The sequence below is a fragment of the Glandiceps talaboti genome, chromosome 8 (genome assembly GCF_964340395.1).
Source record: "Glandiceps talaboti chromosome 8, keGlaTala1.1, whole genome shotgun sequence".
In the NCBI taxonomy this organism is placed as follows: Eukaryota; Metazoa; Hemichordata; class Enteropneusta; family Spengelidae; genus Glandiceps; species Glandiceps talaboti.
This window is the reverse complement of record NC_135556.1, coordinates 13,177,438-13,321,616: the sequence shown is the minus strand read 5'-3', so window position 1 is coordinate 13,321,616 and position 144,179 is coordinate 13,177,438. Positions and strand designations below refer to the sequence as shown.

At 36.3% G+C, this 144,179-nt stretch overlaps 14 protein-coding genes and 1 long non-coding RNA gene across 23 annotated transcripts in view; 7 read left to right on the top strand and 8 right to left on the bottom strand.

The window, feature by feature from the left end:
• Positions 1–641: 641 nt before the first annotated feature.
• Positions 642–1,634, top strand: LOC144439213 (galactosylceramide sulfotransferase-like). The gene has a single exon (XM_078128485.1). It carries the CDS (start codon positions 642–644, stop codon positions 1,632–1,634), a length of 993 nt encoding a protein of 330 aa, XP_077984611.1.
• A 1,513-nt stretch (positions 1,635–3,147) lies between these two features.
• Positions 3,148–17,079, bottom strand: LOC144438674 (uncharacterized). The gene is made up of 12 exons (XM_078127816.1): positions 16,951–17,079; positions 15,821–15,943; positions 15,234–15,290; positions 14,800–14,859; positions 14,117–14,206; positions 12,570–13,523; positions 11,989–12,036; positions 10,902–11,141; positions 9,617–9,766; positions 8,714–8,761; positions 8,024–8,260; positions 3,148–7,146 (listed from the first exon to the last, which is right to left on the bottom strand). Exons 1-12 carry the CDS (start codon positions 17,054–17,056, stop codon positions 6,821–6,823), a joined length of 2,439 nt encoding a protein of 812 aa, XP_077983942.1. The 5' UTR covers positions 17,057–17,079; the 3' UTR covers positions 3,148–6,820.
• Positions 17,080–27,111: 10,032 nt separating this feature from the next.
• LOC144439212 (uncharacterized) lies at positions 27,112–32,684 on the bottom strand. Its single transcript, XM_078128484.1, has 8 exons — positions 32,606–32,684; positions 31,672–32,367; positions 31,116–31,163; positions 30,470–30,715; positions 29,983–30,117; positions 29,624–29,671; positions 28,133–28,372; positions 27,112–27,467 (listed from the first exon to the last, which is right to left on the bottom strand). The coding sequence occupies exons 1-8, from the start codon at positions 32,682–32,684 to the stop codon at positions 27,112–27,114; spliced, it is 1,848 nt and encodes a 615-aa protein (XP_077984610.1).
• A 1,073-nt stretch (positions 32,685–33,757) lies between these two features.
• Positions 33,758–35,846, bottom strand: LOC144438409 (uncharacterized). Its single transcript, XR_013481058.1, has 3 exons — positions 35,739–35,846; positions 34,383–34,619; positions 33,758–34,150 (listed from the first exon to the last, which is right to left on the bottom strand). It is a non-coding gene; the product is annotated as an uncharacterized LOC144438409 (long non-coding RNA).
• A 20,264-nt stretch (positions 35,847–56,110) lies between these two features.
• On the top strand, positions 56,111–70,569 carry LOC144438895 (uncharacterized). Its single transcript, XM_078128118.1, has 9 exons — positions 56,111–56,204; positions 59,344–59,497; positions 60,247–60,317; positions 61,225–61,466; positions 62,752–62,844; positions 63,766–63,921; positions 64,764–65,042; positions 65,908–66,012; positions 67,217–70,569. The coding sequence occupies exons 2-9, from the start codon at positions 59,429–59,431 to the stop codon at positions 67,573–67,575; spliced, it is 1,374 nt and encodes a 457-aa protein (XP_077984244.1). The 5' UTR covers positions 56,111–56,204; positions 59,344–59,428; the 3' UTR covers positions 67,576–70,569.
• Positions 70,570–73,396: 2,827 nt separating this feature from the next.
• LOC144438972 (uncharacterized) lies at positions 73,397–85,982 on the bottom strand. The gene is made up of 5 exons (XM_078128203.1): positions 85,863–85,982; positions 84,758–84,908; positions 82,376–82,525; positions 76,019–76,252; positions 73,397–74,267 (listed from the first exon to the last, which is right to left on the bottom strand). Exons 1-5 carry the CDS (start codon positions 85,884–85,886, stop codon positions 73,462–73,464), a joined length of 1,365 nt encoding a protein of 454 aa, XP_077984329.1. The 5' UTR covers positions 85,887–85,982; the 3' UTR covers positions 73,397–73,461.
• Positions 85,983–92,651: 6,669 nt separating this feature from the next.
• On the top strand, positions 92,652–101,337 carry LOC144439005 (uncharacterized). Its single transcript, XM_078128243.1, has 4 exons — positions 92,652–92,823; positions 98,117–98,402; positions 99,549–99,755; positions 100,285–101,337. Exons 1-4 carry the CDS (start codon positions 92,755–92,757, stop codon positions 101,100–101,102), a joined length of 1,380 nt encoding a protein of 459 aa, XP_077984369.1. The 5' UTR covers positions 92,652–92,754; the 3' UTR covers positions 101,103–101,337.
• Positions 101,338–106,521: 5,184 nt separating this feature from the next.
• Positions 106,522–110,500, top strand: LOC144439033 (uncharacterized). Its single transcript, XM_078128274.1, has 4 exons — positions 106,522–106,818; positions 108,323–108,611; positions 109,163–109,378; positions 109,646–110,500. Exons 1-4 carry the CDS (start codon positions 106,747–106,749, stop codon positions 110,242–110,244), a joined length of 1,176 nt encoding a protein of 391 aa, XP_077984400.1. The 5' UTR covers positions 106,522–106,746; the 3' UTR covers positions 110,245–110,500.
• Positions 110,501–112,933: 2,433 nt separating this feature from the next.
• LOC144438500 (uncharacterized) lies at positions 112,934–123,389 on the top strand. 5 transcript variants are annotated; one of them, XM_078127549.1, is made up of 8 exons: positions 112,934–113,127; positions 114,437–114,627; positions 116,505–116,735; positions 117,786–117,929; positions 118,504–118,791; positions 119,120–119,179; positions 119,536–119,751; positions 120,744–123,389. In XM_078127549.1, exons 2-8 carry the CDS (start codon positions 114,483–114,485, stop codon positions 121,076–121,078), a joined length of 1,419 nt encoding a protein of 472 aa, XP_077983675.1. In that variant the 5' UTR covers positions 112,934–113,127; positions 114,437–114,482; the 3' UTR covers positions 121,079–123,389. The 5 variants fall into 5 exon arrangements, with proteins under 5 accessions (XP_077983675.1, XP_077983678.1, XP_077983677.1 ...); XM_078127552.1 differs by lacking the exon at positions 112,934–113,127 and adding an exon at positions 113,313–113,510; XM_078127551.1 differs by lacking the exon at positions 112,934–113,127 and adding an exon at positions 113,313–113,687.
• Positions 120,170–123,740, bottom strand: LOC144438502 (tumor necrosis factor receptor superfamily member 6B-like). The gene is made up of 3 exons (XM_078127554.1): positions 123,452–123,740; positions 122,783–123,071; positions 120,170–122,068 (listed from the first exon to the last, which is right to left on the bottom strand). The coding sequence occupies exons 1-3, from the start codon at positions 123,530–123,532 to the stop codon at positions 121,899–121,901; spliced, it is 540 nt and encodes a 179-aa protein (XP_077983680.1). The 5' UTR covers positions 123,533–123,740; the 3' UTR covers positions 120,170–121,898.
• A 910-nt stretch (positions 123,741–124,650) lies between these two features.
• On the bottom strand, positions 124,651–128,719 carry LOC144438653 (uncharacterized). 3 transcript variants are annotated; one of them, XM_078127796.1, is made up of 5 exons: positions 128,264–128,719; positions 127,498–127,798; positions 126,323–126,449; positions 126,004–126,157; positions 124,651–125,181 (listed from the first exon to the last, which is right to left on the bottom strand). In XM_078127796.1, exons 3-5 carry the CDS (start codon positions 126,438–126,440, stop codon positions 124,938–124,940), a joined length of 516 nt encoding a protein of 171 aa, XP_077983922.1. In that variant the 5' UTR covers positions 126,441–126,449; positions 127,498–127,798; positions 128,264–128,719; the 3' UTR covers positions 124,651–124,937. The 3 variants fall into 3 exon arrangements, with proteins under 3 accessions (XP_077983922.1, XP_077983924.1, XP_077983923.1); XM_078127798.1 differs by lacking the exon at positions 127,498–127,798; XM_078127797.1 differs by lacking the exons at positions 127,498–127,798; positions 128,264–128,719 and adding an exon at positions 126,990–127,460.
• Positions 128,284–131,592, top strand: LOC144438654 (uncharacterized). The gene is made up of 3 exons (XM_078127799.1): positions 128,284–128,694; positions 129,151–129,304; positions 130,538–131,592. Exons 1-3 carry the CDS (start codon positions 128,598–128,600, stop codon positions 130,728–130,730), a joined length of 444 nt encoding a protein of 147 aa, XP_077983925.1. The 5' UTR covers positions 128,284–128,597; the 3' UTR covers positions 130,731–131,592.
• A 3,891-nt stretch (positions 131,593–135,483) lies between these two features.
• Positions 135,484–138,988, bottom strand: LOC144438844 (uncharacterized). 2 transcript variants are annotated; one of them, XM_078128032.1, is made up of 4 exons: positions 138,541–138,988; positions 137,796–137,956; positions 137,343–137,493; positions 135,484–135,732 (listed from the first exon to the last, which is right to left on the bottom strand). In XM_078128032.1, the coding sequence occupies exons 2-4, from the start codon at positions 137,803–137,805 to the stop codon at positions 135,579–135,581; spliced, it is 315 nt and encodes a 104-aa protein (XP_077984158.1). In that variant the 5' UTR covers positions 137,806–137,956; positions 138,541–138,988; the 3' UTR covers positions 135,484–135,578. The 2 variants fall into 2 exon arrangements, with proteins under 2 accessions (XP_077984158.1, XP_077984159.1); XM_078128033.1 differs by lacking the exon at positions 137,796–137,956.
• An 18-nt stretch (positions 138,989–139,006) lies between these two features.
• The window catches only part of LOC144438843 (uncharacterized), a 12,306-nt gene continuing 7,133 nt past the window's right edge, over positions 139,007–144,179 (top strand). The window contains exon 1 of one of the 2 annotated variants that reach the window (XM_078128028.1): positions 139,007–139,392. The gene's annotated coding sequence lies outside the window, so the exon portion shown is untranslated. Of the gene's footprint in view, positions 139,393–144,152 lie in introns of those variants that run through there. The other variant, XM_078128030.1, reaches the window with a different exon arrangement.
• Positions 141,096–143,491, bottom strand: LOC144438841 (uncharacterized). Its single transcript, XM_078128026.1, has 4 exons — positions 143,361–143,491; positions 142,632–142,776; positions 142,317–142,461; positions 141,096–141,999 (listed from the first exon to the last, which is right to left on the bottom strand). Exons 2-4 carry the CDS (start codon positions 142,720–142,722, stop codon positions 141,753–141,755), a joined length of 483 nt encoding a protein of 160 aa, XP_077984152.1. The 5' UTR covers positions 142,723–142,776; positions 143,361–143,491; the 3' UTR covers positions 141,096–141,752.

Here is a 144,179-nt window from a genome sequence, read left to right as displayed (position 1 = left end):
CACACACACACACACACATACATACATACACACGCACGCACGCACGCACACGCACGCACGCACGCACGCACGCACGCACGCACGCACGCACGCACGCACACACACACACACACACACACACACACACACACACATACATACATACATACATACATACATACATACATACATACATACATACATACATACATACATACATACATACATACACACACCGTTTGAAATTGATAAAGGGTAGGGGAAGTGTTAATTACTTAAAGAAGGGTCAGGGAAGGACCAGGAGGATGCAAAGCAAGCAACGTACTACTCCAGTTCTTCACGAACTGACAATTGTAACTTTTAATGGTACAGAATGTTAGCCTCCATACATGCCTGGATTGCAAACATTCTCTTAATATATAGGGAATGTCTGCTAGATTAACCATCCGGCCAACGTACGGCGGGGGCTAAAGGACCATGTTATTGGAATAAGTTCTACAATTTTATATATACACACATCGATAAATTATGAGCGTGTTTCTCAAATTTGAATGACTGGGTGGTCATATGGTTTTCAAACATGTATGTGACGAGGAGTGCGATAGATGGCTTTATATACTTGCTATTCACACCGTAAATCGTAATTACTTTACAGGTCAAAAATGAAAGAAAATTATGTTCAGAAGAATGCGGTCGCAGAAAGTCAACCGACCGCATTTGGTAACCTTAACAATGATAGTGTTGATAACGCCATGATATGTCAACCGAAAAAGAACATAATATTCATAAAAACAGCTAAGACTGGTGGGAGTACGATGTCAACTATTATCTACAGATATGGTTTGAAGCATAATCTTATTGCAGCTGTCGACCCATATCGCACTTCTTTTATACGGGAGGATGAAACTTCAAAGCATTATATTATCAAGGAATACAATTGCGGTGATTTCCCTGGGTACAACATAATGGCGAGTCACATACTCTACAACCGACCTGCCATGGAAGAGATAGTCCTTGATGCCAAGTATGTAACGATTATAAGATCACCCTACCCTCGGCTGAAATCTGCTTTTTATTTTTCTGGTAGAGACAGGGGTTTCCCAAACTCTCCAAACCCGTTTAAAGAATACATAAAACTCAGATGTGATGAATTTATTCAGAAAGGCCGAAGACGTCTTAAATTATATCTAAGCAGATTTCGCCTGCAGGGAAGTACAGATAACACGTTACTGTCATCGGAACTGCGACGATTAGACAAAGAACTTGACTTGGTTATGTTAACAGAATACTACGATGAATCACTGGTACTACTCAGAAAATTAATGTGTTGGGAGTTTGAAGATTTGGTGTACATTCCAATGAAGGTACATGCCGTATATCAACCTCCAATTACTACGGATGTGGTAGATATGATAAACAAGTTCGGTACACTCGATATCAAGTTTTACGAATACTTTAACAACACTTTCTGGGAAAAGGTACGGAATTATGATGGTGATTTTTCAGCTGATCTGGAAAAATTCCGAACTCTTCAGAATGATGTAAGTAGGCAGTGTGTCAATTGGAACGAATCTTCATTCTGTGAACTTTTACATTCAGACGCGTTTAGAACGAGTGTGAAAATTGCCAAGAAAAATCAAATTTGGAACTGTTAATTGTCCTTTATCGGCCTTACCACAGACAAAGTGAAGATTTCCGTCATCGAAACCAGGGGAGACATTGAAATTCACGGATGGTACAGAAGCATCTACAATATATGGAATTACCTTTGCCACTTCTGATTAAAGTCCCGATCACTGTGAATTTATGGTTATTAGATTCGCTATGGGTTAGAATATTTGGGTACATTAAAACATTCAGGTCAATAAAGAGTGTGGTAATAGCAAATTATAAAATGGCCACGTTGGCCCATCCCAAGATACCTGTCGTTGTCTTTCCATAACTTGATAAGTGGCAAAGTTATGTTGCGTTTAATACGGTGATTCTGGGAAAAAAAACTCTGAAACATAGATCCACCATAAAGTTATCAAAATACAAAATTTTTGACAAGTAGCTTTCGCATAAACCCCGCCCCCAGCAATCTTGTATTCTCCAAACTCTTTGGCAGACATCTAAGCTAATTCACCATGTACATGTGATTGTGCACACCATATGTTACATTTAATAATACTAGTACAATGTATTCATTCATTTATTTGTAATGGCTGTCTTTCCATATACAATTTGTCTGATCTCTCTTTTGAATAATTTTCACTAGTGAACAAAAACATAGATTTGGTATTAAAATGCTACGTACATAGAGTATATTGTAGCAAAATTGTAAACTTAGAATCGAATAAAGTGTAAGCCTTTAAACAGATGTGGAGGTATTTGCTGTAGTGTCTGAGATCTCGGTTGGTATGTGTTCATTCAAAATTTCAGATTTCGACAATACACTAACGAGACTTTTGTTGTTGTAAACCGTGCATGTCAACATTTATAAATATCTAGTCTATGACGTAGTTTTTATGCATTCACCTGTACGTCATGATTTCCATCAACAACTCACACGTTAAATCGTGACACAGATTACGTCCTCAAGCCAAGTGATATAATTTGATAACACTCCCCAGATATTTCTCCAAATATTTACATCAATATATCGATGTACATAGATACTTAGATACATACATGCATACATACATGCATACATACATACATACATACATACATACATTACATACATATACACATACATACATACATACATACATACATACATAAATACATACATACATACATACATACATACATTACATACATACATACATAAATAAATAAATACATACATACATACATACATAAAATACATACATACATACATACATACATAAAATACATACATACATGCATACATACATACATACATACATACATAAAATACATACATACATACATACATACATACATAAATATATACATACATACATACATACATACACACACACATACACACAGACCACTGATGGAATAGAATTACATGTATAATTCATACAACTATCTTTCAATACAGATTTGTTCTACGAGACAATTTTTTTGTTATTTGAAAGCAGTAAACATGAAGACAGCACACAGACAGCAAATAGACAAGATGGGAGATTTATTTCAAAATTTACAAATCTAGCTGACAATGACACAACAAAATGAACCTATATATATACAGACGAAAATTATTTGTTCTTGCTTTGTTCTCCACACTACAATGTATTACCTGCTGAATTTAACACAGGCAGTTCAAAGTTATACTTCACGGCCATTATAAACTCCTGCAAGGGTTTGCCTTTTTTCTTCCGTATTTTCAAATTCCAATGTTTTCATACTTGAAACCGAGATGACAGAACATTTTCTTTTCAACTTTCATTCTCTAATAAATAATCTTTTATTTATACTGGATAGTTTCTTTTTAAGTATGTAAACATTTATCTCCCAAGAAGTCCAGTGAGGGTCATTACTCTTATAGAATATCATATTCATAACCGCTTGTGTAACTATCACATGTACAAGAGCTGACCAAAATATATGTTTTGACAAACTGAATATTTATTCAAAAATTGGCACTAGAATTCTTGAATAAAAATAAGTAGCATTATTTCAAAGAACATTTTCTGGAAATGCAATAACAAAACCAAATCCCCCCCCCCCCCAAAAAAAAAATAAAAAAAATAAAAAAAAATAAAAATTGTGGACACTAATTAATATATATCTCTGGGCTGTGTCCACAATATCAAATGACAGTAAATAATTAATGAAATTACGGCCAGCAGATTTGCTGGGTAAACTGGGTGAAGTACTAGACTTGTACTACCAAACCAGAGTGACTATAGAGTTTCATTTACCAATACGCAACAATTTTTTTTTTAATGTCTCACATGTTTTCCTCCAAATTACATAAACAAAATACAGAGGCTGATAGTGCACTTAACATACAAAATAACACAAATCAACATCACTGTCAGATGAAACAAGGAAGATTCAAACACAAAACTGTTAATTTGTGTTCACAGTGAGATAAAATGTAACATTTCATGTGCATGCATGCTATCAGTGCCTGAAACTCTAGTCACTCTGGTTTGGTAGTATGTATCATCACGATTATCATATTTAGAAACATCTTTACAAAACAGATACTGTATTACTTCTTTCCAATAGTTTGGTACAACTTTGTAAAAAGCACTTAAACGAAAAATAAACTCTTACTTAAATCGTTTATAAAATTATCTGAATATATATCGCCACTAACGTCATACGCTGACCTTTGTTTAAAATATCAAGCTGAAATTTTCTATTTTTTTTTAAAGACTGCTAAAGCACTGCTTAGTATTTGTCTGAGTAAATATAACACATACCGTGTAAATCTATTTGTATTACAGAATGTTCCTTGAAATGTGAATTATTTACACTACGCAATTTTTTTTTATTTTTTATTTTTTCTTTAAATTAAAGTGACTTTCTATACATTAGCCTAATTTAAAAGTTTTACTTCAGCTGTACACTAATGTATGCATGCATAGTTAAATACTAACCCTAAGTTTCACCTCAGCTGTACACTAATGTATGCATGCATAGTTTAATACTAACCCTAAGTTCCACCTCAGCTGTACACTAATGTATGCATGCATAGTTTAATACTAACCCTAAGTTAACTACACCGAATAGGGATACAAAATGCCATATTCTTGTTATCATAAAAACAATAGATTACACAGTTTGGCCACTAGGGGTGCTGTTTAAAGGCAGCGTTTTGACTAGAAGTGAGGGCCATGATAGATTGAGTTTTGCCAGGTTTGAGTAAATCGCCATTTGTCATTCTTTTGTGACAAAACTTGGATGCATCGTCAACTAGTCAAAACATCCTTCCAAGTTTGTTTCAGATCAAGTAATTTTGACGAACTGAAGGGGTTTTTTTTAGCCATATTTTGTTGACTGCTTCATGAATTGCCATATGATTTTAGACTTTTGAGAATTTTCTTAGTGAGGCTCCCTTTTTTGACACTTCTTTTGAAAATGACTGCAAAGTGGGTAACTGGGCTATGGCATATTGTTGCTAGACAACCACGCGATATTATGCACTTATTGCCTGGCTATGAGGGCACTACTAGAACTAGACATCTATCACCCTGAGGGCTGTTATCAATGCAGCACCTATAAAGGCCAGGCAATGTTTGTTTTTTTATAACACATCACATTCTAATACACATATTCTGTCAATAGTCAAAGCAAATCTCTGGTAGGACTCACATGCAATATGAATATTGCCCTAGGAAAATAGCATGTGACTAGTGTCCGCTGTATGCAAATTGAGGTCACTATGGGTCACTAGTCAATATCACATGACACAATCTAAACCAATCATGGAAGGCTGTATAAAAATGATGTGTTACAATACTCAATATGCATTATCATATCTTTAAATTCATCATGTTTTGACACTAACATAGTACTACATTTACAGAACTTAATAAGTACACTCTGTCACATGAGGGCTCCTGTCCCACTATTTCAAGCACACACCTAGTATTATTCTCCAATATTTTTCTTATTTTCTTATAAACATTACACCATAATAGGAACCTGATCTTTGGAGTTAATATTTACCAGGTTTAACTTACACTGTTCTTATTATTGCTAGGACACATTGACTGAATTCATTTATTACCCGACTCTTAAAAATAACAACTTTTTACGATGATTTTATGTCTGACAATTAGGAATTTGTTGGTTCAAAATGACACTCACATATCTTTGACTATGTATAGAGGGAGGGTCATCGTGTACCATCTAACACTCTAACAACGCAAGAAAACAACTGTAATAGCACAGAAGGCATGCACCAACATTAATTTTAGACTTGATTAGTCTAATCAAGGTTTGATGTAAGGCCTGAGAAAAAAAATTGCTTGGTTCCGGTTACCCAACCCCACTAGTTTTTTCACACCGACTCTAAACTTTTTGTTTAACGTATTTGATAAAAAAATAATAAAATCACAAAAATTGTGAAGTCTTGCAAGAAATAGCAGATGTGGAAACTGACATCAACTTAAAAAGACAATATAAAACTGTTCTTCCAATCTGTAATGGCTGTACATCTGATGAGAAGAAACCATTTGGAAAACAATGGAAAGCATAACTACCTGAACTAGACACTCACATAATTCTGAAAAATATATATATATATAAAATCTACCTACCCCACCTATTCTAAAATTGAGCATAATCGGAACCACACAATTTTTTTGTGAGGTGGAAGTATTTTCACATGAGTGGAAAGGTTTGATATAAACTCAGTTTGTGCAACAGTAAAGCTGCACTAGCTGTAACTGCAACATTTTTTTAAAAACTGTTTTGTTAGATTTAATAACTTAAATCATAATATTGTACATCTTGTAAAGTACTGAATCATCTGTGGGTAAACATATTTGTGTAGCAGAACACATAGTATGATACAATATATCCAATCAAACTGAATTTTGGGTCCACACCAAAATATCTGCATCCCAATGAATCTCGATTTCAACTTTAATACTACTACACTACTTATAGATAAAATTTACCTCTAATTAACTAATTTTTGGTATTTTAATAATTTTCTGTGAATATATTTTTGATGTGGAATTGAAAAAATAATACTCCGGTTACAGCTAGTATAACTTTTTAAACATCAACAACTGATATTTCTTTCAAAGTGTTAAAAGTATTTCAAATGTACAAAGGCACATATATGGTGTCTATAAATGATATTACAATTATCTGATGAATTTGTCTCTCCCACACAGCATCTTGGGAACCATCTAGTGGGCTATTTTCAGACTTCATCATAGAAAATCTGACAAGCAGAGCAGGTCTGATGCCATTGCTTTATAACCTCTATCGCATCCACATGTTTAGCTTTCATCAGGGCAGCAAGGATTTCAACCAATTTCAAATTTGGCTTTTGCGACTTTACTTGATCAAACACTTTTCTGGCAGCAACTTCTCGAGATGTTGCAATGTAGTAGTTCAGATCACAATTTAGAAGACCTAATGTGCCACCGACCAGACGTACGGAATCTTGATATGTTGAAATCAGCTTATTAATTTCACACATAACCCCTTGGTTGTTCAGTAAATCTTCAATGGTCTTGTTGCATTCTGTAAATTTAATGAGACACTTAAATTGAGTGCTGCCATGTTAACCTAAGAACTTCCGAATATAGACATGTGAATAATCAATATATAGATCACAACTATCCTTGAAACTACAACTTTTCACATTCATACACAACTCTCAAGTTAGACAGAATTAATGCCATACGTTATTTATCAGAAAAACAAAAGAATTTATACTCTGATCACTAGAGTGCTGTTTGGAAGCAGCTATTGGACCAGTTGAGTAATGTAGCCTTCTTTGAAACAAACCATAATTTCGAATGTTAGCATTTGTCATCCAGTCAAAACACTCAACTATTATTGTTTCCAATAACACAATTGTTAGGAACTTGAGGAGTTTGCTTTTAACCACATTTTGTCTACTTCTTCGAATCATATACTTGCATCATGTCATTTTAGCTCCCACTTGCCCTTGATTTCTTTCTATGAAATCCAACACATGATCAGAATGGTACTATTACTGTATTAGACACTTGAATGAACTGACTGTCAACTATAATACATCGTAAAAAATTTCATAACTCTTAAGTTTACTATTTATTTTATGTGTCTCTCACTGTGTGTAAAAATGCAGTATATATTGAAATAATGTTTAAATGCAGGCGTGTGCGTACAAATACACACACACACACACACACACACACACACACACATGCACAAAAACTCACACACACATATAACCACACACTAACATACATCTACACGCACACACACATCCACACCACACACACATCCACACCACACACACATCACCACACTACACTCACACACACCTTCGTACACTGTGACACATACACACACATACACCCCCCCCCACACACACACACACATTCTAGATCTGTTGAAAGGCAAGACATACCATGCACTTCAATACTGAAAGTGTTGTATAATGCATAGCCATCAGACTGTGTGATCACAATACTGTAGAGACCTGCATCACTTCTTGTAAAGGATGGAAGTGTAAACTTTGTTCCACGGAGATGTTTACGTAGAACTTCCATTGTGTCTGGGTTTCTTGTTTCTGCACTAATCTCAACATCAATTGGTTGTATGTCATCCTTGATTTCACAGCTGAAACTCACTCTGTCATGTAGACCTTTAGTAGTGAGAAAACAGTCAGTTTAATTAGTAAGTAAGTTTAGTAAATAAGTATCGTCAGGAGGTAGGTAGGTGGGATGGGTTGGTGGATGGATGGATGGATGGATGGTTGGGTGGGTGGGTGGGTGGGTGGGTGGGTGCATGGATGGTTGGATTGGTGGGTAGGTGGATGGATGGATGGATGGATGGATGGATGGATGGTTGGGCGGGTGGATGGGTAGGTAGGTAGGTAGGTGGGATATGGGTAGGATGGGTGGGTTGATGGGAGATGGATGGATGGATGGGTAGGTGGGTGGGTGAGATGGGTTGTTGGGTGGGATGAGTGGGTTGGTGGGCGGGTGGATCGATGGTTGGGTGGGTGGATGGGTAGGTTACAAGGTAGGTAAAGCAAGTATAGTAAGTTTAGTAGATGGGTGTAGTAAAGAGTGGATTGAAGTATTTAAATACATACCTTGAATCAAGGGATATGGACGTACGACAAGTTTACATTTCTCAGAATCTGTTAAGAAAAAAACAACACAATATACAGTAAGTTATTCATTAAATGATTTCAATAACAGCATGGATACATTTTAATCATATTGACAGGACAACCTTGCATTTCTTCGATATTTTTGTCTGTCAGTATTAGCATTGATCACCAGACTGGCTTGTGGCTACATTAGTGTGTAAATCACTGAAATGTACATGATTTTCCTTCAAGCTTGCTTTTAGTCCTGTATTGTCTTTCCACTTTACTTTCAAATTTAAACTTATGAAAGTGTTTTCTCTCTGTTTATCTCTTCTCCTCAAAAGAACAATTAGGCTATATCATACAAAAACGAACATGATTTCCAAAACCATTTCTTTTCAGTGGTTTTTGTCATAAGTGGTGTGTATACATGTGAAGTCGTATCGGTCAAATGATCAGTGGCCAGCTTGGAATCTGTCAAAAGCTATTGGTTCAAGCCTTGCCACTGCCGTTTGTTCCTGAATAGCTAAAGTCCTTGGGCAACAATTGTGCCTCAGTCAAACCATCTGAATAATCAGGGACCTGGTAGGATAGCGGTTGCAATGTGAGTGTTTTAATCCTATGCGCTTATAGAGGCTGCAATGGATTGTATGCTCACCCTGCAGGGAGCTGAGGGTGGTCATATAGGATAGGGCTGTTGTGCTGTCTGTGCCAGGGGTAATAACTATACAGTGCTATGATCACAACATACACTGTGGAAGGTGCTTTTAATTATAAATGTGTACTTATACTCTGATTATTGGTACAATTTATACAGTTAGTTTTAAGATATCATAGTTGATATTTATGTTATAGTTGAAAGGTAGTATCTCGGTTATTTGCTGTAAGACAAAAAATACTAACCATACACGCCAATAGATCCTGTCTCAGTTTTCACCACACTGAACTGACTCGGAGCTTTGCCTTGAGTTGCATCTTGAGTTGCATCTAATAGTCTGGTCTTGTTAGCTTTTTGGGTCTTTTTAATTTTCTTTTCAGAACTTATTCTCTCACCTACAAATGCCACCAAGGCAAGCAAAAATAAATAAAGGTGAGAATTCTGTGTTACAGTGTTACTGAGATTATCAGAGATAATTTAAAGTCATACAATATAGATCCTCAGATGAACATATACAATTACATTAAAACGTCTCTCCACATTCATGTTGACATAGTATAGCAACAAAATGAATATCACATTACACCATGACCAAATTATGATTGCATACATACATAGTACATACATACATACATACATACATACATACATACATACATACGTATGTACATACATGTGTGTACGTACGTGCGCATTCACACGCACCCACCCACACATGCACCCATGTACACAGACACATGCGCATGTACGCGCTTGCACGCCTGCATGCACACACACGCATGCATGCACGCACATGCGCACACACACACACACACACACACACACACACACACACACACACACATACACACACACACACACTCACACTCACACATGCACACACACACACACACACACACACACACACACACACACACACAGAGGCACATGCAGTCATAGACATACACATGCACAAAAAATTCCTGCTTGGACTGTGATAAATGGGAGTGCGGAAGTAATGAGTAGAACAGTCTTGATAGATAAATTATAGTAATAATAATGTTGGTTTATACATATACTGCTTTCCCACTTTGTGCTCAATGCGCTTTACAATTAGAATAAATTCAGCATTGAATTTATTTATTAGGACTGTCCTACTCATTACTTTTGCACTCTGACACACACACACACACACACACACACACACACACACACACACACACACACACACACACACACACACACACACACACACAGGCACATGCACTCATAGACATACATACATACATACATACACACACACATACATACATACATACATACATACATACATACATACATACATACATACATATATATATACATACATACATACATTCATACATACACATACATTATGCATGCATGTATGCATTTGCATAAATGCACACACACAGACACACACACACATGTATACGCACGCATGCACATGGCACACACACACATACACACACAACCTCCACACACACACATAGTATACGCATGGTGAATGTGTAAATATGATGCACTCACCAGGAAGAACTTCAAGGTAGATTTGTCCAGACAAGTCAAAGCCATCTGCATTGTGAGGTTTGACAGTCACCACACAGTGATAGATACCTCTATGATGTAGGCCTATGTATGGAATCTCACATTCATAGCCTTGGAATGTTAGTAAAGGTTCTTTCGACTCGCTACTACTCTGTGTCCACAATATACTCTTTATCATCCCAATGTCCTGTCTGGGTATGACGGTGAACTTCACCTTCTCTCCTGATTTCAAACAAAAGGCATTTCAATAAAAATAGTAAACATTATAGAGGGAAACATTTAGTGACATAAATGTCAATACAAATACATAGTTTTACATCATAAAATATTAGATTCTCATCATTGCTTAAAGTTACCATATGGATGAGGATTATGATTTTTCATTTACAAAACAATTTTACCATAGCTTCCAACTTAAAAAATCAATGTGAGACAACATAAGCCAAGTCTGTGTTGGTTACTTAATACATTGCAAAAAGATAAAAATAGTAAAATATCTTTAAAATGTTTGTTTTTGAACATTTTACATATCTATTTATCTTCTACAATTTATTGACAAGGACTTGGCATACGCTGTTTCACATTTATTTTTCAGGTAGGAAGCCATGATGATAAAATTGTTTTGTACCCTATCCTCATCCATATGGCCACTTTAAACAATTTCTAAGAGAAATTTGTAAATTTGACCCAAGACTGGCAATGTATAAGAGATGTAGGGGGAGGGTAGAAGAAGAGAGGGTGGAGGGGAAAGACTATCTGATAACTATCATATTGTGATCAATTGTATTGATACCATCAAAGACAACAGTGATCCACAATTAACTTCTCGACTAATACAAAAGTGACTGATTTTTTTACTTCGTTGTAATCATAAGATTTCAAAATGGTTATAGCTGGTTATCATAGGTTATTAACACAAACTTTTGATTTGGTTCTTTCTTCAGCTTTCCCATACATGGAATTATCTTAACCTACCAAATTTGCATGATTACTTCAAGCCTACAACTGATTAGAACAACTGATTAGAATTTGACAATGTGATGTTCATGAAAACCCAAATTACTGTTACCTTCATGTGGTGGGTATGGAGTGATCTTCAACGTCATCTGATTACTTTCTGTAAGAAAAAAAAGAAGTAGATAAGCTAAACTTTGATATTACTTTAAGCCAAATTCAATATGTTGATTGGAATCTAGGATGGGTGTATAACACAACTAGTTACACTGAAATAAAGCACTTTCTCTATGTGCTACACTCGTTTATAGCATTCATATCAAGTGTAAAAGTATACTGTGCAAATATATATTTTTTTTACAAGCCTAGCATGTGAGCTTTCTAATTTGGTCAATTAGCAAATGAAACAGTACACTTTTACACTTGATATGGATGCTATAAATGATGGTGGCACATACAGAAAATGCTTTACTTTGGTGTTATGGGTTGTAGTCCTGCCCGAATACAATGAGTACTAAAATTGGCTAGAATCTTCGACTAGATTTGCACCTCGGTGGTCTTCTTTTTTTTTCTTTCTTTTTTTTTTTAATTTGTTCTCTCAAGATTAATTATTACAGGCACATACCAATTAAGGTAAAAGTGTTAAAATGACAAACTCTTTTTCTTTGATACAAGTGGGTATAAATGAATTCTCACCTAATATGGCCTCGGGTCCTAAGGGCGTTCTGATGATACGATCAGGCTGCCATTGCATCATCTGTTGCTTTTCAGTCAGGGGCTTCATCTCTATATGATTGCCGTCATCAGGTAGAGATGCAGTGGTCATGCGAGGACTTTTCTTGGCTGGAACATCATCGACATTGGTATACCGTGATACACTGTTCTTCTTTGGTATGGCTCCTTTGCTACTACTGTGAACAGTGGAGTGAATATTAGTTGGTGGTTCATCCCCACGGCTGACAGTGATTGGTGGTGTGTCTCCATGGCTACAGACAGTGTCTCTAGCATTGGTTACTGGTTCATTGTCATGGCTAAGTACATTGTCTCTAGTACTGATTGGTGGCTTGTCTCCATGGCTATGGACAGTGTCTCTACCATTGGTTGCTGGTTTATTGCCATGGTTATAGACAATGTCTCTAGCAGTAGTTTCTGGTTCATCACCATCCCGCTTCATCCAGGGATTAGCATCATTGTAATTTCCACCACTGTCTTTCAGAATCTTAGCACTACCTCTGTCACCTTCTAACTTTGTATCAACCATGTCAGTTCTTCTGCTGAAAACGTCAACAGATGTTGCATCCATACTGCTGCTGCTGGAAGAGGCTGAAGACGAGTTTGTTGCTACTGGTGATTCTTGAGGTTGCCATGGCGATGGCAGTGTTTCTGGACAGTCAGCTGGTTGATGTACATCTGCAGTAATAGTGATACTGTTACTGGACGACATGCTTGGTGGTGGTGGTTGTGGTGGTGGAGTTGTAGGCTGTAATGGTTCTTGCCCGGAGTTAGCTGAAATAGACAACTCCTGTTCACCTAATGAACCATGCATAGTTCCACTTTCTGGCAAAGGTACAGGTTTTATTGGTGCCTCATCATTGATGTCATCAAGGTACGGAGTTGCTCTCAATGGTGTCAGTTCAAGTGTCTTCCGAACTAGGAGAAACAAAGGATACAAGAGAAATCCTTACTTTATGATAGTTTTCAATTCATACTCCAAAGCGTCATTCATGTATATCAGCTATGAAGAATGTTGGATCGTAGTGATCAATTCACATTATTCAAGAAATGCTAAATTTGCCAAGTCATGATCATTGGGTCAATAGTTTGGGTGGCTGGAATTTCATCCACACAGGTGGTTTGATCTGAGTTGATCTGAGCTTAAAGAGGAATATCATTGAAGGAAATAAAGATATTTACATATTAAACTTTTAGTAGTACACCATGTACCATTGCATCATGGGTCTTAGCAGACACTGATACTTGTTAGATGCACTCTGAATATTCATGACTCCTAAGAGCTTATTTCTTTCAGATTAATGTGAGCATGGATTTGTAAACAGACAAAAAACTCACAAACCTTGGTAAGTACAAATTTGCAGGTAGACACCAAACTCGTGTACATTGGTAACGTTTAAATATGACAGACAAGAAACTTGCATACTTCGATGTGTATAAGTATGTAAACTGACAAGAAACTCACAAATTTGTAAAAAAAAAAAAAAAAAAAAAAAAAAAAAGTCACCCACCTTGGTGGTTATGGTTAGGCTGTATTACTTTGATTTCATCTGCTTCTCCATAGCTAGTTGTTTCAAATCCGCTATCTGGTAAAGATGGTACTGATGATGGAGTAAGGAATTACACAAAACATAAATCACATTATTGTACACTATAACTCAATGTATCTACATCTTTGACATACAACAGAGTCCCTGGCTTTCATCTCTGTGCACTTTCACAAAGTGATGACATGTTTAGTAAAGTATAGTAACCTGGACATTGTTGGTCAAACTTGTTTACTTTGTATGTAAATCAGTGAGTGTTTACTTTGTATGTACAATGTTTAGTAGTGAATTATCATGTTAGACTACCAGATTGCTCTTTATGGTGTATGCAAATCATTTACAATTTAGCAGTGAATTTAGCATATTACTTAGATGTGGCAGATGGCTGGTTTGATGTAAACGAGTCTGATGAATTTACATATACTATAAAAGGGACAATGTGGCCAGTTCTGGACACCACAGCATCAATTTGTCTGTGATGGGACAACAATTAGACTGTTATAGTATTATAATGTTGGAATCTTGTACATGTATGTGTGAAGAAATTCTGAAATTTTTCATTGCTTACAAGCTAAACACTGTACCCTGACTGTGAATTATATTTTGTTGAAAGTACATTTTGTCAAAGTTCAACCATGCCTACTTACCAGAAAAACTTGTTGACGAGTTTTCTCCCCCCAATAATGGTTTTCTATCTGTTCCATTCTCTAAAACAAAGAGTATACATCCACACTTAGTGATGTTTTTATGGACAGGATAAAAAGTAGAAAACACAAGTATGTTTTACAATGTGATATTGGTTCAGAAAGGAACATTTGTTGAGCCCACTGACATTCAGCACAGCCTTTCATTTTTAAAACTTTTTTAATCAATACAAAATGACAGTCATGGTAGGGGAAAAGCAAGAACAAAATCCCCACATGATTGTTCTAAGCTGTAGCTGGTACAAACTGGCAACAAAGTGTAAATTTCATATAGTTAGTACTAACACAGCCATACAAATACTGATAAAGAATCTCAAAACATATACATTCCTTCTTTTGAAATTATCTTTTTCTGAATTATTTGGCCTGCCACTTACCATCAAAAATCATGTCTGCCTTTTTCTCAGATTCTGCGATTTCTTCCTTCTTTGAGTCTGTATCATGAAAGTACAATTATTATTCTAGTAACGTTGTTATTTATAAAAGTTTGATATGAGGAAATTGGGATCAAAAACAACACATGACCTGGAAGAAAGAGCAAAATATACATAACAAATATTATTACATTATAATTTATGTACTTGGTCCAGTGACATGCTCCAGCATGCGCACATACCGAGTAGTATTTTATCTGCACTGCAGTGCAATACTGAAAATATTTATACTGCATACCTGTATGCAAATGATATGCAAATGTGTGTACAATCGTTGTACAGAAAATAGTGGGATCACACAGTATGATTTTCATGAAATTTGGTTCGGATAAACATATTTTAGTAATAATAACAGAAGACCATCATGATGTACAAGTGCCAGTGTGGGTACTAGGGTATTTGCACTCTTACTTGCTGTGTTTTCTGGTGCACTTTCACTCACCGCAGAGAACACTGCTAGCACTCGAGCAAATACCCCAAGTATGCCACACTTACATTCATGTGTCATAGAATTCTGCCATATCATTTACCTTGCTTAGAGTTTCTCCTTCTCTTCCATATACATCTACATACAAGAAATATTACTATCAGCACTAAAACACCAACGGCCACACCTGCAATGATTTTGTACGATAACCACTCATCCTGGCCTCCTAAGAATACAAATATCAGAGGAAATTACTTTTATGATCCATCTTATCAAAAAAATGATTATCAATAAAATATGCAACTTACAAGATTCAAGTCACAAGTTCAATGTGCCTAATAACCAGATAGTTAGTTTTCCCATTTTGCAATAATTTTCATGTACACTGTGTACATCACTACAGCATGATAGCGCATTTTATCATAAATTGTTGTTTCAGCTAAATAGGCTTCTGTTTCAAGTATTATTCCCATCAGCCACTGTTCTTTAAGTTAGTACATAAACTGAGTTTAGACATTTTGGGCATATTTTGTCCTGTATATTTTATAACTAAAGTCACTTGCAGTATTCTGCTTACTGCAAAGCATACCTAACCATCACTTGCAATTGACTGAACTGAAGCCTGGTATACAGATACATCTCATAAATGATCTGATGTAATTTATACATAAAATATAATTTATATATAAAAAAATAATAATCATGTTTATTCACCAATATGTTAAAATTAACCTTAAAATAGATACATAATTATGCAGAATACAAATGCAAAAGGGATCAAAGAAATAGCAAAGCTAGTCAAGCTTGTATCCCTTAGTGACTAACAAACATACTGATACTTGTAGGTGTATCAACTATCATATAATATTCCAGATTGCCATAGGAACTATCACAAATAAGAGACATTGAAAACAATTGAAAAAATGACAAAGCACAACAAACAACGATGGAACAGGAAATTTCTAGTATGCAATCAACTATTCTAACAATATCAGAAGATAACTGTAATGTCACAGAATGCATGCATTGACAATAACTCTATACTAAATACATGTAGTTACACTAGAGTTAAAAGTTTATAACTCACAGCTTGTTTGTGTATACATGATGTTGTCAACAATGACTAATACTATTATAATCTATTTAAATATGCATTACATGAATATAATTCAAACTTAACTTTGACAGCATTTAACTATGAGTCATTTATTTTGCAAAGAGTTGTTGTCTTACCTGGTGAGGTAGATGGTGTAGAAGTACTGGTATCTATTGCCACTGATGTTGAGTTCTGCACTGTACTGTTGCCATCAATACCAGTGACGTCACGAGATGTAGACATAGGCTGGGGTGTTGTTGTTGTTGTTGTTGTTGTTGTTGTTGTTGTTGTTGTTGCTGTTGTTGTTGTTGGTATCCTTGAAGCTTGTTCACATTTATTATACATAGTACGACAAAAGTAGCGCTTTGTTTGATTGCTATGCCTATACCACCATTGATTGACTGGTTGCTTCTCACAATAACTCATATAATCCTTGTCAGTAGTCGAGTCCAAGTCACAAAGACAGCATACTGCCTCACATACTCCTACCCCAAAGTCACAGTAACTGTAAAAACACAATGTCAACAGTGTACCGATTACAATGGAAAACACAAAAACTAAAAGTTACACTGTTGTTGCAAGTACATTACAACAGCAGTGAGAAATAGTGCTGCCTTAATTATGCAGATATAATCACACTGTAGTGTAAATGCATGGGTGACTAGTTTTTGTCAAAGGTTGTATAAAGCAGGAAAAAAAACATTTGCTGCCAAGCCTCTGAAATCGTGTCAAGAATATTTGTGAAGCTCAGTCAAACAATTTTGTGTAAGTTTTTAGCTGAGAGGAGAATTATGACAAATCTCACTTGTTATATCTATATTAAACAGCAAAAGTTTGACTTAGTGGACAGTTTGGCTTGACCCTTGAACTTAGTCAACACTACCACTAATGACTAACACATAGATATCAAATCTGGTTTCTGTATTTATTACTAAACAAACAAATAACAATTAAAGGAGCTCCAAATGAGTGATATGGGATAAAATGAAATTCGGTAATAGTAAAATTCAATATAAATTCAATTGCTGTTACACTGCGCAATATGAAAAGACAGTTTACGAGACAATTCCCATTCACAAGTTTGTCATGATGATGGATGAGGTGATGACTGTACTTCCTCTATCCTCCACTGGCTGTTATGGGGACGACAAGACACCCGTAACGCAACTCCGACAGTCTCAAGTTTGTCCTACACTCAAACAGGGATATGGATTTCCATACACAAACTTTCACTCACTACAACAATACTCCAATTTCAAACCAAAATACATGGAACACATCCAGCAGTGCTATTGTAAAAAAGTCAACCTCTACAACTTCCGGTTAACTTTAGAAGGTAGTGCTGCATCCAGTGGGGGCCATATTGGATTTTGTTGTTAAACCTAAGTCAACTCATTACTGGGACAAGCCATTAGCCAAGCAAGTGGACTTGTTATCAAAGAGTACCAATATTTACACATGTGATGATGGGCTCTTACATAACACAAGTAAACAGCTGTAAAAGTGTAGTTCACATCGTAAGATCATTTCTAAGGAGTGAGTCAATTGAGGCAAACCTTATCTCCGTCTTATATCAGTTGTTATCAATTTATTAGGCTATTATAAGTAACGCTACAAACAGCTTTAGAGATGCAAACAACTTTTATGACACCCGTTTTCGCCAGGCAAGCCCGCAGGTTTGTTGCACTTGGACCGCTAATGGTTTGTGACTGTCATGTGTCGCAGTCACCAGGTTTACCTGATTTCTCTCACTATATATCTGTTACCAGGAATCCCTAACCAAATTGTAGACTAAATTAAGATAACTAAATAACTTACTTTTCTTTCTGACATTTTTCATATCCACATTCATCATCATCAGACGATGACATGACAAGTGGGTTTAATGGGACATCAGCATCCTGGAGAAAAATTAATAAAACACGTTGACATTCCAGTAAAGTTAAAGGGGAACACCACTCCAAGAAATGCAGGCATTTTCGTAAACTTTAGGTTCTGGAGAGTAATTTCATGATTTCACATCGCATAAATTTCATTACGATTACCAAGGACTCTTGCACCAAACTGAAAGTTGGTGAAGATTCATTTTGTTATCAGATGACTAGCATTGCATTATAGGAGTTAGCAGATAAGCATATGTATTAGGTGAACACCAAATATTCACAACTATGTAATAAGCACTTAAAATCATGAATATTCATTGTTCATCAAATATATATGAAAGTCTGCTGACTCTCACAAGACCTAGTACTATGACAAAGAATGTGAAATAACTTTCAGTTTGGTGTTCCTTGGCAATCACATGAAATCAATAATTGATGTAAAATCATGAAATGACTCCAGAACCAAAAATTTATGAAAATGACTATTTCCTTGTCCATTTATATGTTTTGGAGCAAAATTTATGCTGTGGTGGTATTCTACTTACTGAAGCATTACTTGCAATTGACAGAATTAAAACCTGGTATTGTTAAAGATATAACAAATAAATGATCCGATGATGGGAGTTTGTTTCCTAAATTTAAAATCCTGTGCGTTATTTCAAAGTACGGGTACCTACATCGCAACACACCGATACAGAAACTGATCCTAAGTTAACTTGCAAGGCTGCAGTGTAAATTCGGTGAAATTCAAATGTTAGATGCTATATATCATATCAGCTATAAAGTTCTTATAATAGCCACATAGTGTGTATGTACAAGTGTAAGGAGAGAAATGACGACAACTATGAGATGCATTTTAAGTCTACAATCCCGTCTAAGCTGGAGTCAAAATAGATTTTTTTTAAAAACATGGACAGTTTGCACCTTGACCTTGAAATTTACCTGCACACACAGTGCACACTATTAAATGTGTGTTACGATTGCATATTATGATTGCAACCTTGAATGCAGTGATAAATGATGCCAGAATTCAAATCCTGGAATTCATGATTACCATGATTACAGCTTTTTAAAGTTTGGCAGAATCATTTATAGTGCCCCCCCCCCCCATTGTTTCATTGCCACTGTCACACTTAATCAAGCTTCTTTGTTATTGACAACACTATCTTTGTTTACATTAAATCACTTAATTCAGTGACACTTAATCTTCTTCACATTACATCACTTACGGTTGGGTGACACACTGCACTGTTTCATGTCATATAAAATACCACACTAAAATACTACTTTATACTATGCTAGCCCTGCTTGCTGACGGAGTAAGTCGGGATTTGATTCTCATATTGTCGCCCTCCTTCAAGTCACTTGAGGCCAATGTCAGAATGGAGTCCCGTACACCATTTGCTAGTCTCGCTGCCAGACTCGTGACTATCGAGAATCGTCCCTTATTTTTTATGTATGCCAAGCCAAGCGGCTTAGCCGCAAGTCCCTATCTCTTCTCGCGGCTATATGCCGCTCGGCATACAAAGCTTAGGGACGATAGTCACGAGTCTGGCAGCGACACTAACCATTTGCAAGCAGGACTAACAAGTGCGCAAGTCCAATATTATCCCATATAGGTTTCCAAAGTTGCTGTCATGTTCTAACGTACGATCGATTACTTGGTGCAATTTCCATTGCTTGCTTCAAAGCCATAGCTTACAGATAGTGGTTTTAGTCAATTCACGACTTGTTATTTAGGAATGTCGTTAGTATAGGTAACATTATGATGTATACCTTTGAGGTCTCGCCATCTTTTGGTGAAGAGACGCTAGACGTTGAGTTCCAAGTCGGTTTGTTGCCACCAATGGTGTGATGGATTTCTGGTTTCGAAGTGTCTACATCGTTGCTCGCACACTGGAAACACAGAAAGCCAATGATGGCAACTCTAATCCAAATTACGGTTTCATTTCTGTAAATAAACATTGACTGTCCTCCCATGGCATGTCAACGACATGTACAATCTATTACAAATGGCACGTGTGTGAATCATGAATGAGTCATATCATATGTTTGGTGATGTAGTGCGCCCTCTGTTAATCACGTGATAAGAAGAGGCCATGACCAATCGCGGCCAACATATTTTACTGTTTTGTATATTACAATTGCAAAGAGGAAATAAACCAAATTCTTATTTTTGAAATGGCATTTCAAAACTGTCTATGAGTCATTCCATACAGACTATATACAATGGTCATATTGCAATTCTTTAATTTATGAAATAAAAATCATAAAAATGAATTTTGAAGAAAAGAATTACCGCAAACAGTAAAAAAACAAACAGATGTTATCCTTACATTAGTGGTCTTGATTGTCGTAGATCTAGTTTGTAGCAATTTTTGACAACCCCACAGACAGCTAATTGTCAACAAAATACCGATAACAACTATGATCATATTTGTATGTAAACTGTGATGAGTTTAGAATCACGCATGGTGGCCAATATGATATAAAGTATGGCATCCATATCTATCCATATTTGCAAAGCTGTTATGTTTTTAACTATTTTTATGTTCAATAAAGATATTATCAATGTGGAGTGTAATTTTTTCCCAATATTTATCTTAAGCTGTTATGAGAGAGAGAGAGAGAGAGAGAGAGAGATAGACACAGAGACAGACAGACAGACAGACAGACAGACAGACAGACAGAGGAAGGCATACACAAATACAGACAGACAGACAGACAGACAGACAGACAGACAGACAGACAGACAGACAGACAGACAGACAGACAGTGCTATACAATACAAATCATTATGGTTGGCGATGAACACCTACACACATGTTAAGAGGTGTAATGGACTTTTTCACAACACAACAAAACACAACACAAAACAGCATGTACAACACAACACAACACAACAGTACAGCACAGCACAACACAACACAACACAACACAACACACCACAGCTCTTAGAGAGAGAGAGATTAATTCACGAAAAGTGTACATGTCAGGTGCTAAATGCTCATTAAACGTTAGCTGTCTAAGCTTACATAAGGGATAGAAGTATGGCTGAGCAACCTGACTTGTACACTTTGTATTGTATCATTGAGAATCATCCAGGCTGTACAATCCTGACAATCAATCCAAAATCAGGAAATATATGGTAACCATGCAATGGTAACTCTTACACACCAAGCAGTGAAGTATATAAAGTTAGTACTGTACAGTGCAGCTTGATTCATTACACTGACCAGTATGAAAATATTGTCCCAGTACTAGTACTCAATGAATGACATCTCTGCAGTAAAGCTGGGTGGGAAGGGTTCCCTTAGCACCAGTTGGCCAGTACATGGTCAGTACTGCTTGGCTGGTATACTTCAAAATATATTAGTCTGTATAAGGTACGCCTTGACAGGGCACCCTCACACATCAGTCAAACAATACCCTCTCAAAAAAGGAGGCCAGTGAGGGCATAGCAATACACATATCTTACAGTCTACCATAGTATTTGTGTAGTACAAAATTAAGTGGACGTACAGTGATATAGCATATAACAGAACAACTTCCATTGGAGGTCACCAGAAAACTAGTACATCATGTAGTACAACTACCCTGACATCTGACTGTGGATGAATGGAACCTGTTACAAACGAGAAAAGTAAACAAATTAATTGGATTAATAATAACATGTTGAAATAGCAGAGATTTGTATTACACAATATGGTTTGATAAGAACAGTTTTATGGCCTGACGTTGATCTTTATGTGTACAGGAAATGTCAGGAGAACTTGCAAATTTGTTTGTGAATAAAATTGTTCTTTATCAAATGATGGAATGTCTCTGTAAACTTCCAACATGCTGTACCAAGTGTTATTAATCCAATTCAGTTGTTTACTTTCCCCGTTTCTATTCATCCACGGTCTCATATGTCTGCAGTTGTGATGTCTGTGTACTAATGGTGTATGTGTACTCTGGGCAAGAGACTGCAGTACTTAATCCATGGTAAGCTGCAAAAACCACACAATGAACAGTTAAGAGAGTATATATACCCTCGGTATAAATGGTATTATATCATTCACGAGCCAGGTTCAACAAAAAATATGGAATTAACGCGCATCTATGTCACGACAATGCATGTCTATGTCACTGTTCTGCTGTGTTCAAAATATGAATCAGAACATTCAAAATTTACCATTACTTTCCCCATTTTTTATTTGATAATACTGGTGCTGGTATAATTATGTTATTCTCCAATATTTGTATTCATTCAGGCAGAAAAAAACTCATGACCTAAGGGGTTATCACTACTCAGTCTAGCGACTCGTAGTGACAAAGGCCCCTTAGGTCACTCATATTTTCTTTGGCTGAATGAAGAAAAATATTGCAGGAAAATATTAAACATCTAAAGTAAGAAATCATACAAATCATGGAGAACATCTTGTAGTTCATATATTTTTTTATTTTCTTTCTTTTAATTCAAATATAATGTAACAATAAAGGCTAACAACTTTCAAATGTTCTTTTGTGTTAAGAATGAGTTGGATGAATGGTACAGTGACACATCGTCAAACTTTGTGTCATCCACACACACATATAAACCATGGTAAACCATGGAGGTAGGAAGTACTTCCTCCCTCCATGTATATACCTTGACCGGAAGTATAGCCAAGCAGTTCATATAACATTCAAAATTTACAAGAACTTCAATGTTTTTCAATCTAAGATCCTTAAATTCAACACCACCGGTATTAAAACAAATCATACAGTCCTGTTAATTTGTACAGCTGTGAAAACAAATAATACCAGAATAAATACATTTGACAATCAACAACAAAACTTTTACACGTTGAACTAATGTAATAACTGCAAACTGAAATATTGAATGAATTTTTAAAATCTTGATGAACAACCCAAAATGACTACAATATTGAATAATTTCGATTTGAAATCAATATATCAATATTTATTATAATAATGAAGAGTCAAGCAAACCATTTCTAAACTTCTTTTCACAATATTTTTTTTGGCAGTTAGTTGTAAAAGTTTGGTTTAATCTGGCAGTGTTTCTTTCTTATGACAATGAAAAACATGACTGTGCAAAACATTCACAAAAGCACCAAGGAAATAACAATATAAAGTGAGCTCACAATTAAAATGAATTTGACAGAAAATAAAAAATGTTTTGTATACTGGCAGTGAAAGTATTTTAATGCAGTGTGCGAGTTGGAAATACAACTGCCGACATCAGACCGTTGACAAATGGAATTGTTACAAACAGGGAAAGTAAACAAATGAATTGGATAATAACTCTTGGCTCAGCATGTTGGAAGTACAGAGACTTGTATTACACACCATGGCTTGATAAGAACAGTTTTATGGCCTCTTTATGTGTGCATAAAACTGGAAGGGGAACTGGAAATTTGTTTGTGAATGTGAACTATTATATGTAATGAGGCCATAAAACTGTTCTACGTGATGAAATGTAATACAAGTCTCTGTACTTCCAACATGCTGTGCCAAATGTTAACTATTAATCCAATTCATTTGTTTATAACTTTTCCTCAGTGTTTTGCAACAGGTTCTGTTTGTCAATGGTCTGATGTCAGCAGTTGTAAGTCTTAAACCCTGTTTACTTTTACTAGTTAAGGAAATCACACAGTCTTAATTGAAATTACAAAAATATTCAGGATTACCATACAAATTTTTTAAAAAGCATGTCAAAATGATCATATTGAATGCATTTTAGAATCCAACATGGCCACTGCATACTGTAGTGAACTATCTAGAAAAATAGAAGTGTTGATTTCCTTGAAAAAAACAATATGGTGAAACCCCAAATTATTTTTTTTTATCATTTTAAAAGGATCAGGTACAAACTTTTGTTTGGAGAGAACTTTGTTCTAAGACACATTTCTACCTTTATAACACTAAGAACAAAGTACTGAATTTGTAATCTCTGTAATCTGAAGTAATCTAAAACAGTTCTCTGCATAGATAATTAGTTACTTTGCATATATTACTGTTTTAATACCTTCAGGACTACATAAAAAACACTATAAATTTAAAACACAATAAAAGAACATTTGTAACGAAGACTTATTATATTCAGAACTTTTTAAATATATTTTTGATATTAATATTTCAGTAATCAATAAACATCTTTGTTGCTAAAAGGAAACACAATTAACAAAACAAAGCAGATTATTTTATCAACCACCCATAGACCATAAAACTGGTTTTTGATAGTTTTTTCTTTACCTTTTAAATCTAAATATTTCATGATTTTTATTAAGATTATCTCTTTTTAAAGCAATCTCATGTCAAAATATGTAGTTAAAAGCTATTAAGTATTAAATGCACCAGTGATGTCTTGCAGTGCTTGTGCCTATACTTAAGTATTTCCACTGCAATGCAATTATTGCATACCTCACCTGTATGCAAATTAGTATGCAATCATTGCGTGAACACTAATACACACAGATATATTTTTCTCTAGGTTTGCTATTTTGGATCAACAGCATGCAATGACGCGTGCGCCTATGCGGGTACTCTGTGACATTTTTACTATGTGTACCATGTTTTTTTGCTGCACTTCTGCAGTCATTTACACTTCTGACACCGCAAAAACTCGACATGCAAATGTACCAAGTATGCCAATATTGACAGTTATACCTATCATAAGGTTCTCTTCATACTGTATTCATGATTTCGGCGACAGAATTCTCTGCAAATACATAATACTATATTATATATTTTTGCTGTATTAAGTTACATTTACAAGATCTACACTGTCTATAAACAGACTACACTGCTATTACACCAAATGTTACTAAATATTTGTTATAAATGCTGATTGTTATAAATGCTGCATTTTTTCCACAGAATCTACTAGGAATTATGAATGAGATGTTTTTTTCATGAAAAGTTTCACAAACAGCAAAGAAATGCAAACAAATTATTCTATTCTGTTTATATTCTACACAAATCAGCTGCAAACAAACCCTTAAGCTAATTCTGTGATCCAGCAAGTGTCTGTAGGATGTCTTCTGACAACACTTGATGTAAGTGCATCGGTACTAATGGTGCTTGCATGCACAGCATTACAATACCAATATGGCTAGTACACTGAAAATCACGTCATGGTATATTTAAGCAATAAACCACCCCCTGGGAATGGTATACCACTTGGTTTTGACCAGTGAACGAAATATATGCATGAGCGATAGCAAGTGCATATACTGGGTATACCATTCCCAGGGGTGGTTTATCACTATACATTATACCAGTATATTGAAAATATCGGAAACAAGATAAGATGAAATGTTTTCTGGTTTCATTTGCAACCCCATCCCTGCACGGACTGCAACATTCGTAGACAAACAGTGAACATCAAAATTTGGATGCGTGCCAACTGTGCATTATCGCTCATTTTAGACGCGATAGTTCGATGTCTAGACCAATCAGATCTCTCGATTTGCACCATCAATGTAGTGGTATAATATAATACCAAATATTAAATGTATCAAAAACTTGAAGTAGATTCTTTGTCCTAACTTTAACTCACATGGTTCAGTCTATGCAAGAGAATAGCTCAAAATAGTAAGATATACGACATGCCATTATGCCATATACGCTATCAGCTCATGATTTGGTAATGCAAATATTAGGTCATTCACTTCACAAACTTTTGTTCAAACAAACATATTAAAGTCATGTAACATATTTGGAGATTCTTGCTGTTGGCCACACTGCATCATGGGAAATGCATATGCATTAGGTGAACAACAATGAGTGCTTAGGAGTAATGAATATTCAATTCCCCTTTAAAGAATAAATAAATAAATTTGTGTAAGATGCACCATTTTAGGCAGTTGACAGTTTCTGTATGTGTTAATAAGCAAATCATATATTTATACCATTGCAAAGTAACTGTTTTTACTTCCAAAGCATTTTGCATTCTAGCTTACTGATTGGTTAAGCACATTTGTCAATCACTCTTCAAACTATGGCTCCACCTATTAATAGTACAACAAGCACTGGTCCACCACATTGCTTGATGTAAAGTTCGGATGTAGAGTTTTGCCCGGGTTGGGGGAACTTTGGTAACAGAAACTAGCAATTTGTCTGGTAAAACTTGCATGCATTACCATACTTTTATAAGCCATAACTTTGCTTGGGAACGCAGGCCAGCTAGGATAGTGACTGGGGAATTCAGTTAGGTTCTTCTTACTTGCCACCCTTAGTAAAACCACTATTAAATCCTTGAGGCAGAAGCTTAGAATATAGTAAAGTATGAGTCGTTTTTAGCCTATCATACTTCATATAGAGGTAGTAACGTCTTCTCAATATTTAAAGCATATACTGTAGTTTAAACTGCCTTAAAATCGGCCTGTTGATGCATCTACCAAGAGCTCAACCCATCAGTCAAAATCACACATTGTAATAGAAATAATGACAGGCTAGGCACTGTTCATGATGTTTGGCGATATCAATGATGACATCGTTTCGAGACATCTCCTCCTGAAGGCACTGAAGCAACTCTGCACAGGTCATGTTGGGTGATGAGGCTTTAATCTTCCTAAATACAGCCTTTGTTGGTGACCCAGACTTGGTTTTAATTGTACAAAGCTGTTGATCTGAGAGACTGAGGAGGTAGCTTGCCAAGTGTTGCCAGTTTTTGTTAAGTGGTTGCTCAACATCTAAACTCTGACAAATATCATCCATTAGATCTATTTCATCCAGCATGTGTTTCACCTTTAGGTTACACTCCTTCAGTAAGCCAGTTTCTGAAAGGTCAAACACGAGATAATTTCTTTAAAAAAATTTCGCAAATGGAAATGTGTAAACGTAAAACAATGTTACTAAATAACCACAATGGCACCTCTCCCCACCCCCCCACCCCCCAACATCCACATCAATGGTTTAGGCATAAAACAATGTTGTTTTTCCATGTTGATGCCACCCCCTACCCCACCCCCATCCCATAAAAAGTTAATACATAAAACACACTAGGTATACTTCAATTTTACTATACTCCATAAAAACCCAAACCATTCGTTAGTTGCAATAGTCCAGCTATACTGCTGCTGTGGTGAATTTGATGGAAAGTAAGTGAGGGCGATATGTTAAGTGGCCTTGAACAACATAAAATAGACTGTTCAAATTGATCTTAGACAAGTATAATAATGAATCAAAAACATCATTTTGGACCAAAATAAAAAAAGTGACCACAAATTGAATATATTATAAGTCATCTTGCAAGTCATTCTACTGAATTTACCTTTTAGATACATACATACATGCATTTACCCATATCACCTTATCTTACTTCTTTTCAGTGGGTACAGAGACTTCTCTTCAATGATAACTACCTTGATTGACAACAAATATATTTTTATTCCTTTTTTTTTATTTTAAAAATGCAATGAAAACTATGCTTAATTATCTTTACCTTTAAGGCTTTCATACACTGGTATGTATATGGTCTCATAGATTTGGTAGTTGTCATGACTACGAGTTACTGCTATCTTGTAGTGGCCACCATCTTGTTTCTTGAATGGTGGCAGAGTACAGATGGAGCCACGCAGCTGTTTAGAGTCTATTTCATTGGCTAAGTTTCCAAAGTAATAAACAATGTCTTTAGCTTGAAAATCTTTAGCTTTGCACGTTATGGTTACTCTCTTGTGTTGTCCTGCAAGAAGAGCATAATACGACAATATTATATTTTAGTATAGAACAATGGAAGGTGGACTATTGGCAAGCTAATACACACAACCACGAACTAAAAATATTATTGCAACACTCTGATATCAGTGGACGTTGATGTAATTACACTCACAGTAGGGTGGTGTCTCTACTAGCGAGTTTTTCTCATTTATGACACATTCTGCCCTGTTTTTAAATTTACTATGAACTAGTTTACATGTTTTGTTTGTAGATATATTTTAGTAGCTCATACAAAAGTTGCAAGTTTGCTACACGCTTGCACAAGTTTGCAACAAGCTTGTAGACAGCTTGTAGGGTCTAGTTGAAGATTGCCACAAGCTTGCAAACTAGTCAGTGAAGTTTTAGTCTCAGTAAGCTTGTGACAATACTTGCAATTATACTGCAATACATATTGAAAGCTTGCAGACTTTGAGGCAAATAAAAATTTCAGAAGATTCCTCTCAGCTCTGCAAGCTTGTCACATGCTTGCCATATGGCATTAATGATTCACAGTCACGTTGTATTATCCTTGACCATAAATTATGTTGTATAAAACGTAATTTTGAGTCAAATAAAATATACTATACTACTTTACTGTACTATGAACTGTCTGTAGGAATACACACACAATATTCCATTTTGCTGTACATGATCGATGTACATGTAGACTTTCATGATCTTCCAGTGTACTTTTCCAGGAATTTCCTGTTTTTTGAATATATTCAATCACTACGTACAATCACTCTGTTGGTCTAGTTCCTATACAGTATTGTTACCATTAAACATCCACTCACAGTGTAATCAAAGTCGTCACTCTAGAAATCCTGAGATGCATGAGATGTAATTCAAAATTCATCCACAGCCACCCACACAATCGATATCATTAACATCATGTCTTTGTTAATCAATCACACAATTCTAACCAATAACACAGTCCCTCATAAAGTTAGTGTTTATTGGGGTAGTTATGTAATGTCCAAATATGGTATATTTGTCAGCTCAGGATGCTACTTTTACACTGTTTACATAACTATAGCAGTTGGGGTTCACTGATTGGATGAACAACTTTCTGTGCTGATTGAAGGACTTTGACCAGGCTGTGGTTAGAAACCACAATTGGCATCCATTGATCGACTCACAACAGTGACAAATTATCACTCACTAGTGGACAACACTGATTCAGACCATGTAAGGGGTTTGACATTCAACAGTTAATAAAAATACATAAATTATTTACCTTCTATGAGAGGATATGGTTCAACAGCAACCTTGATTTCTTCTTTATCTGTAAGAATATACACATGAGTAAATGTTATGTCTAATAGATTTAATTATGGACACATTTCCAAATACATGTAGGTCTCTCATAACTGCAGTCATCTCATTGCACACATGTGCATATGAGGGTCTCCCACTACAAAAGCTTAGCAGGAAACTATAGGGATTCTCAAATTTAACCTTTCTTTGAAACTTATATCATTTATGAAAGAGCTTTCTCCAAACGAATTCTGGCGTCATGAAAATACCAAATTCAATGTGGGTGAGAGTTGCATAGTGGTCACATTGTGTTCATCAACAAACACAAAGCAATCTTACCATAAACTGCCTTCAAACCCAATGAACCAAGTTGTATATCCAGACGAGGCCTTCGTATACACTTTGTAGGGTTACTGATGGGTTTACTATCTCTTGGTGGTGTTCGAGGTATACTCTCTTCAACCACTTCTGAGTCTGCAAGCAAACCAATGGTATGACTTTAGGCGTAATAATTAGTAAAAACTAACATTTTATAGTCCAGTTTCATCTTTCTAAGAATTAACTTCCATAAAAGTATATTTTACTTCTTGTTTTCTCTCTAAACGCTTAGACACTTGCATAAAAGTGCATTTCTTATCTTCCCTTACCAACACTTGCTTTGAAAAATTTCTTTCTCTTTCAGACAACATGACAGTCACAATACAATTAAAGCACTACATGTAGCTCACACCCCCCCCCCCCCCCCCCCCGAGTGCACCATGCTGGTAATCATGCATCATGGGGCCTTGTTATATTATCAAAGTCTCAACTTTAATGGTATACTTACCATCAGATATAACATCTATGTAGATAGACCCTGAAAATGTCAGATCATTACCATTACTTTGAACGGCATGAACAAAACACTCATATTCTCCAGTGTGTCTTCTAGTAATAAATGGCAGTTCACACTGGTAGCCTTGAAACTTGAACTCTTCAGGTTTATCTCCAGATACCCTCTTGCTCCATGTGATGTTCCTTACAGTAATCGCATACTCATGATGAACTTTACATGTGAAAAGTAACTTCTGCCCTATTGTTAAATAACAAAATCACAGTCATAAATCTATTTCACCATAAAATAAACTATCACGATCTTGAGATGAGCCTTTCTGCTGCAATTTGCTTCTGAATGAAAAACAAGATTTGATTTGCAAGATTTGAATAATCATTGTGCTACACGTAACCCAGCTGTATAATATGCATCTGGCACCTGGTAGGATACAGCTTGCTATATGAAGGACACTACAGACCATATGCTCCCCTAGTTGAGAAAGTGTCACAGGTCATTATGAGGTCAATGCCGGGAGTAATAATTGTAGCATGCTTTACAGAGCACAGTATGGCAGTGTTATATATTCCTCAACATGTCGTACATCATACAATAAAACTTCAGTCTGAAATCTCAAATGGAAACTGGTTTGCTGACATACCTGCACGTGGTAGATATGGCTTTGCTGTCAACTTCATGTGTTCATTATCTGTTAAACACAAGATGAAGAATATTATGACTTTATCGATAATCTACTTTCATGTGTAGTAATTGTACACCTGATGGTTATATACTACCTACATCATTCATGAAATTATAAAGGGCAATTATGTGCCATTGAATCATCATTCACGATCTCAGATGTCTGTGCCCTGGGTAATATCTAATTGCAGGACGCTTTGAGCACAGTGAGGAAAAAGGCTTTATAAAAATGTGTTGTTGAAAAAATGAATGGTGTTGATAAGTACCTACAGGAAAAATTCTTTGTGTTTTTTTCACAGCTGTTTAATTGTGAATTTGCAAATTGAAAGGTTGCAAGTGTAATTATCACATCAGTCTTATTTTTTTTCATTTAAATAATAACACCTGCCAGCGAGGGCAATATCACAATTTAGTGCCTGCACAAGGGTTGACTCTTTACCAAACTTTTGATAATGACAACCAAAAGGCGAGGGTACACAGTCTACTGCAATCTCAGGATAGAGTAAGAAACTCACCTGAAACCACAATTTTGTCATTAGACCGATTCACCACATGTTGTTTGTATCTTCTGGCAAGTTTTTGAAATGGCATGTCATCAGGGAGGTAGTCATTAGAGTCAATGGATCCACCATATCCATAGTGAGGCTTGCGTGATCTTTCAGGAACCTTTGGCGGTGATTGTGGTAATGAATCATACGTGTGGCGTCTCTCAGGTGGTGGGCCATCAAGTCCACATGGCAGACCAAAAGCAGTAGAACTAGAAGTTATGGAACTCTGAGGATCTCCCAGTCTGTCGAATTCAGTGCTGTCCTCACTAAGCCAGTTTCGGTGTGGTTTCTGTTTAACACCACCTACCTCCTCCACTGGCATTAAGTAGTAATCCTCCTCAGTACCTCTCGTCTCATTTATCAACGAGAAAGACGTTGGATTGTCATCTTTTCTTGTCACTTTTGAACGGACAGCTGCATTTTTAGGTGGAAGTTTAGGCTTACACTGTTCTAAGTTTTCGTCCAACGGATGCCTACCCATTGATGGCGTTGTTGGTTGTGTAGGAAAACCATAAAGGACAGGAAGTGCTTCCGTTTTATCTGTTTGCTGTTGACTCACTCCCATAGTGATTTCAGGCATGCATTCATCATCATCATCATCATCATCGCTACCTTCCCCGTAAGAAGGTATGGCTCGCTGTACATCATCATATAATTTTCTTACTACAAAAAAGATTCAAAAGATTGAAATACATATTATTTGTAATTGAGCATGTAATTGATTGATCGATTGATTGATCGATCGATCAATTGATTAATTTTTGTGGTGAAATACAACTTATTTTGTGTGTGATATTGATCAATTAGCTGTTTTTCGTCTCACGGCGACCTCATGAGATCCTGCATGAGCCATTGCATCCATAGCAACCACATGAGGGTGGTCAAGGTGAAAGTGTCAAACGCTTAGCAACACTATTGTTCTCAACATCATCGCATATGGCCATGGTGAAAGCTTGACCTTGATCACATTTGACAACCATTGTTACTAGGCATATTTGCATATCTTGTGAGATCTGTAATGAGACATAAAAATCCTTATTGACCGATTGATTTTTGGGTTGATATAACACTTTTTTCTTTTTTTCCCTACCATGACTAGTTTTCTCTCTTCCAGCTGTATATAATTCATTCTTTATTGAGTAAGTAATGACATCTTGTCCATTCTTTTTATATCTAAATTAAAACACCCAAAATCTTATAATTACCAAGGGATCAGTTACACAAACCGTTTGCTTTAATTCTCTTATCTTCTGGGAGATTATTACATCAAGTAAACACTCAACCATGCAGAGACTACCCTTACCGAAATGAGACAGCTGTTTTTGAGCTGCAGCAGCTCTCAAAAAGACTTCTGACAGTTAGCTGCCGGAAGGCTGATTTTTGTGCATACTTAATTAGATTTGAGCTGCAGAGAACAACTCTCAACAGCTCAGGTAAATACCTGACAGACATTCAACTGCTTTATAACAGACTTATGTAAGACTATCCTCAGACATCTGAAAGACCACTAACAGACCTGACAGACTAACAACAGCCTTCTGACAGCATTGTGACAGACTGCTGAAAGACTATAAGCAGACTTCTGACAGGTGTCATTGGCACACTGCAAAAGGGGAATTCCTTACCAAAAATCCACTAGTTTAAAAAGTGTTCTATAATAGTTCAAAACAAGTCTGATCAGTTTTGAGTGTTTCATTCGTGTTTTAAACATGTCAGAAGTCCTTAGTCAACTCATTTGAAACTACTTTTAAACATGTTTTAAACCATATTAATTTTGACACTTAAAACATGCTTATACACGTTGGGGAAATATATTTGATATACAAATGTATATCAGGACTGACCATATTTGATTTGAATGCTTGTTCCCACTGAAACATATTTCAAAAATGTCAGTTTCACAAACTCACAAAGTTTGTTCACTTACATGTTTTAGGGGATACACATATATGTATGTATGTACATACTACACACACAGGCACATACTTTTGCAACCAGTAAATCATGCAGAAGAAGAATTAAATGAAAACAAGAAGCAACTTTATTGCTTTTTTCCAAAATAACTAAAAGGCTTGAGACATGTCTGTAGTGAAATGACAGTACCAACATACCTGAGTTTAACAATAGTACCTGTATTCATCCCGTGATTAGAAGACAAAAAATATATGTCCCTTAATGATGGGGTTCTTCAAATCAAATCTAAAGAATTACCTACATCATACATGTGAAAGAGCTCTGGCAATTTGAGTTTGGCTTTCAACAGTTGCTGGAGTCTGACATTATTTCACTTTCAGTCATTATATAAGCTAAAGCCATTGTGTTCATCATTGGCATCATCACTTTGGCAGTTTACATCATCACTTCGGTAGTTTACATCATCAGTTTGGCAGAATCAGGATCAGGATCAGAATCAGATCAATCAATATCCATTGGTTCCTGAAAGTCACTGCAAAGAAAGAAACAAGAGCAATCAATTAACAAAAGAAATATTTGTTATGAATGTGAAGGGAGAGGTACACAGTTCATTTTATCTTTTGTTTCTAATAAACAGTTACATGCTACAAACAAAGAATCTATAGAAATGCCAACTGTCCTGTGTCTTTTTACTATTTGCTCCTCTCGGGGAATTATATTGCTCTGTTTTGTTTTTATACACAGATTAAAAAAGTTACTAGTACCTTTGAAAGTAGGCCTGTTCCTTCATCCTTTTTAAAGTTGCCATACAACTTTGCTAGGCGTTTGGCTTGCTTCTCTTCAGCAATTTCTCTATTTTTGTCAGTCTTTGCTTTATTGCTTTGCTGTGCTGCATGTGTTCCATTTTTTGTCCTGCTGGAGTTTGCTTTCTTTGTCCACTTTCTGTTTTTTGTACTTTTATGTTGACACTGCTTTTTCAAAAGTCATCTTGAGTTTCTACTCTAAGATGTAACAAATAAAAACATGCATGTAAGTAACACTAATTTTGGCAAAACAAAAATTATCAACTGGTAAATAGAATCTACAAAATGTATATTCTTGTAGTGTGTTAACAGTGGTACACCCTAGGTAATACATTTTATCAGACTTCCCAAAAGTACATCAGAGCAGCCATAATTAAGGAACAACATTTTTATAAAAACTTTATACAAAAATAATGAACTCGCAGTCTTCCCACATTGTCACACTTAACATTTCTACTTAGAATAAGACAAGGATAATTAATATTGCTTGTCTGATGGCCACAATGCCTCAACAAGAGTTCCATATTCTTACTCTCTCCTTACAACTAAATATGTGTTGTGTTCTATAATTTGCACTATAACGTAATGAATACACAAATACATCAATATGAAGCATTTTAAACATGACAACCTTTGATTAAAATGAAAGTTCATACCCTTATTAAATAAATACATACGTATGTATACACACACACACATACGGACAGACCTCAATGACATACATCAAGTTGGTGAAAAGTGTTCTGCATGTACATGACAGAGCACTGTGTAAATGTGGCTGTGATCATGGGGTGTACTAGTACTACTACTAAATGATTTGTGACACTGGTTTCTACAAAACACTCCAACATTGTTCCATTCCATATCTTAATTGAATAAATTAATTTGTCACTTTTTCTAACAAGACTCAGTGCGGTACATAGGAACTCTTTCGACGAGAAACTAATAATTTTTACACGATAAATCGTGGGGGGGGGGGGATTGTAATCTGATTCCAATTTACACACGGCACCAGGCAAGCAGTGCATTCTTCCCTACTTTCAATCGACAAAGTGGACACTCCAACTTGAATATTACATGTATATCAGATGTACTTTAAAAACAACTTTCGGAAGTTTCAAACAGTTGTAGAAGTCTATGTATGCAACCGAGGTCTAGGTCTATGTCTGAAAAGCCTCCGATCGTACGGCCACGAGTACTATACTATTACTAAGTAAATAAGATATAACGTCTACACATAGACGACCAGGATTCTATCGTTTAAAAAAACACCAGAGCCTATAAGATGCTATGAAAGCGTCAGTTAAATTAACATACCTTCATCACCAAAATGAGTAGGTCTTGATGTATACCTCTTCTCATGATCAGTTGTCGAAGACGATTTTCTTTGCCTTTGTGAATCACGGCCGCCATCTTCCGTTTCATTCCAACATTTTCTGATTTGAAGTGCTGGTGAGATTGCGCCCGTTGATTTGATTGGCTGATACGTCATAGCCTCGTTCACAATAATTTCAAAACTGCAATGCGTTGTAAACTTTACAACAGTCGTTGATTCAATTTTGAAAATATATATTTTTGTTTATTATTTTGTTTCTTTCATATTATCCATGTTTGCGCTGTTATTAGCCATAAACAAAATGTTTGTTCCTCGCAGTTTTTCCACAAGCTTTGAAAGAGCCTGTGACGCTATTGTGGATGTAACCTAAGCCAGCGATCTCAGGGCTAGGGGTTTGTTTACACTGTACGTTCACGTTACGTATCGACTCAAAACAGAGCAGTATACTTGTAATCTCCAAAAGTTGAAGCAAAATTGCAATCTATGAGAGATGGAAGCGAAAAGTGGCCATTCCAGTTCTGAGGACAACTTTGCGATCATTGGCCTACACACGATGAACTCCCATCACTTCCGGGTGATGTCCCTCGACATCAACAACACACGAACACGTACACAGACAATACCGATACCGTTTCAAGCGAGTTTGGTAGACTAATGAGATGATCGACAGGAAGGAGATGGCGAGCGTCATATTTATTTATTCATGTTATAACATAACGGAGGAAAATGAAGACAACTGTGAGTTATTTGACAATGAAGAGGGGAATCAAAATCCCTTGTTGACATCCGAATGTCGAGATTTATCAGACGGCGTTGATGCATGATGATGGGTATGACAACCCTGAATATGACCGACTATAGTGAAAATGAAAACTCAGATATTGGCGAGGCCGATCATATGCGGCCCAAAATGAACCACTCTTTTCAATGCCTATACGCTACACGACCGGCCCAAGTCAAGAAATGCAGGGGACATTTCCTGTAGTAGCCTTGAAAATGGGCCGTGCTTCTGCATATGTAACCACTAATTGCTAGTCCCAAGTTGAAGTATAGTAAACAAATTTCACACTAATATACGTGCATGGCTATCACAAACCCAGAATACTAAATCTGGCAAATGATTTTTAAATGGATGTTTGTTATGTAGGTGACATATTACAAATAATTTGAGAAAACAGTTACATTAAATCTCGGTAAGTTGTGAGTGTGAACGATGCAAATAATAAATGTATACAACAATACATGTACATTTTATATTAGAGGTATTCTGTAAGAATTAATTTTGTTGTTCATGCAGCTGGTTTACATTTTAACAAGAACAGATTCCAGTGTTTATACTTAACAATGAAACTTAATAAATATATTTTAACATGTAAATGTACTGTAGTTATTGGACATTTGATGGTGTTGCAGGCATTCTTATAAATATTACCTACATTCACCTGCATACATTTGATGTATGTTTTAGTGAATAAGTATTTAGGCAAGTATAATTCCAAGCAATATTTATTATGACACAGAAGCATATTTAACAGAAAACCCTTGGATTGGTATGTCCTTCCACATTGCCACTGTCCAGGTAACTTTAAAATATTCTGGAAACTACAACAAGAGCTGCTAAAAGTCTGCTGCTAGTCGTTTTGCCCATGACAGAGCAAAGTGTAAACACTCCTGACAGACATTATTTAGAAATTAACTCCTGTGGCTGAAGACAGCTGCCAGTAAACTGCAAGTAGCTGTTGGTGAGCTGAAGACAGCTGTCAGTGAGATGCAGACAGCTGTCAGTAAGCTTAAGAATTTTTTTCCTAACAGACATAAACCCTAGAAGTCTGTTGCAGACATTCAGCAGCTCAACACATTTTTGAATGTCTGCAATAGAACTGTTGGTAGTGTGCCACAGAGCTGAAAAGCCCTGAAAAAGCTCTTTGACAGCTTGGTACTGAGCTTTCAGTTTGGTAAGGGTAGCTAGTACAGACTTCTACACTAATCTGTGCATGGTTGAGTGTTTATTTGGGTGTGATCATCTCCCAGAGGATAAGAGATAAGCAAACTGTTAGTGTAACCAATCCCTTGGTAATTATAAGATTAGGGGTGTTTTAATGTAGATAAGTTGACAACATTCTGTAGAAAGTTCTTCGAGACATAAACACTATATATATATTATTGCCGTATTCTACTTACCACTAAATCTTGGTGTTTCCACTTTGTGGTACTCCTGACATGGTGCGGTGCTGACTACATTATTCTCGCTCTCCGGCCTCACATTGGCATCATTTTTATCTCGTATTGAAAATGGTGGTGTTGATTCTGATTGAAAAGGAATGAAACAATCAGAATTTTAGTCACTTCAACTTTCCAAACTTTTGGAAAAGGACACATAGTGTAATTTACTACCAGAAATAGCAGTTTACTTTGAGAGAGTCAAAATGTATCACAACAAGCGACCTATCGGTCAGAATAGCTCCGCTGTTTTTTTTTTAATTTAATTTTTTATTTTGGTGACATGTAGAAGTGGTTCAGGTCTTCAGCTCTTCACTATGCAGTTTTGTTTTAGCGATGCAATAAAGTGGTTAGTGGTTTCATATGATGTCTCACTATAAAACACATTTTACACAGAAGTTGGTAATGTATTGTACTTTTATACCATAGTCACCATTTTATAACAAAAATCTACTGTTATGAAAAATTGCACAAAATCTCAGAAAAAAATGACTGGGAAATGCACACAAGAAAAAGAAAAAAAGAGGATTTTGAGGTTGGCTATAAATAATTCCAGTGTCTTACAGCTGTAACCCTGGAAAATGTTAATGATGAATGAAATAAACTAGGGATCTAAAATAATTTTGAGGCAATTTGAATTTGAATTTTCTAACAAATTTACAAAGTCAACAACATTAAACTTGTACTAGTTGTGGTAGATATATATAGGGAAGAAATGTATTAATCGCCATCTTAGTTTCCGTGCGGCGACAATCTCAAGTACCCGGAAGAGAGTCATTCTCAGCCATACGTTACAGTGGTAACACTCGTTCATGTTCGGTTACCTTTCACAAAGAAAACACAACGAAATGGTTGAAATGATCTTTTTTTTTTATTTCTTTTCATCACAACAACAAAATCTGCGTGATCAAAAGTGTTGTAAACTAAACCAGAAAGAATTATCGGACTGGCTAAACTTCCCGATGAACTGGAGTAAGGTCCTACTACTTCCAAGCATGGATGTATTAGTAAGCCTCGATAGTACTATAGTACGTGAGAAAATCGTCTCAAACTAGCGATACAAGTTACAACTTTCAAAATATAACTTGACATGTCTTCATTTGTTAGAGTTATACAATTCACGACGGGTTTTCACTCGAAAACAACAATTCTGTGAATAATGACACTCTGAACGCAGCGATTTCTCGGACGATGTTACCACTGTAACGTTTGGCTGACAACGACTTGCTTCCGGGTTAGTCCCTCGTGCATACGGGTGGATTGTCGGCGATTAATACATACATCGTCTGATATTTTAATTCACAGTGTTTCTTGTGACCGGCGCCTGTCAGCAGACTCTGCCATTTTTTTCATCATTCCATTGTATTTAAACCTTGTACTTGACATTTCGCAATATTTATAATTCTGAACAAAATACCTCAACATGCCTCACTTCGCTCGTACTCAAAGCAGCCCCGCGCGGTATGATCACTGACACTGATGACATGATGAGAGAGAACCTTTTTGGATTTACATGTAAAACGGGGAAAGATACGCAAAACATAATGCAAAGTCTGAAGCCAAATTAAAGTTGTAATTATTTTAATTATTTTTACTTGCCAAATATTTGCATTTTGGAAAGGCAAGACACGTTCATGTCGTTTAACTTTACATGTGAACTGTCAGCCATAACTTCAACCGCATGCCTGGCATGCCCTTCCTTACGCAAGTTGTCTGAATTCTGGTTCACTGTCATTCCAAATTGCACGACAATATAGAATTAACCACAAGTTCCATGTTATCTGAAAACATCACACTTTTATAGTGGGTCTGAAGTGTGATTTTAGTGAGTACCAAGAACGTCCTGTGTTGATACTCAAGATACTTGCTGTGGAAAATCGCTCGGTCAAATGAGGTCACCTTCAGCTTCTGGTCGAATCAGGATAGAGTATGCAAATGAGGATGTTGCGGACTGGCTGATTATGTAGAAGGGTGCAGAATTGGATTTGAAGTTTACAACCCTGTTTCGAACAAACGCTTGTCCTTTGGGCGCCCAATGCGTAGAATTATGACTATAGCACATATTACATTGCTTGTTTGACGTCAATAGTGTCTTTTGAAAAGTGGCAGTTTACTTAAAGTCTCGTCGACTGATTTCCAATATGGCGTCGGTCATTATGCTCATTAACATATTCATTTTTTTTTCAAATTACAAAAAAAAAATCATAAAAAATAAAAATGAGGATGTGCTGACTTGAAATTAACAAATCTGAGTAAGCTACCCCCTGCGCATCAACACGCCAGATATCAAAGCAATCTAATAAGAGGTTTTCAAGGAGTTGATGAAAATGACATTTTATGAAAAAAAATCATAAAAAATTGAAAATGGCACAGATCAACTTGGCATGAACAAATCTGAATAGCCTCCCCCCAGGGAACATGCACACCAAATATCGAAGAATTCCGACTGTCACTTTCGGAATAGATAGTAAAAATATAAAAGTTTGACGGACACCTATGATTCACTCTACTCTCTATACCTCAATACCCACCTATACCTAAAGCTACGCTTTCAGCTTTCGCTGACAGCGGAGCTAATAAAAAATTCTATTGCATTTTGGGGAAGTAATGTTTACTAAGTCACTGATCTGCCTGCTGTATTGGTCACAAGATTTATTCTCAGTGAACATGGCTGTTTGTGTATTACATAATAATTCTTTCCTGTTTTTCTAGAAACTGAACAAAATTCACTCCTGATATATAAAATATATTTAGTTTACTTGACCCTCCATTTGTTAAATGTGCTTCGATCTACTATCTTATTCACAGAGTGAAAGTATCAAGATAGTAATAATTGGTACAGTTGTATTTCATCATGTTGGGAAAGAAGATAATGCAGATGAAACAGGTAGAGTATTTTCTATGACAATGACTAAGGCAGTGTTTTCACCTCAATTAAAAGTACCCACACCTGGGCTATTACAAGCATGGCCATCACCCAGGTTGCCATACTTGGCAGGTTTCTGCCATGCTTCAAAGGTGTTCTTAGCATTCTTGAACTTCAGTAAATTTCCCTAACATCAATACATTTGCATGAAGAGAAATTATCAACTAATTGGTTTGTTATGGATTATCAGTACACAAATTGGCCACCATTCTTGAGATCTATCCTGGGAATAGTTTCGATTACCCAGACGATGCCACTGGGGACTCTAACTTCTTCTCCCAGATGAGGTCATCTGGGCTAATACTATAGCAAAAATCTCATTTACGGTGAAACAATGCATTTCAAGAAAAATCATTACCAAGATAGAGGGACCAGCTGGTACATCTTATGAAGTACATGTACTAAAACCCAAGGTGGCCATAGCTGATCATACCTTACAAGTTGAAGATACACAACATTTTTAATAATTGACTCGATTTTTTAACCCTCAATTTATTAGAATTGAACTTACCAGATGTTAATATATATATATAAATATATATATATATATATAAATATATATATATATATATATATATATATATATATATATATATATATATATATATATATATATATATATATATATATATATATATATATATATATATATATATATATATATATATATATATATATATATATATATATATATAACTCGGTGAGTATCAATCTGCTAAGACAGTGCTCTATACCGCAGTGGCAGAGCGTAATAGTTTTATATATATATATATATATATATATATATATATATATATATATATATATATATATATATATATATATATATATATATATATATATATATATATATATATATATATATATATATATATATATATATATATATATATATATATATATATATATATATATATATATATATATATATATATATTAACATCTGGTAAGTTCAATTCTAATAAATTGAGGGTTAAACAATCGAGTGGCAGAGTCTGGACAATCAAGTAACATACACTGGGGAGAAATTGTTACATTCAGTGTTACACACAGGCATACTTCCAGACTATCTAACCTACAATAATGACTATTAACTGAATGAATATTAACTGCTCACTGTAAACTCTCAGATTATTTAACCTCGTCATTGTAAACAGCTATGCAACTACCTGTCAGTCTCAATGACCCTGAACACTTAGGTCACTGATATTTGCATATAACTCACAGTAAACAACACAATAAATTATTACATGTACACACCTGATGGAGAATTAGTATTTTCCCCTTCAAGCAATGGCTTTCCACTCTCTCCTTCAAATATAGAGATGAATAATAAATTACATTCAACATCAGTTATAGCACAAAGAAGTTGAGACACTTAGTAATCTTGTACACAGTTCTTCAATGACCCCTGACCCGTTTCAATTGCATGCTAAACAGTAAGTCTTCATAGAGAAAATGAAACACATGAATAAAAAACACAAACTTTTGGGGTTAGGGTTAGCTATGTTGTGTGGTTGTGGTTAGTAAATAGTATTTTTCTCAATTAAACCTGAGTAACAGGTAAAAAGAGCCATACAAATTCAGTCTATTTATTTCCCTTGTATAGTATACATGTAAAATATTCACTTTCAGTTCTGAGTATATTCAGCTTTATACTTTTAAACTCTTGACTATTAAATTCAAATACCAGTAATATAATCAAACCGTTCTGATTCTTACTTGTACACAACTCATATTGAAAAGCAGGTAACATAATTCCTTGGTGGTAACATTTTAAATTTAGGCATGTAAAAAAATACAGAAAAGCAATTGAAACTGTTGTTGGCATGGTCAATGTATAGCTATGTTTAGCCTTTGGAAAGGCTTTTGTAAGTTCTGATACAAATGAAGTAAAGTCACAGTGGCAATTAAGGTGACACCACAACGATGTGGGTGACGTAATCTAGTGTGGTGAAAATTTGGAAGTAGACATTTGATTGGCTATGAGTGGGATGACAGGAGGAATTTGCAGAAGCAGTGCCATTCCAAGCCCATGCACATAGCTGATAAGATGAGCCAACAAGATTACAGTTAAAATTTTGGTGTGGAAAATTATGTCTGGCTGAGCTGTACAAAAACGTGGTCTCTATACAAGGGGACAATCCTATCTAATTCTTAGGGCTCCACTGATAAGATAGAACTAGTATGAGAACCTGGGACTGAATCATGCACCTTTAAACTAACAACTTTTGAACTCAGTACAATGCATGCAGACAGTACAACATGAATATTCATAGCGTGAACTATGTACTAGATACATATAAAGTTTCAACTCAGATTCTATAGTAGTATGTCTCACCTTGACCTTGTCTAACATTATTCTGTACTTGTGTAAGTGGGAACTCATTTGCTGGGCTTTCTTGTTGTCTTTGTCCTGAAAATAAAGAGATCTGGATTATTTTATAATTAATTACAAGACCATTAACGGCATCATGCAATATGATGATTCTGTACTTGGCATAAGTTACTGCCATGGTGACGAGCAGAAAGAGTCAGACTCTACATAACGTCCTCATGAACCCCATCCAAGTTTGGTTACCTAAGTCTTTATATGTAAACAAATCAAGTTTGTTGAAATTTATCAAGATGCCTGCATAACCCCATTTTAAGCTGAATATGCAAGGCCTCAAATCAGCTACACAGTATAGTCCACAACACATAGATAACTTAATATCATAATATCTAGAACTACCAAATCTATAACAGTGTCCTCCCCACTATAGAGAAAGTACGATGCAAACACCATCCTTGCCATCTAGGCTGCCACGCTTGGTAGGTTTCTACCTTGCTTCGATAAGTGTTTTTAGCTTTACCGTCCTTGAGCTTTAGTAATCTTGTGCATGACAAAATCATAATAATACTTTCACATGAAGAGAAATGGCTGTGTAAGTGTTAAAATTTAACCTGTCATAAGTTTGTTCCAGTTTTGACGACATGCATATTGTATGCTGATCACTATGCAAACCAATATGTAAATTAGCATTCTATTTATATGTAAATTAACATGCAAATTAGCCACAATCCAAGCAATCTATTCTGGGGGAAACACTGTATAATGCGGTACTCTGTTAGACCAATAGAAATTAATAGAAAACTTTAGCTGAAACAGTTCACTCTGTTAACAACCAAAGCGTAGAAGTTTGAATTCCAAACCTGAATGATTTTAACATGTATTCCATTCAAAATGTTGAAGTGAAAATATACCATGATTACCACAGGTACGTCAATTCTAGATGTTTATATACATACCATTTCTTCTTCTTCTTTTCCATTTCTTGTACCGTTTCCAAGCAAAGTAAACAACAACTAATGCAACACTCAAGAGTAATGCTACAAATAATACTGTTACCACTATCAGAAGTTTGTTACCTACAAAACAGATGGATATACAATAACACTGGGTAAGTAGAAATTTGGGTGCAACATCTGCACAACATTAGTCTGGGAATTTTCATAAAAGTGCATTCATGAACCACAATCCATCCTAATATTTAGATGTATTTGCATTTGAATGTACAAATAAAGGCCTATCTGATGAATTTTACGCAAAGTTTTTGTATTCTTTCAAACACCCACTCATACATGCATATATATACCTTATATGTTTTTAACCAAAATTCACATATATAGATCTAATTTGCATATCACTAAATGAGATAATCTATCTTCTAGTCTCTCGCCCACAACTTTAAATCATTTTCTTTTTTTGATGCTAATGTTTACTTCTTATTTGTATGTTTATCTCTTTTTTGTGGGAAATAAATTTCAATTTCAATTTCAAGTTTAATCTTTTCCTGCATAATTGTTTTCATCTACACACTCATAAAAACATCATTCTCACAAACCAGAGCTGTTATTTCTTCCAAGACACTGTGAAATAACCTCTTGGCAGTGTGTCTTGCATGGTGCCATAAAAGAGGTTGTGGTTACGACGATGAGAAACATCCAAACTAAATTTCAGCCCAATCTGCCCATTAGTTTCAGAATTAAAATCACACATCTGTGGTATGATTGTTGTCATGACACACACACACACACACACACACACACACACACACACACACACACACACACACACACACACCTTCACCATGCCTACAGCATGACTGATCACATTTCAGTTGGGCTAAAATGTAATGTTTACTATATTATCAGATTTCCTTTTTTTCCTTCAAATTATCCTGGGAGGGAGGGAGGGGCTGGAAGACTTAAAAATAAAAAAACTTGCAGGCCAAAAATACCATCAAAGAATTCAAAATGTTGATCAATAAGTTGTTGACTGGGGTTGTCAGTAATTTGGTACATCCGTTGCTAGGACAATAGGAAAAACTCAAAACATATTTCTAAAAAATTTTACTTTATCTTTAGTTGGCAAAAAAATTGATTTCTAGTTCAGTTCTCCATCTCGTTTGCTGTTGTGGTTGTCAAAACAAAAAAATGTAATTTTTGGTCAAATTCCCTCAGCCCCCACCCCACCCCCAGGTAAATGGTTTACCCTTCAACTAACAAAAACAAAGTGAACGACAATTTACAATTAAAAGTCATTTACCATTCGCTAAATCTGTTCCTGGTTTGACAGTTGAGGTGGGTCCAGTTGTCCGATCGGTCATCTGAAAAAACAGTGTTTCTTTGTCATTCAAATATCTGACTGCTATTTTTCTAAAACGGAAATACTTTCTGAAATTAACAAGTCAACACTTGAACACTTTTTAAAAACTCAATGTCTAAATGGATTACTACACAAATATCTGAGACTTACACATGATTGACTCATTGGCTTAAATACACAGTCTCTATTGGCTAATGATGTACTCGATCACTGAAGCCATTGGCTAAAAGTTAATCAAAGTTATGCCTCAGGTCGGACCAAGCAACAACATACATGTACATGTACATCTGTCTTGTGCTGTCACTGCAGTTGACAACTATTAATGATTCTGGTATTAACTATTATACAAAATATTATAGTTGTATGTATTTCCTCCGGATGCCATGGCTATCACATCCCTGGGACAGTGTGTGGGATAGTCCCCAACCTGTCAATTCCAACTAGGTAACGTTATGACAAGTCCACACAAAGTTAGTGAAATGCAATAATGAGCGAGTTTCACGGTAAGTTTTACAGCCGATATATAAGAACCAACATTATAACATCATTATTATTACAGTTATCAACTTACATGTCATTTTTATGATTTTTGGTGACATTAATAGTAATTTGGTAACTTTATACACAACTTTGAAATCTTGTAAAGATGCCCTACTGCACTGTATACATCTTGTTTTGCCCTTTTAGGGATGTCCTGCAAGGCTTTGTGGGTAAACGTTGCAGGAAATAACATAATTATAGTTACCACACTCGCAGTCAAGACAAAGTTACCAAAGTGCAAGTTGATAGCAGTAATCATTACAAGTGTACCAATGGCAAAAATAAGTCGACTAGACCTTTCCTTTGATAATTATTGGGTTTTTTTGTGTGTTTTTTATTCTTAAAATAATAACACAGAATGCGGAGTGGTGAGCTACAGTAACACTAAGTTTTGAAGTAGGGGGACAAATTAGTAAGGTAGGGAGCCAAAGGACTGTGGTCCAGTAATGAGCAACCAAGCATGGCTCAACTTGCTCAAGTATTAAAATTTAAGGTATGGGATACTCTATGTATTGTGATATACCGGTGTAGAAGGTCACAAAACCACACTGGAAGTCAGTATATAATCTTTCAGTTACAATAAACATTGAGAAAATATTTTTAAAAGCCATGGAGTCTGCTGGTTTATGTTTCACTCCTGGGTTATGCATTAAGTGTTATCTTATCAGTGGAGCCCTTATGATTAGATAGGAGTATTCATTTGTTCTAGGACCACCTTTTTTTTATAATACTGCCAAACAACCGTTTTTCATACCAAAATTTTGATACTTATCTGAAGGTTTGTGAAATGTGTCACTTTGGAGATAACTTCTCAAGTGCAGTTTCAAATCAATGTACAGTCTTGTTACATTTAGATACCTAGACCCTTAGTCTCAAGTCTTTTTTTTTGTTATCTTTATAACTCATTACATGTAACTGTGCTCATTTGTGTGTCATGATATGATAACCTAAGTGATTGCAAAAACAGTCAAGCTGAACGCAAAAGCCCAAGTGAGACTACTAGTAACTGGGAAAATAAAAAATATAAAGTTGGACATTTTCTTTTACAAAACTATTAAACATATGGCACAGTGTGCCCTCTAAGCCAATTTAAAGCGCCACTGACTCACACACAATTTGTAGTGACGCACCAAGATTGGTGTTCCCCTATCCTCTTACTATGTGGTGACTCACAAGAAATCCCAGTTTTTCTCATTTTGACTCACAACAACAAAAATTAGCTATCATTAGACGGCACACTGTATGGCACACACTGTAGACACATACATATCTGCTCTAATGATATACATCTGGTCTTGGAAATACATTACAGATGTTGACCGATTTAACTACAAACAAATAATTGGTTAAATAAATATAATTCAGAGGTTGTTGCAAGCATCCTTTCACTATAGTGTTTTACACAGTAATATTACATATTCAACTTTTTAAAATATAAAATATGAATTCCACAGTATATTCATATATTTCATATCTAAAATCTGCGATTGTGACATTGTTATTGGTATGGTAAAGAACAAGGTGACTTCACCATGATAGTAAAGTTTTTTTTATACAATTGAACCATAGACCCTCCACCAACATAAACTTTCATTGTGTTGTACAGTGTACTCTCAAAGGAAACAACAACATACTACGTATTTAATACACTCAGACCACTAACAAATTTTTTAGTGGTCTGAGTGTTACATTACTGCACAATAGACTGGGACCAGTACCTTGGGAGATTTTTTTTTTTTTTTTTTTTTTTTTTTTTTTTTTTTTTTTTTTTGGGGGGGGGGGGGGGGGCATATTACATGTAAGCAGCAACAAGACTGGATTGGTAGACTGTCAACAGTCGTTCATGCCTTTTTTGCTACGTTTCATTTATATCAAAGTTGTCGCCTCACTCCATAGCACTGAATACTAATGCATACTGATAGGAACTGCTATTGCCGAAGACATGAACTGCGAGTACGCAGTTTTAGTATTGCTCTGGATCGGAGTGAGGCAACGACTTTTAGGGTTTTAGATAAAGCATAGCAAAAAGGCATGAATGACTGTTGACAGTCTATGGATTGGTGAGCATATTACATAAGGCAAACAAAAATTGTATGCTTCTGATAACCAGACCAACTCTAGTTTAAGCCAGCTACATTCCTTTTTAACATTGAAAGAGGTAAAAAGTTTACAATTATAATTTCAATTGTCTGTTTAAATTTTGTTTTAAATTTTCACATTCAAAAGGAAAAATGGTGAGAATTATTACCGTGTAAATTTTCTTAAGTGTTCTTAATATCACATTCCAGAGAAACCAGCCAGTATGAGTTGAATTTACACAATACAGTCTGTACATTGTGTTTGTCTACTTCTCATTGTATAATCGTCTTCATTTACTTTTTTTTTTACACCTTATCAAACTATCACAGAAGTACTGTGAGCAACAAAAGTTCCTGGTTGAAGCAATTTCTTACCCCTCTGCCCCCCCCCCCCCCCCCAGGAAAGAAAAGAAATTAAATAAAATTCCGACCTACCTACCCCTCTTTGTGAAGTCATGTGTTATTGGAAACAATTTTTTGTTATTTTTGCCTATTATGGCTATATGTAAGTGGAAACAACCAAAGTAGCTTCACCTGACTGTTTTGCAATCACTCACTAAGGTTATAATTCACATAAAAGAACATATTTGTTTTAAAATATTTTATAGTTTTAAAGAATGACAAATGCCCAGAGACTTCTAGCAAGTCTACACTGTCTGACAGTCACAGGCAATAATTGTAGCATTTTGCTGCGATTTTGAGGGTTTTTTTAGTCTGTTTTGGCGACTTTTTAACAAGTATTGCAGCTAAATGCATCAATCGTAACAATACACTGTATAGGAACTAGACTAATCTGATGCAAACAGTCTAACCTGGTTTAATTGGTTGTAGCTGTGGTGGTAACTATATATCGTTTTGGTTTTGTGCTGATTAACGATTTTTTTTAATGCCAGTCAAAAAATATGACATTGATTTAATGTTTTTATTTACTGATTAAATTTACAAATCTGTACAAATACAAAGCTGATACCAATATGCAGTGTACACGACTGATACATTGTAACAAGCAGTACAGTAGGCCATGGATGTATTAGTCTCACTAATACATCCATGAGTAGGCCTAGACAAATATGTAGATTGATGAAGCATGGCGGTTGGATGCGGATGAAGTAAATGAAACGGGTCATGCGTAACCTGGCCCGAGTGTGTGGCTGAGATGACCCTAGCTGCAATAATTTGTAGCGTTAGTTTTATTTGACAATATTTTGAGCTTCGACTTTTGCAGCTTTTTATCATTCCAGCGTTTGCACTCAACTTGAAAATAACTTTGCCTTTTAAACCCAAAACGGAAAAAAGGCTCAAAGTCAAAGAGAATATAAAACAACTCAAAATCAAAACGAGCGCTACATTTATTTCAGCTATAAAGGTGACCTGTCCCTGTCGTTTGTCGATGTACGTATATTTACAGTCAGTCAGCCATTAATAACGTTCCATAACATGACCTTAAGCCTTGCATCAATCATCGGATTATTATGGAGCGAACATTACGAAATTCTGACGCTACGACGAGCATCGCGTTGTACGTGAAATATTTGGACGATACTCGATCGCACGAACTCTGCACTAGGACTCAGAAGTCGCCCACACACCACATGTGTGTACACACACACACATCATTTACAGCCTAGCGCTGGTTTACAGCATATTGGCATCGATTACGAGTTATTTATAGCTATGCTGTCACAATTCGTGTCATTGGCCGAGAAGTTTTGGCGGGAATGACGTCACCGCTTTGCGAGACTTATGTTTGCTTTGTGCGGATACTATTGTTCCGGCCGGAAGCGTTCCTATTGAAGTGTCGAGATTTACTGTTTATTGATGAGCCATTCAAAGTGTAAATAGCGTTACACTTACATACAAAATGACCCAACAAAAAAAAAAAACGGTCTGATTTCACAAAAATGATAACATTTTACGAATAATACCGTAGATTTGCAATGTGTGAATAAATTGACGGGATTTATATGAAAATCAGAGATTTTAATGCAACTTACCAACAAGTTGTTCAAGTTGGTAAACAGACGACCCTTTTCTCCGACACACCCACTCATAATTTGTATAGTGAAGAAGGCGTTTGAACCTTAGCAATAATAACACGTTTTGAAATTTCTAATAAATGTTGCTTTTCAGTGAGTGATGATCGGTCATCGTTGGTTTGTTGGTCTTTGCCTCGACAACACAACATATACCGAGTTTATATTTTTACTGTGGACATCAACTGTACTGTCACACATGCACATGCATTGACAAATAACTTAAATAAGCATGCACCAAATGCTGGACTTCAGCGAAAGAATTCGTTTTTGCTTTTAAACACATACAAATCATTGGTTCAGCCATGAATACCAGCAGTAAATGGCAGTGGAAATCGTTGTCTTTAGTGATAGTCAAGTATACACGTTACTATCAAAACACGTGTCTATATCCGAAGTGCAAAGCCAACATCAATCATCGCATTTTTAACTGACCAGTACTTACCAATATCGTTACCTTGGACGTCGACCCCATGCTGTCATAACTTGTAACATTGTCCGTCAATGAGGCGACTACTACAGAGAAAGTTAGAGCTACAGAGGTAGGTATTTTAAATGACCTTCTGTCCTGCAACATTCTCGATGAGGAAAGTTCACATATCTAGCAGTTACACGTAAATCCGGCAGCATAGGTGGATTGAAAGCATGCTCAACTTGGCAGAACAGCATCTCTAGATTTCTGGCGTCATCGTGTGTCCCATTTCTAGACGGCGGTACCGGTGCGCCCTCTATAAAGGAATGTCAGAAGTTGCAATGTAGCGACAGTGCAAAACCTATGCATGGGAGACCGGCCGGGCGGCCGCCGGTGAGCTGGACATCGACAGCGACTGTGACTTGAAAACTGTGACCTTCCAGAAAACCAAATGCTATTTACCAAGACGTAAAGTTTGGGGAACAATACACAAATGTGGGGGCCTTCCTTAGTATCAAGATGGACTTCACAAAATACTGGTTGCCATGGCTAGTGAGAATATCAAAATGGGACATTTCTCATGAACTAAAAATGCGACGTGCTCACTTGAAATAAACAACATTTACATCTATTTTAAGGCATTATACAAATCTTTCATTCCGATAAACGGAATGAAAGATCTGTGTGAGCTATATACTATACACAAAAGAACGTCTCTTTACATGTAAACCCCATATTAACTTATTTGACCAAGCCAAGATCCATTCCACATCAAATTTTCTTCCAAGAAATGAGAATATGTCATAATTTATTATATAGATTGCAAGTATTTAAGGGAGCCTTCAGTAATTACGAGGGGGTGGGGGCATTGGGGGAGGGTCATGTTTTAGAAACCTGTCCAGGGGGGTCACATTTTACGTTGACTCATTTTATGACCTACCTGGATTGTACTTGTTACCATACAGTGAGAAGATAAAATCAGAGAGAGTGTGTACCACATGGAAATCATGATATCAATTATAAACAAAAGAATAATGTACCAGTAAGTGTGGTGATATTTGTGCATGACAGAAATATGTGTCGTATAGTCAAATTCATTAAAGGGACAGTATCTGTAACTTGATGATCTTTTTTCAATACTTTTGTTCTATGTGTCAAGTGCAGTTCCTTGTTAGGTTACTCCTTTAAAACATGTTGAAATACCTTGTATTTGGCTTATCAACACAACCTGTATATGTGTAAAGTACACTGTTATTATTGATAATTTTAGTCGAGACTAAAATTCACTTGTCAAAAATAACAATGCAGTTTGTACATATACAGGCTGTGTTTACAAGCGTTTGCCAAACACAGGAGTGTTTCAATGTGCGTTTTGGAGTAGCACAAGAAACTAAAAACTGTAGTTGATGCACAGAACAAAACATACTGAAAAAATCATCAAAAGTTATAGCTACTGTCCCTTTAATCTGTCCGCATAATTTCCATCCATCCATCTAGTGAGTTTGTAATTTTGAGATGGGGGGGGGGTGGAGTCAGATTTTGGAACTTGGGATTGGGGGGAGGGTCACATTTTAGAAAAAGGAGTAGGGTCTTGGGGGAGGGTCACATTTTACAGCTCAGACATACCCTAAATCCCCCCCCCCCCCGTTGTTCTCATCAAAGAATAAAATTAAAGAAAATTTGTGGGATATACAAGTCTCTCTCAATTATACAGGGCATATTAATCAAAAATGAAATTCGTCTTCAATTAAAAAAACAATATTACTAAAAATATATAATCTTCTATCTCTAGATATACCATCTCTCCTTTCCTTTTCTATCACTATGATTGTGATTAGAAGCTCTAAATCTACGAAGGGTCGTTCGAAATATCATCTTATCGATACTTGACAGATAACTTTCATACCGCAGAAGAGATTTGAAATGTTTGTACATATATTATGTCAAGCATTGGAGTTTCTGACAAACCATTGACCCAACCTTGACCATCTATATCACGACATCTCTGCTTGAAGAGATTTAAAAATAAACGTTCGTCTCCCACTCCTTGCATAATCCATACCACCCCAAACCCATATGAAAATAAAAGATTTTTGACGTGCAGTGCAGTGTCCATTTTCAGTCATGTTGACTTGATACAGGTAACAATGATGAACATATACCTAGAATCGTCCATATTTAATATGTGCAACCAATACTTAACTTTCTTTACAAACATATTAACCTTAGAGAAAAAAGTTCCCCAGTAACAAGATTGGATGTGTTATTGTAAAGACGCAAAACGCAACGGCAAAATCTGTATTGCACTCGCTCAATATCTAGAGCTTTGTGAAAGCCCCAAATTTCACATCCGTATAGAAGCATAGGAAGGATTTTCGTATCAAACACTTTTTAAAACACTGATCAGTATTTCTCCAAATCTACTCAAAGATGATTTCAAATTCGGTTCACTCGAATTCAACATTAAATGTAGGAATTTACTCAGTGTGGCCCATCGACAGGTATTAAATTCCTAAAGTTCACTTGTATTCCTGTATTCTCATCGAAGGCACAAACACCTATATTAAATTTGGGCTGAGGTATTTGTCTTACATGTTTCTTAGACATTCATATGCTAGCCAATTTAATAGGCTAGTTATATACATAACAACATAAGTAATATTTTGCTATTTCGCAGATTATAGCTATCCTGTATAAGTAAACTCTCTGTTGCTATGCTAGACTGGCACCAGTGCATTTGGAGATCTCATAATCTTCAAATATTTTGGGTTTGTTATTCTCTTTAGTTTCTTTTTAAGAAAAATGTTGTCCAACTTTTAAAAAACAAAAATCCCAGTTACAATATGCCATCCAATTCAGTCTCTTCGCCCATGCAAGTGTTACGAGTCACAGATCTAAATTATATCCATTCAGGACATTTTGGTAATTTTCATCATGTACTCTAAATTGAAGTCAAAAAGCATTAAACTTTGTACATACAGTGACATTCCGTTGCGTAACAACATAAAGTTCTTTGACATCTCTGCATGGGGTGTTTCGGAATTGTTTGTACCAGGTACGATTGAACTGTCAACAAGTTTTAAATATGACATGACTATTTTATGGTCTTTGAGATATGAACTTGTATTACTAATCTAGGGAAGGTGATTGGATATTAGATCTCAGATTATGTCTTTCATAAGACTTAAGAATACGTCATACTCTAAGAATAGAGATTTTGTGTAAACTTTGAAATGTATTGAAGTTGGGTTTTTAGCCCATCTAGGGAGGAGCGGAGACGGAGATTGGTCATGTAATAAAATCAACCAAGTGGTTAGCTTGGCGTTCGTTGAACCAGATACGTATGTTTCGTTGTGAGTTCTACTCAACACAATCCAAGTTGGTACGGTACCTCGTAGAAGAGATGGTTTGAGAAGAAACTAGTTGGTCGGCTAATTCAACGCTATAGTCTTAGGGAGCCGTCATTATTTACGGTTGGGGGGGGGGGTCGGAGGAATTGGTTGATAAGAAGTGGAAATTCAACTGCCCCCCCCCCCTCCATCCTGCAGGGAAAAATCAATGATCCCCCCGCCACCTGACTTTAGAAATTTGGATGACCCCCCCCCCCCCCGTTTTCATTATATACATGAAGTGGTGGGTATTAAAGAGAGGAAATTATATTATTCATATTGCTACAACTGTATTATTAATGATTATTGGGGTACTTACAAAACAACTTCATTTCAGTAAGAATACTTATTAAGAGCATTCCGCCATGAGCCAGCTCTTCTACCCCCCCCCCCTGTCACAACAACTGATTCAGTCTGACTGAGTCACTTTCCTTACTCTCACTGTCAAGGTCTCTCATTACAACATCGTCTTCATCACTGTCATCTGGCCCACTTCCAACACAATATTTTGTTTTTGAAAGCTTTGCATTGTCAACAACTGACTTTCGAAGACAGTTAGCCATAATGGCTTTCATTTTATCGTCTTTTTTCCCTTTCTTTGATAAGTTATGTCTTTCAAGATATTTGTCCAATTCTTTAACTTTGAGTTTTGAAAGTATTCCACTGAGAGTTAATGACAACCAATCATACATTTCATATGTCAAAGCATCTTCCTCTTCCTAAATCTGTCCGTCGATCTTATCTTTGCAGTCTGCTGCAGTGCCTCTAGATGGAGGACACACATCCTGACATGTTCTTCTGACACAGCTAATGTCTTAGCTATGTCAGATATGGTTGCAGCTTGGTCACTCCTTATTTCCCCATTATGAAACATCCTGGAGATATAAAGAACGTGGCTGGAAATCATCCACCATTCTGGGCTTGCCATCATCCATACAATTTGGGGTATCAAAGACGTCGTTATAGTGCACAGGTCTGACTGGATCAGGCATTGGTTGGGGAAGGCGCTGCATTGGAGGTCCAACCCAGTCATGTTTGGAACAGAAGTCACACAGTGTTCCTGTTTTCGCTACACACCCCTTTCGAATGTATTCCATGAATACTTCACCAATTACATAATGTTGGTCTATGTAACTGTAAATCTTGTCTATATATGCTAACCCTGGAATGTTGATTCTAGATGCTCCCTTTACTTTTTGGTATTGGTGTACAGCTTCTATATGTTATCACTAATAACGAAAAGTTCCTCAAGGGGTTGGCTAATGAATGACTTGATGTATTCACTCAGAACTGGCGCATCTTGTATTCTGTCATCAGCAATAACATTTGTAACGTGCCATGCATTTTTTTAGCCATTCTCTTTTCTTCATATATCTCATAATCTTTCACTGACATTCTATCTATTTCTTCTGAGGACAGATCAGAACACCTCTTTAATTTCTCCCATACGGTTGCACCATCTACCATGGCATCACATTAGTTCGTTCTGCTTCCCCCTGACCACTGTCTCCTCTGGATCTATGACATCGAATACGATAATCAGAGTTAAACATCCAAGCAATCATTTCAGCATCTTGAAATCTCACTTCAGTATTGTTGACTCCAACTCCTGGACCAGCATCAATTAAATCAGCCCATCTTGGCTTCACTGGAGGCAGATTGAGTTCCATTAGACAATTTATGATATCAAGACATCCCTCTTTAACATCTAAACATGATGTAGTAATGTCACTGACATCAAAGTCACCAATATCAAGTGAAGTTGAGTATGTCTTACATCTTTCTTTCAGTTTTTGTACCAGAGGTGTAACACGATTTTTGTGTAGCGCCCCCCCCCTACCTTTCCCTCATTTTTCGGTAGCGCCCCCCCCCCGACCAACTCCAATTTTCAAGTGAACCCCCCCCCCCCCGGCAGCGATCACTCGGAACGAAGCATTTAGCCGCTTTCACCACATCAGATTTTATTCAGATTGATACAGAAGATAGATTATGTTTTATGTGTTCGAATCATCAGTGTGTTGTATTGAATTGAACCGGAAATACCCACAAGGCGCTACGATTCGGGAAAGTCCCGAGTTCTAAATATAGAACTTAGAAGGATGTAATCACGCATGCGCACGATGTCAGATCGTTGTATTTCTCAAAAGTAAAATACCTAAACGGCGAATCTGAAGTGAACACGTGTAAATGACAATTCGGTGAGTATATTTACATTTGTAGAAAATAAGAAATTGCTTACGACGTCAGAGTGATGTGCGTGAACCATGATTACAACATTGGAGTCTTAAATTGTAGTCCATAGTTTGGGGAGAATAGTTCAAACTGAGGAGTGAATGATGGCTGATTGAGGGTATACATATTACATGTAATAGATCCATGGATAGAGTCAGCTGTGAAATTGTTTGTCAATATTTGCAACGTAGTCTACGCAAACTGATGGCCAAAAGAGTTGTCGTTCTCTCTCTAATCTAGCGATAGGCCGAGTCTCCTGACAGGCGCCAGTCACGAGACACTCCGTTAAGAAAGCCATACCGGAACTTCTACCTAATAAACGCCCGTGATTCAAATTCATGTTTTGCTTTGGTTTTGAAATGTTTGTGGATCCATAAGGGTTCATTCTTTCATTCGGGCCATATTTTCTATATCAAAGTGTCCGGATCGACAAGGGCTGTCACCATGTCATCACTGACATTAGCAAATATTTGACGTGTGACACTCACAGTCGATAGACACTGCGTATGTATAGGGGTGTGCTATTGATAGAGCATGGGTGTATTATCACTAAATACATTCATGGATAGAGTCACTGAGTGACGTGGGTATTTATACGATTCTGAAAACACGTCAAGCGATCATGTGCCATGGAACGGTACTCTAATAAACAGAGACAGTTTTCATAGACTATGTCTTCTGGAGAGATGTTACATCATCTAAAGTTCAGGGCTTGAAATTAACTTTTTTCTTTTGTAGTCGTAGAGGGCTATCATTTTCAGAAATTAGTAGCCAAAGGATGGTGAACGATAGTCCATTATTTCTTTACTAGAGTCCCTATATTGGAAATATGTATGCTATAAAGATACATGATCTTGTCTGTAAATCTTCCAAAATCAGTGGTAGCTTGAGTAGGCTACCAGCTACAAATTATGGTACTACAGGACTACTGTTAATTTTGAGCCCTGCTTTACCATCCATCTTGTGATTTGATACCACAGATAACACTAAACTAGGACTATCTACATGTATGATGTTAACAGTTCCATAGTGATTATTTTGATAAAGTAAAGGGCATGAATCATGGGCATGGCACTTTAAGTTTTAGTACCTTAAAAATCAAAACAAAACTTTCAAATTGTCCAATAGTTCCCTGAATACAGTGGTATACACAAGTAAACAGTTGATGTTATCAAACTTTCTATTGGTCAATCACACTTATATTATAAGCACCTGATATCTGATCACAAACGCTGATTAATTTTAGACTGGTCACTGAAAATGTAGCCTGAAAAACCCAGTTGACGTTTCCACTTATGTAGTAGCAACTGCATATAAGTGGACCAACGACTGTTTCAGGGAACTTAAAATAGTGAGTTTACAAGGCCAGTGTTAACATTTAGATAATGAGCATGTTTGTTTATTATCAGTAGTTATGGTTACACTGTTAGATATCAGAAGTGAAGGATGGAGAATTTTCGACCAAAAAAATTGTTGGCAGTTAAAAGTAAAAAAAAGACAATTTGCTGATTAACTCAAGAAAGAATGATATATGCTTCCAGGATGTGAGCTAAACATTGCTATACTTCAAGTGTAGGAACTATAGCTACAAAAATCCCCAGGTTCATTTGTCTGTGGCACCACCAGGACCAACAATGGCAGCACATTAACTTTGAAAGGTTCTTATCAAAGGTTTATACTAAATGTTGGCATGTGCCATACGAAAACAAAAGACTACCATTAAATCAAATTACTGACCTGACTCAGTACCTTGAATCCAGTAATTTTGCATGATAATATCGTGTGCACTGTATTACTGTGAGCATTTTTTTTGTCTCTTTATATGTTTCTAAATGTAAATTCCAGTCATCAGGAGAGGGTATTATCAGTTTGACATGTTAAATAACACCAGCACTCTGGTTGTTGCATTTCAAAAATCTCCAGGGATGGGAGGGGGAAACTCCCCTTCTGTACTCACCCTCCACTCTACTCCATTGTACTGAGAGTCATTCTTTACCTGGTATTATTATCTCCTTGACATGTTAAAATAATACCAAAAAGCCCCTCTTTTAGTTCTCTAGGGGAAACCCCCTCATGTACCCAATATGCTGTCTAATTGCTTAATTTAGACAAAAAAAGTACAAAACTTGAAGTGGACTATAATTTCATCAAAAAAAAACATTTTTTTTATTACCTTTATTTTCATTCTTACATTACAATGAAATTCACATGACCAGCATGAAAGGAATAGACACAACTGTGATTTTCAAATACAATGAAATTCACACGACCAGCATGAAAGGAATAGACACACGTTTGATTTTCAAGATAAACTCAATTGATAAAACCCCTGTATATAAACAATTACACTCTTTGGAAAGTTCAATTCAAACAATCAATGCCAAGTGTGGTATCTGACAACAGGAGGTAAAATACAAGATGCCAATATTTAGACAGACTGTCACTAAACACACTATTTTTATACAATCTTGCAATACAATGAATTGAACCTTAGACTGAGATTGAACGCAAGATATCTCTTTTATGACCTCCTGTTATGTTGTTATGTGTTGTTATTCATCAGATTCTGTATCGCAGAGATTGACGCAAATTGCAGATAAACGAATCTAATGTTGATAGCAATTAAATTATTGACCACTATTATCATTCTGAGGTCCACATGGACCACTTAGTAAAAAGGTAAATTTTGAAGTCTGAGGGTACAATTTGTAGACTGGGTATAGTCACTGTATTAAAATGTAAAATGCTTGATGAGTTTTGAACATAAAGTACAAACTTATTATTAGAGTGTCTGCTAATAAGAGACAAATGTTTTGTTGGGGGTCAAAACATTACAAATCTGTTCCCAATGAATCCTTGTAAGTCATCATATTATCTTAGAAGGGACACACAATAAATTTTGGTGTAACATAGGAATTGTGTATCAGTACTTTGTCAAATGGACTTAGAGGGCGCACTACACTGACATAGCAAAGTAATTTGCATATGTCTGTTTGTCATGTGAATTCTCAGAAATTGATTTTATTTCATAGCAATCATAAGTGGTGACTGCTGGCACACCATATTGTTATTAGTCTATCATCATTGCTATTTCTGTGTTTGCAGGTGAAAATTGTCCTGATCTCAGTCGTTGAGATGTTCTACACATAACTGAGGAATAAGGGCTCCTGTCCCAGAAATCTCAGTTGCCATGGTACTAGTAAACTTGTATATGATCCAAGCGTATTTGTATTGGACATTGGTTATTACCAGTGTACAGGTGAGTCATTCTGTGTATCATTCAGTTCATGTAGTTTCACTGTATGGCATCTATACATTTTAAGTTGTGGAATTATGTATGATGGTTGAATGGCAGTTTGTGGCGAAGTTGAAACCTGCAGGCTGCAGGCGAAGCTCAAGCCTCGTCCCTCCCATTCGTGTATGAATAGCTTAAATCCTTGGGCAAGACTTGAACCATGATTGTGCCCCAGTCAACCCAGCTGTATAATTTGGGGACCTGGTAGGACAGAGATTGATATGTGAATGCTTTAATCCTATGTGCTTACAGAGGCTGGAATGGACTGTATGCTCCCCAGGGAATTGAGGAAATATTATAGAGAGCCGCTGTACTATTATAGGTCCATGTTTGGTGTACATAATAAGTATAAAATTGTGCACAGTGTGGAAAAGTGTTATGGAAAAATAATTTGTTATCATAAACCATGCACATGCAATTGACAGTGAAACGTGCACAAAATGTAAAGATAGTGAGGAAAAAATCAAAGTGAGATTACCGAGTGAACAGAATTATATTGTAAGCAATATTGGGTATGTGATAATTGTGATCTTGTCAGCAATGTAACCTGTAGAGGAGCATTTTCGTTTATTGTGCAGTGTTATTATATTTAATAAGAACAATTTACATCATTGAATGCGAAATATACTACTGCTTATAAGAAATATCAAATGCTGACAGTACTCAAGTGGCCATTGAATCTCGTTGATTTTTTTTCTCCAATTTAAATGAAGCCCTGCTCATCTGAATCATCGGTTCTTAGGAAGAGATCAACTGAACATTGCTACCCAGCATGCAGTGCAGGGTAAGTCAAAGGTCAGACAGGAAGTGGACAACATGATAATGTGATGTCAACATTCACCAATCACTTTCTTTTGAGAATCTAGAGCATTTATGATTTAGTCAATTTTTACATGTCATGTCAACTCTTACTGAGTAAATGTACAATAACACATTCTAATATTTGATTCAAATCTTGAATTTAAAGTTGCAAAAAAATTGTTCATTGTGGATCAAATTCTGGAGAGCTATGAAAGTGTTTATCAGACACCTGCCCTTTACTGATTTGGTTCAAGAGCTGTCAACACCAGAAACACTTTCCCTAAGTGTAAACCCTTAACATTCACATTCAGTGGTCATTTATATGTGGTGTTGTCGTCATGTTGTCCACAAAATTTATAACATCATAAAAAGATTGAACTGTTCTGTTCATATACATTTTGTACTTTAGACTTTTATCTGCACACTGAAATGAAATCCTATCTTTTCCGTGAGTCATGTAAATTTGATACAATCAGAATAATGAAAATAAGTTCCTTTTCATATTTTTTTTTTACAAGATTTAGTCAGATGTAAAGGTCATTGCAACCATTTTATGCTCTAAGTATTGATAACAGTAAAATAATGCCAAGAGTTTCATAGAAGGAAAAACAATTTGAATAAAAATGTAATTGAGTAAAAATAGTCTGTTGTGGTGTGAAACTAGTCAAATATGTAGGCTATTTCGTTATCCATTTTGTACTCATATAAAAGCAAAATAGAAGAATGATACATATGCATGTAACCATAAATATATTATAAACATAATGAAATATTAGAAGATTGACGTTTTTGTCATCATACATGTATGTATTCAATTTGTTATTTAGGTGAGAGATTGTGGTTGCTATTTGGGGTAACAAAGAGTTGTGTTTTTTTTCCCTCCTCCCCAGTGAATACTGTGAGACATCATCGGTTTGCGAGAAATGTAGTTGTTGCTGTCAGGACCAAATAGATCTGCAAAATTTTGTTCCAGAATGTACTCGTACAAGTAAACCTTATGACTGGTGTAAAGTTGGGACATGTCCGTCATCAAATTGTGTACATGTCCCAACTTCTACTACACAAGAAACAACATCACTCAGTACACCAAGTTCTACCGTTAAACAGAACATCACTAGTGTCGTACCAACTGGTAAGTAAACTCAAAACTGGGTAATTTCATGTACCTGCAATATTTTGTTCTTCGTTCTGCCAAGAGAAAAATAAGTGACCTAAGGGGCCTGGTCATTATGAGTTGATCGACGAGTTGTGACAAAACCCCTTAGGTCATGTTTATTTTGTGGGTGAATGCAGAAAAATATCGGTGAATAATGTAATTATATTCCCTCAAGCATTATTTATGAAAAATCAAAAAAAAAAAAAAATGGTGATTTAGTATATATTGACTCATATTTTGAGAACTACAGAGCCATTGACATAAACACAAGTTGTCGTTATGTGCTTAAAAATAAAAGCTAGGATATATAATTATACTCCCTATTTTCTGTTCAAAGACTACATGTGTAAACTTGTCTTATGCATGGTATAATCATGTCTAATCTTTACCCTGATAATTCAGTATTCTTCTATTTTTAGTATGTTTGTCTTCGTTCAGCCAAGGAAAATATGAGTCAGCTAAGGTGGCCCTTGTCACTACGAGTACACAAGACTAGCAGTGACAACCTTTAGGTTACGAGTATTTTCTGGCTGAATGAAGACAAATATTGGAGAACAACATAATCATACCATCACCTGTAACATGAAAAGAATTGGGGAAAGTAATGGCAATTTTGAGCCTTTTGACTGACATTTCAAACACAGCAGAACCAGTGACATAGACACATGTTGTCATAACATAGACACACGTTGTCTTGACATAGTATATATTCCATATTTTTTGTTAAACCTGGCGCGTGCCTGAAGTTCACTTTATACATCACACCTGTCAATGAAATTTATCAACGAAGCATAATATGTTTAATATTACTTACATTAAAAATGAACAAAAATTTTTTTTTTTTAATTTGGAAAAGGTGTAGATGCAATTTTTACTGCACTCCTAACTTCCAAACACATATTGGGTACATGTATAAGTACAAAGTGAGGAGGGTAGTGAAAATATACATTTGTCATTCAATTTCAATTCTGATTTTTTCAATCTTTCCTAGCGCACATATTTGTTTCGACTGTAAGATACGTCGTGTTGTTCAGTCCTATCAGGCTTCTTGGTGGCTGACAGTGTGGCACGAAATGTCTATCTTACAGAGTGATATTTAGTGATAGGCAAGGAAAACTAAGGGATGATCGCACGATGTCACTCAAGCTCAAAACGAATAAAGTTTGTTAAAGTAGAATTGTGTGATCATTGCTAAGCATATGATCAGTCTGAAAATCATCTTGGTGGTCCTAACTACAGTGTACTTTCTATGTATTTATAGTCGAGGCAAGTACAACCCATGGTCCGACAACTAATGCCACTACTAATGTTACTCAGCAGCCAAATCCAAGTGTCATCCCACATCCTAATAAAGGTGAGTTTATTTAAGGAATAAACCACCCTCTGGGGATGGTATACCACTCGATTTTGACCATTGAACAAAATATATGCACAACCGATACCGAGTGCATATATTGAGTTCACTGGTCAAAACCGAGTGTATCATACCCTTCCCCTGGGAGTGGTTTATCACTATTATATTTCACCAGTATATTGAAAAAATCAGCAACAAGATGAGAACTAACGTACTAACTAATCACTGTGAACTACAATGGTTCATAGACAGAGAACAGTGAACATCAAAATTTGGACGTGTGCCAACTGGTCATTATCGCTCATTTTAGACACGCTAGTTTGATGTCTAGACCAATCAGATCTCTCAATTTGCACCATCAATATACTGGTATAATATAATGCATATTAGAGCATGGGGAACTGGAGGTATATTTGCAAAGAGTTACATAATATGTTTTTTGACCACTTTATATTCAAAAAAGATAACACATGTACTCTTAATGTTGAGTATAATTTATTCCCTGCAATAACTATGTTCAGACTACAAACATGAGTTTCACTCTATGGTATTATAAACAGTAAAACTGATAAGTTGGATTTTGGGTCCCATTCGTATTATATTGAAAATCACATAACCACATAAATTGAAACATGCTCAAAAAGCATAAAGGTGTTATGAAAAAGTCAAAACTGAATCACTGAGTGAATGGATCTCGACGAGCGCCCCACACAAGAGATATTAGGTATATGGTAAAGAGTAATTAACAACTAATGTGTCCAATTTCTCATGCTATTAAGTCATGCTGAAAGGGTCAGTTATGTTTACAAAGCAGTAGAGATATCATAATTCTAATATTTTTTAAAAGAAATTGTGTTTATGAACTGATGTGACGTTGAAACTATACTTTTTCCTGTGTTTACAATTTTCTCTGTATTACAGATCAAATGACGAAAGGCACTAAAGTTGGTATCGTATGTGGGGGGATTGTTGTTGCTGCAATAGCAGTTATATGTTTGGTTATGTTTATTAAACGTTGGCGAAGAAAGTGTGGGAAATCATGCAGCGCTGGCAGTTTTAATCCTAGTTCAAATGTTGGTGAGTATAACAAACTAATACATGTGTCTTCATAAACAAGCAAACTGCAGCCCTGAGTCATATCGGTGATTATTGTTTTTTTGTAATAGACCACTTTTGAGATTATCATGTCATACAACTGCTGACATCAGATTGTGGACAAACGAAACCTGTTACAAACAGGGAAAGTAAACAACTGAATTGGATTAATAACACTTGGCACAGCATGTTGGAAGTACCAGAACTTGCATTACATTTCATCATTTGATAAGAACAGTTTTATAGCCACTTTACATAATAGTTCACAAACAAATTTCCAGTTCCCCTGGCATTTCATGTACACATACAGAGGCCATAAAACTGTTCTTATCAAACCATAGTGTGTAGTACAAGTCTCTGTTGTTCCAACATGCTGAGCCAAGTATTATTAATCCAATTCATTTGTTTACTTTCCTTGTTTGTAACACGTTCTGTTCGTCCACAGTCTGATGTCTGCAGTTGTACAATGTGTTCGATTGAACAAAGTGAACAATGGCTGACGAATCCTTCTATAGTATGAGCTAAATCCTCACACCACTGAGAGTGTAGGAAATCTATGATAGAAACTCTCTCTTTCAACTACTTTTACACCTTCTCAATCCATAACTGTACAATTCTTTCAGCTGACATGATTTGTAACAGCCGATTTATTTTCTCCACTCTGTGATTCTATTTTCTGACTCGATATCCTGGTACACGTCCTTCCCAAGATGTCAACCTTTTTTTTTTGATGTTCTGCTAAACACAAATAGCCTACTCGCTCCCTGTTTCTCCAATATTGACATATTTCTTTACATCATTATTTCAATTTCATCAATTTGCAGAATTACACAGCGAAGAGAATGTTATACAATATGAAGAAAATACAAATCATGGCTGCAATGATAATATGAGTCATGCAGACAATCAAACTAGGGAAAGTGTGCCAACAAATGAAGATTTAGAGACTCAGAGTACAGCCGGCGACAGCCAATCTAGTGATGAAACTAGAGCTACATTTACATGTAATCCTTCTGTGGATGACAGTGGTGATGGCGATGGTGATAATTATGATAGCACCACTGATAGTGATACCAGACCTTTAATCAAAGAGGTGAAAAAAGGTGAGATAAGGAGTTAGAAATACCTTTTTCGTAGTAATTTGTTAGGAAAACTGTAGATGAATAGATGTGACATGATAATGTAGTAGTAACTATGGACTGTAAGGCCTTCTAGCTAAAATGATGTAGGCTTGGTGTTTCATTCATGGGACATTATGTTTTTGACACAAAGATAGACACATTTCAACTCTAGACTAACAATAACAGAGATGCAATAAACACAGCAGGATCCTTTGCCCAATCACATTGAACATTGATAAGCATTGCTATTCTTTCACAGTGTAGTAGAAACAGGCTTCTAATGAAAACATTACACATGGACATGATGATTTTAATGACTGCAATTTTCTAACTGATAATCAACATTTCAACTTGACTACTTCTACATCCCACTGTGCATGGCACCTATGTAATCGTTTCTTTTGCATTAGAAGTTGTCTGAGGGTGTGTATTGAATGTCATGTCACATGAGTGAAACACCAAGCCTATATCATTTTAGCTGTAAATGTCATGTCACATGAGTGAAACACCAAGCCTACATCATTTTAGCTGTAAATGTCATGTCACATGTGTGAACCACTAAGCCTACATCATTTTAGCTGTAAGTTTCTATCACATCATACAGATAACTGTTTGCATTGTAATCATTTCTTATGTAGTTGTAACAGTTCTGAGAGAGATATTTTGAAACATGCAATGCTGACCAACTGTTTCTTCGTCAGCTATGTAGGTAGATTTTGACACACACACACACACACATCCAAAATAGCGTAGAAAACATGTTTATGCAATAATAAATACAATATGGAACAAATAGTATGAGCTGTAATGGTAACAGTATAGTTCATATTTTGTGTTTTGATTACAGGAAAGCCATCCAAAAAACAGAAACACAAGCAATTGACCACCATAGCAGATGCTGGTGTAGAAGTACAAGGAGCTCAGGGTGGGAGGAGTGACATATCTCAGTCAGGTAAGAAAATGTACAATGAATAGCAAGTTGCATAACTGTTAGAAGTATTGTTGGGTGATTCAGAAATACTGACTGACTTTAATGGCTAAAATAATTGACAATAACAAATTCCAGTATTGCTGGAGACTAAATTGTCTTTTTTCACAAAGTATAGCATGTGGATTACATACAACACTGGTAATCCAGCCTTCGGTTTACTAAGATAGACGCAAACTAAATATATTGTTATTCAATGTGGTAGATTACACAAGTGGGGGATAGCAGTTCCTCTGTTGTGTGATTCTAATCACCCTGTGATCAAGATAGTGTAAACATTGGAAGTCCCAAAACAGCACTGCAAGTTCATGGAACTCTAAATAAACTAGTTTTCAGAGACGCCTCCCTACTGAGACTATAATTAAACCAATGTCCATTCAGTAGCTTATCACTGTTAAATCAACATGTTGCGACAATAGTTTTAGTCTGTGTCTATCTTAGAAAACCGAAGGTTAAATTACAAGAGTGATATAATATAAAACCAAGATGAGTAAAATCAAAGGAATGAATGCATTGTATCTATGAATAGAAGAAATGTATTTTCAAGGGTTTATATTTTAGTGGAAAACCACATCTTAAAAAAAATGGTGAAAATAAATTCCAAAATGAAAATTTAGTATTTCATAGTATATGTTGTTGGTGAAATCTTGTTCAGAGAGACAGACATACAGAAAGAACAACTAACAGATAGAATGACAGATATACAGAACAAAAAAACAATGAGACATTACAAAGACAGGGTGACAAACAAAATGACAATGACAGACAGACAGACAGACAGACAGACAGACAGACAGACAGACAGACAGACAGAAAAACTGGCCCATACAGACAGAATGACATTAACAAACAAACAAACAAACAAACAAAATGACATTGACAGATAAGTAGAATAACAGACAGACAGACACAAGAAAAACAGACAGACTGACATTAACAAACAGATTGACAGATAAGTAGAATAACAGACAGACAGACAAACACAAGAAAAACAGACAAACACAGACAGACAGACAGACAGACAGACAGAGACAGACAGACAGACAGACAGTCAAAACAGACAGGAAAACAGACAGAAAAAACAGACAGACAGATAAGATATATTGAAACAGGCTGAGTGAAAGGAATAGATCTCATGACTAACAAATTGTATGTATTTATTTGTCAGGTTCCAAGAAAGAATGTACCTTTACTATCCAACAAATGATGGATGTATTAGAGCTTATAGACAATATGTCACATCTACTTGATGTTCCTGTAAGTGGAAGAAAAGGGGCAAGTTATCTTGGGTATAAATTTGCCAACTTGACTGATAGGTGGTTGAATTATCTTGCACACCATTGTAGTGCTGAAAGGCCTCTTACCAAGATGGTTTTGGAGGCAATATTGAAAAAAAATACAAAGTTAAAATGTGTGGAAATAGTTCAGTACTTGCAGGAAGAGCTGAGAATGAATGACGTTGTTCTTGAAATACAAAAGTACCATGGAGATTGTGAAGCATGCAAGGACTACTATGATAGAATATAGCAGATCATATCTACACACAGTGAAGAAGGTGGTATGGTTCAACTGACTGCTTCCAGCATCCTTTAACAGTAAACCTGATTGGCTACCATCAATGACCAAATGCCCAATTGGATGCTCCTTTCTGAAAAGCAATATGGACATATGGGTGTACTATTTGGGGAAGCACTTTTCGACAACTTTGAGGTGAACATATGGGTGTCGGAAGCAGCCATGTTGGGAAAAAAACTCAACAATGCGGGTTGAGGATAGTATAAAATTAATTTTGTGATTGGTCAGTTTATTGCTAGATAATGGCAGCTTGTAATTGGTTGAGGGTGTGCGAACGAACAAACACATTTTTTGAACAGTTTGACGTCAAAGGGAGAGATGAACAACAAGAGTGAAATCAAGACCCCCCTTGATTATTCAAGGTGTGCCCTCCTTGCCAAAACACACCTGTCGCCAGATGATATGTGTGAAAACTATATGAGAGGAGAGGATTATCACAAATCATGATGATAAATGCTAAAGGAACACCCACAATGCTGTCCGATATTAAACTGAGTAAACCAAATATTTCAAAGATATGCAGCATGACAAGAAAAGTTTGGGGTTTTTTTTGGTATAAATCATGTCCATAAAATCATGGCATTTTCCATTTTCATATAGTTAAACTGGCGCTATCTTTCATCAGGTAACCAAATATATATTCACTAAAAATTGGTCAGTTTCTTATTTAAAAAAAGACATTGTATCTGTTAATTAGTGGTCAATATTATCTGTAGGTAGTGTAGTGACAAGTTTAAATCTTACCCAAAAGCTTGGTTTTGAATGTCACCATGTTAACATTGCAATAATTTGTTAACCAGCATCATTGTTCGATCAGACAACCACAATTTATTCACTGAAAAGTGTTACAATACCAATAATCAGACATTGTACATGTTTAATCAGAGGTTGATATTATCCATTCGTATTGCAATAATAGGTTTAAATCATGATCGCCGTTGAGGGCGCTGAGTTTTGGGTGTGGATGCAAAAATCAATTTTGATTTGATTTATCATGTATACGGATAGAAAAGATGTGTTCACCCCACAGGTGATTCAATACTGTTCATGATGTGCGATATTATGAGTAAGTTATTGAATCAAACAAAACATTTTCAGAAAATATATTAAAGTTGCAGCTGGTGCAGCTTTCATTAAACCATATGCATTTATAGTTGTAGATTGCAAATGTATACCAACTAACTATTTTGAATGGGCAATTGAGCTCTCCAAGTTTTGCATGACAATTTATACCTAAACTTACAACCGGGACATTTTTTTTAGATATATGAAAAATTATAAATAAAAAATTTATTGATAAAAAAAATACTAAAAATTTGTAAATTACTTTAAAAAAAGATAGTGTGGCTGTTAATTAGTTGCCAATATTATAGGTAGTGTAGTGGCAATTTTAAATTTTGAGCAAAAGCACAGTTTTGAATCTGTCGCCATGTTAAACTGAATTGGTTGTAACTGGAGAATCATTTTTTTCAATCAGACATCCACAATATTTTCACTGAAAATTATTAAAATATCATTAATTAGACATTGTACATGTTAAACAGGGGTTGATATTATCCATAAGCAGTACAGAAACAGTTTGAAATCTTGATTGCCGTTGAGGGCGCTGTTTTTGAGTGCGGACCCAAAAATCAATTTGACTTGATTTATTGTGTAAACAGCTACAAAAAATATGGTTACCCCAGGCGATGTAATAGTGTTTACAATGACGTTTTAATTGCAGTTTGCGAGGTTGTAAGATAATGTATCTAAGTGCTTCATGAAATTGGAATGTTTTTCTCATTTTGTATATTCAAACTTCCTTCATTACTTTGGTTTGTAAATATAGCAAATATCAGTTCAACTGAAGTCAGTAGGAGACACAAGCACTAAACTCAAAATTTATGTATAAAAAGCGAAAAAAAACACACCAAAAAACCTCTACAGTGTAGAATATACCGATATATGTGTGCCATTTTATGGCTATTTTTTTGAAGGTTGCTTGTAACAAGTAAATATTAAACTCTCTCGTAGGATTTCCCTTGTTTTGTCTTGCCAAAATCTATGTATTCTTTTTGAAATGGTGCTAATAACTGCATGAATATCAAATACCATCACAACATAAAAGTGTTCTCATTAGATTAGTCTTGACTAACACTGTCATATTGCATGTCGTCATTAACCACAGCATTGTCCAAAATGCACTGCCAAGAGGTACATATTTCGTTGCTTCAGCTGAAATGTGTGGTTCTGGCATGCGAGAATGATGTTCTAGGACTGGTGCATATGTGTATTGTGTAATATATATCACATTCTATGTACCACCATTTATTTTTTCATAGAAAGCAACTATTTAAGTTGATGTCCAAGTCTGCCACAAAAATCACATTGAATTACAATTTTGCTTCCCGAATTTCAGTATAGATGTATATTAATCAGGAGAAGATGAATCTGTCATTTAAAGCATTATCAAACATATGTTACTCATTACAAGGTATTTCACTTGTCCCAAGCCTGTCTGAGGTATATTACAATAAATGATAAATACCTCGACTTCAAACTGGAGTCATATGTTTTTTGGCACTAGATTTATATTAGCTGAACATTCGCAAAAGCTTTTCCACGGACATAAGTCCTGCTTACACTCTTTACAAGTTGTTGTATTTCTATATAGAGCTGTTGTTACAGGTGTCATGACAACAACAATAGTTGTACTGACTGCAGCAAGCTGATTGGATTACAACTGGTGTCTACTTACCCCTTGCCCTGTCTTCCAAATTTAAAGTGTGTTTGACATGTCATAAATTGCTACTCCTCCAAATGTTTCATGTGCCAAACTAAATATGAATACAGTATATCTTTTTTGTTTCAAAATCAACCTACATTTGTATAACACAGTATTCATGAGTTCAGTCTAGTACCTGATTTGTGGTTTTACACATAAAGAATTTACTTTTTTTTTAATGAATCAGATAAATTTGAAAGTTTGAAATCTTGGTTTCTGCTTTGTCAGTTATTTCTCTCTCTTAAGCATTCTGAACTAAGGGACGATCTTATGTCACACAAGCTCAGTAAATGAACTTCATTTGTGTAGGGAAGGGGAGGGTGTCTGGCGTGTTTACCATCATATGTTTTTACATTGCATCGATTGTAGTGGTGTGACTGCTACAATATCCATCATGGTTTACATCATATAAATACATTGATGTCACAATTGTGAATGTTAGTTTAGGGGGAGGGGGAGTGGAAGGGGTTTGTCCTAAATGAACGAAGTTCGTTTATTGAGCTTGTGTGATCATCCCCAAGGCTCATTAGTGCTTTATCATGGTGAAGTGTATGTGTCTGTGTGAACTACTTAAAAACCCAGAGTTCAGTGAGAGTGAGAAAACTATTTGTATGGCAGAGCTATAGAAAAAGTTGGTCTAGAACAAAGGAATAATCCTACAGTCCTTATTCTTCTAGTCTAGTTCCTATACACTATCATTACCATTTACACCTCCACTCACAGTATAGTCAAAGTCATAACTCTAGAAGTCCTAAGATGCATGAGATGCAATTAAAAATCCATCCACAGCCACCCATTCAGTCTTTGTTAATCAATCACAAAATCCTAACCAATAACTCAATCCCTCATAAAGTTAGTATTTATTGGGGCAGTTATGTAATGCCCAAATATGGTATATTTGTCAACTCAGGATGCTACTTATACACTGTTTACATCACAATAGCAGGTGGGTTCACTGATTGGATGAACAACTTTTTGTGCTGATTGATGGACTTTGACCAGACTGTGGTTAAGTTAGAGACCAAGTTGGCATCCAGACTATTATTCTTCCACTAACAGATAAAAAGGCAAGGGTTTCAATCTCAGGTTCTTACATTCATGTATTTTGTCAGTGGATCTAGACTAACAATAACCAACACAACACACACAGTAGGATCCTTGACCCGATCACACTACAAAGTGATAAAGCATTGCTATTCTTTTATAGTGCAGTACAGATAGGCTTCTGCCTAAAAATCTAAACATGGACTTGACGATTTTAATGGCTGCAATTGTTTACCTTCTGATAATCAACATGTCAACTCGTCTGCTTCTACATCCACACAGCTGTGTGTGGTCGCTCAGAAATTGTTTCTTTTGCTTTTGAAATTGTCAGTATTTGTAAAAAAAGAAAAGAAAAGAAGATGTCTCAGGGGTGAACAGTAAAGCACCAAGGCATCTCAATGGTTTGTGACTGATGAACTGAAGAGCTCCCTCTAGAGATGAAGTGTTTTATAGTGTTGCAAATCAAATTGTGAGTGAGAGGGCTGTCATAACTGAATGAGAAAACCACAGTACTAGTTTTGATGAAGGTATTATGCTCAGCAACATATACAAATGTTAAGACAAACAAATTATTTTGAAACCAAGCCCCGCCTTTGTCCTACTACTATGGTAGTTGCATTGAAAATTCACTAGTCACACACATTTGAGTTCGACAACAAATTATAAATAAAAATACATTGATGTGGATGCAGCATGGGAAGCCGAGCTCACCTATTTAATTTGCATACATTTGACCTTGAAGAGAACGGTCAAGGTCATTCAGAATGTTTAATATAAGGCTATTCCTTGACAAATCATTAAATGACACTAACAAAAATATGCACCATCTATATCATGATAGAATTTGAAAGAGGTATGGAATTTGTTGAATGCTATATGATAAAACTTGTCTTCGTCAATTCACATGAAAAAAAGACAATTTGAAATGAAGTGATGAAAGTTGTTTAAGAGTAGCAGATTGACTGATTGATTGTGATAAATGGAAATAGGTATAGTGCATGGCATTAATTGATGTGCAATTTAGAAAATAAACAACCAATAGCCAATGCACCATCACAATTCTCCATGCACACAAATAATCACAAACACACACACACACACACACACACTGCTCCCTCCACAACTGACCATTTGGGGCTACAAAGTTAAGGGAGTCTGTCTTGCTTTCTGGTAAGTTTATTAAACTGAAAGAAGTCTGGATACAGTCATCAATTTACAAAGCACGTCCAAACAACCAACCCCCCCCCCCCACACACACACACACACACTGCTGATTCAGGCTAACTAAGCATTTTGTTTTCTGATAATTTATTAACTGAAAGAAATCTGGATATAGTCATCAATTTACAAAGCTGAGAATCTTACTTTTTTATTTATTGAATGACAATAATCAAAAGTGGTACAAGCTGAGTTTATAAACTTTGTAAAGTGTAGATATTTACATAAAACCTTACTAAAACTATTCTAGTATAAAATGTTAATGTTGATGTATAACTTCTGTGGTATCTTCCGGTGTTGATAGCTCAGAGCATGTCATAGATTGTATCATACCAATTTCCTCAACATTAATGCATAACAGTTATGAAAAATAATGCCGTTGGTTTGTTTATCTTCATACCAGGGTCAAGTTCTTGTATTTTTTTAGTGATTCTTCAGTGAAAATATCCTGCAAGTACCTCTTTAATATGTGGCAATAATGAAGACCAAAATGTATAAACTTAGCTTGTGCACCTTTACTCCACTATTCTCTCAGTATACTCTCAGAAATAGTTTTTTTTTATGGAAGACGATATTTATACTAATGATCAAGTATATGCAGACCATAAAACTATAAAAATATCGACTGGCAGTGAATGCAAAACAAAGATATATTATTTGAAGTACTGGAGATTTTGATGCATTGAACTATAGGCATCGCCTATGTGTACACTACACATAGGCGATGCCTATAGTTCAATGTATGGTAATAATAAAAATGTTATTTGACACTCAATCAATCTTGACTGATTTGAGCATTTAAAGACTTAAGTTTAACAGATTTTATTAATTTTTTTCTTATTTCTAGGCTGGTTATCTTCAGCTTCTTGATTTCTAACAAGTGGTTCTTTATCAGATCTTTCATCGTTTTCTTTGTCAATTTCCACTGTGTGGACATAAATACTTGGTATTGGTGCGCTATCGTTACTAGCATAACCACTGATACTGGGAACATCTGCTTGTCTGTTACTGAAGTATGCATTAACTTTATCTTTGGTAGACTCGAAATATAAAGATTCATTTCCGAGTTGTTGTTCATGGTTACCGACGTTGCCAGCCTGGTCTGATGGATTTCTCAGCAGAGGTAGGGACCCATCGTCATCTACCAGTTCACTCTGACTCATGTGGCTATTTTCTGCATCTGTTTCTGCAGGGTCGTCATTATCTTCAGTAACATCATTTCTCTCACTGCTGTAGCCTGACTCACCACTGTTTTGTCTCTGCGGGCCCTCGCTTTGTACATTGAGGGTGTCTGTTTGGTTTGGTGTGGCTTCATCATTTAGTACGCAAATTGTGCTGTCATCCGTATGTTCTACTTCCACTGGATCTGTTGCACTCAATATTTGTTGATCTGACTTTTTTCTGAGAATAACGAGTATTTTCTTCTTACAACAATCCGCTCGGAATACAAAAAATAATACAATAACTAAAAGGGCAGCAAAAATACCAATAAGGATGAGAGCTAAAGTGTTTGTGTTAGCTGGATATATTGGAACAAGTGTTGGATTGATGAATGTTGACATTCCACTAGACTGTGGTGATCTTGCAGTTGTTATATTGTAACCAGGTGTCGAGATATCTGCCATGAAAATAATAAGTAAGCAACAATAAATTCTTTATCATTTCATATAGAGAATGCATTAATATTCATGTGACAGTGTTGTTGATTGGCTAAGATGTCAATGATATTCATTGTGACTGTTGTTGATTGGCTCAGATGTCAATGATATTCATGTGACAGTGTTGTCGATTGGCTAAGATGTCAATGATATTCATGTGACAGTGTTGTCGATTGGCTAAGATGTCAATGATATTCATTGTGACTGTTGTTGATTGGCTCAGATGTCAATGATATTCATGTGACAGTGTTGTCGATTGGCTAAGATGTCAATGATATTCATGTGACAGTGTTGTTGATTGGCTAAGATGTCAATGATATTCATGTGACGGTGTTGTTGATTGGCTAAGATGTCAATGATATTCATGTGACGGTGTTGTTGATTGGCTAAGATGTCAATGATATTCATGTGACGGTGTTGTTGATTGGCTAAGATGTCAATGATATTCATGTGACAGTGTTGTTGATTGGCTAAGATGTCTATGATATTCATGTGACAGTGTTGTCGATTGGCTAAGATGTCAATGATATTCATGTGACGGTGTTGTTGATTGGCTAAGATGTCAATGATATTCATGTGACTGTTGTTGATTGGCTAAGATGTCAATGATATTCATGTGACAGTGTTGTTGATTGGCTAAGATGTCAATGATATTCATGTGACGGTGTTGTTGATTGGCTAAGATGTCAATGATATTCATGTGACAGTGTTGTTGATTGGCTAAGATGTCAATGATATTCATGTGGCAGTGTTGTTGATTGGCTAAGATGTCAATGATATTCATGTGACAGTGTTGTTGATTGGCTAAGATGTCAATGATATTCATGTGACTGTTGTTGATTGGCTAAGATGTCAATGATATTCATGTGACTGTTGTTGATTGGCTAAGATGTCAATGATATTCATGTGACTGTTGTTGATTGGCTAAGATGTCAATGATATTCATGTGACTGTTGTTGATTGGCTAAGATGTCAATGATATTCATGTGACAGTGTTGTTGATTGGCTAAGATGTCAATGATATTCATGTGACAGTGTTGTTGATTGGCTAAGATGTCAATGATATTCATGTGACAGTGTTGTTGATTGGCTAAGATGTCAATGATATTCATGTGACAGTGTTGTTGATTGGCTAAGATGTCAATGATATTCATTTGACGGTGTTGTTGATTGGCTAAGATGTCAATGATATTCAAATACTTCATTGTGATATTGTTAATATAGTACACAATACAACCATACAAAATATTACAAATTAAAATTTACAAAATGGTAACATACCTTGAAAATATCATTTTTCTATAGATGCATCTTTTCAATAACATGCACATATTTTAAATGGGCAATATGACAAATATCCACAGGAAATAACACTAAGGGGAGAACCATTTCATTTCTGGGGGTGGGAGGAGGATATTGGGGAAAAAAATTGTTGACAGGTTAAGGAGAAAAAAAAATGGCTCGAGTAAAAAAAATGTTCCAACAGACAGAAGTAAAAAAAAAAATTGTTGCGATGTGCTACAAAATTGGTAACCTAGAAAAAAAATGTTGCATTGCTTCTGCATATGGAAAAAAATAATTTGATGCAGGACTGACAATTGCTGTCACAGTGATAGGACAAATTTGTCCTATGCCATAACCGTCCCCCCCCCCCCAGATCAAATGGTTCTCCCATAGTGGTATAGCTTTGAAGACATAACCTTTATTTTACCTTCATCAGGGGTTATATATCTAGGCGAAGGGGAAGTTGACTGTAAAGTAACACTTGTGTGTGTATGAACTGTTGTATATCTTGGTGGAGGGGGGTATGGTGTATTTCTGATAGCCATACAATGGAACCTGGCAGGCACTCCTTTTACGTCACAGTCTTTCTGGTAGTAAGATATACTCTCAAAGCAGTAACTGCACTCCTCACACATATCTGTCAACTCATTCTTGAAGTAACCTGTAAGTGTTAGAGAAGGAGTTTTCATATATGACATTGGTAATCCAGCCTTTTGATTTACTAAGATAAAGGCAAACTAAATCTATTGTTCTTCAATGTGGTAGATTACACAAGTGGGTGATAGCGGTTCCTCTGTTGTGCAATTCTACTAATCACCCTGTGGTCAACATAGTGTAAACATTGGAAGTCCCAAAACAGCACTGCAAGTTCATGGAACTCTAAATAAACTAAATGTCTCCCTACTGTACTGAGACTATAATTAAACCAACATCGATTCAATAGCTTATCACTGTTGTATCAACATGTTGTGACAATAGTTTGTTTGTGTCTGTCTTAGAAAAACTGAAGGCTCAACTATCAGGGTAATTTGATATATGACGTCAGAGATAGCATATGAACCATTTTGTCTGACATATATATTTGCCAAGAGTTGTAAACCAGCGAGATTTCACAGAGGTCTAGATGGATTTTAACCTAAATATCAGAAAGTTAGAATAGCAGAATTGTTAAAGTTTAGCAATCTTGAGAAAGGGTAATATGTAATTTTAGTTTGGGAATTTTTAGTCATCATCTTGATGTTCGTTGTTGCCACTTGTTAAGTGACTGATTTATGTACACGAGAACCAGAACACTTACTACATCAGAACTAGGCTAGAATCTAAGCATATCAAATTTAATACTTTGCTTTAAGTGTCTAAGAAGGAGCTGCAATATATTCAGTGGACGATATATAACCTGCCATGGTGTTATTTCATGGAAAACAGTTACAAAATGTGAAAATCTATTAACCATGGAAATAGAATATGACCAACTTGAGATATAATTTTGTCATGAGAAACCGTTCACCTGTTCATGTAGAAAATGAAAGTGAAACTAAATTAAAAAAAATATAGTGCTATAAAATAAAACTTTACACTGAGTCAACATTAAATTCACTACAGTAACTGAATCTCTACTTTGTGAGCAAATGGCTTGCAATATGATAAACGATGTATATGAGAGAGATGCAAAGCAAAATGCCCAGGGTAGATATTGTGCTAAACATCATGTGTTCAGATCTACATGTAGTAGACTAGAATTAGCTAGGCTAATTAATCTCCTGTATGGGTGAATGAACTGGGGGCCAATACATGTCAGAGTCTGAACTTACGATGACCCTAAATCATGAATATGCATGATAATGTCTGTATTCATAATAGCTGTATCCCTTTCTATATGACAACCAATGAAATGAGTACTAAGTGCAATGTAGGTCGGGTCACTTGTGAAAAAAAATAGTACACTGTTTGATCCTATTTTAATAATTTACTAGACAAAAGCAGTCACAATTTAAACTATCATCACTGACACATCAACAAACAAAATTAGAATTCAAATCAAATACTGTTCAAGCAAGTGACAAAATAGTATTTTCCAATGATTTCTAGTGATGTACACTGTGTTGGTAATTCAAACGTCGTCTAGGACATGATCTTTGGTCTTCCAATGAGTTAAAAGAAAAATCCACTCAGACTTCTTTATGGCTTTAGTTTGTTCACTTGTATTGATTACTACTATCAACTAACATATACCTTTAGGTGATAAAACAGCAACCCAACCCCCCCACCCCCCACCCCAGTGCAGTATATTGGCTTATTTTCAAGATTTCAAACTTCGAGTATTGAAGTTACCAAGATGTTATTTTATTTCCCAAAGTCATATTTAAGTTAATAACAGAAATAAACAAAAGTAGAAATAACCCTGACTGGACCCAAGTTGTCTTTTAAGCAATTCCGAATATCAGTTGGATATTACCCAGAATGCACTTTAGTAACCAAACTGTGAATTTCACAGTCTCTTGCAGATATCAAACTTTAACTCTGAAATCAATCAAACAACTCCTCCTGGCAATTAATTACAGTATTTTTGTTTACATAATGCTATAAATATTCAGTAAACACCATATTACATGTATAATGGTGAACTCGCCGATAAGCTGATGAAATGGTATCCATGCACTGATCATTGGGCTGTTTTGTATGTACCGATATCTTCACTGCATAATTGTACTCCTTGGCTGTGGGCCCTCATCGACTACATAGGGCTAATCATTTGTTGTTTACTGTGGTGCATCGCAATAACAAGTCAACAAATGATTAGCCGTACGTAGTGGATGAGGGCCCACAGTACAAGGATATTCTAGTACAATTATGAGGTAGATATCGGTACATACAAAACAGCCAATAGCGATGCTCCCAAGGACTGTGAGAGAGTCTATGATTATCTATATTATGTACGAAGTGTAAGAGAGACATGATTGCATGTCACATAAAGGTTGTGTGTGTATAAGGTCAGCATAATGTCAGACTTTATGACACCATATTCTCTTATGATATTCAAATGAGAAATATATGTACAATATTACTAATAAATTCAATAATAAAAAATTCTCAATTACAAATGATTCATAGATAATGTGTATAGGGAGTGTGCGAAACATAAAATGAGCATGATTCACTCTTCAGTTTGTCTAAATTTACCAATCCATCTTGTTCTCATATATTTAGTCATACATATGGTATTTTCTTTTTTAACTTAGACTTCACTACAGACTCATTTAGCATTCATTATCAATAAATGGAATTTTCATAATTTTTTTCCAAAAAGTGTATTGAGAGTGTATGTGTTTCACTGATAAATATGATATTCAGTATGAAAACACAGCCACATTCATACATTGTAACAGTATAACAGTAAGCAAATATGTTAAAAATGAATGGAGTGCTTACATTTAAGAATGTCTTAAACCTTATAAACATTTGGTGGACGTGCAAGAATTTCTGACGTCTTGGCAGGCATTGCTGTGTCAAACAATTTCCATCCACATTTAGCATACAGCATATACAGGGTGAGGCCAGACCATGAACTTTACCATTTTCAAACCAATTACCTGCTGTAGCTACATGTTTACTATGGTTATAGTCTAGAGGCTCAGCCTGGCTATTTGTGGCTTAATTGGCTCACAGGTCAAGATATCTTGAGATTTGAAACTGCTGTGATCAGATTTTGGAAAAAATCTTTCATATGTATAATCAAACTTAATGCCAGCTGCTCCATCATTTATATGTGACAGATGCTATATTACACAAATAGAACAGAAAGACTAGCAAGTAAGTATTTAAATAGATCTGGTCTCTGACAAAACCGTATAAAGTATTGCTACTTATTAGTATCATTAACTAGACTAAGTCTAGTTGCTATCTGTGGTATCAAAACTCAGTCTAGTTGCTGTCAAGTCTACATGTACCAGCTAGTCTAACATGTAGTTGCTATTGGTATGTGTGATATCAAATCTCAAGATCTCGCCTCACTTGAAAAGATGATTCAATGCCTAGGATAGCATCAGACTTAGACTGCCAATAAGGTGCTAGGTAATAGCTATACTGTTAAAAATCTGAACTAAGACATGGACGTCAGAAAAACACTGTTTAGTGATTTGAACTGAAATAAAATAACTAGGCATGCCAATTAGTAACTTAGTGGATGTACTTCTCCTAGTAAATAATACCTTTGTGTCTTCATGTGATATGAAAAACATTTGCTGTCTACAGCAAAAAGATGTTTCCCCACTTTTTAACACAATTGAAAGTAAATAAATTTCAAATATGACAAAAACTTGTCATATTATATGGGAATTCTGAATAAAATTATCTGCCCCTAGTTAAAAACCCACAATTCAATGATTAAGGCATTTGTCATTCTCTTTGGATGACTCAGGCCATGACAACATGTAAATTCAATGTACGCTAATAATTCACAGACACAATATAATACGGGTAATGTTAAAGGTGACCACATTTAGAAGTATTTTTTGTATTACCAAATTGAATATATTTGACACCATATGTATACTGGTATTTAAAACCCTCACCCACATAAAACACCGGAAATGAATGCTATAAAAAGAATGTCGAAGTCATAATTCAGGATGACTCTAATGTACACGTAGTAACCATATTTTTTTTAAGTACATCCACAACATACCATCTACTCCTACTTAAGTTCTCGCCCACTTTATAGTCTCCCACTCACTTTTTTAGTAAATTTATTGATCATTCATGAATTTTAGTCTAAAAGCACTGAAACTGGTAATTGTGTGAATTAAAATTATAGCCCTAAAAAGCTCTGTGCGAAAATTATCTGTTTATAATATTATACTGGTGTAATATGAAGTGGTCTGTATAAGATACAGACATTCGTGTCATGCTATCAGCCATCACCACTCATAGCTTGATAGGGGTGAACAACATGACGTAATCTTACAGTCTAAGTACGAAGGTTCAAATAATAATGCCTAGTATGCTTGCCAAATGTTTGCCAATTTGAGTAGTTGCCAACGTGTATGATGTTTTTTATATATAACATATGATCTTTAAAGGGAGATTTTTAGGAATGTATCAACACTGGATATAAAATCAACACTACAATCATTCAGAGCCAAGATGAATAATTAATAACATACTTCTAAAGATGATTACTTGCTCAGACGACAAAGTTGTATTTTTAGGATCATGATTTAAGTATGATTTACAAATATAGTCGGTAAGATCAACATTCATGTCACGCTATCAGCCAGCACTCACTGTAAATATGTTCGAAGTCCCTAACCCTATTGTAATGGATGAGAGGCCTGATATGGCTGAACATTATTATCTTGTAGTGTAAAAAGAATACTAATGTTTAAAAAAACAAAAAAATGCAGAAAAATAAGTACAGAAACCTTGAACTTTGACGTTATTATATTGAAATTTGTGTGATGGATTACATTGATGGCACATTTCTGATTTTTCATGGCTTACTTTTTACTTTATCTTTGGTTATAAGGCCTAATGAAAAAAATTGTGTGGTTCCGATTATGCTCAATTTTAGAATAGGTGGGGTAGGTAGACTTATTACTATATTTTATAATATACTTTTTTTCATGTGTGAGTGTACATGCCTAGTTCAGGTTTTCCATTGTTTCCCAAATGGTCTCTTATTTCTTCTTATCAGACTTACAGACATTACAGATTGGAAGAACAGTTTTATATCGTCTTTTTAAGTTGATGACAGTTTCTATTTCTTGTGAGACTTTTTTGCAATTTTACTATTTTTTCCTCAAATATGGAAAAAAAAAGAAGAAGTTTAGGGTCAGCAGTGAAAAGCTAGGTGGGGTCGGGTAACCGGAACAAAACAATTATTTTTTTAAAGCCTAAATGAACTCCCTTCTTAGCCTCTGTGACTGAAACCTCTATATCAGGTGACCTACTTCTATAAAAACACGGAAACAGATGGTCAGTGCACTCTCATGTAGAGTTCATGTTGTTCATTTTATACACAAGTCTGGGAAAGTTGTAATCTATCGGCTATCAGTGGCATCCAACCTCAAGATCTCTCTTAATGGACAACCTCTCGACTGTACCACGGATGGCCTCTAGACTTTTAGTTGTCACCTGTATGCAAATTATATGGAGTACAAACATTTCTACCATAAATTACACACAAAGGATCTTTAGAAAATCAATATTGTGGTCTTATTACGGTCATGCATGTACAGGTTGCAAAAAATAAAGCACAGTGTACTCTAGCTTGTGCAGATGTTGTTACTTTGACATAATAGAGCATAATATAAAACTTATCAAAATACTGTTCCTAAACAAAACTTTTGTACAGATACAAAAGTCTTCAAATTGCAAGCCTTTGCAGAATACATACTCCCCAGCAAGTTCTTGTAGGGCAAAGTTATTGGGTAAATTTAAATTCGACCTTGAAGATGAAGGTCAAGGTCAAATGTCAATGTCTGAATAGAAAGCATACTTCTAATAATGTGGGTGGGTGTACACACTTTAATGGAGTCTCAGAGTACAAAGCTTTTAAAGTTATTGATCAATTTAGTATTTGACCTTGAAGATAAAGGTCAAGGTCAAAGCTTCAGTGTCCAGCTGAAAGCTTAACTCAATAAACATAGATGCAGACACTTGAATGGGATCTATAGGTACAAAACTTCATCAGTTAATGAGCAATGTGTTCTTTGACCTTGAAGATGGTGGTCAAGGTCAAGGTACAAACAAGCATCACCTGTTGGGGCTAAACTAATGTACTTACCGATGTAACAGTTTCCACATCTTGCATTCTGGGTGACTATACAAGTGTTAATGAGCTCTTGATGAGGAGAACAGTGAGTGCAAGGTTCACAATCTCTCACAGCACTGTACATTGATGAATATGTCTCACCTTGGACACATGGTCTACAAACTGGAAATAAAAATATGTGGGAGATCTTGTCAAACATACTTCAAAATCTTGTTTCGTCATTTTTAAAATTACAGATATTCAGTCCACCCATTACTAGCTGGAACAATGTAACTCAAATTGTGGCTATTACTACATTTGTGTGATATGTGCAGTTTCGTAGTTGCTAGGACTCCTAGGAGACTAAATGTACATTTTTAGCACAACTGAACTCTGAGGTACTTCAGTACATATTCACCTTTGAGTCTCATCATACACGTGATACAAAAACCTAACCAGTAACTACGTCAGTCACCTACCTTATCTGCTTTTAAATCCAATGTTAAAACTTTACTTTTTAAAACTGCTTTTTAACTGATATTTGTATTGTATGAATTGCTTACAGCATCTTTGATCACATTTTTTGTGGATTCTGACGCTTTATAAATAAATTATTATTATTATTATTATTATTATTTACACTCAAATTTAAATTAAAATGATGTTTCTGAGCAGAAATGTGTATGAATTATGAACGACATTTTCTTCACAAGTGAACTTTGTCCTTGTGTCAAAAATAGCACCAATGGAGTTGTAGGTACCAATAAAAAGTTTGATAATTTGTAATAAAAAAATGTTTACCATGCATGTAAATCCATCCTTCTTGTTGTTACCTATGTAATACGCAACATCATTTTACTGTTGCTATGTGCAGTTTCTTGGGTGCTGTGTGAATTTGTCATTTATCAAAATATTTATCTACTTGCCTGTACTCCCCCTGTTGTTACCTTTGCCATATACACCATCATTTTGTTGCTATCACCATAGTCTTGTTGGTAGGTAGACATATGCAAATTGTAATACCTTTTTTGGATATATGTCCACTTGTGCAACCAACCCTGCTATCTTTTCAATATATACATCTGTTTGGCTGTTGCTAGGGGCATGGTCTTGTTGATAGGCAAACATGGGATCTTTTTCTTAAAAAGTTTATGCACATGCCTACCCATATCTTTGCAATACACATCATTATTTGACAGTTACTATGGGCAGTCTGTCTATTCACTTGCCTACCCATCCCTGTTTTATCTTTATAATATACATCATCATTTAACTGTTGCTATTGGTGTGGTCTAGTTGCTAGGCATATTTGCATACATTTTTTGAACGTTTATCTGCTTACCTACCCATCCCTGTTACTTTTGCAAAATATACTGGCAATGGCTGTTGCTAAGGGCATGGTCATGGTTACTAGGGTCAGTTGTGTCAATGTGTGTGTTCAACAATATCTGAAAAATAACATCCCTATTAATTTCAGCACCATCCATCAGGTACTAATCGAGATAGAAGTTTTTGACCAAAAGTGAGATTTTTAGACCTCATTTGCCTATCACTGCACATCCTGTTGTCAATACTTCTTCATCTACACATCTCAAGGTACATCTCCATTAAATCTTCGTGCGATCTGCCCAGTAGTTGTGAAATTTAAATATTTTAATCAAAGAGTTAAATTTCTATACGTAATTTGCATATCACTGACAGAATCACCATGATATGAACAAATCTTCATCTACACATCCCAAAGAACACCCCAACCAAATTTCAGGCCAACCTGTCCAGTAGACATAGTTAAGGAGTTCTGGAGTTGGCTACTTTGTTGTATTGGATTTCAATTTTCAATCACTTCAATAACTCAAGTAATCTACTGATATTGAAGGAGAACGCAACTCCAGGCAAATAAAGGAATTTTTGTAAACCTAGGGTTCTAGAGAGTCATTATATAATTTTACATGACTTACATTACGTACGATTGCCAAGAAATACAGTTAAATTAAAATAAAATTATTGGCCATCTATTGTTTAGTTGCTCTATTAGCAGTCGCACATTGTTTCAGGGGGCTAGCCTCATAAATATACAATGGTCGAACACTGAATATTCATGAGCAAAGAACAAATGCAGAATCAAATCATGTGTGGAAACTACGTAAATGTTCTAGGCAACACACCACAAGGCAACTCATGAATATTCAATGTGCATGTGTTCCATACTTATGAAAATGCAGTGTTCAACCATTAGGCCAGATGAGACAACATGCGACTGCTACAAAGGGCTGCCAGTAAACAATTGATGGGCAATAATTTCAACTTCAGATTTCTTGACAATCACGCCTGATGTAAAATCATAAAATAAGTCTATGATCCAAAGTTTACAAAAATACCTTTATTTCCTGGAGTAGAATTCTCCATTAAAATTACCTGTATCTGAATTATTTGTACATTCTTTTTCTACACCTTGTCCTGGTGGACACTGTGTACAGTTCATACAAAGAGTGTTTCCATCGATATCTTCTATTTGATAGCCATTACAATCTTGTTGGCATGTCACAGATTTGACAAAAAGAATGACCTGAGAAATTTAATACAAACATAATTTACTACCAAATCACAAATATAATAGATTTTCATTTAGGCAGCAAAATATTTTTTCATCTAACACAACGGTTTGTTTGTTTACAAATTACACACACAATCAAGAGAGAGAGAGAGAGAGAGAGAGAGAGAGAGAGAGAGAGAGAGAGAGAGAGAGAGAGAGAGAGAGAGAGAGAGAGAGAGAGAGAGAGAGAGAGAGAGAGCGAGAGAGAGACAGAGAGAGACAGAGACACAGAGACAGAGACAGAGAGGGGGAGAGAGAGAGAGAAAGAGAGAGAGAGAGAGAGAGAGAGTGAGAGAGAGAGAGGGAGAGAGAGAGAGAGGGGGGGAGGGACAGAGAGACAGAGAAAGAGACAAAGAGACAGATAGAGATTTCTCTCTTTCTCTTTAACCTATTCACTTTTTTGTGGTGACATTAATACATTGTAATTATTTCTAAAACAAGATTAATACAAATTTTGCACTGCAGGCTTCAAGTCGTCGCCACCCCCCCCCCCCCCCACCCCGATATAGCCTAGGAAATTTCGCAATAACGCCTGCATACACCGTTACACGTGGCTCTGAAATCCCACACACTAACCACTTCATATAAATAACATGACACATACAGGAATATCTCCTTGACTTGAGCAAGACTAACACAAATATCGAACCAAACATTACAATATGAATTAAAACAACATCATTATGATTATCATAGCTGAAAAAAAGTGTATGAATACTGCAGTTTTTAAACACAAGTCAAAGGTCATATTATTCCAGGAATTGTGTGAACTTAATGTGTGTCCACACAACATGTACCAGATATAGATGTGTATCATGTGATGTGGAAACATACACATCTACAACATCATCGTCATCGTCAACGTTATGACGTATTTCCAATCATCACACGTTACTGGTGGAACGTAACAATTTGTATGAGCCTTACCATAACATAGGCGATATAGACCATCGTCGCAAAAACGGAGCGGCCCGTTTCTGCCCCGCTATTGAAATTTTGCACTGCGCATGTACGTCACCGGTGTCGATTGAATTCCTGAAATATTAATTACGACCTTTGACTCGTAAAAAAAAGGACGGGTCCGTTTCTTCGAACGGGGGGGAGGGGGGGGGGAGTCAGCCTGTTTTTCTCTTTTTTGTATATGCTTTTCTTATTATTGGAAATTTGAAAATTTGGAATTGGGGAAGCCTTGTGTTTTTCATTAAAATATTATAATAACAGACAATTGACATGGGGATGTATTATTGCTTAGATGGCCATTTTCTTAGGAAAATATTGTACGAATCCTGCTGCTACAAATGTATCAATCTCTATACTATACTAATAGATATACCTTTTCTTCTTACAGGTAGGAATGTATAGTCAAAAGCTTAAGGTTGTTACATTTAGTCTGTAGACCTGGAAAATAACAATCTATGAAATATTACACGCCCCTATGATTGACATGACCATGTCTGAACTTTGGCAAACTCAATTTTCTTCTCCCCATTGTTCATTGTTCATTGTTCTTCCCACTCCAATGTTTAATATTACTTCACCTAGAATGGCATCAAAGTTGTATTACCTACCATACTAGTTAGTGTACATATTATGTAAATGGTACCTGGACAATTGGACCCAGGTCAATTGGACCCAAGTCAATTGGACCGAACACAATCAACCCAACACAATCAACACATTTTAAATTTGTGAATTATTACCTTAAAGACTATGGATAACCTAAAAATTGCTTTAGGCTTATCAGAGCAAAATGACCTCCAGAACTTCAAAGGGGAGACCTTGAACCCTTCTTATACACTATTGTCAGCTTTGGACTGGACATGCCGACATTTCAACATCAGATCCTAAACCGAAACCGAAACCGAAAGCACGATATGAATACCTACAATGCAGGGTACTAGTAATACATCATCATTGGCTTGTGAATATCGACCAAGAATTGATAATTGAATAGAATTCACAGGATAGCATTTTCATCGTACTTTTAGACAACTCAGCTGTAACTGAGATTCCTGAAAAGTGAGAGATTGTCAAAAACATAAACTTAAACCATCCCAGTTACTACAAATACGACCCGATATTAAACCAAGACGGGTCCATTGTCTGCCTTACACCATAAGCTTATCAATTTCGAACAAGATACTTGATATGTCTTACCATCTCCGAGTGTTTATTATGGGGGTGGGGGTGTTCGAGACCAAGTTAGATCGATCATATAAGCCCCTTATATTTGAGCTTAGCGCAAAATTCGAATTGAGAGCTACCATCGCTATGTGAAGTTTTTTGCATTAGAAATATCAGCCAAGTTATAGATCAAAGTATGACCGAGAAGGCAACGTTTATTTTTGTCCTCTAATTGTACGAGATTACGTACGTTGAGTATTGGCTTTGGAAGACATTTAAATTATTAGACTTGTATATTACATACAAAAGAGGACTCAAACGACAATAAACGACGGAGGGGTTAGCGGTCAGTGTGTAACCTGGATGTAAAGGACATTGAAGAAATTAAAATATATGACTTACCTGTTCAATGGCTTTTTTCGTACCCCTGTATATCATAGCTTTATTGAAATTCACTAAGTTGTTGTTCGTTCATGTTTAATTATCAAAATTGAAGTTTCAAATATCGCTTTGGCTTTTGCATGTACATGCTCTTTCTCCAGTTTGAATAGTGTGTTTGGTCGCTAGATAAACCTAATCGAAACAACCAAGATTCAAAAGAGTATGATGAGAGATATTTATATGATTTGCATTTTGCAATCTCGAAAGAGATTTTGATGAATTAGGTGTGAAACACGTACAAGGTGTGTTGTCGATATTGTCGTCTGCCACTAACTCTGTCGTCTTTTCAGACGTGAGCTGGACCATGGAAAAGTCGGTATGATATACTACAACTTTGGGTGTACAATTCTATCAATGAATCTCACCGGGTTGTAACATTCATGAGGAATTTTGAGATTGAAAAACGCAAACGCTGCAACTCTATTTTCGTTCACAAACTCACGAAGATGATTTGAACGATATATGGAAATTTTGTATTCGAAAAATTGCTACTTGTTGATAAAAATTATGATTCAACTACATTTTAAGGTTAGTGATATGTTTATAAAATGAATACAGAAAAAAAGATATATCGCGAAGCTACAAACTCCACACTCAAAGTCTACTAGTTTCGCCCTTAGTACCTAGTTGGTAGCTAGAGGGCGTTATCATAGTGCATTACTGGCGTGAATGTTACTTTCCATTACATGTACATGTATTTAGTACAACTCACCTGAACCACAACTGTACTATAGTCATATGGTAAAGTTCGATATGCAAATTATGAAAAGAATAATTTTGGTCAAAAATCGCAAACTCAAAACTAATTGGTGAATTTAGGATAAACAACTACATTCTTTTACGGGGGGGGGGGGGGGGTTATGAGCCTCATCCTACAAAATCGGTTTTAAGTTTAATGGATGTTTTGTACCCCTAAATACAAATATTTCTTTAAAAATGTCAAATTGAGAAAAGGAAGAATATTTGCTATAGCGTATATAAATACATACTAAAGTAAAGTAAGGTGTCAGCAAAAGAACTATTTTTCCTCACTACATACTAGCTTTGTATTCATAGCACTACACACTACTACATAGTGATTTGAAATTGATTGTTCAGTTTGAAGCAATTTTCAATTTTGGCCATTTTAGTTAGAATGGGGTTTGGGGAGGGCTATCTGAGGCATATAAAGTACAAGAATTCAGTTTTTATCCATGCTCGCAAACCAGAGCTGTTATTTCCGCTACACTTCGAAAGTAGGGACCCGCTCGTTAAGAACGGTAACGTAAAACGGTCGTGGTTTGCGACGATGTTTTTATCCCACATTAAACAATTGATTTAACCCCTGAGTACAAAACACTTTCAAGCCAGTTATAACACACACATCATGGTCATCATAGATATATGTACCAAATTATTTGAAATTTGAAGTATGTATTCTTTACATTGTAAGTAAGTAAGTAAGTAAGTAAGTAAGTAAGTAAGTAAGTAAGTAAGTAAGTAAGTAAGTAAGTAAGTAAGTAAGTAAGTAAGTAAGTAAGTAAGTAAGTAAGTAAGCAAGCAAGCAAGCAAGCAAGCAGGCAAGCAAGCAGGCAAGCAAGCAGGCAGGCAAGCAGGCAAGCAGGCAAGCTGGCAATTGCAAGCAAAGCAAGTAAAGTAGGTAGGTAGGTAGGTAGGTAGGTAGGTAGGTAGGTAAGTAGGTAAGTAGGTAAGTAAGTAAGTAAGTAAGTAAGTAAGTAAGTAAGTAAGTAAGTAAGTAAGTAAGTAAGTAAGTAAGTAAGTAAGTAAGTAAGTAAGTAAGTAAGTAAGTAAAGTAAAGTAAGTAAGTAAGTAAGTAAGTAAATAAGTAAGTAAATAAGTATCCAACAGGCGGTTTGTGCCCCAGGTCTTTGATTGTAACATTAAGTTACTCAGTAATCATGATATACGGAAATAAAATAATATGAAACCTGACTTTTCTCAAAAGTGTATCTTGCTCGGCACCATTGAATGTTACTTCTCGTTAAATTTTGCGTCATAAAGTTCTAAAATTTGTAAAATATAAGTGTTTTTTTCCAAGTCAAAATTTTAGATAACAACTTGTGTTATTTTGTCCCTTTTATCATTATCAGGAAGCGTTTACATACTCGATTAGATAACTGACATTCTTGTTGATCTCGAAAAGAGAGGGAGAATTTTTTCAAATTATTTACTATGTATTCATCAAAGTCCTGATTATGTACGTATTTTGATTGTAAAGGTCTTGCACTTTAATTATGTACTCATTTAATTGCTTTACTGTCAGACACTGAAATTTCATGATAAGGATCGATAAAGTTGTGTTGTGTTGTGTTGTGTTGTGTTGTGTTGCGTTGCGTTGTGTTGCGTTGCGTTGCGTTGCATTGCATTGCATTGCATTGCATTGCATTGCATTGTATTGTATTGTATTGTATTGTATTGTATTGTATTCGGAAACTTGATTAACGAATTCAGCAATAGTTAGCCAATAAAATTCCTATACATTCTTTATATGAACAAAGATCTAATATTAAACCAAAAATATACTTAGTCTTGAAATATATGTATACTGTTTCATAAATACAACTAGATCTGTCAACAGCCTGGATATCAAACTTGTAAGTACATTATGCGTGTATTTTGTCTCTTTTCTTTCCTTTGATAGTCATACGACTGCGATATGTATAGAATACACACGGCTAGGAGTTTCGGATGAATCAACTTTGATAACGCGTGGCAACCCGATACATGCAGAAGTGGGACAAGTCCTCGCTAACTCAATGATCCTCAATATCACCATTCCCACAAGCCAGAGCACATATTTCTGATGAAATAACGAAATGTGTCATTTTGCTTGCGGTGCGTCTTGGACGGTGTCGTAAAAGAGGCTGTCATTTGGCGAGTAATATAGTGGTGACTTTGTCAGTGTCTCATACCACTATAGAAAAGTGGTCTGAGTTAGTATGTGTAAATGACATATATTGTCAACTGTCTAATAAATATCTATACGGTACGATGATAAAGAACAAATCTTTCAACTCAACAGATGTTCAACGTTGGCAACCGAGTCTGAGAAGTCACGAACCCGCAACGGCCATAAAGTACACAGACATTATACCTATACTAAAACATTACATTGAAACCTCCTACTAAACAACTAGAAGCCGCTGAGGCAGAATCTAACTTTACATTAAAACAGTTGACTACAACCAACCCTTGTTGTGATCGGGGATTTCATAAGCTAGCGGTTGCTGCGTGAATGATCTAATCGTGCGATGGGCCTTATACTCCCAGGAAGTACAAAGTGGTATTGTGCCGTTATAGGTCCATGTCGACGTAATAACTGAAGTACTTATATTGAGTAAAGCGTATGAAAACGCGATATAAATCTGACATTTATTGACATTAGTGGCTTTCAACTGTTTGTTACCTCAATACTTGTTACATTATTTCTGTGACGGTAGTAGCAGGTATTTTTCCCTCCAATGTTTGGAGTAACGTTCAATGCTACAGTTGTATGTACACGTATTTTTTCTTGTGTAAGATAAATAAAGTACCTCCATTATCGTTTTTATTGTGTGAGACTTGTAAAGATCAACGATCTGTTGAATGCTTGTAGTGATTAATACGATGGACCTTGGTGAACAATTTGAAGTTGATAGACCTAATTGGAGAGGCTCCGATCCTCCAAGATCTATGGTCACATACATGTGTGGTGAACACACTCTGATGTGTATAAACAACAGTGGAAAGTGACTGGTTAGTAAAAGACAAGACGCCGTCTGGCTTTACAAAATTCTGGCTAACTTTGCTACTGTTAGTGTTAATATATAGTCTGGAAAGACAAAAATTGAAAGTATAACATGTATGTGGTTGTTACAATTTACATTGTGTATGATTTGACAACGCTCTACAGCTGTCAACATAATGAGAGTTCATCCGAAGAACATTTTTGGTAAGATATTTGTTATGATGAACAATAGCAAAAAGTAGTGTCATTTTTATTAATTGTACGATTTTGTCGCGACGGGCGATAGAATGTAACATGATTGTAGTTATGTAAGGAAGGTGTTTGTTTTCCCAGATGACGTTTTATTTAAGTCAACTCAATTGGTTTCTATTGTATTCGACACAAAACGGGATGTGAGAGAAATATCAGAGGAGAAATGGACTAGAGAGCTGGATATGGTTTGATTTGAAGCAAATCTAAATTAATACACCAATGACATAAGAATTATGTAGTAATGCAGGAAATGATACCAGTTGGCGTCAATTAACGCAATTATGTTCCCTGAAACTCGGAAATGTGTCCGTCATAGGTAAAATATTGAACGCCTTATCGTGATATCGCGGTATTACCTCATGTTACCATGGCCACATATAAACGGATGATGATGATGATGATGATGATGATGATGATGATGATGATGATGATGATGATGATGATAATCATGATCATGATGATCATGATGATCATAATGATGGTGGTGGTGGTGGTGACGACGACAATGACGACGACGGCGGCGACGTTGTTGTTGTTGTTGTTGTTGTTGTTGTTGTTGTTGTTGTTGTTGTTGTTTTTTGGTTTGGGTCGGGTTGGGTTTTTTTGCAAAAAAACGTTGTAAGTAATCTATGGATATGGTGATAAGAGTTAATCTTCGCGGATTAGAAAATGTTTACTAGGCTAGGCGGAGTACCCACTAATGCACTGACGTGAGATTGAAACGTAACCGTTCAAAGACCTTCAAAGCAAAAGACTTGAAAAGTCAATGAATGGACTTGGTTGGTTGGTTGGTGGGCCGGGTTTTTTCTTTCAGATATATATGTTGAAGTGACAAAGTAAAACAGTCGTGTAAATAGGCAGAAGTTCTTATACTCACTGGACTAATAATTGTCAGCTGAATACCTAATGGTATAAATATGACATGGTTTCGGGAACGATTCCTTCTAGTCACAACTTCCAGGGAAATCTGTTTTCTAATATGAGTCAATTAAAAAACGTCCTCTAAGACTTGTCTTAACAAAACACGACTGTGATTGGCAGCTTTTGAAATTATAATTAGGACGTTTCTTCATTTTACATTTACCTTTTATGCTTTGGAAAGAAAACAGCGAGGTCTGATCTGATTGGCCTATCGAACGAACCATTACACATCTTGAACGGCAATGGGAATTCCCAACTTTGACGATGTTGGCTACAAGTCGTTGTATGTACATTTGCATTTTGTACAAACATAGTTGTGGACTGACTGACTAGAACTTCTGGTAACTTCGAAGTATGGCTTTCGAATTACTGTTCCCGCACATGACTTTACTTTTCCAGTTAACTCTTGTCAGTGTTCATGGGGTAAGTAAGACACCGTACCTTATTTATTTATAATCCAAGTGTGTGTCTGAATGTGTTGGTGTGTATAGCACAAGGCGGAAGTAACTATAACCTCAATAGGGACATTATATACTGTGTACACACAATGAATACACAAAGTTCACAATGAAGTAGGTCATTTGGCAAAGGCGGATTTTCCGGTTTTCCTTGAAGTTTACATTCTGAAAGTCTATCTTTGGTGTCGAATATCAAGATCTCTCTTAGAGATTGGAAGTCACGGATAACCTCTAGACTACGATGTTTAGCAAAATCACGATTCTGATTTGTATAGCTATTCCAGTACATTTTGAAAAAAAAAAACTTTGTACAAAATACTAGTAATACCTACTTATATTATAAAATGTCTCGAAGTTTCAATTTAGGCTGTTCGATTATTTCTGAAAGAGGTTAATAAAAACTAGAACCCACTTAAAATTCTGGAACCTCCAAAAAGGAACTGGACATGCTGCATCTGTAATAAACAACACATTGTATGGATTGACGGTTATAAATAAATCGCAGGCATAAGTGTCGTGACACGATTTGTACAGGGTTGACTGACGCCAATCAAAGATAGAGTGTAACATCTGACCTGCATTGCATGGGTCCCGGGCATGACCCGGCCCACTCACGGTCTGGTGACCGACCCATCATCGTGATGATAGCGAGGTTATTTCCAATGTGTGCATACAATGCTCACAGGTTATAGCCATAATACGACGCGAAACTAGTCGTTGCTAGAAATAGAAACTCTACGTAAATCCCCGCATCTGCCTGTTGATATGAGTGAACAATGTCTGCCTTCAAAAATTACATCCACGTCTCAACGCCGGACGTATGCAACAAGCCACTGTACAATATTTTACCCACAACTCTATCTGATTTGTACTGTTGGACATCATCTCCTTGAAGTCATACAGATCTCACCAGTGTACACGGTTTTGTTAGAATATTTTTGCCATTTTCAAAACGTAGAATTGCCACTGATGAGTTTCTGAATACATATTATCATTGGTTCTGGTATCAATGATTTATTTATTGTAGAAGGAGTAGCAATTTTAGAAATTTGTCAACAGATTTTCTTGAAAGACATGCAAAATATTTTCTACGAAACTAAGGAAAATATATACACCTGTTAAGATATAGATATATTTGAATAGGTATGACAAAAGAAATTTACATACTAAAACTCTCTGTCTACCCAAGTTAGTGATACTTTGACATTGAAAAGTGTTTTATTCAAAGTACATGTTTCATTTAGTTGTTTGTACATTTTTATGCAAAATTTAGAACTTTATTTTTGATTCCCAAACGTACTTTTGTTACATACTAATTAAATGTAATTACTATGCTTAAAATGTTGACATATATGGGTTATTGAAGAAGTTATAAAATAAGGAACTTCCAAGCATACCAATCAGAGAATTGTGGATAATATATTGTACAGTGCACGCCTCTTTACGGCACTGTCCAAAACGTACTCGCCAAGAAGTACTTATTTCGTTGTTTCAGAAGAAATATGTGCTATGGCTTGCGAGAACAGAATACCACCTCGGGAACAGTTGCCCACACATTACGTAACAATTCTGTCATGACAACGTGACATGGAAAGAAATAGATGTGACGTTTCACAACTACCATGACTATGTTAGATACTATACAATTAATATATTCAGAGCGTAATCTAGTAGGCCTATGTATGTTCATTTAAAATGTAGCGAAAAAATAATGAGATAAGCAAAATTTGCATATCTTCATAATGTCAAGGGCACATAACGAGTACTGTTTTAGACAATTCACTAGGCTGTGAAACCGTCTGGGTAGATTTAGGCCTGTATGATTTACAAATTTATTTATCCGTTGGTTTGAATATTAACATTTTGTGATAGAGAATACCTTTGATGTTGTATCAAATCCAAATATTATGCAAATAATCTCATTAATATGCAAGCCATGCACGATCTTATGTCTTTTCTGTTACAAATGTAGTTGCGACAGCGTTGATACTTGGCTAGTGCAATGTCATCATGTCGTTGATAATTCGTTAATCGATAAAAGTTCTAGGATATTTCAATTAGTAGTTGACGTCTCTTTGAACTACAATTGCTATAAGAGGTTGACAGATTTGTAAAAAAAATCCCGCCTCACATAAAACATTACATATAGACTTTAAATTTCCATGATAATTCTCTTCTACCGGAGTCAGACAAAGATATAAAAGTAACGTGTATGTTGGCGCAACTACAGTTGCGTGCACAAAGAATGTCGCACTTATCTAGCAATGCTATGATTAATCGGAAAACAGCGGGAAAGAACATATTTCGGTTCTGTAATGTAAATTAATAATACCTCTGACCTTCAGAAGAAATGTATTTACTATGTTTTTGTTATTTGTTGTGTATCTATAATCTGTTCCCGATAAGAAATAGTAATAATGACTATAGAAACTTCTACTAGACATTACAACGATTTGTTCAGTCTTTCAAGGAAGTAATAACATTTATCGTTGATTCCTACACACGTTTTTTCTATTTATAGAAATCAATTTGAGAAAGTAGTGTTTACAATTGTGTCACGACTTTCAATTTAAAAAACCCCACCTGTTTGACATCAACGACAGCCTACAATACCACTCGATGACATCTCCTACTTATCCACAGAAATTTAATCACGTAATACTAATAATAATAACTTGAAAGTTGTTGTTCATCACGACACGTCCTTCATTAGGGGGTTTACAGGAGAAATAAAAAAAGTTACCGTTTTTGTTTCACCCAGGGGACATGATGTTTTCAACACAAAGGTAGACACAATTCATCTGTGGACTAACAATAACAGAGACACAACAAACACAGCAGGACCCTTTACATAATCACATTGAAAAGTGACAAAGCATTGCTATTCTTGTTACAAGGTTGTAGAAATTCGCTTCCTTATATTTCCTCTTAGTAAGCAGTAGACGGGTTATCATGATTGAAAACTAACATTTTGAGTGTGTGTGCGTGTGTGTATGTGTGTGTGTGTGTGTGTGTGTGTGTGTGTGTGTGTGTGTGTGCTAGCAGTTTCTGTATTTTGTTTGAAACACAAAACGTATGAAAAGTTTTTTTAAAAACATCGTGCTTCCAAATTGAAACTCTACACTCTCTCTAGTTTGGTAGTATCTCGTTTTGGACTGCTTTTTGTTTTTCCTCGTTACCACTCTCGCCAATCTTCATGACATACGTACATCCAGAGATGAAAGTACGTAATTCATGGTGATTATTTGAATCCCAACCTCAAAGTTAGCCTCTGTGGTGCGGTGGATGGCAGGTTAACCGACAACGGAGGCTACCTCCAGAACGAGACACTACGTGATAGAAATTATATTTGATTTGATTTGAGTTGATTTAATTTATTTCAGCACAATAAAATAAACATTCAGTATACAGTTATACAGAAAACAGTTACAACAAACAAAATAAAGTTAACGTTATTGTGCTGGGATAACAGAGAAAAGTTAAAAACTTATTTCCACTGTGGTCCCACATAGAAAAGACAAACTCAACTTTACCAAAATACAGATTAAACTCACAAGAGACAAAACAACAATCAGTAAAAAAGGAAGTCACCGATCCATTAAATCATAAAAGTATCCTTTCAACCCTTTCTTTCAAAGAATACTAGAAGTTATGCTCTGTACATTTCTTTGTTCCATTGCACACTGGCTGTATAAACAAAACTATTCTTATAAAACCGAGCCCCGCCTGGAATAAAAATAGAATAGGGACCGGATCTAGTTCTATATACATGACTATTAAAAACAAATGGATCGGATAGATACTTCGGTGCCAATCCTGTTCTAGCTCTATGTACATGGTTGAGCTTAATATTTGTGGTTTATATTTTGGCAAACTGGGGGGGGGGTCTAAGAAAATCTGCCAATCAACTGAAATTTCTTGTGTATCATGAATAACAGGTTGAATGCATATCAATGAACAAAATATACAGGATTCCACAGTTAGATAGGACTAGAATGAGAGCCGATGTAGTCTAACGTGTACGTGTATAGGACTGATTTATATTTGTATTTTGATGAAATACATGATTGTATGTACACGCCCAGAGTACCTTCTACTCGTAAATCACCGTCGTCTTTTACTGCACGTACCGTTCACGATGCACCGTTATTTCGCAGTGTCACGGAAGAAATAACAGCTCTGACTTTTGAGAGAATGCACGTAAATCTACTCAAAACATACGATACAAATTGAATGTAATTTGATTCATAGGTTCCTGGTTATTAGGATTGTAAACTAACACCAGGAAATACTCTGTATTCGTCTGTTGACACGAGACAATAATTTATTTGACTTTTAGAGTGATTAATCCTTTCGGTGCAGTTAGTAACATCCCCTTCTTCCAAATCTTTTAGCCACATGTTAACGGTGATTTTTTTTTGAATTCCTGGTACAAATGTATCAACGTGTCAACGTCATTTCCTTTTAATTCTGAACTTTGTGCTTATTTTCATGGAACACAGACAAGTTTGAATAACGAGTGAAAGGTTGAGTTGTAAAAGTATTTTTTTTTCCTGTTCAATTGACTCGTAATTGTCTCGGCACGAGTATTGGTGTTAGTAGTGGTGGTAACGGGCTTAGACCAATAACAGACATCTATGGGTCAATATAGTATCAAAGGGGGTTCACGAATTGTTCAAGTGGCCATAGAGGTATTTATTTTGGACTTTTATTGAATAAAATCTTCACTATGATCACGATTTCCTTCTTCTGAGGTCGAGTGATTACCCAAATCCCTCCCTGTCCGCACTTTAACGAAGGTTTTTTGTTTGTTTGTTTTTTGCGATTTATTGAGTTACAATCACGAACTTGGTCTATGTTGTTTCTCAATGTTTGAAAAGTATTAAAACGTAGTAAAGTTATTTAGGGTTGTCGGTGGTTAAACCACTTGCCTCTTACCACAGTGACTGCGGTCGGGGTTCGAACCCATTCAGGGCTTGATTGAATTTTCCATGCTGTAATGTAAGTACGAAGAGTGTCGTTCAGTTTGTTTCTACCGAACAACGCAGGTTTTTCCCAGGTACTCGGGTTTCATCCTGCATTAACACTGAACCCACGAGGGATGGCCCTCACTGGACTTCTTGGGAGACAAGTGTTTATATGCTTAAAGAACTATCCAGTATAAAAAGTATTATTATTATTCATTAATAATCCCCCAACGAATCTAGAAAATTCATTTTACATATATCCCATAATCTTTTGGTTTGGTAATTTTTCAGATGAGATTAGAATGCGGAGGACACAGTCACAAATTTATATCAATGGATCCCTATGGCAACACGATTTGTACACAATGTAGTGAGTGTCCCCCTGGAACGGGTGTGAGTAGTCCATGTCAGGGATCATTTGACACGGTATGTGAGATGTGCCCAGACGGAACATACTCTGGAACCTGGAGTCGAACCAGGAAATGTCAGCAGTGTACAGCATGCTCCCCACATCAAACAGTGATAAGAAACTGTACCTCGCTTAAAAATGCGAAATGTGCCAAAGAATGTGATGTAGGTAAGTAAATTCAAATCATGTCAAATATAATGACAAATAAGATATTGATGATATATTTGTGATTTTTTGTTCGAACCCTAGAATATACATAATTTATGTGTCCGTCCGATGATCATTAATGCCAACATAGGCTTGAACCAAAGTAAAGTTTTTTGATCATGAACGGACGACTTGGTAAGCGTTCTTGCCACACAGTGTGCGAACTTCAATTTTCGGGGGGGTTTTCATGGATAACATGGGGGCTGAGCTGATTGGTCATACGTCATGGTGCCGACATTGATTGTGTCAAATTATCTGGATGTAACCTCGGTGACCTTAAAGGAAATATGACGTGTACAATAACCGCGAAAGTGATATGCTAATTTAAATTTTATGCTGGTTTTTCCTCACCGATATGGCCAAATACTGACTTGGATTTACTGAGTTCGCAGGCTGTGTAGAGACAAAGTTCGCCAGGTCGACCATCCTGCCTTCTATGTAGGCTAGGTTTCCGTCATTATGATGTCGAAATGGTATACTTTTATTGTGTTAATGCAGGCTGTTTTAGCTCATAATATCTTCTGTATATTCACACGTTTATATATTAGGCTTACGTTGTATCTAGGGTAGTGGTTAGTTATCGTCAATTTACTTCCTGGACGATCATAAGACAACATGGATAACTTAAGTTCTAAACATATTACCAGATTTCTCACTGAAAATTTAATGTTTTCTGATGTAAAATAGTTGTAGAAAGCTTAAGTTTACATATAATTGATTTCAGATCTTTAGTTTATGACGTCAGTGTCGGGATGGGCAAAATTATTCATCGATTCCGTTGTGATATGGCCATACGACTATACATGTACTACAAAAACCATCGATTTGAACGATATACATCCGGTTCAGATATGATATCAGATCCTGATAATTTTTTAAGATTAAGTTGATAGATGATGGCACACATACCGGAGGACTTGATTGGGCCACAATACCCCAATGGGCCACACAATACCCAAGTTACCTTTAATACAAACTGACGAAAATAATGAAATGATAGCCGATGGCTAGATAGCGTTCTCGATAAAATAGATGTTATAACATAAAATTTCTTTCAAGACAATCTTTTCAAGTTTATCATTTTCACCACTTTTCTATATTTCACAGGCTATTATATGAATGAATTGACTGACATCTGTGAACCATGTTCATGGTGTTTCCCAGACCAACCCAACATGGCACCACCTGTTGTAACACAGTGTATCAAGGCAGAAATTCCACGTGACTACTGGTGTATGCCAAGTCCACATGAATATCGACCCTTCACTGAAATTGCGGTGAACAGACCGAAAACAATTTATAAAGATACTCAAGGTATGGCATCCCCGATGCTTTTCGTGAAGAACACAATGGCGATTTTTTGAGTTGAAAGAAATGATTTGAGCGAACGAGAAAACAGAATTGTTCTAAAACAATTAGAAATTACATATGGTTTCATCTCAGACCACAAGTCAAGTGGACTTAAGCATTATCGATAGAGGAACTGCTTATCCTCCGTGAAACCAATCTGACAATAGTATACTATATTTCGTGACATGATCTATACGATCTATTAATTTTCATTATGACTTATATTTATTTTCATATTCCATATGTATCACTCCTCTAGGAGAGATTTTTTTTATCAACCACAGTGTAGAATTTCAAACATGAACATACTCTCATCAAGGCATCGGTTTTCACACGAATATCATAAATGACCTTTAACCTCTATATAACACTCCGCCTATATCCTCGTTCAGATATGGTATCCGTAATGATTACTAAATATACACAATTTTGACCAATCTGTCCAGACATGCTTTTTTTCTGTTACATTTCATTTCATTTTTTCGCTCTCCAGACATCGGCAATATTCTGAACGCTGATGAACCCCGTACAATTGTCATGCAGCCAGATGATGATAATGATGTTGTTAACGATACAAAGGCTCGTCGTACTTTAACTTTCGAGGAACCAATAACAAATCAGATAACAAGTCAAAAAGAAACGACAAGTGAAAAATATTTGAAGACTGATCAAGAAAACGGAGAAGTAGGAGTGTTTGATGCTGATATCACAACTAAAAGCACCATCAAAAGTAACATTCAATATATAAGTGAAACAACAGAATCGTTGTTTCAGAATGTGTACGTATACGTAGTTGCCATGGTAACTTTTGTCGCCATAGCGATTGTTACCATCGTAACCATCGTTTTCTTGCGAGTTAAGCATGCGAAAGGAAAACAAACACAAAAACACACAACATATCATGAAAACATCAATATTTCAGAGAACCCTGGTTACGTCATCTCTGATTTGATTCAACCAGACCACAAAACTAAATGCAAGCTGGATGAGTCGGAAAACAACAGCACTGGCGAACAAGACAGTGTGTATTTGATCACCAAAGGATCTCCAGATCAAAACCTCAACTTGCAAGTTCACACAAACGTACTTGGTTCTAATGTTGTTGACATGGTAACGAAGCAAGAGAAAGCTAACACGGGTGATGTTATTGACCAGTGGTTAAGTGGTCCTTTATATGTCGACAGCAAACCCGATGACGATCCAACCACGTTGCGGTACAGTTACCTGCCCCGTGATAACAATTTTGATGACCATACCTCCATTATCATGGCCGATGATAAGAAAACTTTTCATCAAGGAAATCTGGTCTGACTCAGCTTACACTGTCAAATTTGCGAGATTCGCTTAGAAACTACCACAATGCCTTGGTAACTATGGTAGTGAAAATCACGGAGTATATTAACATCAAAACAACGGGTCACTTTTTTATGTTATCGGTGATGTGTACATTTCGTTTGAAGATTTTAAATACTGCACAATTTACTACGCGGTCAATTTATGGAATATATGGAATGGATATGGCTTCACGCACGCGCACTCACGCACATGCACATGCACGCATACATACATACATACATACATACATACATACATGCACGTGTGCATACATACATACATACATACATACATACATACATACATACATACATACATACATACATACATACATACATACATACATACATACATACCTGCATGCATACATACATACATACATACATACATACATACATACATACATACATACATACATACATACATACATACATACTTACTTACTTACTTACTACATAACTAGCTTTCGCCATGTTATCAGGTCAGAAAAGAGAATAGCACTAAGATATGCAGAGGTACTTATAACTTTATGCGCGACTCTGTACTGCTCTTTCTCTTATTTCGAGCAATCACGACATTAATTGTTACGTGTAGACTGACATGGTATAACTATATCATAGCACAATACACAGCAAAACTATGTAGTATACTGAGGCGCCGTTTGGATCTTTATGATAATATCAATAAGTGGTTGACGCTGTCGATATTCGTGTTTGCTATCCAAGTTCTGTAAATTTAACACTAACTTTATCGAAGCGGCTCAACTTTGAATTTTTCGGCGTCCAATAATATTGTTTTGTATTTGATAGTTACTTTTCCACGTGTACGAATACTTAGTCTATTCGACAACTTTCCATTGTATGATTATACTAACATGGAAATAAAGTTTATTTTGATGTAAGAAATTACTGCAGTAACTTTTTCTTAATAACTCTTATTCAATCCTAGACAAGGAACACTTTACGTTGGCTGTCTGAGATTCCTTAATACATGAGTAATCGTGTTAGATTGGGTAAGCATATCAGTCAGATAAAACGTAACTGGGGTTGATTGATTTAATACGGTTTAGTGGATATTTTCACCATTAGTTATGCATATTTTGCACACAGCGGAATGAACACTATGACTTCATAGTTTGGATATTCAAAAAGCATCGTGAGATCGATGACGTAATGTGGCACTAGGCCACAAATAAAGTATTGTGTAGGTTGGTATTTTGGTAATGTTATGTGTTATCACTAGGTTATCAAATACTTTCGGAATGTGGTAAGCCGGATCTACAAATATAACGTTACCAGGCGTACCTGATTGTCACAGACAGTTTTTGTTTTGTTAAGTTTATTTTAATCACTTGAGCGCTTTTTAAGTTGTTTTGTGTGGGCGTCTGTCTCTGATATGCTTACTGTTTTGGAGCTGACATCATCGGTCATCTGATACGACACTAGTACTCACACAACTGATAGTTCGAATTCGTTTGTATATGTTGCTTCCAAGTTATATCTCAACTACCCTATCTGACAGCCAGCCAGCCAGACAGACAGACAGACAGACAGACAGACAGACAGACAGACAGACAGACAGACAGACAGATTGACAGACAGATAGACATACATACATACATACACAAATATATATGTATATACATACATACATACATACATACATACATACATACATACATACATACATACATACATACATACATACACACACATACATGCACATACACACACACACACACACACACACACACACACACACACACACATATATATATATATATATATATATATATATATATATAAGACGATTGCTATACTACTGTAATTGAACATCTGAAACTGCTCTAGGGATTTAAAGAGAAGACGTTGTGTATGACATACACCGTGATACACTTACACGCACTATATACAAATAGTACTGTGTTATATTGAAATTAGGCTGAGTATATTTGTCTGAGGAAAGTTGCAATAGTTGGTATATGTGTGCACGTAGTAAAACGTAATGTAAAAGTATTCACGAAGGCACGTTTGAAAGCTTATACCACCATGCAATTATTGTATCTATTTCAATTTCAAAATACAAATTCGGATCGCCAACTTGCAAAAAATGTGTCTATTCTGGTTTATGTTACTTCGAACTTCTATAGTTTAATTGGTCTTATCATTTTAGCCAATTACGCCAACACGATATGGCGGGCTGAAATAGGAACGAGTGTTAGTGGGAAAATGTTGTTGCTATGGTGAATTTAGTCTATTTTTCAAATATTTTTCATTTTGTATATAGCTTGAAATAGTAAGACCACGACCAGTTTCTGGACTAAAGTTTATCGTCGCTAACCGTCCAAAACGTTCTTGCCAGAGCATCACCAGAAACACGTACGCATGTGCATTGACTTGCGAGAATGGGCTACGTTTGGTAACACGACAATGCAATAATAAATCCACTGAAAAAATGTGGTTATCGTCTTGATTTGTGACATGTTTATCCTCTGCTATATAAATAGCACGGGGGAATTTATAGATTGAAGTAGTTCAGTTCTGAACACATTTTTGAACCAAGAGGGCGCATGTACCATAACAAAAAGAGTATCAGCGTAAAAAGAAGAGGCAAGTTCAACTACATGCCGAATGTATGTTGGGATGAATTTGGTCATCAGTTTGAATCAAACAAAATAAAGACTAGTTTTGCAGAAACCACAAATGAAGCATTTGCTCCAAAGTAAACGGGGCGGGGGGGGGGGGTTGATTTGTGAGATTTACATTTAATAATTTATGCTTATAATAAATGATATTAATTGTTTATGTCTACACAACGACTTCGTCATGCCTATTTCTGCACAATCGTTGCAGTTGTATATCATTATAGTTGACATTCCTGAGATAAGAACATAACTGTAGGCTTATAATCTAGCAACTGACAAGATTCATAAAATTTCATTATATCAACTTTATTATATGTATGTTGAAAGGTAGCCAAGAGACTTTTTATTGTAGTGTTTTCTAATCTAGTGATCCCTTGGCAAAGTATATATATGATCTGTAGATTAGGAAAGCCCACCGTACGAAAGCACCGTTCTCTGGACTATACTTGAAAGGTTGGATGATTGTAGTTTCTTGTCCACATCACTATATATGAGGCTCGAGATTTAGAATTCCGACCTATGGACTTGAATTAACATCGATAATGTGGACGTGCAAGATAGACTCATCGTCGCAAGCCCGGGCACGTATTTCTGCTGAAGCAACCTCGGTGTGACGGTATGGCGTGGGCTATGCCATAAAAGAGGCTGTGGTTTACGACGGTGGATAGACGCAAATCAATGTATTAACCCATTGCACGTAGATGAAGGCTATACAAGAAGTTAACATTTCGAATATCCGACTCTAGTTCCACAGCTTTCCTATTTCGACACACTCACCTAGGGGTCCCACGTTACGAAAACCTACTAGGAACGTTCAAACAAAACTTTGTTATTTACGAAAAACTTGTTTTCCCCAGTAAATTATTGTGTCGCGTAATACGTCAAATTTAGCATGGTGATGGTTAAAAGCATCGTGTACAATTAAAGACACTTCATCATTCAGTCGTCTCTATATATTGAACAGCTAACTGAACTTTAGGTCCGGTGGCCACGAAGCGGTAATACATTACAATTGGTGTTATAACCTCCCTTATTCACAACGAAACAAAAACCAAATTAGAAATATAAACAGTTCTTGTATTTGTTTGTAGGTAAACGTACACCGAGAGTGTAGTTGTGAAATTTCCCGTTTGTGTGTATGAGGTCATCTGAGAAGAACTGGTACCTAAAACAACAGTCTTGGAGACTGGAAAAGTTGACGTCAATCGTGAAAGATTGAGAGCCAAATAAAATTATTTGTTTTGATACCATTCATCGGAACTTTGATATGTTCCAAGATCTTCCAAGTATTATCAGGAATGATAAGTTTCCATAATATTACACAGGACAATATGACGTACTTTGAAAATATACTCTTTGGAAGAGTTTTCCTTTTAAGTAATTACTCAAGAATAAATGGTAAAAGTTGCCATTACTGTGACATTGGAAACGTCGATTTATCTCCAAGCGATCGTGTTTTGTTAGTGTCAAAATCTTGAATGTGTTAGAAAAGCCATATGCATGAAACTCTAGCTCTGTATGTGTTCATGAATGTAAGGTCAGGTTGGGGACGTTACTTACATTGTAGCACCGAGTAACGGTGCAACAGAAAGAGCGGGGCAACTAGAGAGGACGTCAGGCAAACTACTTATAGAATACGGTTGAATGTGCCTTCGGAACTAAGTTCGAAGTTCTTATATAAATATAACTATCAAGGTTCTTATATAAAGCCCTCCAATCTTTCATTCTTAAACCTTTTTTGAATAATTTTATTAAAATAAATTTTGACATGTTCAGGAAATTGACACTTTTATTTTCCCATCTCGAGTTAACACGGTATTCGGCGGCCATATTGGATTACTTTTCTGAAATGGCGAAATAAAATCGATATCATTTTGTCCTCTATATTGTTATTTGAATAACCTTTTATCGATTTAACTGAAAATGGGTTCAAGTTTTCTTTAGTAAACTATAACAGAAAAACATTTAAGATTTTGATTTCCTGGGCAAATACTAAAGCAAGTGGTCCATATTTTAACTTCGAGTATTCGAAAAAGTACTTCGGCTCAGAAGAAGAAAGATGTATGGGCGATGACTAAACAATCTACGCTACCCCACCCCATCTCCTCGACCCCATTCCTCTAAAGCGAAATTTTCCTACCACTGCACTGGTCGTACAGTGTGTCATCTCTCATTTCAAACTGAACCCTCTTGGGGTCACGTGACGCGGTAATGGAAAACCCCAAACTCTGGCGTCCACGTACAGTGCGAGTATTAACGAGTAAAGACGTGCGGTGAAATCTCGAAGAAATGTTCAAAATATTTTTACTTGGCCATGGAAATAAGTAACAACAATCTAGCCATCTATTTGACAATAAGTGAAAATGGTGAAGAGTGAGCAATGGCTTTTTGTATCCCCCTTTCCGGTACACCTAATGTATAATGTTGTCATGTTATTGTTTTAAAGTGTTGTATCAGGTTTAGTTATGGGATATTTATTTATTTATGGGATGACCAACGGGAGCTAGTCCCATTTATTGACTCCTTTGGTTCAGTATTGCTGTCCCTCCTTGTTGTATCAGTACTAGTAGAACGATTGATGGATCTGCCTTAAAATTTGCATGTTTTTTACAAAGCTTCACTCCCGACAGTGCTATGCCATGGCGCTTGCGCATGATGACGGAATAAATATTCATAAATAGGTCTTTCCATGTCAAAAATTAAAGTATTTTTTTATCAAATCAACCAACCATCGTCGACCACCAGTCGAGAATTCATTAAAATACTGGCGAAAAAACAAACATACAACCAATTTAGTAACGAAGCAAATAAGCTTATGTATTATTCGCCGCATAAAATGACATCGTTTTGAACATTTCAGGGGAAATCCCCCTCAACGTTTTTCGGTTAGTTCGAAGTACGCGAGCTGTTTTACTTCTCGGAAGGCAACCATGAGAGAACGAGGTCGTCTGAAAGTTACCTAAAAAATACTACAAAATGTTGATGTCTTTATTTAGTATCATCCTAACCAATGTGACGATGAACATTATCTGTGTCAGCGTCAGTGCGGTAAGTAAGCTTATAACAGACCAAGCCTTATAGATTTAGAGTAAACTGTGCACAGTACCTAACCGCGTCTGCCACTTTCATTTTGTTCTGAACCCGGAAATAAGTTTGATGACGTAAGTGTCTACAAATGGCGTTCCATGACAGTGAACATATTATGCACAGGTGGGTGGTTTGGTATACAGTCGTTTGTTTACTTCCCGCGTAACAATTGTCGTGTTGTCGTTACACCCATCATGGGATATTTCAACGTTACCTCTGTCGCCGTTGAGTGCATGCGCACCGTGACACATTCTATTCAAACAACGTTTTAATTAAACCTTCCCACTTCACGAAAGTTAACGACAGATGAATGGAAATCCCCAAAATCTTTTACAGTATTTATACAAATTCGCCCACTCAGTTGACTCTAGACTGATATAATGATCAAAAAACATTCGAATACAAGGTTTACTTGTGTAGGAGTAAAAAACGTACAAAGTTCACCGCCATATTGGATTGCAACAACAAAGGAATTCAATCGAATAAAATGAGCCAATCAGAATGCATCAGCAGTATTCAAATCTTCTGAAAGATCCAATGAAAATGCATGATAAATAGCCAAACATTAATTGTGTAAAGTTGCTACTTTAATGAAATACTTGACATCCCATAAAATTCATGTATACTGCATCTGTATACGTTTCTTTTACGATCTTCTAAGTTGCAGATTGAGAGGCCTTTGCCTGTTTGTGGTCCAAAACAGTGGAATTCCGTTCCAGGATTTTAAGATGTTTTTTAAAATAACATGAAATATGAAATTTGAGAGAGAGAGAGAGAGAGAGAGAGAGAGAGAGAGAGAGAGAGAGAGAGAGAGAGAGAGAGAGAGAGAGAGAGAGAGAGAGAGAGAGAGAGAGAGAGAGAGAGAGAGAGAGAGAGAGAGAGAGAGAGAGAGAGGGGGGGGGGGAGTCAGACATACATGTTTTCGTATAACCGCCTGTAACAGCTGTCCATTCTCGTATGATTTTGTGTTGTTTTGTAATAACCTATAAACTGTCCTTTAAATTCTTTTAAACTGCTAATTGTATTGTACAATGTAATTATTATATAACTTTTTATTTTATATTCATCTCGTACATCCGGGCTCGTACAGCGCTTTCGAATAGTTCCAACAATAGGAGGAGCGCTTTAGAAAATAAATAAATGTTTAGTTTTTTAATTATGTTAAATGAACTAGAACTAGAACTGAACGTTTATGTACATGAATAGGCGTTATAACCAATCTCTGTGTGACTGGGTTTTGGCACAGAAATTTCGACCTGGTCTAGTAAAGCTCAATTCTTGAAAATCTTTTGACCAAGTAAATGGCGAATCGAGGTAAAGCGAATATTTCCGTAATTGTATCGCATTCCACGTTTACAGAGAATCGAATATTTCCGTAATTTTATCACATTCCACGTTTACAGAGAATCGAATGTCCCTTTTCAGTAAAGAGTTCATAATCATAATAGTTATATCTACTTTGCAGATGACAGATAATGAGTGTGGTGGCCATAGTCGCAAGTTTCTTTCGACTGATCCCTATGGCAACCCTATATGCAAACAGTGTAGCAAATGTCCACCTGGTACAGGTGTTCGTCGTCTATGTGAAGGAACAAGTGATACAGAATGTGAGATTTGTCCAGTCGGGATGTATTCTGGAACGTGGAGTAGTACAAGAGTGTGTCAGCCATGTCAGGTTTGCTCTCCACATCGACAAATCACTCGAAACTGTACATCACAACATAACAGCAAGTGTAGTGACAGCTGTGACTTCGGTAAGTATCGTTTATCTCCGTATGTAACTGTTTAAACTCTTCGTAGATCTTCGGATTTTAAGATCTCTCGGATTCTCCTCACATATGTACGTGTCCAAGATTAGCATATAGTGAAATTGCAACCCCACCATGCCACACATCTTCCTAAGTAGATATATGGACTGTAATTTGACGCAAAATGTATACAGCAGCGTAACCCATCACATATAGATAATGTAGTGATGAGGATGAACTCTGGATGAACTAGTCAAATGCCAGATTACACAAACGATTCCAGTTGCCTTGTGTCTGTCTAAGGCTTTACCAAAATCACTTTACAACAGTTTACCTACCTACCTACCTACCTGCACGCATGCACATACACACATGCGCGCGCACGCACGCACGCATCATGCATGCATGCATGCATACATACATACATACATACATACATACATACATACATACATACATACATACATACATACATACATACATATATGTAATTACTTATTATTTCCATTGATATTTACACAAATGTTACCTCCAATATATTTTATTCAAATTCGAAGGTTTTTATCTGAATGCATTGACTGATTTCTGTGATGAATGTTCATGGTGTTTCCCAGACCAACCTGAACATTCCCCTCCACGAATCACGGAATGTATACAACAAGGTGTCGCAAGAGAATTTCAGTGCATGCCAACGATGGGTAATAACCGCCATTATTCCTTACTTCGAAGTGGTGGTGCTGGTGCTGATGCTGACGAAGCCAGTACATCAAAAGGTAAGATTTTGTTTGTTAATTTCACGTGCCGATAAACGTGGAAATAGTGGAAATATCGTACTAAGCTCTGAATTGGGATTTTTAACAACATTGTTCAAAGTGAAAGTGAAACCAAATACAATGTAACATAAAAATGTGAGCAAATCAATTTATCTATGCAAACTAAATCTCTCTCTCTCTCTCTCTCTCTCTCTCTCTCTCTCTCTCTCTCTCTCTCTCTCTCTCTCTCTCTCTCTCTCTCTCTCGCTGCGCTTTCCTCTTTCTTAGATCAACAAGGAGTTGAAAATGAGGCCACTGTTGGGAATATTAGTGATGGAAAGGCAAACACCACGATAACCACAGAAAATGACACAGTTACAGATTTGACGGCCACTTTTTCTCAGCAAGTCGAAGTGGATAAGTTATCTGACTGTACGTCTTCGAAACAAGTAGATATATTCATGACGCAACAAAGAACTCTTGGTGTTCACGTGCATACCATGTCTGATCAGTATGGGACTGAGGACCAGAAAACTGGAAAGTTACGCTTAATACTCGTCCTGGTGATTGTTTGTATAAGTATTGGGCTATTAATATTTACATTACTTTTATACTACAAACGTCGAATTAGGCCCAAACAAAGACAAGAATTACAAGAACAGGCCAGATTTGTGAAAAATGAAGAGAGTGATGACACAATGACCATCATTTCCAGAGATTGGGTTTCACCGACGTCATACCCAAATGACGAAAACAGCGTACTTGTTCCCAGGGATGCTGAAGACGATGCTGAAAGTATGAACGACTCTAGTTCGGAGGATACTGAGACAAGTATCGAACAAAAACACAATGAAAATATTGACATCATTAGGTCTGTACCAATCTGAAGAAGTCACGGGATAGCTTGTATTTTATACTGATAAAGCCACTGAATCGATAAGAGGAATAACATTATATATAATATAAAGAAACTATCAGCAACATGAATTCAAAACAAACTATAATCAACATGGTTGTTGACATTTGATTTTGACACGTACGTACGTACGTACGTGCGTGCGTGTGTATGTGTGTGTACATGTGTGTGTTTGTGTATGTTTGTGTGACGTGTGTTTATATTTGCTGTTATTGTTGTTGTTGTTGCTGTTGTTGTTGTTGTTGTTGTTGTTGTTGTTGTAGTGTCAACGCGTTCTGATCAAAAGTAACTGTGATGTCCGACTCCAATGGACTGATGAACAATGTTGCTTGCTACATGAGTAAAGAAACTCAATTTTTGCCATCTGAGAGAAACGAGGTCATTTGTAAATTATTCACCCATTGCAACATGATCTTGAAAAACAAATCGCCATTAGTGATTGGTATAAAAATATGCATATAGTCATTGGTACATATACCAGTTTGAAGAGGCAAAAGGGGATAATATGTATATATGTATATATATATATATATATATATATATATATATATATATATATATATATATACTGCACAGAAAATCAGACTGCAATTAAAGAAAGAAAAAAGTATGTACAAAAACTAATTATTCCGGCCTAGAACAACGAAGCCCGTCAAAAAGAGCCTGAATTTACGAGAAGGTTACTAAACTTTGATAAATATATCTTAAGCAGGGAGATGTGTCTGTCGATGAAGAATTGAAAGATTGTTTTCAAGCAATCAACAGATGTTTGATGAGTGACTCCTGGAAGTGACTCGGTGTTATCATTTCAGTAAACAACAGAATCGAAATAAAACAAATTATACTATTTCCATCGAGTTCTTAAAAACTCACCTTGAAGTTCGTATAACTGTAATATTATAAACCTTTCTGAAACAAAAGCCATTATACAGTAACTAAGTTATTTCCAAGTCCATCTTCTGTGTTCACGCCTGAGGCTTTCTATCTAAAAACTGATTATTATTTTTAGGTTGAAGTAACAAAGTGTCTCTGTTGAACTCCTAAAATATACTATACTGAATTACAGTTCGTAGTATTCATAAATGACACACCTAAGGCATTCTTTCGTCAGGACAGATAGGTACTGTCATCCTTCGGCTTTGTTCGGCAACCTTCCGAAGCGCAATCCGAGGTCTTGTTGCTGGACTACATACATATATAGTTGTTTCCTTGCGTTTAACTAATTGTACAATTGGTTCATCTAAATAGCAGACACTTTAAACAGAGTGAAAACTTTCCCTTTTAAATACAAGACACAATATTAAACGAATTACATTAATATGAAAGGCTCGATAATCGTGACGATGTTGAACATGCACAACCACCTTCTCGTCCACAGTCCTACATGCAGCGACATTGACTACATCCTATTGACGCTGCACGTGCATGTGTACATCTCCATTTTCTCTGGAAGACTACTAGAACATTTTAAGATTGCCAACCTTAGTCCAAGATATTGTTCTCATTCTAAAAACATATTCCGATCCTTAATTTGCAATAGTTTTGTATAAACAAAGATAAATCAAATGAATTTGAAACAATATATACAAAGAGAGGACTAAATATTATGACTTAACTAGATATATGTTGATAACAATTAGTGCATGCAATATTATTTAGTAAAAGTCCGACAGTTGCTTCGCGCTTCCGATAACGAAGAGACTCGCGGATAGATCGTACACGCCTAGCCAAGTCATGAATCAGATATACTTATGTATGTGCTTCTTTATTTTGAACAATCTTTAATTTATGTATAAATTATGCAGATAAATAAATACATTTTTCATTCAGTTTTACAGATATACTGGTATTATACAGTCGTTATTTTATATTTACCAAAACGGTTAATTATTAAACTAGATAAAGTAGAAATCTATATTTGTTGTCAATTATTTTATGTTTTTGTGTCATAAGCTTTTAACGTGTATAATCAGTTGGATTAAGAATTTCTCCTGTGTATGTGTTTTGCTTGATATTGTACACAGTTTCAATTAGTTTGGAATAAATGTACTAAAAGCTTATCAATATTTTCGTCATCGCCGCCATTTTCTTCTTTTTCTTTTTTCACTATCATAATCACCACCACCACCACCACCACCACCACCACCATCATCATCATCATCATCATCATCATCATCATCATCACCACCACCACCACCACCACCACCACCACCACCACCACCATTATCATTATCATCGTCATCATCATCACTATCATATTCACCATCATCATCATCATCATCATCATCATCTTTTTCTTCTCCTGAATAACGACTGTTTTTGTTTTTGTTTTTGTTTTGTTTTGTTTTGCTTTTTTTTTAAAAGCACGCACGTTATTCGAATTTCAATTTTTATATACTAATACAGTGCCATTGGCGCTAATTATTTGATTCTGTCCTTCAGCTCCCATACATCACGAAATTGTGTCTATTTAGAGTGTTTAACCTCATTTCTCTACAACAACCTTGATTACTCGTATTTGTCAAAGTATATCATCGTTGTATCACGTTCAACGACAGCAATCAAGTTCATATTGAATTTGATCTATTGCGTGCTGGAAAGAGCGAGAAACATACATTTGAACGATGGTGGCGCTTTTTACCAGAACGAGGCAAGGGGATTTCCCTTACGGGCTCCCGTTTGACATTCTCAAAGTCGTGACGGATATCAATACCAGCATGGCTCGTATTTTAAATTGATTTGTTTTGAGGAAACCCATGGACTGGTAGAAACGTGAATGATAAATCTTACACGCCACGCTCACGTAGAACAGTGTTTTCTAGTATTGAGAATTTTCAGGGATACGGCTCGAGAGGTTAGTGATACACGTAGTACATGTATGTAAACTTGTCAGTGCTGACTCATCACACGAATAGAGAGAGAGGCCACTATTACATTACACAATACCCATGATTAACGACACAATAATTTGTGAGAAGAATGTGTGTGGGGGGGGGGGCCTGAGACACTCCAGAAATTGCTAGATCATATAGCGAACGACGACAGCGACAGTGAGGCCGTCAGGCCGAATAGCGAGCTCCGTTGTTATGATCTTGAAACTTCACGAGCGCCGCGCCTGTGGGGTGATCGCGGATCGCGCCACCCTTCTATTGCGCTAGTCGTGCTTGCATACGGAGCTAAGTCATTCGGAAATCGATTCTGACAATTGTCCCTCCCTTTTGTTGAGCAGGACTACTGGTACTATTGCGCAAGCTTACATTTGATATAGTGCTCTACTCTTCGGCAAATCAAACCCAGTTAAGTTTTACCATGTTCCATTATATAGGCCTCACTTCTTCGACAACCACGACATATGTCATATGTATGTACAACTTGAGGAGGACGGTGGTATCGCCATGGATGTATGACCGACTGGTTAGGGAGCCTTCAGTAATTACAAGGGGAGAGGGCCGGGGGAAATCAGGCGTGAGCTGTTACCTAAAATATATAACCCTCCCCCGACTCTGTTGTGCTAAAAAGTGACCTTCCCTAGACTCAATTTGCTTTCTTTAAAACGTTGCCCTTCCTCTAATTACCGGTTAACTATTTTTAAAAACAAACAAACATGGTTTTAATGCTGTCAGACATGGAAAAGAACACTAGTCCCAGAATCAGTGGTTTCAAGGACTTAATAACCTCCACCTCCACCACCACGTTGAAAGCTTTAAAGGTATTGGTCACTTCCCAACTACTACAACTGTAGTGAATTTGGGTGAAATCAGCACTGCATTAATCAATACCTGTGTTTTGACCTGACTGGCTGAACTGAAGGCCAGAAAATTAACCCCAAAGGCACACTCCCAGTATTGTTGGGACCAAGGTCAACATCTCCACAATATTATTTATCCCGTATATCTTACCCAACTGTTCCCGTTTTACTCCGCTGAGACCCACCGTGACTTCTCTCCTCACATCACACCACACTTAGGTAATACAAATATCCAGCTATAGTCCTGCTTGCAGATGGAGTATATCGAAGTAAGGCTATATTGAAAAACACGCTGTGATGCTTACTTGGGATAAAATTTGAAACTGTTAAATAACTAGTAAAGCCAATAATAAACAATTATTAAAGAGAAAAATTGTTTAGCAAGTGACATACCATAATTAATAAATTTGTATAGAAAACACCACCACATCAAGTCAGGACGGGAGGAGATCTGTGGATGAATGCAAGTGATGGATCAGGATGCACAGATTACACTGAATGATCGAACAGAATCTGTACAACAACAGCAACAAAGAATGATGAGTGGTCATGGTCTTGATTCAGACTTTTTCCTAGCAGAAATACAGCCTTCAACAGCTTATGTTGGTAAGTCATGTATTAATCTGTAACTCAGAACTATTATTAAAGATTGATGTCTCTAATTATGTCCCTCAGTCATTCTCTCTCTCTCTCTCTCTCTCTCGCTCTCTCTCTCTCTCTCTCTCTCTCTCTCTCTCTCTCTCTCTCTCTCTCTCTCTCTCTCTCTCTCTCTCTCTCTCTCTCTCTCTCTCTCTCTCTCTCTCTCTCTCTCTGGATCTCTCTCTCTTTCTGGATGTGTGTATGAATGTATGTATGTGTGTGTATGTATGTATGTATGTATGTATGTATGTATGTATGTATGTATGTATGTATGTATGTATGTATGTATGTATGTACGTATGTATGTATGTATGTATGTATGTATGTATGTATGTATGTCTGTCTGTCTGTCTGTCTGTCTGCCCATCTGTCTGCCTGCCTGCAAGCCAGTACCTGAGTCTAACAAACTGTACCATTTACAGTTGAACTTTACACAACTCTAGTGGTCAGAGATTAGACATGGTGTGTACTGACCTACTGGCTTCACCCTTTTAAGCACAACTGAAATGTAAAAGTTCAGGCATGGTGTGGTATCTGTCCTTGTGTGTGTGTGTGTGTGTATGTGTGTGTGTGTGTGTGTGTGTGTGTGTGTGTGTGTGTGTGTGTGTGTGTGTGTGTGTGTGTGTGTGACTTAAACTAAAAAAAACGCCAGACCAATTGCCTTGGTATTTGGTGGGGACATTACTTTTGGTGTCTAATTGGGAAATTGTTCAAAGCCAAATTATTGCATCACAGGTATGTGATTCTTATCAAAAATGTCATTTTTGGTCAAAAAACTTAAATTCAAAAACTACTGGGCAGATTGGTCTGAAATTTGGTGGGAATGTTTTTAGGGGTGAATAAATTAAGATTTGTTCATGATATGGTGATTCCATCAGTAATATGCAAGATTTTTAATTTCAAATCTATTGAACAGATTGGGCTGAAATGTAATGGTGATGCATCTGGGGATGTATAGATGAAAAGATGTTAAACATATAATAATCTCAACGGTGATATGCAAATTAGTTGTAAAATGTGAATTTTGGTCAAAAACTTATACCTCAAAAAGTACTTGGTCAATAGGACTGAAACTTGGTGAGATGTTTCTAAAAGTGTTATTCTGCAGATTTTGTTGAACACATTTTGACATAATTGGCCCTAGCAACCATGACCACGCCCTTAGCAACAACCAAATAGTACATTTTAATCAAATAAAAACATCATCTGGTAGGCAAGCAAGTAGACATTCAAAAAATGTATGCAAATATCCTAGCAACCATGACCACGCTCATAGCAACAACCAAGTGGTCGCATATATTGCAAAGATAGCAGGGATTGATAGACAAGTGAATAAGCATTTAAAATGTATGTAAATGTGCCTAGCAACAAGACCATGCCCATAGCAACAGCCAAATGATCACATACATTGCAAAGATAACAAGGATTGATAAACAAAATTAATAAACATTCAAAAATTGTATGTAAATGTGCCTAGCAACAAAATCACACCCACAGCCACAGCCAAACAATCGCGTATATTGCAAAGATAACAACAGAGCTGGATAGGCAACTGGATAATCATTCAGCAAATGAACACCTATACCTAGCGTGGATGAGCATGTGGGTAAACATTTTTAAAGACTGTATAGTTGTCCTACAAAGCCATTGGCACTATTTTTTCTTTACCTTTGCTTTGTAATATGCTCTTCCTTATTTTTGACTAAGTCAAACAAACTGTACAATTATTTTGGAACAAACCATTACAAGATGAGCAACCTAGCAGAAGAAATATCTCCCTATTGAAAAGGATAAATGTTTATGAAAATATACTAAAAGTGATTGTTCTTTCTCCTATTTAATAGGTGAAACAGCTCGACTACAATTGACAAACAAACATGCCGAGCACAAACCTATGTCAGTGACATGGCATCTAAAAAATACTGCAGTAGCCCGCTATAGTGAAGAAGAGTTTATGACAAATATCCATGATCTACGTAATATTCAGATGAGAGATGCTGGTACATATGTATGGACAGTTATAACAACCAATCAATGCACAGCATCAGGAGAGGTCACACTTACAGTTTTACCAAGTAGGTCGCACTTGTACACAGACAACATCTTGAAGGTTACAACAATGCTCTTTTCATGTTGACAAAATGAACAAGGAGCTGTAATATTTCACACCATGAGTAGCATGGGTTTTTTTATTTGTTAAAGAGTTTACGATTACTTAAGTTCTTACTGAAAGTTCCGAATATTATATTTTGTCATAGATTGTTAACTTACATTGTAACAGGAACCTGTAACCATTGAAAGTGGCATCAAACAGGAAACCTTTTGATGAAACTGAAACTGTAAACTTAAAATGTTGTATTTGAGATATATGGATGCATGCATGCAGTAAAATATGGTTTTTTTTTGCCAAGATAAATGTTTGTTTTTTATAAGTGGTAGACTGATTGTGTTACCCATACCTTTTATTGTGATGAACTGTGTTAATGAAGTACATATAACTATTAGAATATCACCTACCAAATAAAAAACATTTCCAACCATCAAATAGAAATTATTTCCACCCATCAAATAGGAAATATCTAGACCCACCAAATAAGAAATATTTAGACCCTCCAAATAAGAAATATTTAGACCCTCCAAATAAGAAATATTTAGACCCACCAAATAAGAAATATTTAGACCCACCAAATAAGAAATATTTAGACCCACCAAATAAGAAATTTTTCAACCCCCAAATAAGAAATATTTAGACCCTCCAAATAAGAAATATTTAGACCCACCAAATAAGAAATATTTAGACCCACCAAATAAGAAATATTTAGACCCACCAAATAAGAAATATTTAGACCCACCAAATAAGAAATATTTAGACCCACCAAATAAGAAATATTTAGACCCACCAAATAAGAAATATTTAGACCCACCAAATAAGAAATTTTTCAACCCCCAAATAAGAAATATTTAGACCCACCAAATAAGAAATATTTAGACCCACCAAATGAGAAATATTTAGACCCACCAAATAAGAAATATTTAGACCCATCAAATAAGAAATGTAGATTTCAAAACACAAATATACTAATGACCCACTGTGTGTCTGAAATGATAAATTCTGCTGTTTCAAGGACCAGCTAGGAGTACAGATCAAAATCAAAGCCGATTTAGAAGAGGTGCTGACAATGATGGTGATGATAACCCTGGTGGTAACCCTGACAACTGGGATCATCATATCACTAGACAAGAAAGAACTAGTGGACCTAACCCACATGGTAAATACAAGTCAATGGTATTTCATTCATTCTCATGTCTGTCACACTGTGTAGCAAGTAGTTACTACTAGTAGGATGCAAGTACTAAATTTCTGTAAAGATATGGAAACATGCTCTAAACGGTTCAGTTAAACAAATGCCATAAATTATGTACAGCTGTAACAGCAACATCGATGCATATGCAGTGATTTAAAAAGGTTATTATGCACAAGTAGTTGTTCAAAGTTTTTAGCAATGAGATTTCATTCATTTGCCATTTTTGGTATACCCAAAGGATACAATACAAATTGCACTTATGGTACTACATCTTTGCGTACCAAAAATGGCATTGGTCTGAAATTTGTGGGATTGTTTCTTGAATTATCTAAATGAAGAATTACTTAAGACATGATGCAAATTGCTAACATGCAAAGTTAGGCTAAAATGTAACTTTCACTCAAGAGACTATTGGGTACATGTGTCTGATATTTGTTGAATGTGTTAGCAATACATGTGTTAAAAGTTGTGCTGAAAAACTATCAGCATAGCTTTTTGTTATCAGAATGATGTGTTATTTTCTGTGCTTTTTAAACAGCTGAGCCACCCACCCACATGGATAAAGTTGAAGTAGTTGACAAGGTTAAAGATGCTGGGCTTCCTAACAAAGAAGACTTAGAGGAGCAAACATTGGCAGCTTCAAATACAGAGATCAACCCAAATACAGAAGAAATGGTTGCATCTTGTCCTAATCAGACAGATGAACTGAAGGTGATGGAGGTAGTTGGGGGTACAAAATACAAGCCAACAGGAGAAGATAAGAACTTATCATTCTTAAAGACAACACATAAAATAAAATCAACTGAATATATGGTGATGCCAGCTGGTAAGGAAGTTACATTTGCAAAAATGTATGGTTTTGGTTATCATTAACCACATACAAGCTCTTGATAGATGACTAATGGTGAAGATTAAGACAGACACCATAAGTCAAAATATGGAAACATGCCTAATCATGTGGAACATAAAGAGAAATCTAGGGATATATTGGCACTCATTTGAGCAAGCAAACAAAAATGAAGGAAGAAACCACTCCTTCATACATGAACTTCTAATTCAGTTATGAGATTAATGAAAGTAATGATGCCTGGAATATTGACTTTCCTTATCAACTAACTTGCAAATATTTCTTTCTGTGTATGCTATATTTCCAGGAACCACATATATGTATAAAATGCCAGGCAAGGCATATCCATATTTTAATGATGATAAAGGTAATTCTGATTTCACCTTACATTTTTACTAAGGAGCCTTGTCAATTTGACTTTTTTTAAAATAGTGTTACACCTTTTTAATTAAGGTAAAAAGTTATTATAAGTTTGGGTCTACGAAGTCTAAATGTTAGTGAAGTCAACTTTATCATATATAAGTATATAAATGAGATGAGAATCAGAACAAACATTCACGATATATAATTTAATTAGCAAGTATAATTAATTATTTAAATTAATCCTATAAGATGCAAAAAATATACATGTAATTCGGAAAAGCTTATGTCAATATATAATGAATACATCCAATATGCATGTAATTTATTCAGTTTATATGTGTTTTCCTTTATCCAATGAAGGACTTCCAGGTGGCCATCCTCCTGGTGCACCAGTCACTACAGTATACAATGATTTGGATAGTGATTCAAGTTGTAGACAGCTTGCAGCAGATATGGCAGCAATTAACATCTGCACAACTGACCTGCCGCCATCAATGGAAGATAATTGTCAGGCAGCCAGTTTCCTGTCAATATCTTCAGATGTGTCTTCCAATTCGCCATTACCAGTGCCAGATCGTAAGTATAGATTTCTGTGTCATATATTTTCAACCATCTCTGCATTGCCTGCGTAGTGTAATTCAGAGAGAGAGAGAGAGAGAGAGAGAGAGAGAGAGAGAGAGAGAGAGAGAGAGAGAGAGAGAGAGAGAGAGACACACACACACACACACACATACATACATACATACATACATACATACATACATACATACATACATACATACATACATGCATGCATACATACGTACGTACATACATACATACATACATACATACATACATACATACATACATACACATACACAAATTGGAGTCACACACTATGAAAACCTAGCCAGTAAATAGGAATACTCAAGCCTAGCAGGTAAATAGGGATGCTCAAACAAACTTTGTTTCCAAGCAGAAATGTACATATTTTACAAAACACATTTGCTCCTCATGAACTCTGATGTCATGCTAATATTCAAGTCCAATTCAATGTACTGGTCAGAAATCAGAAGATGGTATAGGTAAGCCACTACAGAATGATTGTATCATGTTTGTCAACAATGAAAAAACACATGGCCTGGGCATGCAATGGACCACCTCTAAACTTGAGTCATTGACACTTCACATGGCAACTCCAAATTGCTCATGATCTGATCACCTAAGTTGGCTTCAAAATGTCTTGCTGCTTTCATTTATTTAGTGTTCAACTTGCTTTCACATGTATGCAAAAACAAGATTTTTGGATTGGTGATAACACGTAAGTTTAAGACTGTCTCATGTAAATGTGCCTATGAATATGAACATAAAGCGATTTTCATACAATGTTTTATATGTAAGGTCTGTCCGAAAATATGAACAAGATCATATTTGATGAATATTGTAGATGGATTTGGTAAATATGTTGATAATGGAATCATAGATAAGTTTAAGTTTGACGAGACTTACATGTTTGTCTTTTCACATCGTTTACATGTTTATATTAATCATTATTCTAATAATTTCAAATTTAATCCTATTTTCAGCATCCAAGTGTGGTAAAACAATCCAGGATTTACTAAATAACCAGGATGTAATGCATGAAGTAAATATGCTACTCACGCCATGTAAAGAGTCACTGCGTCTTTTTGCTGGATATTTCACATTCATTACAGAGACCAAACTGAAATTCATAATAGCAACATCTCCGAAAGAAGCTGCAAGGGAAATATTTAATGAAGTGAAATCCACAAAGCCAAGATTGAAAGCTGTTGTAATCCTTGATGCTCTGTACAAAGCCAAGTGTTGTGATTCCATAGAGACGATAAGGCAATGGCATCAGAACTGCCCTGCTTGTCAGGTCTTTTATGACCGCATATGATCATCCACAGAAATCCCACTCAGTTGCGAAATCACATCCATGTATATCTTCCATGTGTGTGAATGTCACACAGGACACTCATCATGTTCATCTGGAGTGTGTTAGCAATGAACTTGAGTCTATTGATCACCAAATGGTTTTAACCCAATTGTCAAAAGTTAGTGAACAAGTTATGTTGACTCAGAGGCAACTCTAATCTTAACCTGATTTTTTTTTTTAAAGTGTGAAGAGATACAGGTTAAATTTTATAGGTTTCACATGATCCAAAGCCATACAAGAATTTGTAAATATTTTTTTATGAAACAAATGACAGGAACTACATACTGTAAACTCTCACAACATGGTATAAACATAAACCACATGTAGGTCGATATCTCCCTTTAATGCCTTACAGGAAAGCCAAAAAAGAAGGTAGCATTACAATAAATTCATGTAAATTGTTACCGTAAAAAGTGTAATCTTCTACTGCCACCAACTGTGAAAGTTAGATGTGAAGTAGACGAAACGAAGGTAATTGTATACAGTGTCACATCATAGACATAGTCAACATACGTACGTATGGAAAAAAATTAAATATGTCTTTGAATGATGTTTCACTCATCAGATCAATAATCAATATGACAGCAAGTCACAGAGTACTTTTAAGAAATGTGTATTTTACATTGTACAGAATAAGGTTATAATATAAAAACTAAAAAAAAGAACATTTGAGATTGTAAAATATTGATCGATGCTGTGGGAAACTAAAAGTATATAATTTGACCTGTCGTGCTTCTGAAGCAAATGTTCTTTTTTCACCTGCCTGTAAATAATGATGATGTCACACAAGAACAACGAGGAGCGTTGTAACACTGATAATAACTGCTAAAACCATGGCATGACCTGATGTTGACTTAGTGGTGTTACTGGTGTAACTTGCATCCTCAATGACCCCAAGATCTGGCATGTATCCTGGGTCAACAACTTGACGTGTTTTCACCTTGTGAGCGACTGTCGTGTAAAAAAGACAAGAAATATCCAGTTACAATTTGGTATAATGTATGCCCCACTGGGCTGAAATACCTTGCTGGCTTATATCACAGACAAGTAAGAAAGCTTACATGCAACCCCAAATACATTTGAAAAATCGTTTTTAAAAAATCTTGATGTCTTCAACAATGAGTATTGGACTTAGCTAATCTAATACAGATCCAACCACAGAGACTCAGAAGAGGCCAACAAATTTGTTTACTTTTTGATTACCTGCACGGTGGCATGTAATTTTTAATGTAAAGTAAACATTTGAGAAGTCTGTGTATATGTGTGTGTGGGGGGGGGGGGGGGTAACAATGAGACCCAATATGGCGACCTTGTCAGATTTAATGATTTACTTCGGTCGCGTGCCCTCAGGCGCCAAATAAGGATTCGTTCGACCGAGGGACAACACTGTAATAGTCTATTACAATAATTAAAACATTACACATAGAACTAGTTTTCAAAACGATTTTCTTCATTTTTGAAAGTCACATGACACCTTGAAGGTGATAAAAATAAGACAAATCCTCAGGCCACTCCTCACTCCCTGTGGTCTGACTTTGTGTCGTTTCTATGTCAGAACGTATCAGATTTAGAAGATTCGGACCAAAACATATACTAGTATAATTTAAATTCGACCCCTGGTTTTGTTGCTTTGTTTGGATGGAAATATGTACAAATCCTTCTCACCAGTATTTAATTTCTTTGAACACTCAAAATCTTGGAGCCTGGTACAGTTTCTTAATATTGTGGACAGGGGAAGACACGGATTGCAAGGTTGGCATACAGAAGTTCGACTCCAGTGTGGGGAGTAGGTTCCCCCAATGCATTGCTGGCACTCTGTGTCCTTATTTCCACTACATAGTTTGACCACCCCAGTGCCAGGTGGGCAGGAGCTACATACTCGACGGGAGACCACCTCGTCCGCGTTGATTGCCGTGTATCTTGGGTAATGAGAGGTACACTTCACCAAAGCTATCTAGGGTACATATAAAGAAACAGTGAAAGATCAGTAAATTCGCCAAAAGTTCTATAAATTATTGGTCGTTTAGTAAATGAAAATGCTATGAATACATACTTAACTCGAATGTCGTTCATGAGCACATTAAAGAAAATATTTAGAGAGATACGCTGTCTTTATGTTGCTATAGAAAGAGTACTTGCATGATTAACGGCCGAGGTTACTGTATGGCTGCCGAAGTGAATTCTAAACAATGTACATCGTCATTATCGCTGACCTGAGTCGAGTGTACCCGAAGAACAAAAGATCGAATTTATTTTAATTTTTGTCGTTCAATCTGTCTTATATTCATTTCCTAATAATAAATTAAAACGTTTTCTTACAAAACACGTACTCACCATGGCACACAGTACCACAATAAATATTGCACGGTGTTTGCCTGCGATGAGGCCACTCGGGAAATGGTTAGATACAGCCATAATAGTGAAAGCTGTCTTGACACGTCACAATAGGAATCCACTGTCGGTTGGTCTAGATATATTGAACCATGTTACAGCACAGCAACATTAAGAACCTCAGTATGAGTTCAACTACGTACCTCCAAGGTATTCACACTCTGTCAGACAACGTTTATACTACAAATACTTCCCCTATGACGCAGTTGGTTGTGTCTTATGCATTGTATTTCTAGTTTCGTTCTGAGCCTAAAATAGGAATGATGCTAGTATGTACAATATCCGTTATGTTCATTGTATTTCACACGACAGTCGTTACTATACAGCACTGACGTGGCTCCCATGACGTCAGGGTTTTTAAACGTACATTCGCGATGAAAAACTGAGAGAGAGAGAGAGAGAGAGAGAGAGAGAGAGAGAGAGAGAGAGAGAGAGAGAGAGAGAGAGAGAGAGAGAGAGAGAGAGAGGGAGGGGGGGGGGAGAAGAGAGAGTTTCAGACGTACGTTTTCGTACCTGTAACAGTTGTTCTTAGTCTGAGTTTTGTGTTGTTTTATAATAGGCTATAAACTCTCCCTTTTAGATCGATAGCCTGCATACAAACACACACACACACATATATATATAGATAGATATAGATATATACATACACACACATACATACATACATACATACATACATATATATATATACACATGTACATACATAAATACATTCATACATACACACACATACATATCCACAAACACATACATGTGACATACATACATACATACATACATACACACACACACACACACATACATACATACATACATACATACATAAATAAATACGTACATACGTACGTACATACATACATACATACATACATACATACATACATACATACATACATACATACATTTTCTTTTGTTTCATTTTCACTTAGATTGCACATATATATCGCTTAACATTATAAGACCGGGTTCCAAGTTCAATAATAGTATGTCATGATCAGAAGGCCAATCATAATCAGTGAAAGACGTTCCTATTCAGGTTTCTATGATTTGTAAATAAGATTACAGGGATACAGATGGGGTATTGCTTCATAAGCTGCATGTGTACAGACTCTTTCATCGCCATAGTACGTTTAGGCAAAGGTTACCATAAATGTCTTTATTTGCAGCAGTGAAATCCGCTGTGGTTTTGGATAATGGACATTATGACAAAATGTAAAAAAAAAATGTATCTCATACTTTTACTGTTATCAAAATGAGCAATCTATGAGATCTCTTCGGAAATGTCTGAATACCGGTAATATTATCATTCACTATTCTCATTTTATCTTATCGCCTCATATGGTATACTTGAAACGTATAGGTTTTATTAGAGTTCGTTACACTTTACGACACAGCAATGCATGGTGGAAGTTTACTCATAAACCCTCTGCTACCAGAATGAGAACAATCGCTTAGTCTGGTCGTATTTCTGTATAGTACCATAGTCCTCTCCTAATGTACAGTACAAAGCAAATTGTTCATTATTACTGAAACGAAGATGGCCACTTTCTCGTGGTAATCCATTCCGGTAACACTCCCATGCTCTCGCCAGCACTACCTCGGACGGATCAGCCTCAGTGCAGCAGCAGGTACCACGACGTTTGATTTGGCATTCTAATTCTGGAACGCCGTACCTACCAAAATATATATTATGACATGATAAAATTCATACATTTACTTAAATTTCCACGACAGGGAGTCCTTTCTAAACTATATAATATATACCAAATATGACAAGGTCTGAAAGATTCAGACAAACTTAGCTATGTAGTCGCTTCAAACTGGATTCCAAAAAACTTGAAGGTAACTTATCTAACTGTATATAGTACTGTATCTAATGGAATGCAGTGTTACAGCTAACATGATGTAGGTTTGGTGTTTTACTCATGTGACATGACATTTATTACACATGTATAACCTCAGACAACTTGTAATACAACACGAAACAATTACATAGGTGATATGTACAGTGGGGATGTAGAAGTAGTCAAGTTTAAATGTTGATTATCAGTTAGAAAATAAACAATTGACGTCAGCAAGTCCATGTATAATATTTTCATTAGAAGCCTGTTTTACTGCATTGTGAAAGAATGGCAATCATGCTTTATCAGTGTTCAATGTGATTGGGCAAAGGATCCTAATGTGTTTGTTGTGTCTCTGTGATTGTTAGTCTAGAGTTGGAATATGTGCCAAAGACGCAATGTCCGATGAGTGAAAGACCAAGCCTCCATCATTTATAGCTATAATTTCAATTCTGATGATATATCAGCAACCTTAGTTTATTTTAGTTTGTGGTTTCCAAGGATAATGAAGTCAATGAAGTATTGTATTTACAATTATAAAATACTTTTAAAACATATTGTTTTACTAGATTGATGTGCTAATGGTAATATCCTGAGGCATGAGTATTTGTTATTGAACAGTTGAGAAATAAATAAGTGTGAAAACTTCCCTACCTGTATTTGCGAATAACAGCATAATATCTCCAAGTGGTTTCTCGAAACTCATCTAATGAGGCAAGTCGAATGCGAACACTGTTGTCATCTTCAGAATTTTCCCAACTCAAATGTAGTACCTTTGGGCCACCAAATGATTTTCCCACGTAAATACCTGCAGTGATTCAATGAACCAGTCAAGACAAAGATAGGTTAACGTGTTGATCGTTGTTATTTTTACATAAAAGACATTTAACTTTTTAATAATTCATATAGCTCTGAGGTAATAGGGAATAATTATTTGCTAAACTTCAATATTTAAATCATGAATATTGCTAACCATGGTTTGAAGTAAATAAGCCTGTGTTGTATGTGTAGATGTGGTCTCCTGCCTTCAACTCTTCTAGGTCAACAGTATGTCGATACCAGTTCCAATCCGTCAATGTTGGTAATGACATTTTATGTTCCTGCGATTAATAAATAAACAGATAGTTGTATTTATGGTGCCAGTCAGAGACTTAGTTCAAAACTTGATTTCTTAATCCTTTATCCACAAAGGTGATATTGAAAGCAAAATATATACATGGAGCAATTTAACGCCATCGTCGTAAACTACCCCCTCTTTTACGGCACCGTCATACAGTTGAAAATACCTAAAAGAAGTTTTGTTGGAGATTACAATGTTTAGTTATAGTTAGTAAAGGCTGAATCTCTATTCCTGTCATTTTATTAATACTTTCTTTCCCAGTTTTTTTCTCTCTGTTAGCCTATAGTATTGATGTAGTCTTCTCCGTGGTGAAGCAGGAGAATATTAAAAAGAAAATTCACGTGGACGGTGATATTGGATGCAGGTTTTGAAATCATTTATTTTTCAGATGTGGTACGTATAGCACAACGTGTGTCGAGATGAAAAAGATATTTTATAGTCATTTTCAATTTCAAAACTTGTGACGAGTCGTATATTTTTTAAACCTTATTTGGGTAACCCCCCCCCCCCCCTCCCTTACCTGTCACAGCCACCACACGATGCAATGGCCACGATCTGAAAAATCAAATGCGTTCCTAGAGCCTTTAAAAGTTCCAATCTATCATCTTTCCGGGCTAGTGATGGACGTTCATCACTGCCCTCATGTGTGGATATGTTGTGATGGGAGCTGAATGACTGTTTCGGTCAAAGGTCACTGATGTTTCATTGACGACCTGCGATGACGTGATTCAATAGATATGCACGTATGTATGTATAGGATTTGTACTTTACATTACATTAGACAAGGTAACCCGTGACATATAAACAATACACCTTTGTCACATTACTGTGAATGACTCACCAACTCATCAATGTGCAATTTTGATGCACACAAAGTATTACATGTGTAACCTCAGTCCGGTTACAAATCTACATGATATGTGTGTACGTGTATTTGTCCATGAGAATGTTTTGGTAGTACTGCTATGTGCGTCTATCATGCAGTATATTAACAGCCACAACCACTGAATAGCATTCACACTCCTTACCTTTACATTGCCGTATACAATCAGAACCAAATAATTTAGTGGTATTATTCTTTCACTTTCGACAGCACTTTCTCAAGAGACGGGTCAAAGGTTAAGGCTTGGTGTACGACAACACGATCAAATCTGACGCACTGCACTGATCGTGATTGAGATTTCTTGATTGCACATGCGCAAACTTGGAAAACAACAGCCGATCATGAGTTTCAACATCAAAGCCGTGTGTGTGTATATATACCTCATCAAAATACCCTCTCTCCTAAATATTTAGATTTTGGGTTTATTACGCTTTGCAATTATGCGACTGAGAAAAACCGAAAAAGAAACTTTAAGCGACGAGAGATAAATAAGACTGTAAGTTATAAAAAAAAAATTGTGTATTGTTTCCAAAATATTCTGGAAACAATCCATTACGACATTACAATTCCTTTGGGTCGTACATTAGGAGAAAATATATTCCAGGTGCATACTACAGGTGAGAACTCTAGCGATGCCAATACAATGATGTCTTTGTATTGACATCATTAGACTTCGTATTTGTATCTATGTACCAGGAATGCTCATTATCTACACAATCAACACTGCAGTATCACACTCCAGTCCTACAACTTTATAAAATTTGACTTCTGAATAACCTTTCGTTTCTAATTCTGCGAACTAACTGAATACATTGTTTTCTTCTGTATGTGTCAATACGTCAGTCTCGTCTCGTGACGTGGGTGTTGATGGTGATCGTATGTAGGCGATGATTGGTCACTTGAATACGTACCTGTATCACTTCGTAGCAGGGTTAGACGAACACCCAGGCTATATATGTTGCAACACGAAGCAAAAATGACGTTAGTTGTACGATCCTTCACTCCTCCATTTACTTCAGTGAACTGATATACACATCGCATTCTATATATCCAATGGCTGTGATGCTAACATTGTCATGAACTGTAGGCCACACAGCATTATCTCGACCGACCAAGGTGCTAAAAATAGAAACCTGGGTAATTCCAATTTTCAACATTACAATGTATTGACGTCAAGCTTTGAAAGACTTATTAAATGTATTGCCAGAGAATAAAATACAGACATAATACACGTATCGACCTGCTATGGCTTACTGGTTGTCCCACTTCGTCAATCCATACAACTTAGATCCGGGGGATCACATCTATGTCTACACAGCGACATATTTCAGACCACGACATGGTAAGCATGCTATATAACTTGTTTTTATCATTAATAATGGTACATATTTTTAAGCGCCTTTCACAATGGTGTCGACCTAAGAAGTCTCTTACCTTCAAAGCCGAATTTTAAGAATTGTCCGAATGGATGACGCTATGTCAAAACCAACAAATATGTAGTCTGCTGAGGTTAAAGTTCACAAAAATACGACAATGTATCCTAATATAAAACCAACATGGGCATTTGAAATCACAGGTCACCTCACATTTTCAAACGAGCTAAGTACATTTAAATACATTATCGTTTCAATTTTGCACGAATTAAATTCGTATTTTGGAAACAGAAACATGACAAGAGTTAAAATTTCAAGTGAAAAAAAATCACCACATGAATTGCAAGTATTGATTTAGACAAAAATAGTGTCGTTTTTCATATGCTTTTGGTGAGTATCAATCCATTTATTAATTACTATTACAGGTATATATATCGGGGAATATAAAAACGAACCAGCCGTTATCCACTATAAGCGAGATGAAAGCGGAAAGCAATGCAAAGGTGTTCTTATGCGTTCGTCACTTTCTGAGTTTCGTGAAAATGCCATGGGTGGTATTGCATTGGTCAGGAAATACAGGTATGTAGATTCAAGTCAATGGCTATGATTTTCTTTCAAAAAATTCTTTAACTCAAAAAACATAATTTTATTATCTTTTCTTGTTTTTAATACACCATGTAATCATAACCATATAGGTCTATTTTTTTATATTTACTCCGAATTAGGAGACATCGGCCCAAAGATACAATATACAATTATTACAATAAAGCAGTGCTATAAAAGGCAATGAAACTGTTACATAACACTGATAGCTTCTTTTTGGATTTTTTTGGCATGAAATAAGAATACTGCGAGGCGTCGTAGTTTATCTACATTGTTTGAGGAAAATAAATCAAAGTTCTGAACAGAAGGAAGAATAAAGTAAAATATAGAGATGTATTTTACCCTATATTATAACCAAGGCATATAGAAATGTAGACATTTGCATTCAAGCTAGGGAGTTAGTGTTAAGGTTAAAGGTTAAAGGTTAAGGTGGCACAAGCTGAGATTGTAAGATTTTTACTCATTGACAGGAAAAATCATGTGCATAAAACTGTCAATTAACTATTTTAGTATGATGCGAATCACTAACGTCAATGCTTGCCTTCTATGACGTAACAATTGTCTTCTTGTATTGTTAGAACAGTTGATTGTATAGCAGGTATTCCCAAACATTTTTTTTATAAGTATCATAAATTTTGTCATCGGATCAAATATATCTAAATACAAGGTTAGAGTCCAGTCAATTGCAAGTGATAGTTAAGTAATGTTTCAATAAGAATGCAGCAAGTAGCTTTTGAATGGGAACAGAGTTGGACTCCCTAGCATAAACATGATGATTTGTATCGTCTGCAGTGAGTGTAGACACTGTACTGGGTGATCCCCTGTTTGGCAACTACAAATGCACAGTTCAGTCGACGTCACCGAGGTTTAAGGCTTACCATTCATGATTTACACAGAACTGAAAGAAGTAGGAGATATGTAGGAGATATAAACATATATTTAGTCTGGATCCTAGCGTGGTCTCTATTACACTAAACCATGTAAATTGCATTTCACGCATCTCAGGACTTCTGGAGTAACGACTTTGACTATACTGTGAGTGGAGGTGTAGACTAAAGTAGACTAACATATATTCGACCCTCGTACCTAGATTATCAATGTTTTGTGCAAAGACAACGTTACATCTTAGTACTTGCATTAATGAGCTAACGTCATATCTTTCACTTGTGCATTTGTGTCCATGTGATATCTTTCTATGATAATTTGTAGGTACAACATATCAGGTCTAGAACGGATAATAAAACGCACTGGCACATGTAGTTCATCCCAAACCGATCCTGTGGAAAGCGTACTACGAAGAGCATGGGATTGCTACAATGGTAAACTTCCCAACTGTGGATTTGCTACTGATGAGGAATTTGCATTATATTGCAAACTTGGAGAAGATTTTCGGAACAAGTGAGCGGTAATTGAAAATTGATAGTTTGGGGGGGGGTGAAACAGTCACAGTTCAACTCATGCGAAGTGTGAAATCATGAAGTAGAGTTTAAAGATCTTAAAAGCAGTTACTATATCATCGGAAACAACATACATGTACCATGATTTTGAACAATTCACAAAGGACTGATTGTAAACTTGTGCAAACTGCATTGTTACCTTAGATATTAAATATTATATTATATCATGCTACTATGCGCCATTCTGATTGGATAATAACTGTGGTAAAACCCCATTTTACCACGGCTGGCAGTGGTAAAATGGACCCCTAAACTAGCATATGAATAGTACTCTCAAAAATGAAGCTAGTGTTCGTTCTTATACCAATAAGTTAACACTTCCTAAGAGTAAGGTATGTCAGGTATCCTGTCCAATAGTTTGGGTTACAGTAGTCCAAATAATTCCACTGATGACCTTGCGATCGAAAGTAACGATCGATCAGTGGCTTCAACATCACTGGCCATGGCTGATAAGGTACAAGTTCTCCCATGCAACGAGCCGTCAGCGTCCTGCTCTCGTTGAATCAAGCAACACCAATTTAACTTTTAACCATCAGTCAAGTGCGTCAGGATTATTTCAAAACTGTACATTTTCAGGTTCAGTCAATGTTCAATTTGTTAACCATTAAATTAAAGTAGACTGTGTAACGTCGCGTCTCTGATTTACTGTCTCGAGCTTTCTCCGATTCCACTGATTCAACGCCGAGACATCTATTTTTAGCAGTGTACAAGATTGCATTGTTCTTATGTAAATATCCAAACAAAATTGTTACTTTCTTTGACCCCTTGCCCCGTTTTCTTCGTTGCTAGTTTTCAACGCGTTTTCGTTATGCATTATAATTTATATGATGTAAATAAAGTAATGTATCAATGCAATGCAATGTGTAGTGTATGGTTTGTGTTCATGCAGTGTGTGTGTTGGCGACATGAACGTATCCACTCATCAAAATATGCTCGTTCCCGACGATCTATTACCGACGATCTTTTTCTGTACGTGCGAATTCGTCTTTTCAGGCATATAAATAACCACAGAATCATATTTAGAAGAAATAGACACATATTTTGATATAATAGCAATAACCCCCTCCGAAGGCGGGTATACACTCGAATTTGGTACAATTCGCTCCATATAGCACTCGCCATTCGGCTCGTGCTATATGTCGCGAATTGTACCAAAATCTCGTGTATACCCGCCTTCGGCGGGGGTTATTGCTTAAATCGTTTTCATTAACACTTAATTACTGGGTCACCACAGACGTACTTTTGGGTGAATACTCGTGTTACATACATTTTTTATATGAAAATATAGTAAAAGATATTAACTGATTTTAGGTTGATAAATTTGGAAACAGGCGAAATTCTAATACAGAAGTACAAATGTATCGATATAATGGATCCTATTGTTTTTGGCCAAGCACTTTAGCAAAACCAAGACACAATTATAACTACAAAAGGGAACATTCCAATCAAGTACAAAGACACGTGAATAACAAAAGAATACAATTAGAAGAAACAATGGAAAATGCTATTAGTAGCGAGAACAATAAGTATCTAAAACCTAATCTCCGGTAATGTTATTATAGCTTTTGTTAGTTATAGTATCAAGTTCAAGTTAGAGTGCTGGGCTTGAAACAAAGGGAACCATTAGATTAGCTTTCAAAGAAGAGACTGGATGTCTGGAGACATCGATGTCGGCTAAATGTCAAACAAACTTATTACAATTTCAAAGGAATAGAATTTGTATGCATTCATAGTCGGCATTGACTGTCATAAGAATATATTGTTATAGAAAGTATTTGTTAAGATGGCAACGAACATTGATGCGTGGCAATGATAATTTGAATATCATGTGATCATATGTAAATATAGTAAACTCCCAACCAATCGGATGTTTGAAACGTCTCTTGACGCCGGATGCAGATTTAGAATAAGAATTGTGTTGTGATATTAATATGCGTTGCATATCGAGAAACGCCCCTTTTCTGGGCTATAAGATAGGATAACTATTGTAACTAGATATGGAGAGATATGGGTGGAGTGATGGATAGCAGCTTGGGACTTGTTGGGTAGATTTTTATATCTCCCGAACCTGTGTTGAAGTGGTGTTTGAGCCAGTGCTGATCAATAAATCATCTTGTAGTCATATCTTGGTCTAGTCCCTGTGCAGTGATTCTGAGAGTACCTCTTGCTAGCTAATTCCCTGCTAGAAGTTAAGTTGCTATATCGAAAGAGAATACCATAAACGAACCCATAGCAACACTCGTAACGTACCCTAGCCTGTTTACTGCGCTACTGCGTTATTCTGCATATGAGATATTGTACCTCCTAGCCCTCGTATATCCGTATCCTTGTACTGTATTCATAAACGACGACTTGGAGGTACGGCAGCCCAACATCGCAGTAAACAGTCCAGACCACATCCTTTGTTGCACCAGTCACTTTATGACAAGTTCTCTCTATCGCCCTTTATAATAGACGTGGTCGGGAATCCACTGTATCCTGACTTACAGGTCTGCATAAATTCCTTCCAGAATCCTTATCTTAGGGAATCGTCAGAAATTACAGGTGCGCGGGGAGGGGGGGGCGCTGTGGCCCTAGGGAAGTACAGCGTCATATTTTACAAACCTGTTCTCTCAGGAGGACCATAGTTTAGAAACAATGAATTAGGGGAGAGTTAAATATTACTGTGACCCATTTTTCAATCTCACTCTGCAATGTTTTGTGATTTTGCATCAACCTAGTGGCACCACACCACTGCTACATCCAACCACTGCCACCACACCACTGCTACATCCCACCATACCCACCATACCGCTGCTACATCCCACCATACCCACCATACCGCTGCTACATCCCACCATACCGCTGCTACATCCCACCATACCCACTATACCGCTGCTACATCCCACCATACCCATCATACAGCTGCTACATCCCACCATACCCACTATACCGCTGCTACATCCCACCATACCCACTATACCGCTGCTACATACCACCATACCCACTATACCGCTGCTACATCCCACCATACCCACTATACCGCTGCTACATCCCACCATACCCACCATACCGCTGCTACATCCCACCATGCCACAATACCGCTGCTACATACCACCATACCCACTATACCGCTGCTACATCCCACCATACCCACCATACCGCTGCTACATCCCACCATACCCACCATACCATCATACCGCTGCTACATACCACCATACCCACTATACCGCTGCTACATCCCACCATACCCACCATACCACTGCTACATCCCACCATACCCATCATACAGCTGCTACATCCCACCATGCCCACCATACCGCTGCTACATCCCACCATACCCACTATACCGCTGCTACATCCCACCATACCCATCATACCGCTGCTACATCCCACCATACCACCATACCGCTGCTACATACCACCATACCCACTATATCAATCAATCAATCAATCAATCAATACATTTATAGAGCGCCAATATCCAATACGAAGTAGAGTTCAGATACCGCTGCTACATACCACCATACCCACCATACAGCTGCTACATCCCACCATACCGCTGCTACATCCAACCACTGCCACCACACCACTGCTACATCCCACCATACCCACCATACCGCTGCTACATACCACCATACCCACCATACCCTGCTACATACCACCATACCCACCATACCGCTGCTACATCCCACCATACCCATCATACAGCTGCTACATCCCACCATACCGCTGCTACATCCAACCACTGCCACCACACCACTGCTACATCCCACCATACCCACCATACCGCTGCTACATCCCACCATACCCACCATACCGCTGCTACATTCCACCATACCCACCATACCGCTGCTACACCCCACCATACCAATCATACCGCTGCTACATCCCACCATACCCATCATACCGCTGATACATCCCACCATACCCACCATACCGCTGCTCCATCCCACCATGCCACCATACCGCTGCCTCATTCGACAGCTGCTGCATCCCACCACTGCCACCGTTGTACCGTTATATAAGACCACATTAGTCAAATCACTACTGTCAAACATTCAATGAATGAGTTAGTTGTAGTGTTAGGAAAGGAGTGTTTCTCACAGGAGAGAACGGGAATATGTCGTGGAGTAGGGATGTTAACCTCGATCTATGCACTGTTGGTAGTGTATCCGTCTAGACTTTTAGAGGTCTGACCTTCAGCTCTGTTAAATAGATCCAAACACAGGAATTAATTAATGCAGTGCCTTCATACAAATTCGCTGTAAGAGTGGGAAACAAACGGTGGCCGGCCCATTAAAAGTGTCAATATGGTGGCAGCGACACGAACCTTACCATTCAGTCTCAGACTTATAATTAGGTCCCTTTTCATTTCTCATCGCATTTTGATCTCTCTTTTTGTACGTGTTCGGGGGAGGGTTATGTTTCAGAGAAATGGCGTCGAGATGGGGGCATCTTTTAATAAAATGAATTGGGGCGGGTGACATTTTACACAACAGGCCACAATTTACCCCCCCCCCCCCATCCTTGTAATTAGTGAGGATACCTTTGGAGGGAAACTTGTAATTTCCATGCGCAGATAATATTCCATATTCATAGATCTAGAGTTCACATTTTCAATAACTACCACCAAACTTTATTTATTCATGGCAAATTCAAGGAAAATTGCTACAGAAATAATATTTAATGGAGCACATATGTGGATTCCAAGATTTATTGCGTAACCGATTTACAACATTGGTTACTTCAAGTTGCTATAAGCAACTTACTGTACATTGTGTAAATGAGGAATATCATTTTTCGATTCTTTGCTAATTTAGTTGAAGATTGTATTCCCCATCTGCTGGCAGACCATCCCTGTAGCATCTACGGGCTCTTCTTAAAACCTTTGCGGCAGAATTAGATTTAGCAGGGCAGCATGTGCCTCTCCGTTTAAGCTGACACTCTGGTATTGATACATCATATCTAGACAAAATAAAAATATAGCTATTTTTAGATGACCTTGACACAGGCAGTAGGGTGATACGATACAACATAACATGACATACATATAATATCGTGACATGACAGGACACTAATGGCGGGACATGACAATGACAATGACAATGACAATGACAATGACAATGACAATGACAATGATAATGATAATGACAAAGACAATGACAATGATAATGACAATGACAATGACAATGACAATGATAATGACAATGACAATGACAATGACAATGACAATGACATGGCATGACAGGCCAGGACAGGACATGACATGACATGTCAAAACTAGTTCATTATGTATTCAATCAAAACTTCAAGATATGTCAAAAGGCGATTATGACACAACACAGGATATCATGTAAGACAGCACTATATGGTCAACGTATATCGTAGATTATATTATAGCATTACCAATTCCAGTGAATTTTGTGACGTCATCGCTGTACATTATTACTGATAATGTACTCCGTTATTGGGCATCGCGGCCCCGGAACGAGCATAACAATACAAGCTTATTTGTTCTGTTTCTTCATACGACTAGGTATTTTTTCGAAATGCATGTTGTTATTTATGATTGTCATTTCCACTGTTTAAAAATACAACGCATTCATGAAACAAATTTGTGTTCACAGCAGTTCATTGGAGTGTATATGTGTGTGTACGTGTACGTACGTGTGTCACTATGATTAGTATTCAGCTTCCGGGCCGAACATGGCAGACGATGTTCAGCGTTGTGTATATTATACGTTGTTTTGCGTTTCTCGGTCTACAAATTCACTGGAATTGGCAAAACTATAAAATAATAACAATAATGTACGTCCTCCCAGTCCATAATGGACTCAAGCAAACTTTGCACTCCATAATGGGCTCGGCTGTCGCCTCGCCCATTATGTCGTTCAAAGTTTGCTTTCGTCCATTATGAGCTGGGAGGGCGTACATTATTGTTTAATTATATTATAGCATTACCAATTCCAGTGAATTTTGTGACGTCATCGCTGTACATTATTACTGATAATGTACTCCGTTATTGGGCATCGCGGCCCCGGAACGAGCATAACAATACAAGCTTATTTGTTCTGTTTCTTCATACGACTAGGTATTTTTTTCGAAATGTATGTTGTTACTTATGATTGTCATTTCCACTGTTTAAAAATGCAACGCAGTCATGAAACAAATTTGTGTTCACAGCAGTTCATTGAAGTGTATATGTGTGTGTACTACTTACGTGTACGTACGTGTGTCGCTATGATTAGTATTCAGCTTCCTGGCCGAACATGGCAGACGATGTTCAGCGCTGTGTATATTGTACGTTGTTTTGCGTTTCTCGGTCTACAAATTCACTGGAATTGGCAAAACTATAAAATAATAACAATAATGTATGCCCTCCCAGTCCATAATGGACTCAAGCAAACTTTGCACTCCATAATGGGCTCGGCTGTCGCCTCGCCCATTATGTCGTTCAAAGTTTGCTTTCGTCCATTATGGGCTGGGAGGGCGTACATTAATGTTTAATTATTTTGAGTTACTTCGTAATACGTCATGAGATAAACATTTTCAACTTTGAAAAAAGTTTTACGTACTTGTATCTGCGAATATTATCAAAATATCCACGGTTTTCCGTAGCTTGAAACTCGGATATTGGCGATTGGCGAATTCGAATTTTTCCCGTTCTAGCGTCTTCAGTGAAGTGCATTACTTTGTGAACTCCACCACGCTTACCCATGTAAATACCTACAGATAGGGAAACGTAAGCACAGGGAATGATATTTTTTATCTACAATGATAAATATTACCTAACCCGTGAAGAGCGTTATTGAAATCCATCATTCTGTTAATCTTTAATTTTTATGTGTGTATCCAAACTTTACCGTGCAGTTTACGAAAGGCCGTGAAAGGTCCCTTCTGGTGGTATAATGTGTGATTTCCAAATTAGTGGTGAGAAGTTTGGTGCGGCATTCAATTACATGCTATATAATACCCATATTAAAAACTTATCTAAACGATACTGAGGGGAAGTTCAAACAGAAACTTACGAACATCCATAGAAAAGTGAAATGAACGTTAAAGGGTAACAAAGGAAATTATGCTGATTTTATCCTGGGACAAGGTCTGCCACTTCGACGTCATGTGTAAGTGCCATGGTAGGATCAGAATAGTTGGACCGAAGTGGTTTCAAAAGTTATAATTATCGAATCTGTGAAGAATGGGAATAACGTGACTTTACTATTGGTACTATTGGTAGATGGTTAGGGTTTATAACACTTGTACTCAATCACAAGACTGACAAACACTGCACTTGTATACTATGACGTCATGGCGTATAACTTTATAAATGACTTCAAAATAATCCATTCTCACAAACCAGAAATGTTATTTCTTCCGCGACACTGCGAAATAAAGCACCGGTTTCTTAGGGCTATGAAAGCGTTATTTCAGCGTTATTTATTTTGGCGTTGCGTCTTGAAAAGACGTTGTGGTTTACGACGATGAACTGATCATGAACTGAACGTAGTTGGCAAAATTTTTTAATACACTCAAACTCTCTATTAAATGAAAATGTCCACCAGAGTTATCCATTGTTCAATGGGTTATGCCACTTTCTGAAAATAGAACTAGACGTCCACCATATGTTTATCTCGAATATAGATTCCAAACTGTTAACGATTCAAGGGTTAATCATTGTTCAATGATTTCTGTCACTTTTTAAAAATCAAACTAACAACAAAGTTCCCAAATTATTATCGTAAGCCTTTCTAGTTCAAGAATCAGTCTACCAACCTGGAATTAGTCTTCTCACGATTTTACGGTACACGTGATGCTATCAAAATGAACCATATGTAATTCTGCCGCTATCCTCAGTCCCGTACTGTTCCTGGGCAGCACCTTTGTCAATACGTTCTTAGTAATGCCAATCAAATATATGCAAATTGGTGTACATGTATTTTTAAACACCATAGACCCTATACGAAGGTAGGGTCTATGGAAATACCCACATTCCAATGATATGCACGTCATGGTATATTTCTAGAAGAAACCATATATCACTTTCGACTCTCTCAAAACTTCAATTCTGCGAGTGACGTCGATTGCCAGTAGTATAGAGTTTGGTATTTACCAAAGTATTGAGTGTTGCCCTTCGTTCAGGATAGCAGCTTTATCAACGCAGCAACTTTAGTTGTAGTAAATAAAGCCGCCTGACATGTTACACAAATCAAAGAATGTATACATATCCTCCCACTTTATTGACGTCATCAGTCTGAGTACTAGTACTTTATATTGTTCTTTGTTTTTGCCGTCGGGGGGGGGGGGCAACATATATATGTGATTGTTATTAACACACACAAAATTAAAAACGAAACTTTGAACTTACAGATAAAACAATTGAGGAAGAACAACTGTATTATTTACTGATACGAAAGTAGAAAAGCTTGAGTCCGACTCATATCAGAAATTGACCCCTTTATCAACAATGCATAAAGTGGCAAATGTATACTCCCTCTGTTGTCGAGGCAGGGGGAGGGGAGCTGACGTCGTGGATGAACCATGGCATGAACTTTGGATATGTTAGTTTGTTGAATGTGTCCTATATTTAGCAGTCTTCAGGTCATGCAGGTGTATCACATAGTCACGGTGAGTACCACATACCAATTGGAAAAGACATTCTGCCAACGTCTTTACACAAACTAACCAACGTCTATATTTTGACTGACAGGAGACACCAGTTAAATTGAACAAGTCAAGGGATTAAATCCTACCAGTTGTATACTTATGGTGTGCTATGCTAGAACCCATTAGACTGCTCGGCTGTCACAATATCTTCCTGGTTGTCTCGCTTGGTCTATGCATATGATCTAAGTCCGGGTGATCATATATATGTTTATAGAAGTGTTCGGGTCAACTCTCACCACCACGGTACTCGTGCTACTAGTTTATTCCCGGTGTTTATTCTTGTCTATTTGGTGTTGCTAACATAAAACAAGACCTTGGCGAAGACTAGAATAAGATAAATAAATGAGCACACTGTCAATATCATTTTCCGAAATAAAAAGTAGATTTTTGTTATTGATGTGATTTTGTTGTAATGATGTTGTTGTTGTTGTTGTTGTTGTTGTTGTTGTTGTTGTTGTTGTTGTTGTTAGTGGTGGTGGTGCTGCTGCTGCTGCTGCTGCTGCTGAGTAAAGCAGTTGGTTTGAGTATAAAGCGTATACCAGTAATTGCCTTTTGTTGCTCACACTAATCTTCCCTACCTTACAATTCAGTAAGCCTTATGAGCAATTAAATGAAATTCCACTCAGAATTCCTATCTAAGGGTGTGACACTATCCATTTTCTACAATCATAACACACGACCTGCTGATACTAGTCAATGGTTATATCATTCTAGTTTTAAGATGAGCCAAGTATGTGTTATTGAGTGGAGTCATGATGGGTGAATGGCTTGGAATCTACAGGTTGCAGGTTCGAGCCCTGTCGCTGCCTGCTGTTTGTTTCTGAGTGGCTAAAGTCCTTGTATAATTGGGGACCTGGTAGGATGTAGGTTGCAATGTGAAGGCTTTAATCCTATGCGCTTTAGATGGATTGTATGCTCCCCGGTAGTTGAGGACCGTTGTGGCAGTCTGATAAAAATTGTAAAGCGCTTTGAGCATGGTGTGGGAAATGTTGTAATTGTATGTTGTAATTATTAATTCACCAAAAGAACAAAACTTTCTGTGTTTGGTCATAGTTTTGCAACGTTTTGTAATTATTAATATTATTGATTTTGATCTGTGATCTGTGAATTTGATCTGTATGCCAGCTACAAAATTTCTCAAACTTAATGCGAAATTTGCCACTATTATTCGTGTATTTGAAGGTCAAGGCCAAATATAAGGCTTACCGTAGATCCAGACATTTATATGTAAATATAATATAATAGAACTTGTGAAGTTATTGATACGTGTGATTGGTGCTATGGTGCTTAAGGTCAAAGTTCAAGGTCTGAAAAGAAACCTTATCTCTGACAATATAGGTGTAGACACTTGAATGACTTCCGATATTTGTGCCAGATTTGGTTGAAGTTGAGTAATTGATGTCGGAGATAGGGGTGTCAAAAGACAAACATACACATTGACAAGTGTGAATCCAATCGCACCCTTCGGGTTATACCTATTGGTGGGAGGGGAGGAGGCTAAACATCCACAGTCACTTCAACCCTTGCACTTCACATGCCGTCACTCCAGCTACCAACATTGGATATTCACAGTCACCTCTCCAACTAACAAACTTTGGAAATTCAACTACAACGCCTACAGTAAAAATTCAAATTTATTATTTTAAAACTAAGTTTGCAGACTACGGTGTTCTTTGGTCACAGATTTCGCAACTTGATTAATTGCTTTTAAATTGACATTGTGTGAACCAGGAAATTTCGTTTTGCAACTTTGCGAAAATAAAAGGATGGTGGTTTTGTTTAATCCACACCACAGTGTGATGAATTCTAAATAAAATAAGGAACTACTTCTGTAAACAACACAAATTTAGACGGAATTCTATATCCACTATCTTTGTTTCTACCCTAGAATTAATTCACCAAAAGAACAAAACTTTCTTTGTTTGGTCATAGTTTTGCAACGTTTTGTAATTACGCATTCAAAAATGTGTACCCGATAGCCTGATTGGTCGCATCGTGCAGTGCCTACAACCATGACAGCTAGCTAATAAGACAATCGTTATTCAAATGAAATCATATGTAAATGCACACTCGCTACCGAGATGATCACAGGAGTCAAAATTAAACCATTTGCATGATTAGTGTAGTTGACTGTGATAATTTTAATTGACATTGTGTGAACCAGGAAATTTCGTTTTGCCACTTTGCCAAAATAACAGGATGGTGGTTTTGTTTAATCCACACCACAGTGTTTGTTAACAAACAACTACTTCAGTCTGTAAACAGCACAAATTTAGACGAAATTCTATGTCCACTATCTTTGTTTCTACCCTAGAATTAATTCACCAAAAGAACAAAACTTTCTGTGTTTGGTCATATTTTTGCAATGTTTTGTAATTTGGCCCAAGCTTGCAGTAAAGACAGAAATGCTCGCAATTGTTGAATAAAAGATTGTATTCCCCGTCCATTGGTAGACCCCTGTCATAGCACGCACGGGCTCTCTGTAAAACAGTTTCGGCAGAGTCTGATTCAACCAGGCAGCATGTACCCCTTCTTTTGAGAGAACACTCGATTTGCGATGCACCATACCTAGGGAAATTGAAATGAGACAGTGTTGTGTGATATATGAATGTGCTGACACGTACAGACAATAATCTGGCACAGTTTGACTTAACATGACGAAACATGGCATACCGCCACTGACACGTGACATGACATGACATGACATGACATGAAAAGATACTATACATCACCTATTACGACATGACATATCGTCATCATGGTCATTATATATCCAATTAGGTTTCATCCAATTAAGTTAATTTTCATTTTTATTGTCGATATCTGTATCTATATCTAACAATACGTCGATCGATGACTCATTTACTAGCAATAATCCCACTTACTCGTATCTGCGAATTGTATTTGTTTCTTGGAATTCAGACAATCGTGAACGCCGGATTCGAGCTGATTCTTTAGATTTTGGTTCTCCAGGGCTCCCGTCGAAATGAATCACCATACGAACTCCGTCAGTCTTCCCCATGTAAATTCCTGTCAAAAACAGCATAAGCGCAACGTTTTAGGAATCCTTCGATAATTACAAGTGGGGGGAAGGGTGGGGCGACTTGGAGGTGGGTCAGACTTTACAAATCGGTACTCGTTAAAGGGTTACATTTCAGAAACGAAAATCTTGTCTCTGAAAACTTACTACTTTTACTTACCATGATGTGAGTATGAATACAACGCACGCCAAACATAGATGTGATCTCCTGGAACGAGGTCTGCCACTTCGACGTCATGTAAAAGTGCCATGGTAGGATCAGAATAGTTGGACCGAAGTGGTTTCAAAAGTTATAATTATCGAATCTGTGAAGAATGGGAATAACGTGACTTTACTATTGGTACTATTGGTAGATGGTTAGGGTTTATAACACTTGTACTCAATCACAAGACTGACAAACACTGCACTTGTATACTATGACGTCATGGCGTATAACTTTATAAATGACTTCAAAATAATCCATTCTCACAAACCAGAAATGTTATTTCTTCCGCGACACTGCGAAATAAAGCACTGGTTTCTTAGGGCTATGAAAGCGTTATTTCAGCGTTATTTATTTTGGCGTTGCGTCTTGAAAAGACGTTGTTGTTTACGATGATGAACTAATCATGAACTGCACGTAACTGGCAAAATTTTTAATACACTCAAAGTCTCTATTAAATGAAAATGTCCACCAGTGTTATCCATTGTTCAATGGCTCATGTCACTTTCTGAAAATCGAACTAGACGTCCACCATATGTTTATCTCGAATATAGATTCCAAAATGTTAACCATTCGAGGGTTAATCATTGTTCAATGATTTCTGTCACTTTTTAAAAATCATATTAACTACAAAGTTCCCAAATTATCGTCGTTAGCCTGCCTAGTTTCAAGAATCGGTCTACCAACCTGGAATAAGTCTTCTCACGATTTTGCGGTACAAGTGATGCTATCAAAATGAACCATATGTACGTACTGTGCCTTGGCAGCACCTATGTCAAGACGTTGATAGTAATGCCAATCAAATATATGCAAATTGGTGTACATGTATTTTTAAACACCATAGAACCTATACGAAGGTAGGGTCTATGGAAATCCCCACATTCCAATGTTATGCACGTCATGGTATATTTCTAGAAGAAACCATATATCACTTTCGACTCTCTCAAGACTTCACTTCTTCTAGTGACGTCGGTTGCCAGTAGTATAGGGTTTGGTATTTACCAAAGTAGATATTTTGATCACTTTGTGTGTTGCCCTTCGTTCTAGATAGCAGCTTTATCAACGCAGCAACTTTAGTTGTAGTAAATAAAGCCGCCTGCCATGTTACACAAATCAAAGAATGTATACATATCCGCCCACTTTATTGACGTCATCAGTCTGAGTACTAGTACTTTATATTGTTCTTTGTTTTTGCCGTGGGGGGGGGGGGGGGCAACATATATATGTGATTGTTATTAACACACACAAAATTAAAAACGAAACTTTGAACTTACAGATAAAACAATTGAGGAAGAAAAACTGTATTATTTACTGATACGAAAGTAGAAAAGCTTGAGTCCGACTCATATCAGAATTTGACCCCTTTATCAACAATGCATAAAGTGGCAAATGTATACTCCCTCTGTTGTCGAGGCAGGGGGAGGGGAGCTGACGTCGTGGATGAACCATGGCATGAACTTTGGATATGTTAGTTTGTAGAATGTGTCCTATACTTAGCAGTCTTCA

Bases quoted from the DNA above. Each gene is read 5' to 3' on its own strand.
- LOC144438502 (XM_078127554.1), bottom strand. From the start codon at position 123,532: ATGGCTGTATCTAACCATTTCCCGAGTGGCCTCATCGCAGGCAAACAC. The intron at 123,072-123,451 runs GTGAGTACGTGT...TATGTACCCTAG, and splicing joins TTGTGGTACTGTGTGCCATG to ATAGCTTTGGTGAAGTGTAC. The intron at 122,069-122,782 runs GTGAGAAGGATT...TTTACACGACAG, and splicing joins TTCAAAGAAATTAAATACTG to TCGCTCACAAGGTGAAAACA.
- LOC144438674 (XM_078127816.1), bottom strand. From the start codon at position 17,056: ATGTCTACATCTCGTGACGTCACTGGTATTGATGGCAACAGTACAGTG. The intron at 13,524-14,116 runs GTGGGTGACTTT...TGTTTCTCCTAG, and splicing joins GCCTAACCATAACCACCAAG to TTCGGAAGACACTTGAACTG. The intron at 11,142-11,988 runs GTAACAGTAATT...GTTTGAAATCAG, and splicing joins TCCATACCCACCACATGAAG to GAGAGAAGGTGAAGTTCACC.
- LOC144439005 (XM_078128243.1), top strand. From the start codon at position 92,755: ATGGCTTTCGAATTACTGTTCCCGCACATGACTTTACTTTTCCAGTTA. The intron at 92,824-98,116 runs GTAAGTAAGACA...GTAATTTTTCAG, and splicing joins CTCTTGTCAGTGTTCATGGG to ATGAGATTAGAATGCGGAGG. The intron at 99,756-100,284 runs GTATGGCATCCC...TTCGCTCTCCAG, and splicing joins AATTTATAAAGATACTCAAG to ACATCGGCAATATTCTGAAC.
- LOC144438895 (XM_078128118.1), top strand. From the start codon at position 59,429: ATGGTACTAGTAAACTTGTATATGATCCAAGCGTATTTGTATTGGACA. The intron at 63,922-64,763 runs GTGAGTATAACA...ATCAATTTGCAG, and splicing joins TAATCCTAGTTCAAATGTTG to AATTACACAGCGAAGAGAAT. The intron at 65,043-65,907 runs GTGAGATAAGGA...TTTTGATTACAG, and splicing joins AATCAAAGAGGTGAAAAAAG to GAAAGCCATCCAAAAAACAG.
- LOC144438844 (XM_078128032.1), bottom strand. The intron at 135,733-137,342 runs GTACGTAAAACT...TATTTTGTCTAG, and splicing joins GATAATATTCGCAGATACAA to ATATGATGTATCAATACCAG.
- LOC144439213 (XM_078128485.1), top strand. From the start codon at position 642: ATGAAAGAAAATTATGTTCAGAAGAATGCGGTCGCAGAAAGTCAACCG.
- LOC144438500 (XM_078127549.1), top strand. From the start codon at position 114,483: ATGCAAGTGATGGATCAGGATGCACAGATTACACTGAATGATCGAACA. The intron at 114,628-116,504 runs GTAAGTCATGTA...CCTATTTAATAG, and splicing joins GCCTTCAACAGCTTATGTTG to GTGAAACAGCTCGACTACAA. The intron at 116,736-117,785 runs GTAGGTCGCACT...TGCTGTTTCAAG, and splicing joins CACACTTACAGTTTTACCAA to GACCAGCTAGGAGTACAGAT.
- LOC144438972 (XM_078128203.1), bottom strand. From the start codon at position 85,886: ATGGTCTATATCGCCTATGTTATG. The intron at 84,909-85,862 runs GTAAGGCTCATA...TAAATTTCTCAG, and splicing joins TCTATATCGCCTATGTTATG to GTCATTCTTTTTGTCAAATC. The intron at 82,526-84,757 runs GTAATTTTAATG...TTTTATTTCCAG, and splicing joins TACAAATAATTCAGATACAG to TTTGTAGACCATGTGTCCAA.
- LOC144438653 (XM_078127796.1), bottom strand. From the start codon at position 126,440: ATGTCATTACCAACATTGACGGATTGGAACTGGTATCGACATACTGTT. The intron at 126,158-126,322 runs GTTAGCAATATT...GAATCACTGCAG, and splicing joins CTTATTTACTTCAAACCATG to GTATTTACGTGGGAAAATCA. The intron at 125,182-126,003 runs GTAGGGAAGTTT...ATATTTTGGTAG, and splicing joins GCTGTTATTCGCAAATACAG to GTACGGCGTTCCAGAATTAG.
- LOC144439212 (XM_078128484.1), bottom strand. From the start codon at position 32,684: ATGGTTGTCAAATGTGATCAAGGTCAAGCTTTCACCATGGCCATATGC. The intron at 29,672-29,982 runs GTAAGATTGCTT...ATATTCTTACAG, and splicing joins GGGTTTGAAGGCAGTTTATG to ATAAAGAAGAAATCAAGGTT. The intron at 27,468-28,132 runs GTAAAGATAATT...TTGACCTTTCAG, and splicing joins AGTGTATGAAAGCCTTAAAG to AAACTGGCTTACTGAAGGAG.
- LOC144439033 (XM_078128274.1), top strand. From the start codon at position 106,747: ATGTTGATGTCTTTATTTAGTATCATCCTAACCAATGTGACGATGAAC. The intron at 106,819-108,322 runs GTAAGTAAGCTT...TCTACTTTGCAG, and splicing joins TCTGTGTCAGCGTCAGTGCG to ATGACAGATAATGAGTGTGG. The intron at 109,379-109,645 runs GTAAGATTTTGT...CCTCTTTCTTAG, and splicing joins CGAAGCCAGTACATCAAAAG to ATCAACAAGGAGTTGAAAAT.
- LOC144438841 (XM_078128026.1), bottom strand. From the start codon at position 142,722: ATGGCACTTTTACATGACGTCGAAGTGGCAGACCTCGTTCCAGGAGAT. The intron at 142,462-142,631 runs GTAAGTAAAAGT...TGTTTTTGACAG, and splicing joins GTATTCATACTCACATCATG to GAATTTACATGGGGAAGACT. The intron at 142,000-142,316 runs GTAAGTGGGATT...CAATTTCCCTAG, and splicing joins AATACAATTCGCAGATACGA to GTATGGTGCATCGCAAATCG.
- LOC144438654 (XM_078127799.1), top strand. From the start codon at position 128,598: ATGGCTTACTGGTTGTCCCACTTCGTCAATCCATACAACTTAGATCCG. The intron at 128,695-129,150 runs GTAAGCATGCTA...TTACTATTACAG, and splicing joins ATATTTCAGACCACGACATG to GTATATATATCGGGGAATAT. The intron at 129,305-130,537 runs GTATGTAGATTC...GATAATTTGTAG, and splicing joins GCATTGGTCAGGAAATACAG to GTACAACATATCAGGTCTAG.